The 144,179-nt window shown below is 39.2% G+C and overlaps 5 protein-coding genes across 7 annotated transcripts; 3 read left to right on the top strand and 2 right to left on the bottom strand.

The window, feature by feature from the left end:
• The first annotated feature begins 29,819 nt into the window (after positions 1-29,819).
• Positions 29,820-45,463, top strand: CLUL1 (clusterin like 1). The gene is made up of 9 exons (XM_051775659.1): positions 29,820-29,919; positions 30,835-30,944; positions 32,251-32,399; positions 34,230-34,397; positions 36,378-36,828; positions 37,951-38,088; positions 41,112-41,326; positions 42,417-42,587; positions 44,394-45,463. The coding sequence occupies exons 2-8, from the start codon at positions 30,842-30,844 to the stop codon at positions 42,582-42,584; spliced, it is 1,392 nt and encodes a 463-aa protein (XP_051631619.1). The 5' UTR covers positions 29,820-29,919; positions 30,835-30,841; the 3' UTR covers positions 42,585-42,587; positions 44,394-45,463.
• Positions 45,464-46,959: 1,496 nt separating this feature from the next.
• On the top strand, positions 46,960-56,155 carry TYMS (thymidylate synthetase). Its single transcript, XM_051775540.1, has 7 exons — positions 46,960-47,282; positions 47,742-47,815; positions 49,025-49,199; positions 51,372-51,473; positions 52,489-52,664; positions 54,114-54,185; positions 55,075-56,155. Exons 1-7 carry the CDS (start codon positions 47,111-47,113, stop codon positions 55,210-55,212), a joined length of 909 nt encoding a protein of 302 aa, XP_051631500.1. The 5' UTR covers positions 46,960-47,110; the 3' UTR covers positions 55,213-56,155.
• A 2,068-nt stretch (positions 56,156-58,223) lies between these two features.
• On the bottom strand, positions 58,224-68,666 carry ENOSF1 (enolase superfamily member 1). Its single transcript, XM_051775885.1, is given in 5 exon segments — positions 58,224-58,500; positions 64,598-64,641; positions 67,796-67,903; positions 68,355-68,398; positions 68,623-68,666. Coding segments are annotated over 5 exon segments (471 nt in total). The 3' UTR covers positions 58,224-58,269.
• A 10,220-nt stretch (positions 68,667-78,886) lies between these two features.
• YES1 (YES proto-oncogene 1, Src family tyrosine kinase) lies at positions 78,887-128,448 on the bottom strand. Of its 3 annotated transcripts, none has more exons than XM_051775254.1 (12): positions 128,259-128,448; positions 95,050-95,322; positions 90,858-90,957; positions 89,687-89,785; positions 86,611-86,714; positions 86,266-86,415; positions 85,894-86,049; positions 85,458-85,637; positions 83,110-83,186; positions 82,633-82,786; positions 81,959-82,090; positions 78,887-81,185 (listed from the first exon to the last, which is right to left on the bottom strand). In XM_051775254.1, exons 2-12 carry the CDS (start codon positions 95,312-95,314, stop codon positions 80,977-80,979), a joined length of 1,626 nt encoding a protein of 541 aa, XP_051631214.1. In that variant the 5' UTR covers positions 95,315-95,322; positions 128,259-128,448; the 3' UTR covers positions 78,887-80,976. The 3 variants fall into 3 exon arrangements, with proteins under 3 accessions (XP_051631214.1, XP_051631207.1, XP_051631218.1); XM_051775247.1 differs by lacking the exon at positions 128,259-128,448 and adding an exon at positions 127,977-128,001; XM_051775258.1 differs by lacking the exon at positions 128,259-128,448 and adding an exon at positions 114,169-115,622.
• Positions 128,397-137,575, top strand: LOC127465110 (translation initiation factor IF-2-like). Its single transcript, XM_051775579.1, has 3 exons — positions 128,397-128,957; positions 132,481-132,540; positions 135,399-137,575. Exons 1-3 carry the CDS (start codon positions 128,555-128,557, stop codon positions 135,404-135,406), a joined length of 471 nt encoding a protein of 156 aa, XP_051631539.1. The 5' UTR covers positions 128,397-128,554; the 3' UTR covers positions 135,407-137,575.
• Positions 137,576-144,179: the final 6,604 nt, after the last annotated feature.

Here is a 144,179-nt window from a genome sequence, read left to right as displayed (position 1 = left end):
GCAGTTCTCTCTCTACATGTTGATGCAAAATTCAACAGACTTTCTTCATTTGCAACTTTTTGCAAGGTCTATGCAAATTTGAACTACTTGTGAATAAATACAGACCCCCTTTCACTTATTTTACTTTGAAAGTGGCTCTGTCCTGATGCTAAGAATAACTTTCACTCTCAGGAAGAAGATCCATCTTAAAATGGGTAGTTTGTCAAGACTGCAAAACTTCACTGAATAATTCCTATGTTTATATATATTTTTTGTATTACATCATATTGTGAGGCCTCAACAAGACATATTTTTATGAGTTTATGCTAAAAAGAGTAATCTTCAGCTTAACTTCTTGGCTGTGTGATTAAGAGATACCCATTTGATGAGGCCTCTGGTGCTAAGCCCTCTAAGATGAGTAAAAGGCATTACTTTCTGTCAAACTGCAAAGATTGCATACTTTAAAAAACCATAAAGTAAAGAAGTATCTTAAATCTGTTTTCTAATGGTTAGTGCAGCTTTTGCCTTTTATAGACTGTTGCATGTGAAGAACTGTGTGAAGCTGACCAAATTAAAACCAAAGCAGATAGCATTCTATTGCACGAATTAAGGCTTTAAAGTGAAATAAAAGAACAACCTTCCACCCACAAAAACTAGTCCAAAAGTAAGATTTTGATTTATTTGGTTCTACACATATTTTTGTCATTAAGCTTTGTGGTGTACTCTAAACTTTTGCTGCACTGTTATGCATGTTAAGCCACTGATTCCCACATGGTGAGCTAATGGCAAAGAAAACACTTGTGTCACCACAGTCAAGGAAAAGATCTCTGTCTTCAGCAGAGACACAGAAGATTTCAATGCTCTCTCAGATACATTTACCTACATGAAGATGACACCACACAGTGTCATTTCTGGACTCTTCTGTCCTGACTTAGGACACCTACATGAGCTCCTTTCAGTCACAACGGCAGAAAGGAATACAGAATGTAATGAAACCACATTAAAGAAAAAAAAAGAGGGCAAGCCAGCTAAGATCTTTAATTTTAGATAGCTGGGCAGAGTTATCTGGGCAGATTTGGAATAAATGAGTCAAAACCACAGATGGTCATGAAAAAGAAGAAGAAAAGTTGTTGATAGTATCAGCAGAGTTGCATTAGCTGAGCACGTGTGTGTGTGCATGCAAATATCAGCATCCCCAGTACAAGAGCCTTTACCCTGGTACAGAGTCCATTCACATATGCTGGAGCTCCACTGCTGCTGATGCCTGCCCCTGGCTCCACTCTTTGAAGGCACGAGGCTCCTTGGACTTCTTTTTTTTTTATAAACAGTGACAACAAATTGCGACTGCTAATATATATACCAAAATGTTCTTTTTGAGTGCTATATATCAATTAGGAGTTTGATATATAAACAATTAACTAACTTATTTATTTTACTTTAAGCTTGACTATCCTATAGATTTGCTTACTCAGCTGTGTACATCCTGGGCCTGAAGAGGTGCAGAGATCTGCCCTGTAGAAACTCTTTTATATTTTCTTCTGCCTGGCTCCTGCAGTTTCTTTCAGAAGTGGGAAAGAAGGGATGAAGGGAGCTGCAGCAGCACAAGTCCTTGGCCGTTGCCTCTCTCTTCTGCGCTCACATGAGGGGCAGTTCACTGTATAACATATCAGACAGGTACCAACTCCTGGAGGAGAATCCAAGAGGGACGCAATTCCTTCCTAACCATAATATATTTGCAGCTACAGAGATGTCCATCTTCACTTCCAAGAAGAACTATTTCATCAAAGCTCTCCTGCCTCCTCATAGTGGAAGGGCCAGAGTCATTCTGTTGGCCTATGTCTTTACAGAAAGGAGCATTAAAATAAGTGTTAGTCTGCACAGACTTTTACCATGTGAGCACAAAGCTCCAATTGTTGGTGAAAGTTGTGTCTTCACTAAAAGTGTTGGTTGGTGTTATCAGTCCTCCTTACTGAAGTACCATCTAATGAGATGGGGGAGGCAAGTGGGAGGTAGGGCTGAAAACAGGAAAGCTGTTTCCAGGCTTCCTTATCCCCAGGAAAGAAAGCCTGGAAGCTTTGGCTTTGTGGTGCAGTGGGTTTGTCAGCCTCAAGACTCCTTGGGCAGCAAGGATCACCTTGCCAAGACAGTTTTCACTACAGTCAAAAACTAAGGCTAGGCTCCAAAACCAGATTGATTAGTTTTATTTTCTCCCATTTTGCCTGCTTGCTTGTTTGCATCTGTGGGAATATGTGTGCATGCCTGTATTTTTTTTTTTTTTTTTTTTTTTTTTTTTCATAATTGTTTCACAGTCTCCCTTCTGATGTCTTGGAGACCACACACTAAGGAACACTGGGTGTAGACTAATTGTAAGACTTTCCTAGTAGCATGAATTTAAAACTGAAATCCTTTCTGCTCTTTTCTTCCCACAGACAATATCAAAATGCCAACAGGCAGAGATATGTTTTTCATATGGGAGGATATTCATCTTGCATCGTCCAGCGCAGTCACATGCTGGAAGAGTGTAAACCTGTTAGAGTATGGGGCAAGCTGACAAGTTACTCTGAAGTAAATTAAGGGCTGCAACCTGGTGATAACTGCAGTTCCCTTCCATTTTCGCTCCATGTGGACTAGCGTTCTGCAGTCACAACTGGGTGACCTGCCTTCTGCTGGCTGCAAGGTAGGAGCTCACACCAAGGTACTGCGCAGTAAGGTCATGGCTTTGAGAATTTTTTTCTGATTTTTAAGGCTCACCACAGTGGAGGCAAGACAGCTGAAACACAGGCAAATAAGTACTGAAATGCCATGGGAAAAAAAAATTAAGAAATACGCACTTCATTTTAAATATGTATATCTATGCTATGGTCCTTCGAAGAAAAGTAAATGAACACACCACAGAAGTAATGCTTCATATTCCTTTTAGTTCTGGGACATTTCTTAACATTGTTAGATGGACACAAAGCCAGATGGCTTCATTTTGAATTGTTATATGGTGTTCTTTTTCCACTGTGCCTAACAAAAAATGTCTTAGGAAGCAAAAGCAAAAAAAAAAACTTCCTTATATTACGTAACTGTTAATTCAGCCTCAAAAAAAGAAAAGAAAAAAAAGAAGCCATTTGGGATCCCATAGAAATATTATTGGATTATTGCTGAACATTTATTGTTTAAGACAAACATTGGATTAAATGACAACTATTATAATGGCACCTTTGTGGCCAGTACACGCATTCATGGGAAAATGGTTAATATTCCCTGCAAAGCAGCTGAGCTTTTCAGAAAGGCAAAAAATTGTACAGTTTTTTTCAGAGGCTGTTCATGTTTTCAGAAAATTCACACTGCTGGATGTGCCCGGGAATTCTGTGTGACTGTGAACATCTCCTGCTACCAGTGGTCGCCAGTGCCCAGAGCGCAGCTCAGACAGAGTCCCTCAGGAACAGCTCTGTAGGGTGGGAGATGATGAAAATGAAGCGGAGAGGAGCTGTGCATCATGTAGTGTGATGGTGACAGGGCCAGGAATAAACCTAGACCTCCTGACTCCCTATCTTGTGATCTCCCCACTGGACGTCTTCCTGTTTTCCTTTGAAAATGTTGACAGCTTACTGGAGAGGAAAATCTACAAACATTACACATTCCACTGTCAAAAAAGGGGCTTTGTTATTTGATATAGGAACTCTTTTAATTATTGAGGTAACTTCACAGCATGAGGTCACAAAGGGCAAATTTGTTAGCAGCATTTATGAGTGATCTCTCCATGGGCAGCACACAAGTCCAGAAGAACTGGCTTGACATGATGGAGTTTTTTATGCATTTCCATTCAAGAATATTTTAATAACAAGTATCATAGCTTCTTTGACTGGAAATAGTGAAATTGGTACTGATCCAGTGAGACAACTGACCCGATTTTTCATGCACCACTTGAATCAACACCAAAAACTGTTCCAGTTCCAGTTTCTTTGGATTTTAGTTTCAGATAAAAACAGATGTACACAAATCCAAAGAGACAGTTTTTCCCTGTAGGAGTGAGGAATTTAAACAAAACTTCATACACGTCCACCACAGTGACTGTACTTCAACAGTTTGAGTTTTCAGAAAAATACAAACTGGTTATTAGCAGGACCTTTTAGACATTTTGGATGGCTAATTTAAATGCTTTCATTAGTCACAGGACATTTTTGTTGTTTCTTATGAATATTTCTATTAAAATTGTTCACAATAAGCCAGCTTTGTCTCTTCTTTATAATGGGAATATTAAAGGAATTTGAACTAAAATATATCACAGGCTAAAGCTCTCCCCTCCGTGTACAGTAAACACACAGTAAAAAGAAAAAAGTATTCCACCTTGTAAAAATAAACCATGAAAACTTAATTGTTCTTGGTGTGAAGTCAGAGGTGAAGTTCTGTCACCTTTTTACCTTCTTATGCTTAATGGTACAAGGCATGTTGGATTCAGCACTGGGACTAAGATGGAGAGAACCTGGAAAGCATTCTTCTTAAAAAGCCTTAAGCATCAGCCTACATCTAACAAGCCAAAGCACACATCTTTGGGAATTTTTCGTCATGCTCAGACTTTGGTCTGTGCCTGACTGAGGCGCACTGGTTTAGTGGAGCACCGTGTGGGGGTAACTCTGGAGTCACTGGAACTTGTATGATCTCCACACCTCCTTTTGAGCAGGTCATACAGTGACTGTGATATAACAGTGGCTGTGTTAGAAAAGGATGTATTCTTTTCATCGCTATGTTAATCAGCTATGGTAAGCAGTGCCAAGGCAGATGAAAACAGCAACTACAATGATGACATCATAGATGTCAGCTCTTTAGGAATTTCACAAAGGGAGGTATGGATCTGTATCTTCATGCTGGTGATAGAACAAAACCCAACACACAAAGTAGCTTGTTATGTTGATTCCAAAAGTGAGAGATGGACATTTGGTCCAACACCCTTCACCTTATTGGCCACAATATTCAATATATGCATGTGGATATATAATCCCTGGAGCTGACCCTGCACTTCAGATACCCCACATCATCTGCCTTGTCCCGATTATTCATAGCTTCTCTGCAAGGTTCAGAGGTTTGAAGGCTTGGCCTCCCAGACACCATGGGCCATGCAAACTGCTGTGCCTATGTTGCTGCTGTGGTGTCCTCATCCAAAATCTCGATGAGCTCTTCAGAGTTTGCTAGTGTGCCAGGTTGCTAGGTCCTGGCTTGCATTGCCAGAGAAAACCCTTCTCTACAGGCACTTATCTTAGGTGTCACCACTACTCTGGCATTATATTCAAGATCAGTGGGATGATTGGAGCTTTTGTCCCTGTATTATCCCAGCCTGCCCTGCAAGGGTCTCAGAAGAGCAGTGGTGGGCCACACTCAGGCTGTCCACTCCAGGCTTTTAGACTAGGTCTCATGACTTCTTGTTTCCTTAAATATTGAGGATACTAGGATTTGGCAGCCTCAAGTTGTAGGTGGTCCAAAGGACTCATGAAGCTCTTGAACTTTGACATCACAGTGGCACTGGTGTCCTTCTTAAGCACTATAATAGCAGCTCTGAATGTGGCCCATATGTCCTTTCCTAGCAATATGATCTGCAAGGATAGACTTTTATAATCAACCTTATACATTCCCAAAGAAGCTATCGGGGCTGCACGTGAGCTGAAGAGTGTCAGCTTTAAAGAGCTAACCCTTGTAAACCTTCATAGTCCTTGAGGATGTTTGTATGAACATAATACTGCACCTTCAGAAGGAGGGATTTTTTCTGCCTTTACTGATCTGAACATGCGAAATACTTTGGATCTTCTATATCATATAGCAGGGTCAAGCATTTTAATTTATAGAGGGTCACAGTTGCTACTCCCCTTAAACACCAATGGAATTTTTCAATATCCTTGAAGTAAATCCCTTTTGCAAAACAGTAAATGCTAGTATGACAGTATGTCAAACATAGATTTGTTCCGAGATTATTTACTTACAATTAGACAACTGTGCTGGCTCTCAGAGAGACTAGTCAGCAAAATCAACATTATTTGAAAGAGCAGCGGGATGGCCAGTGTTTTAGAATCCAAGGAATGTGGTTTTCATAAATTCCACAGCCTGGTGAGATGCCACAGAACTAGCTAATTTGTTCTTTAAAGTTTTTGTGGGAGCCTATTTTACACATATTTACATTTTAAAGGGTTTCCATTTTGTGAGGAAAAGCTTTCCATTTTAAAGCTGGTGAGATGGACATTTTCCCATTAAGAACAAAGTATTTTCCATCCTTTCTTTTTATCCTTTGACATATATGTATGTATACACATACACAGCTCTTGGGCAGGGCAGGACAGGGAATCAGCTACTAGCAGCTGCTAAGAGTGGAATTACTGAACAAAAAAGTACAATCTGTTTGCAGCTCCAACCTGCTTCATAACACCATTAGTATTTTTGCATGTCGCAGTTCAGATTCTTCTTTGAAACTGCTGTTTCTTAATAATCATTCCCTATAAATCCTTACTGTGTCATTTTCTCATTCCTGAGCTGAAAACAAAAGGTAGAGCCTATACTTACGTGCAGTGAGGCAGTTGTTAAGCAGACATTCTTCATGGTGTATGTTTTCAATAAAATCTTAATTATCTTCTTCACTAAACTGGCATGTTTCTCTTTGTGTACACAGTGTAGTTCACCACATACTTTTAAAGCAAGGCAGGGACAGCAGAGAAGCTGCAAAGCCCACTTGGGAGTTCAAAAATGGGTGTTTGGACATCTTTTACGCACACACTGAGGGGCTGGTTTTTGGTTTAGCGCAAACCAGCAGAACGAGTGCAAAGCAGACGTGGAGAGCTCTTTTCCAGCGCCAGAGAAAGCAGCAGGCAGCAAAGTGGAGAGCTACTGGGGCAGAGAATCTGCATGGAAAAATGACTTGACCCAGGCAATGGTGCCTCCCTTGCCTGGGTCACAGCTCAGGATACACAGGCTCACTGCTGCTTCTGCCACAGCCTCCACGCTGGCAGTTTTGGCAGGGGAAACCCTCCCTGAGATACCCAGCGAGACCCCTGTCTCTGCCCACCTCTGGCTGCACAGGGGCATGCACTCTGCTATCCCCTTGCTCCCCACAGCAGCTCTGCTCCTCCTGTCTCCTCTTTGAGACCATTCCTGGCCTCTCTTTTTTGTGGTCACCTTGCAAAGCCCTCAGAACCTCTGCTCATCTAACCACACCACCATTCTTTAATTTTCTCTACAGAATAAAGAGTCCGAGAGGCTCCAAATATCAGTAATATTCTAGGCATTGCCACTATTTTTCAGCTTAATTAAAAATAGTCCTTGAAATTCCTGAAGTCTGTTTACAATATTGCAATGAGTTTATCTGGTCTCTTCAAAATTGCCTGACACTTAAAATCTGACTTCAAGATCTCTTCAGTATTTCTGGTTTTCTGCACCCACCACAATCAATGAGGACTCGGCTCCAAATGGAGAAGAGCAAATAAATGAAGTATCAGCCAGCAATGCTTCACATCAGGTGTGTCAGGTAAGGAAGCACAAAAGGGAGGAAATCAGAATATTTTCATACATGTTACAAGGTGCTTTTCAAGCCAATTCTAAAGGGAAAAAGTGTCAGTAAAAAAGACAGCAGATTTTCCTACAGATTTACACATTTGTATTTACTTGATAAGCTAGGTAGGGTCTTTCTAAAACATTAAAGACATTTTTTGCACTCAGTGTTCACATAATGATGTAGAAACATATGCCAGGAATAGTCTCAAGGGAGGAAAAAGAAACAGTGAACTAGGAAACCAGGCTCCTCTTAGGGCAGATAATTAGAATATCTGAAGAGTGACAAAATTCCAGCACCAAAACAGCTTCAGTTCACATCATGAAGGAGGTTCCAGGGAGATGGAATATAACAAAGACCTAATAAAATTTCTGCTAATTTCTGTTAAAATTTTTGCAAAGAGCCATGCACTATGAACTTTGCTTCACAACCATAATCCCTACCTTTCCAGTCTTCCCCACTTATTTAGTTTGTGCCTCCACTACTTCATTATCTTTGCTTCAGAATTTACAAGTAGCCATTGTCTGCCACCAGGAGCACATGAAGTTTTAGGTGCAGCAGAACTAAACCACATGCAAGAACCAGATCCAGATCAGCATCAGAGCTGGCTCTAGATGGGGGGAGGGGGGTGTGTGTCAACACTGCATCCTGAGACCAGGCTGCTCATTCAAGTCACCTATATTTTGCACGTGAAGATCTCTGGGTACAATAACCATCAGGACTTATTCTCCCTTCAGGACAGGAGAAGCCTGCTAATGCAGATCTCTTTTTTTTACACTTGGTTGTGTAAGGGAAGGGGGAGGAGGAGGAGGCATCTGGCAGCAAGGAGCAGAAAAGCAGGAAAGAACAGGGTATGTGTTTTGCTCTGCTCCATCAAGTAGCCCTGCCCTGGTCCATTTGTTGTGCAATTTAAAATTGCCTGTCAGCAACATTATTTATGGCACAGGCTGAGTCTCAGAATCAGGAAGCCAAATCCAGCTTCCCTGATGTCATTCTCCACCCAGGCTACTAGATTTTTAGCCTTATTTCTTAAGAAACTTATTTCTACTTGACTTTTGCAGCCTGTCTGTACAGGAATCTGTGTCTCTTCTCAAGAAATTTGCAATGCAATTCACCCATTTCAATCAGATTTAGTGGAAAGGCACGGGGCTCAAAATTGTTCAGTTCCCAAACATTTGATTGAACCATTTGTCCACACAGAAAAACAAGAGCCAGAGTAGCATCTGTTCCTCAAGGGAATGCAGACAGACCTCAGCCTTTGGTCAGTCTGGAAGTGGCCATCTGACCCATCCCCACATGCACATTAGCTGGCTGGTTGGCATGCAGCACATGCCAGCCAGACACAGCTTGTGCTGCCCAGAACAGTGGAGAGGGGTGTCCATATTGTAGTGGTGGAAAACATGGGGGATGTGAGAGGAACTGAAGGCATGGGGCAGAAGGCATGTTCATGAAGACACAAAGAAGAATTGGGATGATTCACCAAGAGGCATAGAGCCTAGGGGGAGCAAATCTGTGGTGAGACACCTCCATCCCTTAGAGAGCACATTAGCCATTGCAGGTCTCCTGGGCTCAGTATGACCTTGCTCACATCTGGCTGAAGTATGAGACAAGTGGCAATGCCTCGAGGGCAGAACTGAGCAGGCTTCATGACATTTTTTGTGTTTCAAGAACCGGAGATCAACCAGATGATGCATGAATTCAGAGATCATAGTTTAAGAAGATTTAGGAAACGGAACTTTTGACTTCATAAAAAAAAGACATAGAATAGAAAGGCTCCAGGGATATGTTAATAGCAGTGATGATTGCATTCTTAATAATAAAGCAAGGGGCTCTGATTTAATCTATGGAATGACCAGACACAGAAGGAATTCAAGTGGAATTTTCTGCTTGCAGAGCAGTGGAGAGAGCATGCAGGAAAAACAGTGAAGGAAGAAAAAAGTGTGGTATGCAAGCAGGGGCTAAATGGTACTGTAGAATTTACCTAGAGACTCAGAGAGGGGCACACTTAATTAGAAAGGACTCCTAGCTTACTTCTGTCCCAAAATGTCTCTCATTTGCTATTAGCAGCTCAGCAGGCTTGATATGATACAATTACTCATTAGGTAAAGGAATTTCAAACCTTTTCCCTAAGAGAAAGCTAAGCTTGTCACTCAAACTCAATGCTGCAACTTTTGATGAGCCTGAGCAATAATTAAACAAGGACCACAGAGCTGGGCTTTATTTTTGTTTTGTTGTGAGTGCTCAGGGTTTGAAATGGAGAGTTTGCTCCTGGTCATATGTGCTGTATTACACTGCAGCTATCCTGCACACACCATCCTCTTGCCTGCTCCATTGGGCTGAGACGGGCTAGTCTTATCTGCCTAAACTTATTTCCCTCATGAAATGCATCAAATACAGCCTCTCCTTTTCTAACAAAATCATTAGCTGTGAGTGAAATAACCATATTTTATAATTCTGGACAGAGGGGAAGATGAGGACAATGAGTTTACATAGGTTTGTGGTCATATCTGCACGAAAGATTAATCTTTTTTTATCATCATATTGGTGTTGCTGTAGCTTTTGTGGTTTAAGAGTACTATTTTTTTATTAAACTGAAGGACTTAATTAGAAAAATGGGCAAAGTTTTAGATTTGTGTCTTTTTTTTTTTCAACTATGGCAGCTAGGCTAATAAAAGATATTTCCTCCCTCTACAAACCTTACCTTTCGATTAAATCTCTACAAAATAAATACCGCACTGATTTACGGCACATTCAACGTTATCCCTGCATGCCACTCTTTTCAATAACTAATGAATAAAAATATCAAGTTAATGTACATCAAAGGCATTTAGAATAAAATCTTCAAATTAAACAGGAACACATGTAGCTCACATATCTTTATTTGAATAAAGTATATGGAAAAACTAACAAAGCTTACTGTTTCAGCTGATCTGTTTTCCTCAGAAAACTTTGCTGAGTAAGACACTGAAATGTTAAACTTTGTTTCTCTTTCCATTTCTGTTGCTTAAGGAATTTTCTACAATACTGTGGAGTGTGTGTGTTGGGAAAATAACACCACTTTAACATTTTTTTGTAAGTCACTTTGATTCTCTTTTGTTATGCCAGAGATTTACTGTTTCTTTTGACATCATAGCAGTTGGTTTTGCAAGGACTGCTTGGGACTGCAGCAAAGGAATCTTGCTTGCTTCCATCTGCCTGTACAGAATAAAAAGCTGACAGACACCAAGTATTTTGATGATTGTTTGGTGGATAACAAGGAACTATCAAAATCTTACAAAATTCTCGTGAAGAGACTGAAAAAGTAAAAAAGAAGTAGAAAAGTTATCCAGAAAAAACACCACTTAGTTTGTGACCAAACCAAAGAGCAGCATCTCAGGTTTTGTTGGGAGGCCACTGTCTGGGATCAGGTGCTCCTATGGGATATACTCTGCATGCCAAGTTTTCCCCCCAAGACTTGTCTGTGGGACTGTCTTTGCTTTCCTCACTGGAAATACCACTCAACCCATCCAAGGACTGAACTTACCAGAGCTGGTTTTTTCAAGGATCCTTTAGAGTGCAGGAGGACTATTTCCCCTAAGAAAGCAGGTTATTTGTCAGCAGGCAAGCCACTCCTCTGCAAACACCTGCCCTTTTACAGCAGGGCTACTTTTGTGCAGCTCTGTGGTTTCAGATGATTTCCACAGAAATTTCCACCAAGAGATTCCCCAGACACTGGACTAATAATGTTCTTTGCTCAGTATAATGAAATCCAAGTCTGAGCCAGGAGAACAGGTACTTTCAATCTCTAAATGCTCCTTTTTGTTCAACTACTTACAGAGGCATTGGATTAAAGCCCCTTGGACTTCCCTGCAAGGTTGCTCTAGCTAAAGAGACACACTGAAAAAAAATGAAAAAGCAGATCCTGGTTTTTAGAAAACCAGCTCAAAAGCTTTCATAAAAAATGTATTACCTCCATGATCTAAGCAGACAGAAAGCAAGCACATTCAGAAAATATGATGAGGAAAGCACCGAAGCAGATGGTCTTAAACTTGGAGATACAGAAAATATGACAATGAGCAGAAATACCTTTATTTCTGGCACATTAGGCAATGTGAATTTTCCTGTCTTGACTAACCAGAAAGGAGCTAAAATTAAGTACGAGCTGGGTTTACTAAGCAGTTATTGCTGTATTACAGCCAATAATCCAGGGAAAGTAGAGCAGGCCACGTCTCTGCAAATACTCTGGGTTACTTGAAGAAGAAACTAGACAGTGAATGTCTCTGTTCTTCTCCAATTTAGATTTGAATCACAGAATCAACTAGACTGAAAAAGACCTGTGAGATCACCGAGTCCAACCTATGACCTAACACTACCTTGTCAACTAGACCATGGCACTAAGTACTTATTACATTATCAGATAGGAGGAGGTGTTTACTTTGAATAGGCACTTGACGAGGGGGGTAAATTCCTCTAGTCCTTCCTCAGATTTGTTGTGCTTGGTGTTTTGCCTGTGTAGGATTAAATAAAATTTAAAAAAAGCAACATAATGCACCATATACCAAGTGCTTTCAAGGAATAAAAAAGCATCTACCTTATTGTGATCATATTGGCCATATGCAGGCACTGCAGTGTGTTATCATCAACAGGAAAGCATTCAGAAGCAGGATGGTGAACAAAACACATTGTTTTATGAAAGAAACCAGAAGGCCTAGATGAGGCTGAGAGGAGCTGGCTTGTATAATGGCATTGGGTCAGAACTCCTCAATCCTTGTCAAGACAGACTGCTCCTTCACAGGTGGGAGCATAGCACTGTCTCTCACCAGTGGGTAATATCACTATTGCAGCTCAATATTATTCAGTTCCATGCTGCCACCTTGACTCAAAACATTTTATAAGGGTTAGAAAAGGTAGGGGATCTCATGAACACTTCTCCCAGTCCCAGGATTTTTCAGAGTAGTTTCTTTCCATAGGCAGTCCCATCTTTGCCATACTGACATGACCAGCACAGCTTACTTTGGTTTGTACAGGTTAGCTGCAGCTCTTGATATGAATAATCCTGCCAGTGAAACTACAAGATGATTTATAAAGAACATTTGAGGGAAACTCTTGATTTTGTGGGGACATTTTGCAAAATCTGCAGTGACAAACAGAACCACATAACTAGTTTCCTAATAGAATTGCCTCTGGTTTCATATGCAAATAGGGTTTTCATATAAGTACAAAATGGGAGCTGTCTGGCAATAAATTTCTTTCATTTTACCATCAGTTTCTTGGCTACTTGGAACACAATGAATAAGAAATGTAAGACCAAGACCTTAGAGAAAAAGTTGAAATGTAAGAAATAGAAAAATTATGTGCTAAGGATATAGACTTGGTATTTCTGGCAAATGTCCACATTTAAGTGGGTTTTTCACATGATATGGATAAATGTTGTGAGTTGTTGACAAAATTCAATTTTTCTGTTTTGTCCACAACATGAAAAATCCCTTTTCTATTTCTGCAGTAAGTCCAAACACCAAGGCTTGCAAATGCTATTTAACTGCAATCAAACATAAGTTGAGTAAAGTTTACTGGTTTGTTTTTCTTTTTTGTGCAAAGAGCAACTGCTTTAAGTGCGCATAACACAGTGAATACAACTTCTTGGCTGCTTCCATGTGTAAGACTCTTGCTATACATTTCTCTTTAATATTGACCAGTGTTGAAACAAGTAGATTATAAACCTTTATTCTCTCAACTGCTTCCTGCTCTTACAACAGGTATAAGTCAAGATGCATAAGGGATAAGAGAGCACTTTATACGACTATTTCAGTCTTAGATAATGTTTGCTGGATTGCCAGAAGAGGATCTTTCTGATGAGGTTACACATGAGAAGATTTTTCTTCTACAGAAAATCAACACGTACTGGTTGCTCGCAGCTTTTGGGCAGAAGTAAAAGCATTTTGTTGAAGAAGTTTCTGTCAAAATGTCTCTATACTTATTTCTCTAAACAAAAAAAAGGAAATTTCATCTATTAACTCTGAAGCTAAAACAGGAAGGAAGCTCTTCCTTCAGCTGAAAGGAAGGGAGAGAGAACTTCCCTATATAAAATTAAAAGCAGGAGTGAATAAAGACAGTAGCTATCAGCAAAATTCGGCATGAATCTTTCATGTCTAAAACCACTTCCGTTCTTCAAGAAAACTGGAAGTGGATTTTGGACACAATCTGACAATTAAAGCAACTATTTTCTAATGCTTCTATGTCACAGGGCAGGAGTTTTTATTATAATTTCTTTGGCAGTTGTTCCATTCTCAATTACACGGGAGTGTGTACACTTCTTCAGTGACAAAAGACCCTGTATCTTTGCATATGTGAGAACTGAAGCCTGATTTAGACACCACAATACTTGTCATGTGTAGCAAGAACAGAGATTAGCTGTGATTTCTATAGAGTAAATCTGTTGTTAACACAATGACCTGTAAGAAAAGTAGGGAGCCTCTGCAACTTACTTATGTGATAGCATCTCTCTTATTAATCCACTGTGCCCTTTCATATGCAGCTCTTTTAACATAAACATTTCAGGTAGATGGGGAATTGTGCTCTATTTTTTTTGTCATTAATGTTACCATAAATTATGGGATGGATTTGATCTTATCAAGGTCTCAAGTCATGGAAATTTACACCTGTAAGAAACCATTGCAATAAACGATTAAACTACTAATAGGAAAGCATAGACGCCATGAGATGGCAACAAAGGACTGTGGCAAAATTTATTAAATGATTTTGTTGAAACAGTGAGATCTGAGTGCCCTATAGTTCCACAGTACTATGACAGCTATAGGGATCACTTGTCCATTTGAAGCTTCCACATTTCTAACATGAGGAAACATTTCAGTGATATTGTTAATATTTTGGAGATATGCAGGCTAAAATAAAGGGTTTTCTCTTATACTCTTGTACTCTGGGTGACTTATGCAGCTCTTACCTAAACCCCAGATACGTGGTACCTCGGGGATGCTTGTCCTAGTTGCTTATCTGTATGGTTCCAGCAGGATATAGATAACAGCTTTCAGTTGCAGTGTGTTGCCTCTGCTGGTGGCTAGAAGCAATGCCTAAACATTAGTGTCAGGCCTTTTTCCTTAAGTAAGGAGATCTCAGAGCGACAAATTTCTGCTGGGAAAGAGTTTTCATTAATAAGTGCCTGGGTTTTTCAGTACTACCAATGATCACTTAGAGAAATTATGCATAGAAATATCTAAACTTTTACTCCCTCTTGGAGCCACTGACACTTAGCACAGTTAGAGCTGGAGAGAAATCTATCACAAAAAAATTTATATGCAAACGCTGTCAATGGCTGCCTTAAGTGTACTTAGCTTCTTAGCAGTGTTGGGTTAGGTGACTCATGTTATGACTGAAGTAAATGGTGGATAATGGCACAATGTGAGCTCCCATCAATCATAGTTTGGATGAGGCTAAAAAATTTGCATTTGCTTATCTGAAAATACAAAATGTTTTTACCTCTCTTTCAGTTTTATATCCTTCTGCCATAGGACTGACAAAAATCAGAAGCACATTTTTGTTTCCCAGTTATCTTAATTGCATCAGATTGCATTAATGTCCCAATTAATGCCCCAATGAGACACAATTTGTCTGAGAAATACTTTATATAGGATGAACAAGGCACATAGTCTGACTACAGTTACGACTATATTCCATGAGAATGACAACATCACTTCAGACTCTTCACTCACCCTTCAGACCTAATCAAACCATAACAAAGCAACTGTCCTCTTGCAGAACACAAAACAACAAAGTTTTCGGAAAAAGTCTCAATTTCATGTGTCCTTATTTGTTCAGCCAGGCACAATACTCCTTCCCAGACTGAAGAAATAGATAGTAAATGGTAATTGTTGTATTTTCATTTTGGAAAGGTTAATCTGGTTTAATCTCTTATGTATGGATATATGTACCTGCCCCCAATATTCCAGACAAAGCTTAATGGAATAATGATGCCACCTTAGCTATTAATAGAATGACTTCAGCTGATTAGTCAAGCTTAACCTACTTTTTTTCTGACAAGGTCTTCAAGTTTACTTCTGTTTAAACAAGAACAGAAAGCTTCTTACTGATGTTTATTAAGTATAAACCCTTATTTTTCTGTAATGGCAGTGAAAAGAAATAAATAGTTCAGAGGTGACAAATGAACATTTTAAAGTGTCCTTTGCAGAATAAGTGACCCCTGTCTGGTTTGTTTCCTCAGATGTAGTGAAAATATCCAATGCACTTAATAACAGGAAGCAATTCAGCATCAAATTTCTTGGTTGCAAGTGAGCAAGAAATATTATTTTATGTATTTATAGGTAAAAGATTGGGTATTATTCAGTCTTAAAATGTAATAATGGAAGGATCTGCATTACTATCAGGAAGCTGTGAGTTGCAATTCTATATAGTAAACTTAATTAAATTGATCCTGAAGAAACCTAAACTCTAAATGTTAGTCCAGGTCAGATGCACACAAGGCTTGTAAGAAAGCAACCCTCTTTTACTTACTAAATTAAATGTACTGGCCAGGCACTTTGTTTTCTACCAGCTTTCCTAAGACTTTTTCTCAGCTATATCCTTCTCCCTCAGACAGTGACAGCTAAGGAGACAATTAAGCCCTTAATGGAGGAATGTCACTGAGGCACGAGAGGACAGGAGCCCTTTCATTTGGTAATGCATAACAGTGGCTGGCAGAACACAGTTCCCCTGGAGCTATGGCTCTTAAAAAACTGCAGATGAGTTCCTGTGCAGCTCCTACAGCTGTTCTTCATCTTTCTTGGTCTCAGCACCCAATTAGTGAGAGATTTTGTGGTGAGTATCATGATGTGCTACATCACTCCATTCTTCACCATATGTGTTTTAGCTTGCACCCATGCACATATCCTCAGTGCCGGTCCCCTGGTTGTGTGGGCTGTGTAGGTTGTGCAGGCATGTCAGGGTTGGGTGGATAGGGCAGATAGCTGGCTGATGCACATCAGTGCCTAACATCAGTGTGGAAACAGAGCAGCACATCCTGGACCCACAGACTGGAAAGGAAAATATCTCTGATAACTTACATATTGCCCGAGCATCCTTGACTGCAATGAAAACATTACTTATCAATCTGAAAAGACTCCATAATGACCCAGTTCTCTTTCAGCCACAGCTCTGAACTGTCAGACTGATGCTTATCTGTCCTGACTTGTAATAACAACCAGCCTGGTGGGGTGGCATTGAGGAGCATGGGGGACCAGCTTTCAGGTCTGGTGGTATGGGGAGGAGGACAGAGGAGGAGATGTCTGTGCAATCAACCACGGGCGACTCAGCTCCTGGGAGAAGCTTGCTGGAGGCAGTTTCTAACATCTGGTTTGAGAAACAGCTGTGATTTGCTGATCTACATAACTGAGATGCTTCCCTGGAATTAACTGTCTCCAGAGGAAACTCAGCATCTGAGCAAATAAGATAAGCAGGAAGGATGTGGTATTGAGATACATGGAAGTCGGGTCTCCCATTTCTTTGTCTGTGTGCTAAACATCTTTCTTGGGTACCTTGCTTCTTCACAGGGGATTTATAACAGGCAATGTCAGTGTTGCAGCCGCCTGGGATCACTGTGTGGAAGTCAGTAGCTCCTGACTAATCCTGTGTCTCTGGTTATGGTGTTCGAGCTGACAGACATGCATCCATCTCTCTGTCAGTGCAGAGTTCTTGCCCAGGAAGCATTTGAAATCCTGTCCTGTTTCTGTCTTCGAAACCCAAGATCTCCCTTTGGACTCTATTCCAGTCCAACAGTGCCAGGATATTATATTTAGGCTAATTTTTTGTTACTTTGACCTCTTTGCACTACCCCTCACTATTCTGTTCTCTCCTCAGTTGCCAGCCCCTATGGTGACAGTCCAGCATTTCTCTCCACACTTCTGTATCAAATGCTCAATTTCCCTTGGTAAGCCTGTTCTTGAAAAAGCCTCTTCGTCCTGTCCTCTAATCAATATCTATTTTCTATGAAACTCCATGAGAAAGATTTTTATACGTATTCCTAATAAATGGCTCTCCCATCCCAAATGTTGCTTTGACTAGAAAGGTGGAAAGGAGAGACAAAGGAGGCAGGAATCAGGAGAAAAGCAAGAAATTATAATGGAAATATTTTACCTTCCACCAACTGCATGAAACTGCGCCTATCATTTCACAATTAAAAATGGGATTCAGCTGCTTTTCCCCAGAGTGTCGTGAAATGACAGGCATAGTTTTTGCAGTTTAGAGAAAGCTAAGACATTTCTAAAATATATCATATAGCAAAAGCAACTAAACTTTTTGCCAAGATAATTTCCTGTGGCAGTTAATTTCTTATTAAAAAGCAAACACATCCCTTCTAATTGTCTTGAGTCCATGCCTCTCACATAGATGAAAACTGGTTTTTAACTGTATGTGCCAAAGTTATAACTTTTCAGAAAAATGCAACCATTAAAAATAATATAATTGAAAACAAATGCAAACAAAGCACAACTCACAAACAAGCAGAGGAGAAAAGTGCCTGTTTTATGAAAACAGGTTATTATCTCAGCCAGAAGTAAATTTTCCAGGTTAATCATCTCTCTCAAACACACCCAGTTCTGCCATCTGACCAGCTACCACATTTTACGCTCACATGGAGATACTTAGTGCTTCATGTTTTCTACTGCTTGCTCCCTCAGTCACACATGATGCTTATGAATGTGGTCTCCTCTTCTTGCCAGAGCACAAGGCTGAGCCAGACCTTGGGCTCTCGCTTGTGCTCTACATGGGATCCCAACCCTTCAAGAGATTTCAGGTGATGCACCTTCAACTTCTGCTAGGGCCGGGCAGACAGCTGCAGGAGACAATCCTGAGTACCCGTTAACTCTGGGGTCAGACTTGTGCTTGAGTATGATTTGGATTGTCCACATTGCCTTCAAGAATCTTCAAGCTCTGGCTGATGTCTAAAGCGAGGCTGAGAATCAGAAAAGCCTAGGAACAAGGGAGGAACTGGCATTTTCCTTCAACCAGTGTAGAAGCCAGGGTTTTGAGGCACAATTAACAAATTAAAGTCCTAATTTTGGTGTGCCAGAATAAATGTAGCCAAAGACAATCTGTTTCCAGATTCACAAATTTGAGGTGGTTAGCAAATATGAAAATGAGAGTCTTTGTTATCATGCCTGGCTAACCATCTACCTCCCTAATTTAATATACCCACTTTGAGAAAACAGAACCTAATCCTCATACATTTCAAAATTTCTAGTATTGTGCGGGAATTTTGAATTGCCAGGTAGAAAAAAGTTATATGTCAAGTTATACCTCATAAAGTCATGAGTTTTTATATTCCACAAATGGAAGGTGCAGAAGACAAATCTAACCACAAAGACACAAAACTATGATATGCAAATATTCCTTATTGTGACTATTGCATAAAGACAATAATAATGCCAAGATGTTGAAGTGTGTTATTGCAGCTCGTACAAAGTGAAATATTCCTTATTTCTCAACTAGCATTCTTAAATACCTTATTATTTAAATGGGGTTATTTTAGTGGCAGACACATAACTTCTTTATAAACACCTCTCAAGACAATGCTGACTTACATTTATATGCAAAGATGAATCTATTTCTCACTAATTCTGTATTGCTACATAAAGAAGAACAGGAAAATCACAGCTTAGTATTTAACAAAAAGCCTAACATTTAAACTGGGATCACCTCTCTGCTGTGAGAGACATAGGCATTTTAGACTGTAGCATTTAGGGGGAAAGTGCACAGCTAATTGCTACCAGCACTCTGACATGTCTTAGGTCTAAAGCTAAGAGCTTTCATAGTGAAACTTGCAGGAGATCCGGCTTAAAACTGCAGAAAAATATTACTGCTATAAACTAGATCCTTAGGGTTATACCAGCTGTGCTTTTGGCCCGAGCATGAGTCTTTTTTTAATTTAAAACCCAGCCAATACTTATGTGAATTATGTGGACTGATCTCAGTTTTGTTTTGGGAAATGGACAAACTGGGGTGAAACAGCTTTTCTTCAGTGGCTGAAGCCTGCAGGGCCCTATAGCCTGTCCTAAGTTTTTCCCCTACAAGTAATGCTTTTAAACACTTTTAACTTTAGCAGATCTTCCATAGAGAAAGCTGAGAAGAATATCTCCTACTGATATCTATAGCTAATTGAGCATTCACTCATTTAATTTCTGTGAGGATGCTATTACTAGCCCTTTCTGAATAGCTCTGCTGGTGGTCATCTAGGTATATGTATTTGTTGCAAGCTGAGCTGCATTCCTTTTGGACTCCTGTTGACTCAGCAAAGTCTGTACATTTAGTTGAAGCTTTTTTCATGCAGAGTGAAGTCAATACGAATATTTTCAGGGGCTCAGATGGGCTTTAATGGCCCTAGCCCAGGACAAGAGTTTACAGTGTTGGGAGCCAGAAGAAACTGAATGAGATCATCTGGTCCAATCTCTAGTCAACCACAGGATATGCAAGTTTTATCCAGATATGCCAGTATTGAAATAACTTTTTTCTTTTTTGCCTTAGGAATTAGAAAGCGTGTCCCATGGAAAGGGGAAATGGAGGTCCCTTCCTCATGGTGTGGTGCCCTGGCCGCTGGGACCTGCTTAGGAGAGATGTTCCCAGATGATTCTAGCTCCATTGCTAGGCATTGAGTCACAGCTGACTGTGCAGCATAGCACCTACTTCCTTCCCAAATCCTGAAGGAAGCTCAGAATTGTCAAACTGTGACATGAAATTTAATCGATGTTGTTTCCCATCAAACTCATGAACAAAGGTGGTAAGCAGAAGTCAGGTTGACACACTTTAGAGCCAGAAAAGACTGCAAATACCAGACAGCCTAATCCTCTCATGATGTGTGTGCATGTATAGTACAATATCAAAAAGAAATATAGTTGTACTAGGTTAAATCAAAAATAGATCCAGACCAGTAGTACTTCTAAAAGGAGCAGTTGCTTACAAGAATTACAAAAAGCAGGGCAATATAAAATCATCTGTCTCATAATCAGTGGTTTAGGATTTTTTTGAACTGGAGGTTGGACCTGGACAAGTGTACTGAAATAAACTGGTGGAACTGCGTAATCACTGGATCAATCCTCCTTTTTCTTTCAATGTATTTAATGTTGTTATAAGAACTGTGTGAGGGTAAATCCACTTCCTTCTCATAAGCTGTTTCAATATTTTCCTCACAGCTATGAGGAAATGTCTCATTCAAGGCTGGATTTTTCCAACTCTAACTTCCTGGTGCTAGATCTTATCATGCCTTTGTCAGTACGCTTGAAACTGAGGATGGAAAACAGATTTTTCCCCTTCTCCTCCTCTGTTGTACTGTATCCATTTTTAAGTAACAGCCATGCAGATTTTTAAAATCCTGATCCACAAGACCATTTGATCACATGATTTACTTAAATACATAAGTAATCCCATTGACTTCCATGAGACTACTCTCAGGTTAAAAGTTAAATGCATGGTTAAGCGCTTTGCTTGAATAGTATTTAAGTTCTTTCTAATTTCTCATTTACTTTCATTCATTGCTCATGATACTTGATCTGTACGATGTGTTGAAAGCATAGCATTTCAAGTAAATTGTTCAGCATGGGATCACATAGGTTACAACATAGCAAGTTCCATTGCAGCTTTTGTCTGGCACAGAAGAAATTCTGACTGATGGATACCAAGGGCTTTCTTGATGTCATTTTCTCTGAGGAACTAATGCTCTTCATTCCTGCTAATTCCCTCTGCTGCCTAGTTTATTTGTTCAGCAGTGCCCTAAACAAGAAAGGTTTCCTTCAAACAATAGGCTGCTTTGCACTCTCTGTGTGTGTGGTTTACTGAATCCAGACCTAAGGAAAATGTACTGGTCTTCAGCTGGTATGAATCAGAGCTGTCTGCAGAGACAAGGGAGCTTTGCTTATTTACATCAGCTAATGATCTGACCTGTTGTCTACTTTGTTAATATATAAATGCACGTATGTGTGCAGTTAAACATGCAAGACCTGGGCAGAGGAACAGGCTTTCCACCATCTGCTCTTGGGATATGAGATATAATATTAGAGGCACAAGGGCAAAAGGCTGAAATGAAAGCTCATTTCTTTCTGAGGTCAGGTATGGAAATACATAATGTGGCATCATCTCTCAGTATCAATAGCAAATTACTTTTGAACAATGTTTGCAATTTAATTACATCTGTACCAGGGACCTTTGAAAGCTCTCTAGCACTTACGGTGTTTCAAATGAACTTGCATTATTTATGAATTTTTAGTATTAGTCACTGGGCCATTCCTGTGTCCTACATATTTGTGACCAGGGATTCTGGCTCTTTTGCAAATGACGCAAAGAGTTTCAGATCAGCCAAGCTAGGAAGTGAAGTACTGCCCAGCTCATGGTTCCAATTATTTTCTGAAGGCTTCTATATCTGGTCTGTTCACCAGATGCAGAGCCAAACCCCTTCTGTAAGGTGCTCAGAATATACAGTGAGACTACTGCTTAACATACAGTACTACCCCAGTACTCCAGAGTTTTGTCAATGTTCCAGAATAAAACCTTTTTTCATTAAATTTTCTATTACTAATTTGCATATACAGACTATATTGTACACAACAGAGATCCAATTCTTAAAGAGACCAAACAAAATTCAACTTGAATGAACAAATCATTATGTTTTTCTGCCTAATTTCCAATTGGAGATGAGGTAAATATTTTTACATCTTCAAATTTTATAAAAAGTTCATTGTAGAAGTAAAAAAATAGCCTTGATTTGCATAGGAGGCAACTTAGTTTTCCACAGCTCAGGAAAGGCAGGGCTCCACTGCCTTAAGAGCAAAGAGGTCATTGTTCCAACAATTTCTGGAATAATATTTTGATGCAATTGCTGAGTCAGACAAGCAAAGCCATAAAACCCTCCTATTAATGAAAGACAGTGAAGCATCTCACTTTAGCATTTTTATGAGAAAAAAAATTACCTCCTAGCTAAATGCATAAATAAGAGCCTACTCCAAATATCCTTCCAGCAGGTGAATTTTCATGGACTTCTTGGTCTGGAGACAGCCTTCTGTCCATTGTGCTAAATATCCACAATGAGCCTATCTTCTAGCATTTTTTTTTAACATAATTTGTCTGCAGGAACAGAACAAAAAACATCAGCATAAAGAATCACTACAAACCACTGTCCAGAAAGTAGGATGTGTGATACTGTGCTGGACACTAATTACTATGTAGCTGACCCATAGCCTAAGTGAAAAACTAGCATGACACTGAAGTGTTAAGAGTCTAATCCTAAGTAAATTATTGTGCTCCCTAGGGGTTTGCCGTCATCTTTTATGAGTTTAACATTTTGATTCAAGTTTTCAAAAAGATGATGATTTAGATGTGGTAGCTGCCATCTCAGCTGACTGCAGATTGGGCTAGAAAATGGTAGGCAGGATTTTTTTACAGCTTGAAATAATTTCTATATTGGTTGTGCTTTAAGTACAAATGATCAGACCCTGCCAACTTCCATGCATGATAGATGTTGCACAAATCCATATTTAGCAGGCTATCCAAGTATCCCATTTTGGTCTGTATCATACACATTACAGAATCACAGAATCACAGAATGGTTGGGGTTTGAAGGGGTCTTCAAAGATCATCTAGTTGAACCTCTCTGCCACAATAAGGTGTCCTTAGAGCCTTCTCCAGGCTGAACAATCCAACTCTCTCAGCCTGTCCTCATAGGAGAGGTGTTCCACTCCTCTAATAATTTTTGTGGTCCTCCTCTAGATCTGCTCTTACAGGTCCATGACTTTTTTTTGTACTTTTTCTACTGGAGTGCCCAAATCTGAATAAACATGAAAATCACAGAACTGTTGTGGATGCCAGGGACCTCTTCATATCATCTAGTCAAACCCCCCTGCTCAAAGGGTGTCAGCTAGACCAGGTTTCTCAGGACCATGTCCAGTCAGGTTTTGTGTAGTTCCACATATGTAGACTCCACAACCTCTCTGGGCAACCAATATGTGACCCAACTCACAGTAACAAAGCATTTTCCTGTGTTCAGATGGAATCTCATGTATTTTGTGCCCACTGCCTCTTGTCACTGGGAACAACTGAAAAGAGCCTTCTACCCTCATGTTCATTCCCTCCCATCATATATATATACACATTGATAAGATTTTACTGAGCCTTCTCTTCTCCAGGCTCATGAGTCCTATCTCTTTTGACCTCTCCTCATATAAAAGCTGTTCCAGCCCCTTAGGTATCTTTAGAGCCCTGTGCTAGACTTACTGCATCATGTCCATGTCTCTTTTACTGGGGAGCCCAAAACTGGACCCAGAACTTTAGGTGCGGCTTCACCAGTGCTGAATCGCAAGGAACGATCACTTCACTTGACCCAATGGCTATCTTCTTAATGCAGTTCAGGATGCCAGTGGCAAACACAAACAAACCAAGTGCTGCTGAAAACTGCATATCACATCTATGAGGTTCATTCAGCTTTAGAGAAGTACACTTAGGTTAGTCTGCTGTGTTCACTTTCTTGTCAGGGGAGAAAAACAGGGTCTTCCAAAGTGCCACTCATCCAACCCTGGGGTCAAGGTTTACAGTAGGACAGTTAAATTTCAGCTTAGTCTGCAGCTCTTCTTTGGCTACAAAGAAAACCTAGATCACCTGCTAGCTGAGGTACACATATTCACTGTGCACATTCAAATCTGGATTGATGAATTCCACAATTCTTTTCTTAGTGCTTCGTATTTCACAGTACCTGCAAATGTATTAAGCAACTTGTAGTGTGGCAAATCCCCTAGTCTTTCCCAGAATGGCTTCATACCAGAGCAGAAGGAAATGAGAGAAAGAAGAAAGGATTTCAAGGGTTATATAGTTGTCCGGTTCCACCACGTGTGCATCTTCGTGGGCTTCCTACATTATTGTTGTTTGCAATAATTAATTAGCTGTTGGTAGAGGATATGGATATGGATTCAGATTAATATATTTCCAATTGGAAACACTGTTCTTGTAAGAGCCTTATCTGACATTTTGTATTTTATGGTCTTTCCTATCTCACCTTCATTTTCCTTTCTGCCTTTTTTGTCCCATTTGCTCTGAACTAATTTTTCTTTTTTTTATTCTCCTCCCAGGTTTCAGATCTCTGTAACTAATGTTTTTTCACAGTGCTTTAAAAGCTTTGAGTATGAGGCAGATGCATGGGACAGGGTACCAGTTATATAAAAGGACAGCTGTAAAAACATGTGCAATGGCAATTAAGCAAGAACTCTTAAGAAGCATGAAGTCATTAATTCTAATTGCAACATGGGTCTGTCTTCTTAGAAATTGTCCTTAATATTTGGAATGGAGAAAAAGTCAGCTTCAGGCAGCATTTCAGCTTTACTTTCTCCACTTCTGTGTTACTACAAGCAAGGGGACAGCATGTGTCTGATTATCAGCTATACTGAGGAAGCTTTATGTTCAAACCTACTTCTTTGGGCTTGCTGTCCCATAGGCACTGGAGCAGGTTCCACTTTAAACACAGCAGAAACAAGAGCTCAAGTTACCAAGGAGAGGATTACTCCCCAACAAAGCAATTTCCAGTTTCTTCATTGAATATTATAAAGGCTCTATCCTGAATGCCATCAATTCCTTTTCATGAAAGCAGCAGATTAGGGCAGTTAGCAGCATCTTCAAGAGTGGTTCAGAACCTCACAAACTGATAATTCAGACATCTCAATTTCATTAAACTCCAGAGTTGTTTCCAGTAATCAGCCACTCTTTTAACTAGGTGATACAGAGCTGAATGATGAAGATATGCTTAAGAAAACCAGATGAACACACACAAGAAACCCTGTTCCTTTCAGTTGCAGGCTGAAAGCTGATATATTACATGTCTGCATGCAATAAAAATTTTTTGTTTTAATGTTCCTAGGGAAGCTTGAAACTAAATCCTTCCAAAACATCTGGTTCCAAACTTCAGCATTTTAATATTAAATGCTTCCTGAAATATGTTTGTGTAACTGTACCATGCAGGTTTGCTTCATAGCTTTGTAATAAATTGTTTCTAACTCATTTTGTTATCCTTGCATTGACTTTGATATCTCCTGCTGATAACATAACATAACACAACATCAGTAATAGTGCTACTCCAAGTTCAATAGTTAGCTGATATCCTAAGCACAAATTCTGAAGACAACTGCATAATTTTAGGTTTCAGCTTTGTATTGTCTTTAATTCAACTCTAAGGTTTTAATTCTCTGTTCCTTAAAACCAATTAAATTTCTTTATGTTATAATTTTGTTTCCCCACATAAGAGTGTTTAGAGTCACAATAGGTCCCTTCTGCTTTGCCTCTGGATAAGGTGCAAAAAAAATTTGCATGGCCCTGTGAATAACAGTTGTCACATTACTGCTGGGACCAGTATTTAGAACTTCATATCAAAGCCCTGGAGGGCTTGGAAAAAAAAATTTCAGCAGTGAAGTGAAAGATTATTTTCTACACCCAATATTTATGATTAGTATCCATGGATAGACAAGCAAAAAGAAATCAGAAAAGGCTCATAAATTTTAAAGCCTGCTAAGCCTTGTGGAGATGGTCTCACTGACTCCAAAAGCTGTAGCTTAATAGTTCCAACTAAAGCCACATTAAATCTTAGTGTGATGCTCTAAGTTACAAAGGCCAATTTCTGCCTTCTGCTGGCTTCATGTCTGTGCTAAGCACAGTGCAGGGTCCTGACCTGGCGTTGTCTGACCCTCCTCCAGACAGAGTAATTGTGTCAGCCTGACTCTGAGCTTCAGGGCTCGTGAACTTTGGGATCCCATCATGCTAACACAGCTGTGCTACTCTGGGGGCCTGAGCTGGTATTTTTGCAAGATGTGTAACTTAGACTAACTGTAGCTATTCAACTTATTGTAGCCTCAGCTCCTTCATCTGAGGCCACAACTGAGAGCATCTCTCCCTCCAGGCTAAGGAGGGAGCCTTGGTTCCTAACTTCACCTAGTCAGGTAGAGCTCAAAGGCAGACCGTTTGAAACACAGGAGAAAGTAGAAACCACTCAGGGGCTCCTGAAGTACTGCAAAGGATTAAAACCGAACCCAACCAAAACAAAAAACCTTTACAAACAAAAGTTCAATTCTATAGCCTTAAACCCCATACTAAGTGCTAGCAAAGCTTTGTGCATGCTTTAGATTAGCCATGTAATTACACCATAAACCCCCACTAGGATTTAATTTCAATTGAAAGCAGTGGAACTAATAGTGCACTTCCAAATAAAGCTAATTATGATTTTGTAGAACTGGGGACTATTTAATACAACTATCAAGAGATTTAACGTCAATATGTAGCACTTTACATGACTCATAGAGTCCATAAATATGTACAGATATTTTCAGCCTGATCACCACATGACTGGCCTAACTCAGAAAGAAACGTGTAGGAAATGTGTAGCATAGTAGGAAACAACTCTTCCAAACAGCAAATAATTGTGTAAATATATAACTGGAACAAAATCGTACAGCCAATGTATAACACAGGAAATTCCATTTCAGCATATTTCTTGATGCTTAATCCTGCCAGGTGGAATGGATCAACAAAGAGGGAGAAGTCACAGTACATGGTGAAAAAATGTTACACATTCGTGGAGGTCATCCAACAGGACCTAAGGAAAATCCACAAAGCAGTTACAACTCTCATTGCTCAAGTTCAGCTAGGTTCAAGCTCAATGTCTATATATCTTGTTACAGTTATTTACTTTTCAATTTATCAGTATCTTGCAAAAAGCTTTTTTTAACTGAAATGCTTTTCCAAGCTATTTCCCCATTTTTTTTCAATATATACATATTAATTTCAATTAAAATACAGTAGTAGTGAAAAAACAGTTGGGGTGGGACATAAGACACTTTCTATGATTTGCTCACAAGACCTTCTTCAGACTGTCTCCAGCACGATTCAATATTAGAAGAGTACCTTATTAATTTCAACAGCATCAGTGGGCACTGAATCATCTGCTTGTATTACAGTGTGAAAAATTGAAGGTCAGCACAATGTCATGACATGGCATGCTATAGCTGATTGAAGCACTCAAATTCAGAGGAAAATAAAATATTAGGAGGAAACTGTTGAACATGGAAGCTGAGATGTAAAATGGAGATCTCCACAATAGGTCACTGCAAATCAGATTTGAAATGTTAAAAGAAAAGAGAGTGGATATTTGATATGAAACCTGAAGATATTATTAGTGAGGTTTTTGTTTAATTCAATTCAAAATGGAAATCAAAGAGGAAAAGATTTTCAGAGTAAGCATAACTAACAACTGCCTTTCAGGAACAGAGTGTTTGGTTCTTAAGTGCACTTCAAAGATTAAGTTAAGCTCAAGATTAACTTTAACAGACATATTGGCTCAATCAGTTTTGTCCTCAGGTTCCTTTGACCTCCTCTTTCAGTCATTAGACATTTATGAAATAAACATGACAGTAAAGAACTAGGATTTTATGGTTTTGGAAAAAGAAATATATATACACAGTAATGCCTATTTTCATGTGGTTACATAACAGTTATAGTAAGTGTGAGGAGTAACATCCACGATGATGCAAGACACTTTGCAATGTTCAAAATCAAGTGAATTGAGAAAAGGAGCCCAACACACACCAGGACTCCATGTCTCAGCATTAGTTTAAGGACTTGCTTTGCAAGGTGCAAGCATGTCCTTGAACAGAGACCCCCACAGAGACCCCCCCAGAGACCTTGAGAAGGTGGACAACTCTGAAAATAAGCAGTGGGATCTGTGCCAGAGGCATCCTCCAGCCTCTCCCCGCTGGGACAGGAGTGCTGTTCTCTCAGCCTGCAGGGCTGAAGCCTCCTGCTTTCTCACAGATTCCTGTGAACTATGAGTGATGTGTTGAAACTGCCCTTTTTCCTCTGGATTGAGTAAAGCTTTCTCTATATAGGGTCAGGTTGGGAAAGTCCAGCAGTAACTTTTGCTAGTAAATGAATAAAATGATAATAATGAATAAATGAATAAAAAGATAAATGTCAAAAATGAGTGGACAAACCCTTGCAGTGAAAGATTAAAATCTTTGTTAGGATTCATTAAACGTGTAGGCTAATAACACACATTTCACAAATGTTGGTAATAGATGGTCTTCCTTTGTGCAAACGTGTTTTCTGTTATCACTGTCTCCTGAGCCAAGCATAAGGCTCAGAGAGAGAGAGAAACTGCCCCTTCTATTTTAGCCCAAGACCCAACAATGCTTAACAGTCTGGCCAGGAGATTGTAAAGTCTGCAAGGGTGTCTGCATGGTAATTCCATAAAACAGAACTTGAAAGGTTTTGGGTAGTGATGAGTCTTGGTCAAGGAGTTAGCAGCATTTCAATGAGACAGTAATTCATATAGATTACAACAAAACACATACTTCCTTACATTCATCACTTTCAGAAAATAAGAATGGAGTTATCTTAATTTTTAATGCAAACTGGGAACTTGCAGTTCCCATTAGAGCTAACAGGTTCCTCACTCTTCCTGATAGCATGTTTAAAAATAAACTCCTCAACTCTCTTGTCTAAGCAACATTAATCATGCTTGATCTTAACCACCTGTCATCAATTGCCTTTCATGAATTATGAGGTAAACAAAAAAGAATGGGATGCTTTCAAACTGCTGTTACAGACATCCACTTTCCCCATCTCCTCTTTGACTACAAGGGAGTAATATTGATGAATATCACAATGTGAGATACGACTTGCTAACAATATTTGCCCATATTTTATATCAAGAATCTACTAGTATTTAAATATCTCATTTCAAAGTATACAAAACTTTGTACAGGTCAGATGTATTCTGTACAGATCTCAGACATATTTCGCAGACATGGAATAGCTGAAGAAAATAACATTAACAGGCCAAACCCCCAAAACATTGGCAAGTATAATGATGCACAAAATGCCAAAAATTTCTTATCTCATTTCAGAATCTACTCATATGCCAGATTGCATCTGGATTCTTGATTTTTTTTCCAACTCCTGTACCTTCAGAAGATATACAAAGAAGGCTCTTACATAATTCAGTGGTTTTTATAGCAAACTAAAACTGTGCGGAAGAGATTAAACGTTGGAAGCTATTTTTAACCAAACTAATGGTATCAGTTTCACTAATATCATAAGCTGCAGGTGTATCCTAAGGTAAAATGTAAGACGATGGAAGAGCCACTGACTACAGAAAAATAGCAGTTCCAAATTACATTAAATTAGGCAATTCTGCCCAACACTCCCCCTGGTGGTTTTGCCCACGGAGATGAGCATGAAGTCCCACAAACGCAAAATCCTCCAGCCTAACGACAAAACGTCCCGTTAATAGGATTAAGTACCTCTCATCAGATAAGTAGAACATGGCAAAATCCCTGACACTCCCAGAAATTAGATCAGAGCACAGCCCAGCCCCTTCCTGACGCAGGGAGCAATTTTGCAGAAGAGGTGTTTCAGTATTAATGGTAAATATACCGGGTTTTTTACTTTTCTTTGGTAAAGGGTTTTTGTATTTCTTTGCAAAGTTACTTGGTCTTTTGCTATAAATGTAAAGGTACGATATGCAAGTAACTATAGAAGTGAATCCAGGCTATAAACAAATCCAGGCTTTTAATTTACATATGCACTTGTGGCTGATAATTGCAACTCCAGTAAGGCTATATTGGCTAACAAGAAGGCACTTAAATACTGTGTTCATTTAATCAAATGAGAACTATGAAGTGCAGTTGCATGATTTCTAAAAAATAAACTTTTCTCCTCTGCTTTTAGGAGGGAAATAAAGCAAATGACATTTCTTTCCCTTATTTTGTTAGAATTTCTTTCAGCTGCTGATCTGTTTGTTTACAAAACTGATCTAATTGCCAATTTCTTGGCACACCTATTATTACATCTCAAATAATAAGTCTTGTTTTGAAGGACAATGAAAGGAATCGCATGTTTGGACACAAGGAAGGAAATAACATTCCAGAAATTTCCCTTTTTAAAATTGACAATACTGTTTAGCATGGATGTATTTATGCTATAAACTAAGGACACACTGTGAAATCAGTAACTAGTGCTTTTTACAAGTTAGAAGAGGGACAGACTGAGCTGCATAAGCTTTTGGGTTTATATATGTATGTCCTGATTCTGTTAACCACTGTGCAAACCCAGTGGAATTCATCTAATTAATCTAAATAGATAATTACAAATGAGGTCAAGCTTCTTACTCATGTGTTTTCACTAAGAGTAGCATTTAGATGCATGCTATAAATCTTAGAAACCATAGTTAAAGACAAAAATAATGGGAACTTGTATAACACTTAGCAAACATTGCATGTAGGCATTTGAACATCATAACAATGTTTACATTTAACTGCACTGACCTGCTTTTTTAATAGAAAGAACATGAAGTCCTCTTGGATATTTATAATATATATGCTATGGCTGAATGGTCATCAATGTGCCCCAACAAAGCAGGAGGAAATGAATCTCCGGGAAAACCTGAAGCGTACGTATGCTTTTCTTTCTGGGGTGTGCTGGAGGGCCCTGGGCCCCAGTTGGCTAGTGCATTTTGACTTCCACACTCACTGGCATCAAGACGTTCCACTTTCATGCATGGAGCTTAGAAACCATAATAAAGCTGACTGCGTGCACCCCCCCCACACACACACAATGGGGACATAAGAACAAGCAGGATGAGAAAGTAAAGGGATTAACAGATAAGCAGCCCCTTGCAAAAAAAAAAAAAAGTATTTACAGGACATGTATAGGTTATTTGGTTCCTCATAGATCATTAGAATACAAACTGAACTCAAAATTCAACAGATTTTGAACTATTTTGTTTGTTTAAATAATCTTTGAAAATGTTCACAATTATACACTTTGCTGAAAGGTGGCTTTTACAAATAATTTAAATAAAACTACTTAATTTAGAAAATAGCAGTTATTCTGCATATACACATCTCTAAGCATGGCTTTATTTTGTTGATAGAAACTCCAAGAGGATCAGCCACTAAATATTTTTTTGTTTCAGTCTATATTAGTCATATTTCTGTAACAAACAAACAAAAAAAGTTAGGTGTGAGGAAGAAAGATATAAAGGAAGAAATTACTGACATGTGCTTTTGGCATTCTCAAGGTGATGGGATTTTTACTTGTTTTATATAGCTCCAGTGATATTCAGGGTATTTCCACAAAGGGAACAAATACAGATAAAGGATAGGCAATCATGCATAGCTTCAAGGTGCAACATGTGGGCCAGCTCAAGCTTTCACCAAAAATGATCATTACTTCACCAGAAGTCTAGAAAACAGGTTGAAGGCACCTGTAATCCACATTTTCAAGATGTAAAGGGAAGCTATCACAGGCTGCTATCAGATCAAAGATAAATATATAGATTATGTCATTAGAAAACTGATGGGTAATCCTTGGAGATATCCAAAATCCAGGATGAGGTTTTGGAGCAACTAGAGACATGTGCTCTAGTTGATGCTGCTTTAAGCAGGGGGGCTGGACTCAATGACCTCCAAAGCTGCCTCCCAGCCTCAACTGTTCTGGGATTCAGTAATCAGCAGTGGCACAGTCAAATATACAGCTTGAGTTACATGCAGCTGATCCTTGCGAAGGCTCTGGGCCACATTCTTATCTGATGGAAAATGTCTTGGCTCAGTGTTGTTCAGCATTCACTATCTCAAGATTTGGCTCTGCCACTGTAGGGAAACAGAGCTGTTTCATTCTTCTTCGTCAGCAGTGCATGACAATTTGCAATAGTGTTAAAATCTGATTAAGTCACTGTATAATTTGGCTTTTTTTAGAATTATCTGAAGTTGGAGAGAAGTATGTAGATGAAGAGGTAAAGAAAGCTTTGATTGGTATTAAGCAGATGAAAATTATGATGGAAAGAAATGAAGATAAGCACATAGATCTGATGAAAACCTTGAAGAAGAGCAGTGAAGAAAAACAGGTAATATAAGTGCATCTGGGGGTTTTTTTTGTTTGTGTTTTTGTTAGCTTGCAGCTATTTTTAATCAAAGGTGAGGCAGATTGTACAAGGATTTAGCCTCAGTCCTGGAAGTAGTACAGCATGCCATTGTGCTCAGGCCAATAAGCAACACAGATGAGATCCCTTTTTCTCTCCCCTTTTCTGGAGAGAATGTACATCACATTGTATGTACACTTTAAGCAGCATACGTCTCTTATGTGATCATAGGGTTGATAGAAAATCTGCTTCTGCCCCTTTGTCTTACTATCAGAAGAAAATCGCACTCACTGCTCATTTCTAAAAATGCACCACTTCACTGAATTCACCCCAAGGCAACTGCAGGCAACTGTGCGACAGTGTTTTGTGTGGAAGGTTCAGGAGCTCTGCCTATCATGTCTCTGAGTACCTGAGGTCAAAAGATGTTTCCCAGCTTGCTTGGCAAACTTCAGACCTCGAGGAAAAAAATCAAAGCCACAAATGATAACATGCTCTAGAAAAAGTACAGTGAATCAGGGAAATTTCCAATGTTGTAGTGCAATGCCTAGGCTCAGAGCCGTGTGCTCAGATGATCTGAATAAACAGAGATTACCGTATAGTAAAAAAAATACAAAGATCCTAGCTTTTGGTTTCAATGAAGTTGAAGGAAAATTCCCTCTTGGCCTGACACCTGATAGTTAGTTTAAACTATTTGTATTAGCAAGCCAAAAAGTACCTGACAGCTTTCTAGCATCTTTAGGAACACCACTGCACTCTCACAATCAACACTCTTGTTCGCTCTTACTTGATGATATCATTTATACAGAGCTTACATTGACAGTGAGAGTTCATAAAACACTGAATAAATGTATTAGAAAGATCAGAAAATAACTAAACATAGATTACAAAGATCGCAGTTGCTGTCTCCATCAAGCATATTCTGATAGAAGTTTTCTTTTCTGTGAGCCTCTTCCCTACTGAAATGCTGCCAAAATGAATAAGCCCAACCAATTAAACGTTTCTTTCATACTTAGGAACAACTTGGAACACTGTTTGGAAACCTAAACTATTAAAATATGTTGCAATTGCAGAGAGAAATTAATGATGTGCAATCTACTTCAATAGGAAGAAATTTTCTGTCTTTCCATTGCCAAATCTATTCCAAAAATGCTGTTTCTGATCTGCTCAGCTTTGTTCTCCACCTGATGAAGAAGGATCCAATAAATAGAAGCAGCATTGTAAAATGCATCTTGTTTCCCTTCATTATGGAAGGAGTGCCTCACACAAGAGCAGGAAGAAAATCCCTCGCTACAGTCTTGTGATTAGTATACTCCCAAACAGCAGAAATGCTATACTTTCATATATTTCTGCATTACAGAAATACTTTATGTATGGCAAAGACCCAGCCTCATGGAATATTAATCCCTTAAAGAATAGAGAAAGGCACTGTTAGTAGAACAGATGAATACTGTTCAGATTACATGAAAAAAATACAAGTTGAGCACACGACCACGTGGGAGGTTGAATTCTTCTTGCACAGAAAGATGTGTGGCTTTTTTCATTACATTAAAGCTCCTAGTAGACTGTAGAGATCCATTTGTTTCTGTAGGCTGTGCCTCCTGAGAGAACAACATCGGAAAAATCCTATAAGAAAAAGGTTTTCAATTTTCAATTCCCTCCATATGTGACTGCAGCTGAGAAGACAACTTACCCTAATGGTTAGGCATTAGCAAAAAAAAGGACGCCAAAATAGTCAAAATGAGTGATCAACACTGGGATAAGTACTTGGAACACTAATCTGAAAATTACCCTCAACTGAATCTTTCTCTTACTTAGCAAGCCTTGCGACTTATGGATGAAGTAAAGGCAAGATTGGAAGAAGAAGAAAGACAATGTCAAGTAGCCTTGAAAAATTTATGGGATGAATGTGAATCTTGTTTAGAAAGCACCTGCATGAGATATTACACAACTTGCAAGCGTGGTGTGTCAACCTTTAAAAGAAAGGTAGGAAGAAACTTTGTATCCAGAGAATACTTTTGAATTCACCTAAGAGTTTTAGATACAGCACATTTTCTTTTCTCAATACCTAAATCTGTAGTTGTATCAGGTTACTAATATTAATTTGATTTGGAGGGTATCGAAATGCGAAGTTATATGACAGGGATTATATGTGATTATATTCATTGGACGTTGAGCCAAAATTAGTTCAGTTGCACCCCGGCGAGATTCCATGGACACTGATTATTCCCCTGACTCCAACCGACTCATTACAGATATGCAATGTTTCCTCACAGTAGGACTTGCATTAGGATAGTCAATAACTATTTGTAAAAACCACCACATAGATTCTTTATGGTCCATCTGAAAATTGACCAAGATAAAAGTGTAGATATAGTTAGCAAAATTCCATCGGGAAAAAAAAAATCTCCTACTTATACAACATCATTCTTTCCTATACTTATTTTAAATCAACTCTTGAAGTAACAAAATAGCTTTAAAATGCTTAACTATTTTTTTTTCATAAAGGAACCTGTCATTAAAGGAGATTCCCTTACTTCTACCAGAAATAAAATATGCTTTCCTGGCTGGTAAATTATTATTACTACAAGACTTAATAAAATTGTAATCACTTTTTTTCTTTTTGTTTGGGCACATGCTTTAAGTGTAGCTTAACAAACAATACTGCAATTACTGCTACTGAAATGGTAGCCAGATTACCTAGCTTTCACACCCAGTGTGTTGAAAAATATAATAACTTAAACATTAAACATACTGTGTTTCAGACAAGCTTTGGAGCAGAAGTGTATAACATTTGTGTATATTCTTAAACTAATTCAGGTTAAAATGTGGGAGATATTAAATTTAAGACTACTGGTGAAACTTTTAGCCTTTTAGATACCACTCACAGATACCTCAAATGTATCTCTTGGACTTTCAAGAGGTCGTGGATGCTGAAATTATTGCAGTAAAAGTTATATACCACTTTGTCACTGTCTTTGACCCTCTTGGTAACTTCCTCAGTGAGCTATATGCCTTATTTGAAGCATTCAAAGTAAGAAAAATGTGATATGACCTAAATAATTAAAACAAAAAAAGGACAAAGAGGATGGCTGTGGGTGAGGACACACAGGCAGAGGGGGCAACACTGGCTTAGGCTGGTCCTGCAGTGGCGTTTCACAGTTCACCTTCCCTCTGAGCTGCACTAGCGGTCAGATCGAGATGATGATGTGATTTATTTTTTTTTAAATGTATGTGTATATCTGTCTATATCTATCTATAAGAATATCTGTCTATATCTATGTGTATGTGTTTAGCAGGGTGCTTCTTGATGCTTACCTGTTTCCTAATGCCATGGAATGTGGCTCCAAAAAACACTCCATCGGCTCAGGGAAAAGTACTGTCTTAAAGCAGAGCGGGGAACCAGTGGCTGAGACCAGTGACTGAGGAACTGGGAACCCTGTATAGCAGAGTTGACACTCGGATTCTTCCATCATCAAACCATGGACTGACAGTCACTGCTCTCTTGATTTTGCTGGGTTTCAGTTTGCAGAAGGACGTAAGGACTTGCCCATTGGCGAGAGTGGGCAGGCTTTTTACAAATCATGGCAAGAACAATCACCTTCTGTTCCCTACACTGCACATAAGTACACAGAAATGCATCTCGCATCTTTCCAAGATAAAGTCCAAATTGTTTGTTGGAAGAAATCCGAATGCCGACACTTTGAGCCTCCACACATTAAAGGGCAACTGGTAACCTTTTTACTCCAGATCTGATTTGGAGTAAAATTAATGCTAATGATTTAGATTGAATGTACTTCCCCTCCTTAGGGTCTAGTGTCTTAAATTACTTCAGAGAATATGCTGTGTTTGCAGTTATTAAGAGGTAATTGTTTCTACGAGTGTTTGAAAAAGAAAAATTAGAGCCTGAGAGATGACAAACTGGTAACTTGTCAGGCAGCTCATCTGTCTCCTTCTCATACACAGGTTGAAGATTTTTTGAGCAAAATACCTCCCCTCATTTTCACTTTTCATGAGGATCAAGGAAAAGACATCCAGTTTAATGAAAAGTCTGAGAAAGAAGATACCCAGCTAGTAAAAATGGAAGATTTATTTAGCCAACTATTATCAGATGTGGGCTCAATATTTGACAGAAGTTTCATTTTTTTCAAGCACATGCAAAAAGAATTTGACCAGTCTTTTCAGACGTATTTCATGTCTGATCTGGACTTGAATGAGTCCCCCAGCATGGCAGCTTTACCTGAGGACACCACCAGAAATGACAGCTCACAAAAAGGCTGGGCTATGCCTGGCTTTTTACAGATAGTTTTTGATTTCAGTAGGACCGTGTTTGAAGGTGTCAGTGAGGTGATTACCGATGTATTTGATGAATACAGAGACTATCGAAGAGATTTGCCAGAACAAACCAAAGGCAAGTGTTAGAAAATGAAAACCAACTGCACTGTCAATGACATTTTGGGATTGCTAAACTATGGTTAATGATTCAGCTTCCATTATTTTAGTGTGAGATACTGTAAGGAAGCTCTGGAGGTTTTCTTGGTTAAAGAGACATGGGGCAAAGATAACTTTTATCAGTTAAATGAACAAGTCACCTAGAAATCTCAGAGAAATATTGCAGGGAGACTTGTGGATCCTACACAGCCTGATTTTCATGGCACTTCTCAAACTATTTGCAGGAGTTCCTCAGGAGCCCTTGCATTCATGACAGATGCAGGTTTTCATAAGGCTGACTGACACATTTAATCTCAGCATTTGTCAGGATATGATTTGTATCATCTCTTATTGACAGGTCACCAATTCTAAAAAATTAGAGTAATACCACGAGATGTCAAGACATATCCCTGCCCTTGCCAAATGATGTTAAGTTCAGCTTGACAGCTGCAAGTTCCAGTTTACTGCAGCAATGTAATGTGCCAATCAAATACCAGTCAAATAAAGACCCGCCATCAGGTTTTTCAGTGACCAGAAAATTCTGGGCATACCACTGGTGATAACTTTCAGTGAAGGGAAAGAAACATGGCCAAGTTTTAGAGTACAAATAAGCTTTATATTTTACTCGTGAAAAAGTAGAGCAAGCATCATTTAAATACGTGCTGGTGCCTGTCTAGAAGGAGATCGCAGTGAGCACACGCCATAACCCTGAGTGGCAGGTGACATAACCATTATATGATCATCAGGAAACACAAAGTTAAGTGATTCTTCAACAGAGTTTCAAAATTTTTTTTCTGTATCAGGAGCCATGTCACCTCAGAAATAAGTTTTGGTACTGTGCACTCATCTAGCTGTATGTGATTATGAAACATCTTGACTTCTAAGGGTCAAAAAGATCTTACCAGAACGCAGATGTTGTAGAAACAAATAATGTGTAATAATATTAGTAATTTTTGGTTATTAGTGGGGAATACACTACAATGTCTTTGTTAAGGAATATACTACAGTGGCATGAATTCTTTGAAAGAACTCAGACTAGGTAATGAATGTGTATTTATCAAAATTCTAAGCTTAATGGCAGTCTAAAAATACTACGACTTCATTGCAGATCCTGACAGAAGTGGCATGTTCTCAAAAATTGTGCCAGGGCACCAGAGACCTCAGTGCAGGCAGCTTCGGGAGAACTCCTCTGGATGCCCACAGTTTCATGAGAGATGTCAGAAATGTCAAGACAATCTTTTGCATGGTAAAGAGCTATTTTTCTCGTTTTTCTTCTGTAATGCGTTGATTCCTGGTTTGTAGATTTTGAGTTTTCTGTCATTTTCTACTGCACTGTCTTCATATTTTTGGAATTAATATTCAATCACTGAGTTATTACTGTAACTACAGGTACAATCACCATTCCTCAATCCAGATGATTTCTATTAGCTTTCCCCACTGTCTCCACAGAGTGTCACTATAACTCAGTTATTAACATACCGCTGGTGGTCCAAAGAGAAGTTCCACAGTCTGTAACAAAACACCGATATATTTTGTTAGAGCTGACCATCCTGCAAAGACACAAGATGTCAGTCAGCAATCGATCCTGCCTGGGTGCAGCAGTGCTGAGCAGAAAGTGAGGAGAAGCTCAAACTCCTGACACTTGCTTCTCCCGCTGACAACCAGGTGTAACATCACACAACACTCAGCTCCTCACAAGGAAAGCAAGAGCTTGTAACTATTCTTTGTTGAACGATGTTAGCAAACAGGGCTGACAAAAAGGGGATTTCATGTCAGTAAGTAAGGAGGTGGCAGAGCCCTGGTATGTGCCCTTCATGGGCACCTGAAAAAAATTCAGACTGCATCATCTAGAACTCCCACTGCAGCATAACACATCTGTATTTCTATAAATTTTTAGGTCTTAAAAGCCAGAAAACATGCTTAAACTCAAATGTCTTCAGAATATCTCCAGTGTGGCAAATATTACTGATACACTGACATATTTTGAAAAGAATATCAGACCACTTAAAATATTTTTTTATCTACACCCATGTATTACAGATACCAGTTTGTATCTGTAATTACTTTATTATCAGCCTGAAGGTGTCCCTTGACAATATTATTGCACAGAAAACAAATTGAATTTTTCTGGAGTAAATTTTGTATAGGTTTAATAAAATGTTCTTGTTTAATATCCATATTCCAGTAAAAAAAGCCACAGGAATCTTCAGTTCTAAGTTCATTGAAGATGATGTCTAGTTATCGTTAGATAAATATTAGGTCTTAAAATTCAACAGGAATACTAACATACATTACAGGCTTTCTTTTAATAACCTGTGACATAAAATCATAGAATAGTTTGGTTGGGTAGGGACCTTTACAGGTCATCTACTCTGAGCCCCCTGCAATGAGCAGGAACATACTTATCTAGATCAGGTTGCTCAGAGCCCCATCCAATCTGACCTTGAATGTTTCCAGGGATGGGACATCTATCACCTCTCTAGGCAATTTGTTTCCATGTTTTACCACCCTCATTGTAAAAAACGCCTTCTTTATATCTAGTCTGAAAACACCCTCTTTCAGTTTAAAGTCATTACCCCTTGTCCTCAGGCCCTGATAAGAAGTTTGTCCTTATTCAGGTACTGAAGGCCACAAATTTTCTTCAAAGGCCACAGTAAGTCTCCCTAGAATCTTCTCTTCTCTAAGATGAATAACCCCAAATCTCTCAGTCTCTCTTCTTAAGAGAGGTGCTCCAGCCCTCTGATCATCTTTGTTTCCCTCCTCTGGACTCACTCCAACAGGTCCATATCTTTCTGTGCTGAGGACTCCAAACCCACATGCACTACTCCAGGGGTCTCATGGGAGTGATCTGCTGACCATGATTCTTTTGATGCAGCCCAGGATACAGTTGGGTTTCTGGGAAGAAGCGTGCATTGCTGGCTCATGTCTAGCCTCTCATCCACCAGCACCTCCAAGTCCTTCTTGGCAGGGCTGCTCTCAATCTCCTCATCCCCCAGTCTGCGTTGATACTGGGGGTTGCATCAAGCCAGTTGCGGCACTTGGTCGTGTTGAACCTCATGAGGCTCCCACAGGCCCACTTCTCCAGCTCCTCCAGGTCCCTCGGGATGGCATGCGTCCTTCAGGCATGTCAACAGCACCATTCAGCTTGGTGTCATCCGTAAACTTGCTGAGGGTGCACTTGATCCCACTGTCGATGTCATTTATGAAGACACTAAACAGTACTGGTCCCAACATGGGCCCCCAAGGGACATCACTAGTCACTGATCTCTATCTGGACATTGTGCTGTTGACCATTCCCCTCTGGATCTGACCAACCAGACAATTCTTCATCCACCAAACAGTCCACCCATCAAATACATCTTTCTCCAATTTAGGGAGAAGAATATTGTGGGGGACCACGTAAAAGGCTTTACAGAAGTCCAGATAAATGACATCTCTAACCCTTTCCTTGTACACTGATGTAGTCACTCCATCATAGGAGGCCACCAGGTTGGCCATGCAGGACTTGCACTTAGTGAAGTTGTGCTGGCTGTCCCAAATCACTTCCCTGTTCTCCATGTGCCTTAGCAGAGCTTCTAGGAGAATCTCTCCTATGATCTTCCCAGGCACAGAGGTGAGGCTGACAGGGTGGCAGTCCCCAGGGTACTCCTTACTACCCTTTTTTAAAATAGTGCAATATTTCCCTTTTGCAAGCCTCTAGAGACTTCACCTGTCTGCCATGACTTCTCAAATATCATGGAGAGTGGTTTGGCTACTACATCAGTCAATTCCCTCAGGACTCATCAAGTCCAACAGACCTACACACATATATTCAGGTTCCTCATGTGGTTTCAAAACCGATCTTCTCTTCCAGAGGGAGGAACTTTGCTCCCCCAGTCCCTGCCTTGCAGTTTATATACCTGGGATAGATTGACAATGGAATACGAGCAATTAAAAGAAAACCATAATGTGTAAGGAGATTATGATGTTGCTGTATGCAAAATCTACCAAATCTATTTAGCATAAGAGAAAATCTATAGCCATTAAATACAATATAAACCTTAAATTACTTGGTAAGTCATTGTAATATAATAAATGGGATAATTAATCCTTTAAGTCATTGTGAGCCTAAACTAAATCTACCAAAAGAGGTAAGCAAGAATTATTCTTTTTTTCAGTATTATTTAAAGACCAACCCAAACCATGCCCCTTTGCTAGACTTTTTTACAGTTTTCATTACTTCAGATAAAAGAGACAAAGTACAAAACATAATACTGTATTTTCTAACAGATTGCCCAAACGTTCCTGAGCTGCACATAAAATTTGATGAAGCCTTTAAGCTGGTTAACCTCTCAGGGGAGCAGTATGAGCAGATTCTCCAGGTGGTTCGGCATCACACAGAAGACACTTCCTACTTGTTGACCAAAATGAAAGAAAGATTTGGGTGGGTGTCTGAGTTATCCAATATGACCATCGGACCAGAAAGCATTTTCAATATAGTTAAGGTAAGGGTTGTCTTCTGAAGGGAGTTATTGCTGCTTTTGACCTGCACTTTGTTCATATTTACGTTATTGGGGGTTTGGGATGTTTGTACATGTGTGATGTCTGGTTGTACAACACAACATTCCTATTCATCTTGAATTTGTGTACGCTCGATAATCCTTTGATGAGCTGAAACTCCTGAGGTTAGAAACTATTTTCTTCTAAATCCTTTCAGCCTGATGCATGGCTGACAGGCTAACCTGAATCACTGTCTGATAAGAGTAAATTGACACTAGCAGCTTTGACTGGCCTCAGATTACCTTCACAGATAAATTGCACTGCACCAGTCAGTAACACATCTTTATTGGATCAATGAATATCTAGCTGTCTATGTTTGTACCTATATATTCCAAAGTTCAAAGAAGGCAAATGTTAGACAGATTCTTGCAGTGGAAGCTGCATATGTTTGACAGCATCTGTCAATATTCCAATAAGTACATCATGATTAATTGTATCTCACACACCAGAATACATCCAAGGTAAATTCAATTTTCCTGGGCAAGGGACGAATTCTCCTTTCCTGCTCAGAAATACAATGTACTACTATTACAACAAAAACTATACAAAATGATGGTGCAAACCACAAAAAATAAAGCACAAAATAGGTACAAGGGGACAGGCACACTTTCACAACTCAGTCTGAGCTATCTGTTTGAGGAAAATAAAGCTACAGAACTAAGTCTGGTTTAGAAAAACACAAAGGAATACATAACTTCAACCACACAAAAGTTGTACTGAAATTAGTGGGACAATTTACAAGTTTTCATTAGGAGAAGTTCTTTATAGATGGAGTTCATGGTATAAATATTAACATGTAGTGCTTTAATACGGTCTTGCATTGCCATGTCAGCTCTTTCCACCACCTACAATAAGCTTTGGCATTAATTCAGACACCCACTGTCTTTTCAGAAGAAAGCAATTTAAAGAAAGCAGAGAGGTCTAAATTATTCCTCTATTTAATTTTCCCTTATTAAAGACAGTGGGCACAGTAGGTATAAACAAAACTGAAAGTACTCAGTAGTTTGTAGTGTCTAAAGTACTGATTTCTTCTAGGTGGTACCTGGGGATCCCTCCAGTAAAAATGAAACTGTGGTAGATGTGAATATTCTGACTTCTCCTACTTTCACCATTAAAGTTCCTCCCAATTTAGACCCAGAGAGTGCTGAATTCATTGAATATGTAGCTGGGAAAGCACTGCAACTGTATAAGCAGAATTTCTAAGTGGTAAGTTCATTCTTTGTCCTTTCATGGAAAACAAAATTCTTCCTAACAGGTGTTTACATTGCAATAAACTTCACTTGGAACAGAATTCGGTCATGGTATATACAAGACTGCCTCCTCAGAAACAACATATTGATTAAGACAAACAGAAGTGTTATGGAAAACAGAAACAAACACTCAATGTTCTAGCCTGCAAATACAGACACAATGATATTAAATTATTTGACTTATTTAACTGTGAAACCCTCGATCTTTAAGTAACATCTGGGATGAGGTAACGTGATGATAAACATTTCTTTAGAAAAGAATTGCTTCACAACCACAGTCCACTGTCTTGGCATCAAAAACCATGTCTTTGTGTTTATTCATCATGAACGAACTGGAATTGCCACTCTTCATTATGCTTTTATTTTCAGTGGTGTTTAAGAGCATGCTTGTATTATTTTTCATGATAAAGGACTGCAAAGTGAGAACCACCACCAGGACTTGAAAGATCTGTCTTATCATAACGTTTCTCCATTAGCAGCACTCTGCTCAGATTAACAGTGTAAACAGAATCTGCAGTTCAACTTGCAGGAACATTCACAGAAAGATCCTTCTCACAGGCTTCTAACCATTTTTGTAGAAGTCTCCCTCCATGTTTAAGGGATTTCCAGATGAGGAAGGAAGAACCAGTCAGGTAGGCAGGCAGGGATTAAAAAATGCTACATATTCTCTAACCCAACGGGGAATCTCCAGGAAAGATGGGGTGGGTTTAGGTGGCATCATGCTGCTGTGCAGCTTGTAAGCCACCCTTCCCTAGGTTTCCCTTCCCAGGGGGCCCTGGGATGCACAGGTTTAGTGACCTCTTACAAGTGGTTTTACCAGGGGACAGAGCTGCAAGATGCATGAGACCTTTAGGCAAATCACTACGTGTTCCCCCCAGTCATCTGAATAGGACTAGATTTGGACACAGCTCCTTTTTAGGTCATTGGGTGTCTGATATCCTCAACTCAGTGACTGAAGCATGACCTGAACACACAGAGAAGTCCGAGGAGGCATGTAAAAAGCATTCGACGCTAACAAAGTAGATGAAGAAAATGTCAGTATTTTGTATTAACTCTGGTTATTCTTTTGAGGTTAGACATAAAATTTTTAAACAGATGAAAGAAATCATTTCCACCAGAGAGGCTGAGGTGGGCTGCAGAATTTGGGCATAATATAATAAGCCTCACTACGAACTTTGTTTAGGTAAATATTGGTGAAATGAGGAGTATATTATATTTAAAATACAAACATTTCTAATATTTACAAACACATCAAATAAAATGTTCAAACAGTTTCTGCACAAACTTTCTTCAAAATTCCCTGTAATTGATATGCACTTATTGATATACTCTTTCAGATCATGGAATACTAATCTTCAAGGCCTAGTAATGAGAATAATTATTTCCTTAGTCTGATTATGATTTTTAGCCTGAATTTCAGTCTGATTTTTCTGTGCAACATATCTTGTGTAGCTATTTCATACCTGAGAAAAATAAGTGGCATTGATTTCCAAATCACACTACCATTTTACATTCAGTTTGCACAAGATTACACATTCACATGAAAATGTGATGATAAAAAAAAAGAGTTAAAAGTCTACAAGAAAAAGGAAAGATCTATAAGACTGAAAAAAGAGGGAAAAAAAACATTTCTCTTTGGGTTTTATGTCATTTATGTTTCTATAGTAGGACACTGACACATTCCACATATACTAATTTTTCTAACATATTTTTCTCAATCCAAAACCAAAATGTATAATTTCTTTTTTTTTTTTTCTCCTAGGAAAGAAGATGTGTGAAATCTTTCTTCCTTGACCACTATGGTTGAAATACCCCTATGCTCAACATACAGCTAATTGTTAAATTACTATGGTTAAAATAGTTGCATATAAATAAAATTTTGCTTAGTAAATACTGTGACATATAAGCTATCAACCAAAGACTGTAGAAATCTTTTAAACCAAAACCAAAACAAATCCATTTTAATATTCATTTATTTAAATAAAATGTTATTTATGTTGTAAATTAGGTAATCTTTGATAACAAACTATGGCTCTGGTTATCCAAATATTTAAGAAAATAATCAGCTGTAAGCATACAAGTAATTTCTATCTGCATGCTTGAATTCAAGCACATTCTTAATCATTTTCAAGATTGGTCCCTACAGATGTTGCACATTCAGCTAAGTTTGAATCAACCAGATTTCCATATGAATGTAGCATATTATTTTGTGATGAAAATGTTCCATTTCTTCTTTCAGTTGCTTTTGATGTTTATTGTGTACATTAAATGACTTTTCTGAATATGCAGTACTAAGGTTTCTGCCTTTGGCATTTCTTACTTGTAGTTTGCCTCCGGAGTTTATTTTTTAATTAACTAACAGCCTTTATCAGTAAAGAAGTTCATTTTTTCCAAAATTACACACATTAGCTTTCAATGGTATTTGTAAATTATAATAAAGGTTAAGAACTGATATATCACTCAGCTAGAAGCAGAGCTCTAGGTGATTTAGTTTCATTTGCTGTGCTCAGTATTTCTAAGCATTGTTTGCACACAGATATATGCACCATTTTCAACTGTATCCCTGCTAAATAAATCGTATTAATTTCAAAGTGTACAAAACCATCTATATTAAATATGAATATAGAAAAATATCCACACCCTAGTTATACTTTATGTTTTTCTTTAATTCTATACATACAAGTAAGTATACAAATTTATACAAGAAAAAGGCCATTTAATTGTTTTAAATTGTGGGAAAGATGATTTTCTGCCTGCTGCAAGGAAAAGTAGCATTTTCTAATCCACAGTCCTCTGTTCTCCCTAACTTCCATCTTCTATACCTGAATTACAGGCTCCTAATCATGAGAGATTAGCAGTCATAACTCCTGTAATCATACCAGTGGTCAGAAAGCCAGGCTTTATCTGAGAGATAAGTGACTCTTACAAAATGCTTGACTTCTAAGAGATACTAAAAAAGAAATATTCAGAGAAGAGTTAGTTTGTTCTGACTAGCAGAGATTATACCTAGAAAATTTTCAGAGGACACCACATTGGGAACAGTTGCAATCAAACACAAGTCAGGAGGCAAAATGACACTGAGACACAGGAGAAGCTGAGATCAACAAGATGAGAATAAAAGTGAGTGCTGAGTACTCTCCTCAGTGAGAAAGCAAATGTGTCAGTACAATACGCAGCAGAAAGCTGATGATAAGGTATGGCATGAAAGGATCTTGGTTTCAAAGAATCACAGAATCAATAAGGTGGGAAAAACCTCTGAGATCATCGAGTCCAGCCATGACCAAACACCACCATGCCAACTAGACCATGGTCATGTACAGTCTTTCCTTAAATACCATCTCTCTGGGAAGTCCTTTCCAAAGTCTAATCAGCCTTTCTGTGAAGAAATTCTTCCTGATATCCAACCTAACCTCCCACGGCACAACTTAAAACTATGCCCTCTTGCCCTAGTTGCCTGAGAGAAGAGGCTGACCCCCACCTTGATACAACCTCCTTTCAGGTAGCTGTAGAATGATAAGGTCACTCCTGAGCCTCCTCCAGGCTAAATAACACTGGCTCTCTCAGTTGCTCCTTGTAGGACTTGTGCTTGAGACCCTTCACCAGCTTCATTACCCTTATCTGCACTCACTCCAGCACCTCAATGTCCTTCAGAAGCTCAAGTCAAGGTAATACTGCTGCAATGTGGAAGACGAGCTGTGCCTGGGGCATGGCACTGCAGGGGCACCACACCAAAGACACAGGAGGCTGGCACCAGGTTGCACCCAAGGCTTTAGTGGTTTGGGATATCCCTCCAGCTGGGGGGATCCAATGCCAAATGTCTGTGGCCTGCCAAGCCCAGTCGAAGGCTTTGGTCTTGTTTAGCTCTGAAACGGAATGCCTGAGGCTGCAGAGAGAGGAAGGTAGATGAAAAATGCCAACAGCACATTCCAGCACACAATGAGCCCAGAGAGCAGATACTTTGCCACCGGGGCAGGTCTAAGTAAAGTCACAGAATCACAGAATCAATTAGGTTGGAAAAGACCTCTGAGATCATCGAGTGCAACCCATGACCAAACACCACCGTGTCAACTAGACCATGGCACTAAGTGCCGCGTCCAGTCTTCCCTTGCCGCACCACCTCCCTGGGCAGCCCATTCTGATATCTCCTCACCCGTTTGGGGAAGAAATTCTACCTCATGTCCAATCTAAACAAGTTGGTATAGCCTGGAGCACTGACCCGGGCCAGGTGTTCGGGACAGCCCCTCCCTCAGGGGGAACGGGGTCGTGTCCGTGGGGGCTGCGGCGCTGAGGAACCCCGGCAGCGCGGCGGTAAGGAAAAAGGGAAGACAAGAAGCAGGATGCGGCGGGGCCGCTCCGCCCCTCGGCGCCGCTTGGCGGGAAAGCCGGGCTTTGGCGGGCTCGGAGGAGCAGCGGCGGGCGGGAGCAGGAGCGCCGTGCAGCCGGAGCCCAGCCCGTCCCGCAGGGAGCCTCTCGCCCGACATGCCCGCCGAGGGGGAGCCGCTGAGCGCCCCCGCCGCCGGCCCGGGGCTCGGCGAGTCGCAGTACCTGCAACAGGTACGGCACATCCTACAGCACGGCCACCGGAGGGAGGATCGCACCGGCACTGGCACCCTCTCCGTGTTCGGCATGCAGGCGCGGTACAGCCTGAGAGGTGGGCACCGCCGGCACCCGCAGCCCCTGTCCCGGCTCCTTGCCCCTGCTCCCTCTCCCTGCCCTTTGCTCCTCGTCTCCGGCCTCCTGCCCCTGTCCCCCCCGCTCCCTGTCCCCCCCGCTCCCTGTCCCCCCCGCTCCCTGTCCCCCCCGCTCCCTGTCCCCTGCTCCTCGTCCCCTGCCCCTGCTCCCTGGTCCCTGTTCCCGGCCCCCTGGCCCCTGCTCCCTGGCCCCGGCCCGCCGGGGTGGGTGTTGGGAGGTGTCACACGCCATCTTGTACCCCGGGACTGACCCGCTCCCTCCCGCCGAGAGATCTGAGTACGAGAATTAGACATCCTCTCCCAACTCCTTGCTGCATATCCAAACCTCTGAATATCAAATGGTGGCGTTGAGAAAAGCCTAAGTCTGTTCACCTTTCGCGAATGGCTGTCTCCTCTGACACTCTAAAACTCTCTTCCAGATCAGTTTCCACTGCTAACAACGAAGAGGGTGTTCTGGAAGGGAGTGCTGGAGGAGCTGCTGTGGTTCATCAAGGTTCGGTGTTTGGATGTCTCTGCGTGTGCTGTGCCTGAGAGTGGGATAAATGGAATGAACTAGTGTGGATTAAGGGATTTGGGGTAACTACAGGTGCTTCTCTTCCTACGAGAGAAGTGCAACCACCTAATATTTTGACCACACATGGAAGGCCATTATATTCAAGACATTCAGCCTTTTAGTGCAGATTGTTGCTAACTGCACTCGGAAGAGTTTTTCTTCTATTTCTTTTTAAGGGATATAGTCTGAAATAGTGAGAGCTTTTGCTGATTTGACTATACTCTGGAGTTATAAAGCCTAATACAGTGTCTTTTCTTAGCGTTTGAATAAGAAATAATAATATGAAATAGATAGTAGGCAATTTAGTGATCTGCTTTTTAATATTGAAATAGCTTTTATTGATTTGAACAGAAACAAGCAGTGCAGAACCACAGGTCAAGTGAGATCGATGTAAACACTAGGCTTTTTAGTAGCAAAAAAATGAGATCTAATAGAGCTGGTAGCTGTAGGTAGAATAATAAAATTCAACTATAGATAATACATTACAATGGAAGTGTTCCTTTTTATGTTGTGATATTGTGCAGGTATGGGAAAGTCTATCTAACCATTTGCTACATAGCAGGACTCAAATGCACATTCATTTTTTAAAAGCTTTGAGTGTTTTTTTTCAAATGTAAAAGACTAGACACTCCCCAAACCAGCATAACTTCTGTGTTGAATTTTTGAATGTGCCGATTTGGACATGTTGCAGGATTCAGCAACATTTCTCTGGGTCATTTTCACATTTTTGTCATTTAAACAAAAGGATTTTAATACCTTAAGCTCATTATAGGTGGCTTGGCAAAGACAGTGCCTTTGTTAGTCTGTTTTCATCCATCTGTAAAGTAACATCTTGTTCTCTGCAAATGTGCTTATGAAATGACATACCACAGTTGACCTTGAGGCCGTATTGTTTGTGCATTCACAAAGTTAGGAGAATCCTGTGTTAAACAACTGTAGCATGGCTGTTCCTCAAACTTCATCCCAGTATGTTGCTCTCAAGCTTTATTCTGTCCATGTGCAAGAACCTCATCCAGTACATTAATTAGACTGTTCATCCTTTGTAAGTGGAGAAATACTGTAGACTAGAAAAGCTTAATGCAGCTGTTTCAGATAATGTCCTCAGTGTTGAAATTAGGAGGCAGAATTCTTACTGTCTGTGTTTTGTAGGGTTCTACAAATGCCAAAGAGCTCTCTGCAAAAGGTGTGAAGATTTGGGATGCTAATGGGTCACGTGAGTTCCTGGATAAGCAGGGTTTCAGCACCAGAGAGGAGGGGGATTTGGGACCAGTGTATGGTTTCCAGTGGAGGCACTTTGGAGCAGAATACAAAGATATGCACACAGGTAATCACGTACAAATACAGTCTTGTTCGCTTAGTGAGACAACTGTGAGATATCACTTCCAAAACTCTGAGTTTTGTTAAGGGACTGAGTGTGAACTGATAGCCAGAATAAATAGTGTTTGAGAGAGTTAATTTAGCTTTTTTTTTTTTCTTATTTAATCCAATTATCCTGAAAGATGTAGCTTTGTGTATTGTAGTGTGACATTTGTAGAACTGATGGATCGTAAGGAATACACTGTTATTCTTTTATCTAGACCAGATATGGTCACTGATAGCTGGAAGGATGTGTGCCTGTTGCAGTCCAGAAACCCACGCTAGCTCCATTTGATAGCAGTGGAACACAGGCTGCCATCTCTGTGTATCAATGTGGGGTCCCAATTTCTGTGATACTGTTGTTCTGGAAAGAACTGGCAGTGCACTACATTTGTTGGAGACAGGGGAAGAGAAAGATTTTTCTATTCTGCATCTGGAACAAAGTAGGATGTATCCATAGCTGATGATGCTGTGGACAGAACAGCCGTAACAAGTTATGATGTGATGCAGTATCTGTTGCTATTATTTTCTGTGGAACAGGTTCATTAGACTTTCTCTGAAGTGTGTTGCTGGCTCTTTTCTAAGTCACTGAAGGAGAAGATGTAGAAAACATTTTGAGGACTGCCCCTATCTAGAGTGATTTTAAACTCGGATTAACAACATGAGTTAGTTATCTTGGTGGGAGTTTTTGTCAATACAGGCTCAAAATTAGTTACACATATTAGACTTGGTATTGGCATGTTGATCACTAGTTTTATGCTAACACAAACGGTGCAAATTGTGAACTGACACATCTGAAAACTTAGTGAAAAATTTCAGTGTTCCTGAACTTAGTAGGTCTGAGTCAAAACATAGGGTGGAAAAAATGAACAAGATAAATTCCCATGGGTTTCATTACTAATAGATTTCCTTAAGTTGCATTACTAATGGATAGGTAATTAGCTTCAGGAACTAACATAACCATTTGACAAGGCTTCTGGCACGGTATTGCTGGCAGAAGAATTCCCTGAGCTACTAATTGTGTCATGGAAGGATCACAGAATATTCTGAGTTGGAAGGGACCCACAAGGATCATCGAGTCCAACTCTTAAGTGAATGGCCCATATGGGGATCGTGTATTACTACCTTGCTTGCCAGCTTGGGTCTCCCTGTAGCTTAATTTGATGTTGCTGCAATAAGTTATTAGAAAAAAGTAGTTACCGGTCATGCTGATTGACTGGAATGAGTCAGAACAATGATTAACAACTAATGACTCTTTTATTCTGAAATCCATTCTGATGGTCAGTTAATATCAGTAAATTTCTTATATAACTGGAATTGAGCCTAAAATTCAGCCTGAGAATTGGGTGAAATGTATTATCCTGTGCTATACATGATTAAAGTTCCCTTCTGGCTTTAAATGCTGTGGAAATTTAATTTTCATACATGACCTTATGAGTGCTAGATGGTTGTGTTTATTCATCTGTCAAAAACTTTGTACTTTTGAGTATGTAAAGAGTGCTGGTATCCCTCAATACTGGTCTGGGCATAATTTTATTTTTTTTTTAGTAAGAAGGAGCACTGTAACATGCAAGTTTAACACCTAGAAAGGCATTTTAATCCAGAAGTGCAATAAACGATTTGGTTTAAATACTGTGAATGACAAGGTGGTAATATGTTGTCCATTCCAGTACAGCTCTTTTCCTATTTAGGTAACAAGTCATCATGAAAGATAAAATACCATTCTTTGTTCAACTATTTTTTTGTATTGCAAGTTTTGTTCCTTGGGATTTAGCGATTATGCAGACTTCTTAGTTGGTCTTTAAAAATGTGAAGTTATTAAGAATGGAATGAAGTGTTCTAAATAAGAATGGTCCTATTTCAGTGGGTGCTAAAGGTAGTCAAAGCACACAAAAGAGATGGGGGGACATGTCAAAATACCATAATGAAAATTTCACAAGCTTTAGAGCACCCTAAGAAACACCAAGAATAGCCTATATTTAGAGTGTGCCAACTAATTAATATCACTTTCAAAGTTGCAGTAAAGTTTTCAGAGGTTGTAATTTCAATATTACTTTTTGGTGGGATGTGGGCTGGGTGTTAAAAAAATATCATGACTCGAATCTGTCTGGTTTAGATCTTATTTGGTACCTTTCTCCAGATTACTCCAACCAAGGAATCGATCAGTTGCAAAAAGTGATTGAAACGATCAAAACCAATCCAGATGACAGAAGAATCATTATGTGTGCTTGGAATCCAAAAGGTATTGAATAGCAGAGTTTAAATGAATGCAGTTGCACATTACCTTGCTTTATGCTAAATTATGTTCTATTCCTGTGTCCACAGTCAGTACTATTTGGTGTCCTTATTTACTTTTTATAAAAACTGTCAGGAATACAATAAAAATGACCAGGGGTTATAAGTTTGATTCTCTTTCTACCTAAATCTTATGCTCAGACCTCAAAAATATTGAACCACTTCTTCAGAGTGTTTCTTTCTATGTTAAACTTAACAAAACCCTTAAAACTAGAGAACAAAAGTATTATTTGTGTTGTAATCATCTCTTTGAACATAGGTTGTCTAGATATCCATTCACTCTGTATGGCTACTTCTAAACAAGAGCCTAGTGCAAGAGAATGTTAACTTCACCAGTGGTGATCTGTGCTCCAAAAAATCCACTGGTGTATGAAAGGGCTGCAACATGCTGTTACTGTTATTTATAAGGTTAAGCATTCTCAGATATCAGAAGATACCTGGTTAAAGTTTTTCCTGCCAAGCTGCAATTATGCTATCTGCACTTTTTATGTGTGGATAAACACTCAAAAGATCTTTTGTTTTCTGATTTTTTTAAATTGATCATTGTTTTTATATCTGAAGAAGCAGCAAAGGCACATTGCAATGGGAAGGGAGTAAGATGAAGCAGTTGGAAGTCGCTTTAGGGTACATGCTTAATTTTACTCTTAATGTCTTCCTTTGGGGGAATCAACTGTCTCACCAAGGTGAGTAGCAGTAAACTGCTGTGCAGCATTATGGCATAAATCTGTTACGTGGAATATCTGTTTATGACTTTCTGGTCATGCAGCCCAGGAGACAGCTTGTCATGACCCAGACTTAATTGCTTGGGCAGCAGGTGCTTATAAACAAGAGAAATGAGCAACAGAATGACGATGCTGTTGGCTCTCTACTGTATCCCATTACATACTTATTTAGGTTTTACATCTTTTACATTCATAACACACTAATGCTGCTACTGTTCTTTTCTGTACTGCAATTCCTAGATATTTCTCTGATGGCTTTGCCTCCATGCCATGCTCTTTGCCAATTCTATGTTCTAAATGGTGAATTGTCTTGCCAACTCTATCAGAGGTCTGGAGATATGGGACTAGGAGTGCCTTTCAATATTGCCAGCTACTCACTGCTCACATACATGATTGCCCATGTCACAGGGCTAAAGGTAGGTTATTTTATGATTTTACTTAATCTTGTCTGAGAAATGAAGGACTGAAAGACGGGACTCTTCATGTCATGAAAATGTCCAAGAAAAAATGGAATGAACATACTGTTAGAAATCTTGCTGAAATATGTGTAAAAAAGGGCCCTGTGAATTTGATGTGAATTGCCTCTGGTTTATGTGAGCAGTTAGGATCAGAAACGTAAGAATTCTTAAATTAAGGTTAAACAGACAGAAGATCCTCCAGGTCATGACCATGTCAAAACTGGCCTGTTCATTAGTCTGCTTTTTAGAAATCTGAACAGAGCACTTGTCTTTATGGGATAGTAACATACAAGTGGTTAAATTTTGTAGGATGTGTTTATTGGAAGCGAACAGTAGCTCAGAAGTTGCTGTCAAGGTTTTAATTTGGATATTCTGCCTACCTAACTTCCAGCTGTAATTTCAGCTAGGTATTTCTGTGATTTCCTACTGCAGAGGATTATGTAGAGTGGTAGTATGTGCTCAAATAGCTCCTGCCCTGACTTCAGAGATATATTTTTTAATTTGACAGAAAAATTAAAAATGCTCAGCAATCTCGTACATGTGAAAACCTCTTTTCTTTAGGGCATGTAAAAGTTATACTAGTAAGGCCATTTGTGCTTGATCCTCCTGCTACCAGCAACATGAAGGAGAACTTAAAATAAGGAAATAGGGAAGAAGAATCAGACTTTACAGCAATTGCAAACAAAGAAATTAGTCCAAGGTACTAGTCCATATTAGTCCAAGGTACTAATCCATATTAGTCCAAGGTAAAGTCCATAAGGCAGCTGTTGTCTCTCAGCCATTTTGTCTCATGGCTTTGGTGGTTTTCAGTGTAATATATCCAGGGGCTTATCTACATTGGTCAGAGGCCAGTAAAATAGCTGATAAAACTTACCTGAGTTAAATTAGATTGCTCAGGGGCTGCGAAATCACAGAACTTTCAATCTTGCAAACATATATGGATTCTTGATAAGTGCTTTGGGGTTTAGACTGTGACTGACACCTCCACTGCTGCAAAGTACAATGTTTAGAAGAGGCTAAGGCAGCTGCTCTGAAACGAGCTTTGGCAAGTCATACTTATTAGAAGTAAAGTGTAAAAGCTGGATGTCACTGCCATGTCCGTTTTTATCTTGGTGAGCAGATCAGTAGTGCTCCATTCAATACCAAAGCTATTATCCTAGCAGGATTTCAAAGATAAATTTTTTTGTAAGCTAGTGGAAATTTCAATATGTTTTTCATTAATTATGCAGTAGTCAGGGAAGCTAGTGTCTTTCAAAGTTTTCAAGGATGTCTTGGCAATACAATCCAGTACAAAAGCTGCAGTTCCACACTAGATGTAAGGTGCTAGGAATCAATACTGTAAGCATTGTAATGTTTTGCTTTCTTGAAACCTGACTGAAAACCACGTGTATTCTTCATTCTTTTCAGCCTGGAGAGTTCATACACACTTTAGGAGATGCTCACATATATCTGAATCATGTGGAACCTCTTAAAGTTCAAGTAAGTATTTACTCTGTATTCTTGTATTGTTTTATCTTCCACAATACTTGTTCAATGCAGAATTATCTTGGTATTATAAATATCCTTTTGCAAATATTAACTTGTGTGGCTTCTCTTCTCATTTCTACCCTAATAATTGTAATATACTAATAAATGTAGTATTCAACTCTGGTTGCAAACAGAAATACAATACAAATGTGATTGAAATGCACATTAGTGTACTACTTTAGAACCCAGTTGGAGATCCAGAATTGGTACTCCTACTTTTGGCTAAATCATACCAAAACCTTAGAAAATCATTCTGCCTAATCCAGCTAAACAAAAAATAGAATGTCTTTGTAGTATCGCAGAAGATGATAACTTACCAGTTCACAGAGTTAATCAATATTACTATTTGGCTATGTTTTCTTCAGTAAGTAATTTGTTGCAGTAGGAGAAAATCAGAATTCTGTTTGATTTGACTTAGCTTGGGTTGACTGTCCTCACCATTCATATGGTTCAAAACCATTCAGAGAACTAGTTAATGGTTTGGACCCAAATGGTCCTGTGAGAAACTGCAGCACATTTGATGCACATCTGGGTCAGAGTTTCCAATATATTTTCCTCTGGAAGGAATATGATCTGTAACCACCAGAACTGCTTCACCCACTGGAAGTGCTTGCGGTGCATTTGGATGATGAAGGAATTCACTTGAAAATTATGCTACTGTCCCTATGAAAATACTAAAGTAGATTCCACCTAACAATATTAAAATTTTCTTCCCTTTTTTTTCTTGGTATAAGTCTTCTTGGTGGGGGGGAAAGTCTACATAGTATAATCTGAATTGACATTGAGAACACAAAATCTCTCAAGTATTAAGCTTTATACAGTAAGCTTGCTTTTATTTCAGCTTCAGAGGGAGCCAAGACCTTTCCCCAAACTCAGAATTCTTCGTAAGGTTGAAGACATCAGTGACTTTAAGGCAGAAGACTTTCAGATTGAAGATTATAATCCTCATCCACCTATTAAAATGGAAATGGCTGTTTAATGCTGTAAACCAGCATTAAATATTTATGTGGAAATGTACCTAAGCTACTTAGTTTCTCTAAAATGATGGGGCTTTTATATACTTCAAAAGATACCTACTTTATTATTAAAAAGAAATAGATAGTAGCAGACCAGAACTGCCTTCAGTACTAACCTGTAGCTGTACAGAACAGATGATTGTGCCTGATGTACTGTGCAGACATTAACTCATCTCTAAGTTGATAGTGAGCTGGTTTTCTGCATGTTTCAGTGGCCACTTAAATTACCATTTAGTTACTGTGAGCACTTGCTTATGTGCTTGATATAAAGAGGATTCCTTCAGGGTTGGAGAATTTGTTAAATATGTTCTAAAGAGTATATGTCTAATAAAGCTTTTTTAAAAAAAATTCTGGAACGTATGATGCATGTTTAATTTTAATGTGTTTGTTTATGTTTGGTAGTAAAAAAGAGCTGAAAAGCAAAGGATCTTGGAGGGTGAGATCTAGCAAGGAAAAACACTTGAACTTCCCATGGTCTTTATAGATGAACCATCAGGAAGACAAAAGATCTTAACGGAACCTTGCCTGAAATGCAGTGTCTGCGTAACATCTCTGTAGCAGAAATTTATTTTATTCCTCAACCCTGCATGAATGATTATTTTGATATAAATCAAACAGAGCTGTAGTTAAACAGAAGTAACCAGATAGCATTAGTAATCAGCTGTCTGTCATCACTTAAAACCAGATCCCACAAAAATGTGGACTTATTTTGCAGCCTGAAGCATTAAAACTTAGAGATCGTAGTATTTGTAGGAATGGAGTTTATTAATTTAATCTTAGGGGAATTCAGCTTTTATCTCTCCTTATCCTTGCAACTTTTGCATTAACTTCAGTTCTTATAAAATTCCTCATCAGGAATTTAATTGTGAATAGATCTATGATTATAATTCAGACATAGCATATTCAATACATATTTGAACACATGGAGAAATGCATAGTAATTTTTTGATTAAATTTTAAAGTCAGTAAACTTGTAAATATTGGAAAAGTGTATGATTTCAGATAATTCTAAGAATTTGATAATCAGTGTGCTTTAATTACATTCATTCACTTATGTCACGTGCTCCTCCTAATAAATTCCATCTCAGCTCTACTAGTCTTATATTTTAAAGTCACCCAGTTCAGATAGTCCAGGTGTCTTCTACATTAATGATACATCCCAGCTGTAGGTTGTCAGCCACTTCTTACCATGTGCATACTTTTGTAAGTTAAAGGTTCTTGAGTGGTTTTACAGTCCTCTAAAGTACAAAAAACCAGTTTAAGTTGCAAATTCACTTAACAGTTCTGCCTACACTTAGCAAGTTAAGTTTCTTTTGCTGGAAACCACTTTATGTAACACTGCAGATAAGGTGGAATCTGCAGGACATTTTAGCAAGTGAGGATGTGAAATAAAATGTTGGCCTCAGGGCTTGACTAGTGGGAATTAGCAGTCTCAGGGAAGTTATCCAGGATAGGAATACCTAGCCAAGAGAAGAATTCAGAATGGGAATCATTTATTTCCTTTCATAAATTACAGAGGAGTTACGTGTATGGACATACATAGCATGCCCTGACAGACCAATATATATTGCTCTGGAAGAGCTACTACTTTTTAGTATAAGAATTAACTACAAATTCATTGTTTTCCTTTGTCAGCACAATTTACTGCCAATAGCAGTTACTGAAGTGAAGCTTGTACCTTGAAGACCAAGAAGGTTTACAGCGCTCAAAAGATGAGAAAGATGTAAAAAACAGCCTTCACACAGCACACTTTAATGTGAATAAAAGTGATAATACATTTTAAAATTCATAGGTATGAGACTTTTATGAGATTTCATGCAGAAAAATGAATATTCAAAGAATTTGAATATATAGGCTTAAAGAGGAGGTACTCGAGGAATTTTGATTTGCAGAATGTGAACACTGTTCACTGCTGCAAAGATGACTAGTATGACCGCAGGCCATATTCACAGCAGTATTTTAGACAAAACATGGGACATTGCTAGATCATTTTGGGAAGCTGTGAAAGGGACCCGTAGGCTTACTGAGAGAAGGGGTTGTTCTTGGACTAATTTCCTGACGAATAAGCTGTCCCAGAAGGTCCCAGTTCCTCACTCTCCCCTGCTGATGACTTAGAGTTCTACGGGTGGAACTAGAAGTCAGTTCCTTACCAGCTCTGCATATCCGTAGTATTTCTGAGTCTTTGCCATTTGCCCTGTTGACTGCTACATTCATTCTGCCTCACCATTTGGACTTGAAGAGTTTCCCCTCTTCTGTAATTTCTCCTCCAGATGCATCTTTGTATCATTTCTCCACTTTCCAAGGGCAATTCAATAACTTGGAGGTAGCAGTGAAATTTCTTACCACTTTGGTCAAATACCAACTTCTGCTTTCTACTTCCTTAGACAAGCTTTCTTTACCCATATTATTTCTGACATGTTTTGATATGTTGCAAAATTGGCTTACTGTGATACCACAAAGAATATTAGTTTTCTGATTATGACAGATGAAAGGTCAGAAAAGAAAGAACAGCTTCTGAATTTTGAGACAAACATCTGTCTGATCAACCATCAAAATCAACAGTCTAATAATGAGCCTGGCTTGGTGAGTTTGCCACCATAGTGTCTGGTGTCTGAATATGGAATGCAGCCCAAGTTTCAAGTACCTTTATCGAAACCACAAATGGTTCACTTTCACCTGCTTGAAGTCTAACCTGCACCTCTGCCTTCCCTTTGTAGACCACAGGAAGGGGGCTTGTGGAGTAGCAACACAAATTTATGCTGTGACCATCATGTAGCAACATATTTTTTCAGAAAACAAAGAACAATCACAGTAACCAGTTGCTACTGCATTTTTTTTTTATAACTAACCTGTTTTCAAACCTTTTAGATACTTAGGTATGTCCATACTAGAGATGACAGTGCCACACCAAGGCATCCAAAGCCTTTTGGTCAGCCCCACAGCATGACATGAAACAAAGAATTTTACAGCAGTGCATGCAAGCTTATGCTCAGAAATCACAGGCATGATAGCTGAAGAAACTAATCAGAGTGGCTTGAAGGGTGGGGAGAGGAAAATTTTCTCATTGCTGCTGCATTTTGAAGAGCCTTACTCTGGAACTGTTTGGCCATCAGCAGCACAGACAAGTTTTCATTCACTCTTCCCAGACTGCAGCTGTCAGTTTGGAGATAACTCAAGGCCTTGGCTTGTAGAAGCTGTTTAAATATCACTCTGTTGTGGCAGTGTAAGGGGAAAAAATGAAAAGTTAAGACCTGAAGTCTCCCAAATTAACATATTCCAAGAGCTGCTGGCAACTCATATAAAAACATTTGTACAGTGTCCCTCCTGTGTGTGTCTCTGTAAATCCAAATTATTTTAATTACTCCATTTAAATGACAGATCACATAAGGATTTGGTTGAAGTGAACTTCAGGGATGTTGCCAGTATTAAAAATCAGCTTATACTTGTAATGTTAGGAGCACTACACCTGACACAATGAAGTGAGGTACAGTGAAAAAAAAATCAATGTGTGCCAAAGGGCATAGTCGTCCTGGGATGAGTTTGGAAATTACTGCCCCTTAACTGGATGTTGAATCGTGAAAGCACTGAGTCAAAATGGCTGTTCCATTCTAGGCCAGGGACATGGGTTTAACGTCCACAAAGGCACGCTGAGTTTGTAGTGAAACGATTATGTAATGCTCACACAAAGTGATCTGGCAGCTCCGCCAGATAATTGCCTCACAGATTGCCTCGAAATCTTTTTAACGTTTGGGCTCCTTTAGGAGCCAACACACACCCATTGGTCACCTAACTGTGTCCACAGACAGGAACTTGGGGTACTCTGGGGATAGCATTCAGCATGCTCAGGACTGCATAGCTTTGGGATGTTCTTGCCTTGGTGAATGAGCAGCTATTCCCATTTTGAGACAGCTAAAGTGAATATAGCAGTGATTCTGCTGTAGGAAATCATTCCTCCTGGAGACTGCTCCAGCCAGATGAGAGATGGACTTGTAGAGGAGATACACTTGGATGAGAGTCAGGATTCAATTTGTGGCTGTGCTAGAGATTTCCTGTCTGGAACTTGGCTAAGCTGTTCAGTCAGTTAAGGCCTCATATTAATTTCCCATGTTTCTACTACAGATAATTGTATTCCATTTGTTCAATGGAGAGTTCTGTATATAAATACATTAAATACTTATGTGGTTCTTGGATGTTACGGTGAAAAGAAGAGAAAGGTTAAACAAACCATCAAGTAAAGCCAGTATTCAGGACCAGCCTTTAATTTGTAAAGCAAGGCTATACTAATGGGTAATTCAAACCCATCCAAATAGACATTCATTATAAAGCACCCCCCTCTGCAAATTAGGTGTCCTATCTACTGATCGACAACAGCTGAGAGCGAGAAGTACAATTAAATATGTTGATAGCAGGGCTTGGCATGAGAAACCGGCAGAGAAATTATGCTAATGCCATCACTGTTTCCAATTGCTGCAGAGAATCAGGAATTTGTTAATTTACATTGTTTGGCTCTGTAAATTTGGTGTCATTATTCAGAAAAAGGATGGATGCAAATAAAAAACAATTTACTTTAGGCTGGAGACTGGTATTCTAAAAGGTACCAAGCTGTCTACTGATACCTTGCTATTTATGATATATCCAAGGGTTGATTCTGGTCTTTGGACTCATTAAAAATATTTCATGCAAGATGTATTTAATTATAGCTGATGGCAGGGACTTAAGTACTAATACCAGCAATGAGTTTCCTTGGGGCAAAGAACAGGTTTCAACCTTTTAAAATAGCTGCGTATGTACCGGACAAATTCCTCCTTAGTACAGGCAGGGCACTGAGTGCACTGACAGACCTCGCCGTGACCAGTCTCACCTGGGGCTCACTCCCTCTGTCCACGGACCTTAGTTTCTGCCAGGGTTGAATAGCAGGTTGTATTGGGTCTGGCTGAGCTGGAGTTCATTTCCCCATAGTAGCCCTCACAGTGCTGTGCTTTGCATTGGTAGCTAGAAGGGAGTTGATAACACAGCGGTGTTTTGGATACTGCTGAGCAGGGCAGGCACAGCATCAGCACTGTAACATTCCTTCCTCAATCGAGGGCAAGATCCTGGGAGGGGACCCAAGTAGGCCAGCTGACCCAAACTGACCAAAGGGATATTCCATACCATATGACATCAGCTCAGATATGAAAGCTAAGGAAAGGAGCAGGAAGGGGGGCATTCATTGTCTCCAATGGCTGCCTGCTGAGGAACCGTCACACGTGCTGAAGCCCTGCTTCTTGGGAGTGGCCGACCATCACTGCTCATGGGAAGTAGGGAATAAACTGTTATCTTTCACTTTGCTTTCACGTGCAAGCTTTCACCTGGCTTCTGCTTCAATAAACTGCCTTATCCGTACCCACGAGTTTTTTTCCATCTTACTCTCTCACCTGTCCAGCTGGGAAGGGGAGTGATAGAGTGGCTGGGTGGGTACCTGGCATCCAGTCAAGGTCAACCGACCACATGGTGTACCTGATTCCAGCTCTGCTACAGCTATGGATGTGTCTGGCCATGGACCAACACCCCAGCCTGGCTGGACACACACTGGGCCACGTCTGACCATAGTTACCCTCACTGCCTGGCCTCTACCCATACCCATCCTTATCCCCAGGGAGATGCCCAGTGCTTGGGGCTGGGGCTACCCCACTGTCCCCCATCACCCCTGCTCCCGAATGGAGGGATGAGCCTGGCTGAGAGGCCTCTGCCCTGCTGTCCCCATGGGGATCCCTGGCAGTTCTTGGAAGCAGCTGGCCTCTGTGGCATTCTGCCTGCCAGGCTGCCTCAAGCCCTAAGCCAGCACTGCAGAGCTAGGCCCATGGCTGCACAAGACCTTGCTCTACAAACCTGGCCTGGCTCTGGGCTCTGACCCTCCACTGTAATTTAATCCTGGCCAGACAGGAAGCACCACCACAGACAATCGCTCACTCCCCCGCCAGCAGGACTGCGGAGAGAACTGGAAGAGTAAAAGCCAGAAGACTCATGGTTTGAGGTAAAGACAGTTTAATATGGAACGCAAAAGCCACATACTCAAGGAAAACGAAACAAAAAATTAATTCACTGCTTCCCATGGGCAAGCAGGTGTTCAGCCATCTCCAGGAAAGCAGGGCCCCACCACACTTAACAGTTACTTGAGAAGACAAACACCATCACTCCAAATGTCCCCCCCTTCCTCCTTCTTCTGCCCACTTTATATACTGAGTAGGATGTCATATGGTGTGGAATATCCCTTTGTTGCCTATGTATTTTGGTGCTGAAAAAATCTCCGGAGCAGTTAATTCGGGGTGAGATAAGAAAGGGTTTATTTGCCAAGGCAGTAGGTGATATAGACGCGCGCGCCCAGGCCGTGCCTGAGAGGTTACATTTTATAACATTATTCATCCAATCCCAGATGTGTCCACCCTTTGGCCCTTCCTCTGGTCTGCCCCGGGCTCTCCTCCTGAGAATTGGGTCTGGGGTCTTTTTGGGACCACCTACTTCCTCATCTTCACCATCTTCAGAGCACAAAGGGCACATAGCTACCCAATTTTTGACCGTATTCTGTGGTTTCGGCCCTGATATGCTGTTCTCCAAACAGTCTGGGCCTTTGCCTTGACAAAAGACTAAACACTGCTACTGAATTCAGGGGTAGGTTTGATATGGGAACATAGAATGGGGTAAGAGGGTTAGGGAATGTGTAGACAAGGGAAAGGAACAAGGCAAAAAGGGGTTTCTGCTTTTTAAAACCTACAATTCTTACCAGTCTTACAAATATTAGAAAAATAAAAAAACCCATTAGGTGCTTAAGGCATCACTTTGGTCAGTTTGGATCAGCTGTCCTGGCTATGTCTCCTCTCAACCTCCCATGCAACCCCAGCCTTCTCACCACAGTGGCAGTACAAGAAGCAGAAAAGGCCTTGGCTCTGTGTAAGCCCTGCTCAGCAATAACAAAAACATCCCTATATTATCGACACTGTGTTCAGCACAAATCCAAAACACAGCTCCATACTAGCCACTGGGAAGAAAATTAACTCTACCTTAGCTAAAACCAGCACACCCTCCTACAGCACTGGCTACTGCCTAAACCCCTCACGGGGGGACTCTGGGACTCTTCAGAGGCCATCTGAGAATCCCCCCTTTGACCCCCACCCATAAGCTTGTCAGGCCTCTGGGGGTACTCAGGGTCTACCTGAGCCCCCCACCTGGCTCCAACAATCCCTGCCATGCCCCTTTCCCATTTCTGTCTCCCTGCCCTGGCTCTGTGTCCCCTGAAATGCCCCCTACATCCCACAGCAATTAAATCACTCTTCAGCAAGTCTCATCAGAGCCCAGTTGTTTGTTGGGTGGGAGGACACATCCCTCTGGGGAGTAGCTCCTGCCAGGGCACTGAGGGTGGGACTGGCCCTGCTGGCCCTGTCCAGCCTCACTGGCAGCCTTCCCCCATCACACCTCCCCTCAGACCCATCTCAGCTCAGGACATGGCCCCGAGTCCCTGCCTGAGCTACCTCCAGATGCCTGCATCTTCTATCATATCCTACCTGCGCCAAGCCATGGACCTCACTATCTGGACCCTGAAGCACAGACTGACTGTCCAGCTTGCCCTGGGTCTGACTTCATCCCCATGGACAGGCTGGCAGTCGCTGGGCTGTGTCTGGCCCTGGTCCCTTTCCTCAGAGTGGTTTTCTCACGATGGCCTCCTCCGGTAACCTTCGCAGTTGACTGTGGTTGTTGCTCTCAGACCTGCCCTGCCAGCTGTGCTGTGGGCTCGTGGCTCCCCAGCCCTCCCTGCACCCCTGACAGTGCCCCTGGTGCCATTGAGAGGCGGGTGACTTGCAGTTTGCTAATAGCATTGTTCTCTGGGATTTTGGTATTTACAGTTGAGTTGGGACAGCACAAGTAGAGCTAATACAAGAAGAAGAGCCTGAAACCTCTCCACTCTAAAAGGTAGTCCTTCACATAGCCACTGCAAGGTCATGTCTAAATATGCACTACTGTGCTAAGCAAAACTCTCGCTGGAGCACCAAGCCCACAGAGTAAAATGAAAATGGGAGCTGGATAATTATGCTTGGGCTACAGGGGATATCAGCTTCAGCAACACTGCAGTTCTCCACAGACCACACTGTTTAGCCTACAGCAGCCTGCACAGATGCTATCTAAGCTATCTCATGGAGCTTCAGTGTTCTTCACAGAGCAAGAAGCATGGGCTTAGTCTTTGTACCTTGCTTTTCTACCTTTCATATGGGCAATTACAATCACAGATGCATTGTTTTGAATTTCTCAGACGTAAGAATATGAAATTTCAGCAATTACTTTCATAATAATAATTTAAAAGATCAGATATTTCCAGGTTGTTCACAGAAACTGTGTATGAGAAGAATGAACCAGGTAGATAAGGTGGAGTGAGACAACCTTGGTAGGGAATAACTGAAGTAGAGATCAAGTGATTTTCAGCTTATTTGAGGAATGTAAAGGAGTTCTGGCACCTGCTTCAAAGGTCATGTGGTAGATGCATTAAACAAATAGTAATTAGGAAAAAGCCCAAAGCACTTATACATACACTTACATGTTTTGTCATTGCTGCACCAGTTCCTAGAAGTGCTAAGGCCTGCGAGGAAATAAACATTCAAGACTTGCTTCTGTTTTGTTTTTTTTTTTTTTTTAATTCCCAGTGGAGCTACTCAGTAGCACAAAAGATGGAATAACAGTTGATGCAGCATACTGTTTTCTACTTATTTTATAGCAAATGTAACATATGTGATAAAACTTTTTATTGATTTTTTTTCCTGCTTTCTCTGCTCTAAAAGCAATGTAAAGAATTATATAACAGGGTGTTCAGAGCAATAAAGAAATTCACATACTGTACATCTGGGGTTATAACAGTGCTGCTATATATAGTGTATTTGGAGCACAAATTCTGAACCAAATTTCCAATTTCACTGGAAACCACACATTTAAAAAAGTCCATTTCCATTTGATACTAAATGTCAGCTGCCTTCCTCATGTAGGCATCACAATACTTTTAAGTATTGTTTTAAGAAAGAAACTATTTATTTAAAACTTAAGGGAATACAGGTGGAGAATGTGTATCAAGATCATGTAGCAAATACATTTAATGCTATTCTGAATCACTAGTTCAATCTGAACTCTGAATATGTATCAACATTATCTGAACAGTATCAACATTACACTACAGTACTGACTGGAGTCACTGTAACATTATTGAAATAAAATATTAAATTTCCAAGCTTTGAAATGGTTGCATATCCCATCTGGAAATGTATATCCTCATCTGGAAAAATTGGCTTCTTAGTCCTTGAGGGTTTACACTCAGCTGGTTTAGTGACCCACTCTATTGCTTCCTTTACTTCCCATTTTTGCTTTGCATTCAACATCTGGGGGTAAGGAAAATAAGAATCAAATATAGTGAAGGACTCTACTGACTTTTTTTCTGCAAAATTATATGAAGTGGTAGAAACTCAGGAAATAGTAAGCAAGTGAAAAGTTGGAATTGCCATTCTGTCTGCACTGTGCTTTTGGTCACACTTTTGCAGAGTTGCAATGACTATGTCAACATCCAGACTCAGTTTGAACCAAGCAGATCAGGACCTGTAGGAAGTACAGTATAAGGGTCTAATAAAGCTATCATGATCCAAGATATGGGGGTAAAAACTGGAGTGATGTATTGAACATGTGAGTGCTATTTAAGGGTCTTGGGGGCTTACATGCTAATGAGGAGGCAGGGTTATTCCAAACAGGGGTTTCCACAATCTATGAGCATTTCCAGTAACAGGGGTGACATGAGGGGAAAAATGATTTTATATTTCTTGGATACAGTATTTACATTTTGGGGGAAAAGGGTTGATATTTCCAGTAAGCAGGATTACATTGGGGAAGAGTGAACAGCTTTACCGGAAAGAAGGATTTACACAGGGAGGGAGAAAACAATGGGATATCTGATAGCATCATACAAAGTCTCTCTACAACCTGCTGGGGTTGATCAGGACAATGGATCTTTTCTGGTCTTTTAAATGGTGGGTTTTTTCCCCAGCCTCTGTGGTCCAAGGTTTCCTGTTTAATCCTAGCAGTTCCTTTTCTGTTGGTATCCAAATTTCGGACTGCAACAGTACAGCACAGTATTCTGTGGGAATGAGTATATCTTGACAGCATATACTTGAGTAAAGCACCCTAAAACATGGTCATGGCTGCCTGAAATTTTCAGCAGAAAAGCTTCTTGACAAAAAAAATGAAGTACTTTAAATAAGATGAGGTTATTAAGCAGCATTTCTCTCCCACACAAGGGAGAAGTTTTCTTCCTATAAAAAGATAAAACATATGAAAATTACCCGATAGTTCCTCTACAGGCTCTTATAGTCCTTACCATTCACAGAGTTCTTGGTTCTGCATTCCATGGCATTTCACACCCCATGAAAGCTTCGTGCTGCACTGCAGAGGGTCAGTGCAGCAGCTGTGGCAGGTCAGTGAACACATGGGGCAAAGAATCCGGCCATAGTAGTCAACAAAGTAATAGTTCCAAATAAAAACATGTGACTTCCATCTAATTATTCCTTTTCATCCAAGTATTTTAGTTTGAATAACATATTTTCCAACTTATTTTTGACCAAATATTGGTGAAAAATACTAATAGGCTCTGGAAGCCTCCTTGGATATAAAAGACAATTAAAATCTTCTACCAGACAATCGTGGTAGTGGGGTTCCCCTGCACACTCAAATTTTTGGCAGAGAAACACATGATATAATTCTTACTAATACATCTACTTTGGTGATATCCAATACTGCTCTTTGATCAACATTTGTTGCCATCATTATTCAGGATTTGAAGAAGGAAGAAAAAATATTTGCCAATAAAAGCTTATAATGAGAGATATTTCATCTAATGGTTTTAAATAGAAAATAACATAGTATAGTAGCAAAAAGTGATATCCACAGTTATTTCATTTGGGTCAGTCATTTCTCATATAAATCTGCATCTGTAAATATCATCCTGTAGATATGCACCCACCTTTACTTTGAACCCAAATGCATACTTGGAACAAGATGTGGATCACTTCTGAATGATTAATGCGGCAGTAAACTGGAATCCATAAACTAGAATTTACAATTTTAACATCACTGCCTTACAGAAAGATCTTTCTTATTACTTCTCCTCTCTTGTGAATAAGCTTCATCCTACTCTGAAAATAAAACAGCAATGGTTTTTCATAAATCAATGGAAACATGTTTATCCTCATTTGTGATCAGCCCTCAGCTTTGCCACACTATTACTGTTTTCCTGCAATGCAGCATTATGCAGTAGGAGAAAGAAGGAGTGTCTGGGAGAGATACAGAAGCAGTCATCAGTGCCCGTATCATAGACCTGAAAGAGTTAGACTAGGCCTAGTTCAACTGTTCAAAGGACAAAACACAGAAGAATAACAACACTAAATATATTGTGCAGACTCAAGGCCTATGTGTGTAACTGCAAGCAAAGTTACGTCAATTAATTATATACCTCTAAATAACTCTACCACACTGCATCTCAGATAATATTAATTTACAAATAATTAGAATAAGCTTTTTATTTCTTCCTCAGAAGTAGCTAGGAAAAAAAAAATCAGAAAATGAGATCAGATGTATCCATAACATCCAGCTGAACCAAACCCCTCAACCCAGCCAACTACAACATATGACAGATTTTTCTTATCTAGGTATGAACATCCCCTGAGCTGGCAACACTATTTGTAGGTAAACCAAGGTGTATATTTTCCAAAAGAAACATCCCAGCTATATTAACTTAATCTGACACCAATAAGCTGTCACAGAAAGTCAAGCACAAACACTCTCTGGAAATAAGGATGCTGTTTACAAGGGAAGCCGAGGGTCCTCTACAGCTGACAGTTTCAGAGTATTCCTCAAAGTGTAGGCAACCAGAAGTTCTAGAATAAACCAGCATTTCTTAAATTTTGAGGTTCATGTTGCCTCTGAAGGAGATATCCTCATTTCTCATCCATGAAGTTACTGCAGGTTAAGGCACTGTGTTTCTCAACATAGCTATCTCGCATTGGCCTTTTTAGCCATCAGCGTGCTTGTAGCAAGCGTGGATAGAATCCTTCTCAAATCTTCATTCGCGAAGCCTAGCCATGATATCCAACCACAAATTTTATGTGTTTCTTTAACTCTCTTAATGATCAGACTTTTGGTTAATTCATATCACTCTCCTGAGAATCCCTATGTGGATAAGCTCCTTGCTTAAGCCAACACAGCTGCACCCGTGCAAACTCACTGTTACACACAGTATACCAATAAAAAGACTTCCTTTTCACCTTACTTCCTTGGGTATTTCCTCAATCATAAACCAGACTGTAACACACTGCCTTACTGGGAAAACTACTGGAATGGTATTGAGCCCACTTTTTTACTTCCCCAAATGGATCTGCTATGTTACATTTTCAGTCAGCCCAGCTAAACTTCTAAGTGTTTAGGACAAGCAGTGAGAATTCATCATCATCTGTTAGCATTCCCCACTCCACATACCATTTAAAATCTTACCATTACAGGATTGAACATTCAAATCTGTTTTTAACTGCTGGTCTGAATAGCCCAGCCAGGAACAGGACCTTGTATAAGACAGATATCCATACTTCACTATTTGCTGTTCTGAAGCAGATGAGTACGGTTATAAGTCAGGCTGTGTTTTAGTCAACAGCGTATTATTTTGTTAAATAGAGCACCAAATAATGTTCTTTGGGAAAACTGAAGGATTGGAAGTGTTTTGACTTCTTTCTTTTTCCCTCGAAAGCCATCAATTTAGTCAAATAGATCAACTTTGCCAAATAAGCCCTTCCCTCTTCTCGCTAGCTATTTCATTGCAAGAAAACTGCAAACCAGATAAATCCTTGGAAGAAGCAGAGAACAGCACGAACTCCTTACTAACCCAATGTTAAGAGTTACATGGCAAAAAATCACCAATGTAGCAAAACTGAATGTTTGACGCTGCACTCCTGGGACACACGAGAAGATGCTAGCAAACAGGCTTCATCTCACATCTCCCTTCCCAGGGAGATGCAAAGTAATGGTTTTCATCAGGTACAGATGTATTTAAGCTCACACATTTCTTTTTTCCCACGCAGGCCATTTTGAACTATTTCTGTAAGGGAACAAGAATAAATATCAAATCATACTGAACTGTATCAAATTACTTCTCCCTACATTCCAGATTTCATCTCTACAGTTGTCCCTCCAGCCTGTCTTAGTCTCAAAGGCTGGTGATGTATTCCTTAGTGAGTTACTCCCATCAAAACTGATGAGACAGCTCCAGGATTAGAAAAATGGAGGGTACCAAATTCCAGCTTTAAAGGAAAGATGACTTATCATAAGCTTCTTCCTCTGTTAGCAAAACAGTAATATATCTGAAATCCATGCAGAATTGCAATTGCTTGGCATCCTGCTTCAAGGATGACATACAAAATAAAAAAACCCATAGCATAATAAAACAGCATGATGAAAAAAAAAGTTAAGTAATTCTAGTCAGTTGAGGAATGGCTGTCAATCTTTTCCCTGTTCCTCTGAAGCAAGCAGAGAGTTGAGACAGCAGATATTCTAAATCTTCACAGCCTCCTCCCTCATGAGCTTGTGTTGCACTGCCAAACATGTGTTTGCCTAATTTCATGGCTGTGAGTAGTTGATAATAAACACTTTTCAGCTTTCTTTTAAACTCTATCCAAGCAGGAGTAAAAGATTAAACAGGAAAGCCAAGTCACACTTTTCAGCTGTCAAGTTAGAACAGAGAAGCACCCCTGTTCTCATGTCTCCTGCTCTCAGGAAAGGAAAAGCTAAGTTATTTTAGAACAGGCTCTTTTAGATCTTAATGCTGAACAGAATTCCCCCCAAATGACTGATCACTTCAGCAAACAGATCAACACAAGAAGCCCAAGCATTTGCTAGCAGCCAATAGTAACACAGACAATTCAATTATTGAGTTTTTAGTAAGGAGTTATTTTTGTAAAAAAAACCCCAAACAATTAAAAAAACTAAAACAAATTCCCAGTTATCCAGACTTAAGGAAAAGCAGCTTCTTGGCCAAATCATAAACAAAGACCTACGGATTAAAGCACAGTCTTTAAGTATACAGCTTCCTATAGCTGTAGACATCAGTTCCCACTGCCAGCTATGGTGCTAGAGACAGACAAGACAAGAGGGACTAGTTTGCATCTCTGCATGAGGGCAGACACATGAAAAGGGTATGTTGGGAGGGAAGGACATCTCTGACCAGAAAGCAACACTCACCACCAGGGAAACAGTTTCTGTCTAAAATGTCTGGACTTGGACTCCACCATACAAAGAGTTTTAAATCACAGAGCAAAAGGCCAGTTTCTGCCTGTCACCACTTAAAAGGTTAACTGGATTCAGGTGTGGAGAGATAATAATTGTAGGTTTGTAGGATTCTGTAATACACAAGGACATAAAAGCTTTGTCCTCTAAATTTCTCTACTTTATTACAGATTACCACAAATACCACAAAAATTGCCATTAGGAAATATGCCTATGATTAATAAAATGAATATGAACGAATATATATCAAGCTATTACAAATTACTATCAGCAATCAATGGTATCAAGCAATAGTATGGTATCAATCAATAATAGCATCAGTCAGTACTATAGTACAACCAGTGACAGCAGCAGCCAAGTATCTACATACTATTTCAGATTGCTACAGCTTATCATGAATGAAGCAAACTTATCAATGATATAACAGCAGATATATTTATGAGTACTTATATGAATATTAATGCTATTGATATTGAAGTGAATTAGGCAGATGTCAGAAGGAGCCAAAGGATCCCAAAAGGGGGGAACAACTTGATGCCAGAGCGGAATGAACCCACCCCAAAAGAGGTGAGGATGGGCCAAACCTATAAGACAGCTGACAGAGTCCCATTTCCAAAATGATCTACATCACAGAATCCTTTTATAACCAGGTGTCCCTGGGGAGAGTTCAAGAGCTTATAGAAAGTTTGGGATTCAACCAAGAAGTTCTCAGACAGCAGCTCATTTTTGGATAAACATTAGGTCCTTTTTATATCACAGACTCATAAGAGGGAGTAGGACATGGAGCAGCCAATAGATCCTATTTACATTTAATTACATTTAATTAAACATTAATCTACATTTAATAAATTTACGTTTTTCACCTGTACCAGCCAATTGGGGCTGGTGTTTTCTGTTCCTTCAGAGCAAGTTTATTTTTTCAGACTGTTTTCCACCTTCAGATGACAAACTGACATTACAGTCTCCTTGTTTGGTGTTTATCGGTGGTATCTGTGGATGTTTCTGGTTTCCAGGTACCTCGGCTGCACTTCAAAGAGACCAGCTGCACTTCTCAAGGATGTTTTTCAACAGTTCACAGGGCTAGTCCCCAGGCTCACATTTCCAGGCTGGCAGCCCTTTCTCTGTCAGTTTTTTTGAGTAGACAATATCTTTTGTTCAGTAATTTTCTTTCCTAGCCAGGCTGTCTTTATGGTTCCTCACATCACTGCCTAAATAGGCTATTTTTAATGAACAGTAGCATGCTAAGTATACAAGGTTTGGCTCCCAGATCAACAGCATATTCAGTAGGGAAGTGGCTAAAAGGCTAAAATCTGAGATTAAAATATCCACGTAAGAAAGATGAAATCAAGAAGATGATGTGGAGGAACATCTGATAAGCAGGACTAGGCAAAAATATTTTCTTTCAGAAATGCCAGAGTTCCACAAAATTACTCTGAAATGTTCTGACCAATTCCACCACTAAGCACTGTGCAGTGGCTACAGTTTTCCATCCTGCAGTAATTAAGCATGTGCAGAGTCTCCAAGAACTTGGTGATGCCTGTACTTTATTTGATATTTTAAAGCTAAACATATGTATTAATTACTGCAAAATCAAGACCACATGTGCAAATGAAGGCAATCAGGAGCAGGGAATCTGAGTTAATGAACATTCTTATGTTGAGATCCCACTTAATCCACAGAGCCTTCAGGACAGCAGCTATAGCCAAATGCACAACACTGTTTCATGACCCAGTCTGTTGAGCAAAAAAATGTAGATTCCCCCAGTGTCATCCTCAGTGTTTGACACTCAGCGATGTCTCAGTTTCTGTTAAATGATATTTTGTTTGCCACAGTTTAAAAAACAGCACTGTTGATAACACAGCAAGGGGAAAAGTCACTGATACTGGAAAAAAAAGGAGCAATTCATATTGGTTAAAAATTACAAAAGAAGATGATGTTGAAATGTATGACTTGCATCAAATACCCACCCAGAGCTCTTAGAAAATGAACAACTTACATTTGTTACTATCCTTTTCACAACAGTGCCCCCAATGTGTCTTACCCAGCAGAGTTGCCTGGAGCAGGTAAGCTCTCTGTAGAAGCCTCCAAAGTTGTTGACAATTTCTCCTGTGTCTCTATCGACCACATGAATAAAAAGCCTTGACAGCACATACAACTGCCGTGTCGCCAAATTTACTGCCTCATTACATGTAAATGCCTATAACAGAAGGACTGCAGGCCCTTTCCTCAGCTGCTACTTCAAGAAGTAACCATTTCCAACAGCCCGTGAATTTGAATTTACATGGAACCATTCACTTTGCACCCAGATCTGGGTTTCCACTGTCTGTTTCATCTTATACTTGCCTGTTTCCAGATGCTGATTCCTTCCTCAAAAAACTTAATAATCGCAAAGGGCTTTCAAGATGAAAATTGTTTTGTGTCACCTCCCACTCCACAAAGGAAGAAAACAGCCACCTTAGTCTAAAAGGCTGCTAAAGAAACAGAGGCCATCAAATCCCACTGTCCTCTGAGGAAAACAGCATTTCTCTAAATAAGAGAGCCTTTATATACCATCCCTTTCAAGCAACTGCTGCATCTCCCCGAGTTGTTTTGGTACTTGCAGTCACGTTCAACTTCTCATTTCCTCATAAGGCATTCTGTTTCTGGCAGTGAGATAAAGGCAGTTGTGCTGCAGCTGTTTCAAGTCCCCAAGACCCAGGGCTGAAGGTGAATTCTGTTTTTTTTCCAGTTCCACTCAATGTCAACATATATTCCCAGCAAAGGTTTTTGTTAGGATAAACCACATGCAAATCCTGTTTAGCAAACTCAAGAGCATCAGAAAAAGGACAGACACAGCATAAGACTTGTGTTAACCATCATTTTCTTCAGCAGTGTGGAATAAAGGAAGTCTTGACAGTGATGAGATGGTGATTCCAATTCTACGAGATCGTCCATGCTCAGGGTATTTGCTTGAAATACGAGAAACCAGTGTCTGAAACTCAGTTTTGTAAGAACTCTTTTGCATGATTCTAGCTAAGACACTTCACTTGCCTGTGTCTTAGTTCCTCTACTGTTCCCACCTGCACTGTAGGAGGAACATCCCATCTCACTTTCCTTAGGTGTGATGAATCATGTACTACAGCAGCTGAGGTCATTTATGTATCTAGGCAGGTCGTACTAAGCATATTTCACTCATGATGACAGAAACGGTGTTGAGCATCTTGTAACTAATAACCAGGTGATGCACAGGCTCCAATCTTAGGCTGACTAAAGATAATGGTTTATTCTTAAAGAAGCTTAAAATAACTGAGTATGTGCTTGCTAGATTGCTAAGTGATTAAAAAAAAAAGTAGATGTTTCTGTGAGAAACAATTGTGAAGGTAGATTGAAGGAGGAAAAGGCATGATATCATTAAGTCACAGGTTTTGTGGGTGTTCTAAGCTGAGTGCTTAGAGGGTTTTGACATATTCACAGTGTCAGCGAAACACTAGACTTGAATAGCGAAGAAGGAATTGCTCATTTTATGGTCTAGGGCACTGACTGTCTGAAACAGCACCAGCAGCCCTTCTAAAGCACTGCTGCAAAACAATGGTGTATGGAAGTTACATCTGGTACAAGAAGGGAGCAACAAGAACAGAGGGTGACCCCTTGCATGTGCTTACTTGGCAGTACTTGTAGAACAGCATCCCAGGACACAGCAGGACCTTGGTGGGTCTGTGGCAGTGTAATGTAGTAGGCTTTACCCATAGAGGCTTTACCCTCTTAGCCTGCTTGATTGCAGTGCATGTCTCACAATTGTGGATAACCTGGGAGATGATGTCCACAGTTATATCCATCCCTCCCTCATCTGTGGGTGGCATCTCTGCTCTGATGACCTGAGGCATTGTGGGCTCATTGAGGTAGGAACAACTCTCCCTCGTGCTGCCAATCTGGATCTACCTGTGACAGCTTGACTTGGGCAGCTCGGTCTGCCTGTTCGTTGTTACGATGTTCCTTGTTAGCTCAACTCTTAGGCACGTGTGTGTCTACACGGCGGACTCTCACGATCAGCTTCTTTACCTGGGTGGCGATGTCTTGCCACATTTTGGAAGCCCAGATGGGTTTTCCTTTGTGTTGCCACTTTGCCTTCTTCCACCTGTCTAGCTATCCCCACAGAGCATTGGCTACCATCCACGAGTCAGTGTAGAGGTAGAACCTAGGCCTCCTGCCCCCCCATGGTGTCTGAGACAGGGCAGCCCAGTGACCTGGGAAGGCAGATCCTGCTGACAGTCACTGCCATCCTCAGAGGCCAAGATCAAGCACTTACTCACACGTGGGCTATCTGAAAGCCCAGGGACACGTGGGCAAGCCTCAGGCTAGAGATCCATTCTCCATGCTGTCTGCACATAATGACTGGTACCCAGGCTTTGTGGCAGCCAAATTGCTGTGCAGGGCCCACAGGTTTTACTCAAGTTTTTATCTTTTCTTTTTTTTTTTTTTTTTTTTTTGTAATAGCTCAGATGTCCATTGTGGGGAATAATGGGAAATTACTGCAGCTTTTCTTAGGAAAACAATTCTCCAGGCTCAAGACCAGGAGTTGAGGTTGGTAGGTGATGCTAAAAGCTGTCCATTTGAAAGGAAATGTTCAGTAGAACAAATGCTAGATTCTGTCTGCTGCTTGCTCACAGTCTTCAACTTGACCCTGGATTAGTCAAAACACCTCTTCTCTCCTCGCCTTAATTTGCCATCCAGAGATAATGAAACTGATCTCACTTGTGAAGTGTTTGAGAGTGTGTGAGAAATGCCATATATCAGGTAATAAGGATTTTTGGGTACAATGGCAAATGCTTTGGAATGTGTATCCCATTATCTTCCTGAATGCCCTTTGTTATCCCCAAGTTGCAGAGAGGGTCATTCCTTCTTACCTTAATGATCAATTGAATTCAGGGGGTATATCTACTGCTAAGTATATGCACACTTGTTCTTCAAAACACTTACCAGCAGTCTGAAAAGGCTGGGGCCATTCTAATGACAGTGGCACCATTAGATTATATTTAGCCTACTAGTAATCTGTTTATTGTAACCTTAAAGTCATTGAAGCAAGTGACTGAACATCAGTTTCATACTGAAAAAAAATCTCCCCTTGCAAATGGCAGATCTTTGATAAAGATGTCAAGAAAATGAAAGGGACGGATTTTGATGTGGCTACTTTAACAAGTAGTACTAAACTAAAATGTAAATAAGGAAATTATTTCTCTTGTACTTCCAGTCTTTTAGCACAAAGGAATTAATATACATTTACAGCAGCCATAAGCAACTTTGAAAGACAGCCATTCCAGAAGTGAAGAAGGTAATGTAGAAAGAAATCGAAACTCCAGTGAAAGTCATACAGATTTGACTTTGCTCTAATAAAGCTGCTTAATTTACCAGGCAATGTCCATTAAAAAAACCAACAAACCTAAAGATGGTACATAGGGATGCTAAATGCTTCTAATCTTGAATTCTGTGAATTCTCATATATGTTCATGCTGTTACTGCACAGCCACATGATGGAGAAATAAAAGCTGATCAGTTGTGGTGAAGAGCAAGTACCTAGGCTAGAACTGAGAGGAGATGAAGGTGGGTAGCAGGATGTAAGGAACATAAGTCATCTAGTTGCCAACTTCCACTCCTAGAAATGTGAGCCAACACTGTTGCCTTTTCTTGAGAACTTTCCAGAAGGACAGAATCACTGACTTGGCCTCCTTAGCAGAACTGAGCAGGGGCTGCAATCTAGCATGGTCATTCCCTGTTCCACAGCACACCTTGAGCATCTCCCTGAGTGGCACATTCTACACTTGCTGGAGAAGCAGGGAGCCATCCTAACTGTTTTCATGATGAAGCAGTCAAATGATTAGGTGTTCTCTTTGTGTGTGACACTTTTATCATAGGAGTCTTGCTGAAATGAGATTTATCATATTTTGTTTTTGAAAGAGCAGAAGTGCTTTCTTACCCTTTGTTACTGTAGCAAATACAACCCTGGCGCTTCCAAACACTGAAGCTGAGAGAAGGATCAACAGCCATTTAGCCCCTGGAAGGCTGCCCCAAATGTGCATAAGTGTGTGTGGGGGTATTGAATGAACGGTGAATGCAGCAGCTGGCACCCGTGGAGATCCAGGAAAAAAGTGAATTGTTTTAACACGATGGATTTTCAGGGCCAAAGGTAAGATGCACAGATCTATCCCTTTCCCAGTACGTACTTATCAGTAGCCTCAGCTAGAGACTCAATAACCTAGCAGCAGGGCAAAGGAGAGGGTGAAGTGCTCCTGCTGGGAGTAGCTTTTTGATTAAAGAAAGGAATGCTTTCACAGCAGTCAGCTTTCCAGTTGGTACATCACTAATTCATCAAGACTGCTTGTATTCAGGATTCTCTTTTAAATTTCCAGTCTGTTTCTCAGATCCTGCTGAGTTTAACTAGGTATCTGTCCTCTCTTCTTTAAGACCAACACAAAAACTACAGGATGGCCAACACCTGCTTCTACTCACCTACAGTAAATTAAATACTACAAGAAGATGGACCATGTTCTGCAAAAGTACACAGTGCTATAAACACTTTCATCTCCCAATAACAGTGGTTATTACAATTTGACAAAAACTATGCCTTTAAAGAGAATGTTAAAAAATTTAATCAATGTGCTACCTACAAAAAGCACGTTTGCATGCAGAACCAAGGAAAATAAGCTGAAAGAATAGGGCCAGTAAAGAACATGGGGCCCATGGTTAATGTCTGAACTTGTTAAGTTCCTAGGCACATCATACCCAGATGGAGAGGAGGGAAACCTAACACAAAATCCTACATCCACACACATTTACTAGGAAAGGAATGCTAAGCTACTTCCCAGTGTCTGAAATGCTGTCAATTTGGGATCCAGCAACTAGCATTTCTCGGGTCAGGCTCTCAGTACCCTTTTTTTTTAAAAATTATTATTATTTCCTAAAAGCTGATCAAGATTCACTCTTAGAAATGAGAGCAAAACAATGCTTGGGACTCCTCAGCTAACATGAAGGGGCTCTGTTAGAAACCAGTCAGGGTGAGCTGCCCAGAACCACCAAAGAGTAGAAGCAGCACTTGGCATTAGCCTTGCTCCATTTCCACTGTGCACAAGGGAACAGATGCTCCTCAGTTCCGCTGCATTTCTACCTTCTTTTCAAAATATGACAGAGAGGAGAACATATGATATTGCTATGCCACACCCCTCAGCCTGCTTCCCTCTGCTCAGTGATGAAGTGCAGCACCTCAGCTGCTTGCTTCCATCCTTCTGTCTCACTCTCCCCCTTTTTCTCCCCTGTGCTAAGGGAAAGGCAGGGAAGCTGTTGATGTTTCTCCAGCTAACACGTTCTCTTTGTCAGTAGGAAAAACTGCAGAGACAAAATAATCTGGTCCTTGAGCAAATGCTGTGGGTGAAGTTCTGCAGCAGGTTCTGCTCCCAACTCTCAACAATCTCCTAACAGTCTCTCACAGCTGACAACTAGTTAGCCAGGATTCTTGATCAGAACCCAGGTTTTACACTCAAGGCTGTTATATCTAAAATAGATACAACCATCCTATTCCCATATACAGACTCTTCCCACCCTGTCTTGGAAAGGAGTCTGCCAGAGATGTGCATTGGGGTGGGGTGGGCTCCGAGCCCCACAATGACTGCCAGCCTCCTGCAGTGCCTGGAAGGTCAATGGCTGGTTTGTTTCTGCACTGTGAACAGACTGAAGTAGGAACAAGATGTGGGGCTATGAAGGCACCTGCACTTCTTGGCATTTGAACACAGTCCACATATCTACTGCTCAAGACAACAGCTATTGGATGTATCACAAATTGGACTTCAGCAGTTATCCACCCAGACCTGCTTATGGTGCCCAAATCCATTACTCAAATCTAACCCTAAATTCTTTAGCCAAGTGTGAGAATTTGAGTCTCCTATTTGCAATGTACTGCTTAGTTTATGTGAGTGCTGATGTGGTTTCAACTGAACGTGACTTGTAGCTCTAAGTGAAGTCTTGCATGTTAGGGGTAAGCTGGTACAAATACAAACATCCACAGCATCTTCAGGGAAAACTTAAAAACTGAGAAGTTCATTGGATTGAATAGATGAAAATAAATAACCAAAGTGGGGGCTCATTAAGTTCAGTTGTTTATATTCATTTATACTCATTCCAGCTGTGGATAAAGTGTTTTAGAATAAACAGTATTGTAGATGAGTACGCGGGTAAGATAGCATTCTGCCTTGTGTCTGCCCATCAGCAAACTCTAAGAGACTTTCTTTAAGCAAAAAAACCCAACCAACCAAAAAACCCAAAACAAACACCAGCCATAAAAACCCCAAACAACAAAGTCCCCACACAAACAAAAAACCCTCCAAACCTTTCCAAGGCTACTTTACCTTCCATAAGGTTCTTTTCATAATGCTTTATGCTCCACTAGGAATGTACTTTATCTAAACAGTAGGATCGTACACGTGTTTATGTTTGGCAGCTTACTCAAAAATAGTATGAAAATATTCTTAAAATACTACAGCTTGAAACAATGCATGATAGAAACAATCTGCGGGTCTAGCATGCAGAACGGGAATCACAAGGTTCTGATGGACAACAGGGAAGACTACAGATTACCAGATACTACATGATTGTTCTCATTAAAAATAGTAAAACATTAATTACATTACAGGAAATACTAAAAATACAGCAAACTTTGCAGTTTGTAGGTTCTGTAAGAAGAATGATTTTAGTTCTGTATTAGTTATTATTGAAACTCACACAGTACCAGCTCCTTAAACTACAGCAGCACTGTATGTACATGCCAGGATCTGCAGTTTGAATAGTACTGGTCATTGAGACAGGTAACATTCAATGAGGTTGAGATAAAGCGTGAGCTATCACAAGAATAAATGTATAACATTCCCTGAAAAATTGCACAGAAGTGAACAGCGGCTGCTAATACCAGATAAAGCAAGAGAGAGGATATGTGCTTGCCTTACAGCATGGCAGTGACCACCAGCTGAGAGTCTACGTTGAACTTGCTCTCACAAGAATCCCAAGTCTGTCTGTCTGTCCATCACAGGGGTTAGTTTTAAGCCCAGACAGAATTGTTCTACCCAATTCCTGCCAAGGACCTCTGAAACAGGCTAGAAAGTGTCCCTGTTTTAACATCAAAAATGCACTATGAACTCAGAATCTTGTATGAAAGTACATTAAAACAATTTACAGAGGATAAAAAAGACCTCATGAAGGTTTTACTCCCCTCCTTTTCCCCTCAATATGAAGGCTACTCTGCTTTTGTCCCCCTCCCACCTTCTCCCCTCCCCACCTTAAATAAGCAGATGCAATCAAGGAGAAGTTTATTTTGAACCAATTCTGCAAAACAGTTCAACAATGCCATACTTTATAAAAATACTTAGTTACATAATTAAACTTATTACTATTTATATAAAAAGTGTGAATGTGAATTTTAAACTCTGTTAGGGTAAGAACCACATCAAGGTTTTCAGGTGAAACAAATAAATTTTCATAAACATACAAACTCTTTTGGAGAAGTTTTATAATACACAACCATTTACAATGAACACGTTCATTAAGTTAGTGTTTTATTCCTTTACTATACAAGTGTTATTACAATGAACTGTTCCATTCAGTAATCAAAAATCCATACAATGCCAGTGTCATTTTTGGCATTTCTTGTTATGACTGTAGTAATACATAAACTCATATGATTGTGTTATTAATTTTAAAATATTTAGAAAAATTAAAATTCCATCATATTTTTGGGGTTTTCTGATTTTTTTTTGTGTGTGTGTTTTTTTTTATTTTTGTTTTTCTTACATAAAGCCCTTTTAAAATTTGATAACCACAGATGTACAGTTGATGAGCGATGATGAGGGAAAATGAAAAATGATGGCACTGTTCTTACACAGATCTGTTTGGTAGTTGGATTCAATGTAGTGTAAACCCATGAAGAATGCTTAGTACCAGAACTGTATTACCAGTTTTTCTGAAATTCATTTGTTGGATAGCTTTACAATGATAATATGAATTCCAACCTGGTAGCTAAGTAAGAGTTTAGCGTTTCAAAATTAAGCATGATCAGAAATTCAAGAACCTCATGCAACTTGCTGAGTAAAAGACATGACGTTATTGCTTGATATGTCAGTAGCCAAGGAAAGTAAATCTAGATGTAGTGTCAGCTGGGCTGAATGCCAGCAAATTTCATCATTTGGACAGTATTAAATATATTTTATACCTTTAGTTTTTAAACTTTCACATTTTCTTTTGCTTATTTTTAGTTAAATAATTCTGTAGGAAGGGCAGAAGTAGGAAGAGCAACTGTGTGTGTGTCTTAATAGTCAAGAAAAGCAAAAGTGCAATCAAATCCCTGAACTAGTGACAGATAACTTTTGTGGCACCCACCCTTGTTAACACAAACAAGCCACATACAACAGTACCAAACCTGTCTCTCAAAAAGGACTAAAGAGTGGTCATTTACCAGCTTCAGTCTTGCTTTCCTGGTGAGCTTTGTTCAGGTAGTCTTCCCATACAAAAGCTTGCTGTTGGATTGGAGCTTAGAAGATTAAAGGCTTTCCCCCCCTGATTGTATTACATAGCTTCAAGTTCAAATATCATCATACTTTATCAACACAATTTTATAAAATATTACCTCATTTTCTAGTTACCTTCAATTATTCTTAATTAGTTATGTAGAAAGAAAAAAGAAAAACCTCTCATGCTACTTTCCAGTTATATTAATACAGGTATTAACACAGTGCATTATGCTCTCTAATTTCACTATTGAGGTCTACCATTTAGATCACATTTCTCATTCACTGTTCCAATTTCTCTTTTAACCTGACTACCCTAATTAAGTCCATGCAAGAGGAAGCTTAAATATCAAGACTATATATCAAATAGAGTTGTACCATCTCTTTTTTGAGGTGGGGGTGGGGGGCACACACATGTATTTTTAAACACAGGGAATTTTACAGAACTGGAATAGAATTGCTTGGTCCCACAAAGTTCTTCTGCTTAAAAAATGCCTTACCCCAAGGTCACTAATTCCAGACAATTCCCTCTTTAGTAGAATGATTAGCAAATGTTGGGAAAATAAAGGATTTGAAACATTGGTTTTTCTGCTATTGTTCACACCAACACTTATTTTTCTGCCCCTTATTTTCATTAAGCTTCCTTTGGACCCTGAAAATAAGTTGGGAAAGAGGAAAAAATAAAAACATGTCATTGGTAAATTAGAGTATAACACTTCAAAAGTGGTTTTGTGCAACTGCATTATGAAATTCCAGTTTGCCATTAAGAGCATGCAAAGTAGCGAAGATTTTCTTTCCTGTGATTCCTTAGAGACTTCAGGAATCCTTTGCAAGTCTTTTACATTTGGCAGATTTGTGCATGTTATATAGACTGTTGGCTTATAAATTGTCTCCAGGCTGGTACTGTGGTTCTGTAGCAGTAAAGTAGTCCTCCAAGAAAGACTGTATATATTCAAATGTTGGTCTTTCATCAGGGTCTTTCTTCCAACACAGTTTCATTAACTCATGGAGAGACTCTGGGCAGCCTTGTGGACAAGGCATCCTATATCCACGTTCCACTTGTTCCAGAACTTCTCGATTCACCATCCCTAAAAGGAAAGCATTTTAACTCTGAATGACACTATGCAAAGAACAGTTTCCCAAAGTTTTAGAAGTGTCTCTCCAGCTGCCATACATGTGGATTTACCAGAACAGAACTTTTAATGAACACACTTTATAATGAGTGAATTTTTTACATTGTGCATTAAATACATTTTCTGAAAATTATTTCAGTACACTGTTAATTCCTCAACACCTGGTCTTTCTTCCATATGTATGCTTTCTCACTTTCCTACTGCCTTGAACCTGTCCTTTCAAAAAGGAGACTCAAGCACAAATACCTTCTGTCTGTCTTAGGTTCCATTCAAAGACTACTTAATTTGAAATCAGGCCATATACTTGACAGAACTGCCTTACAAATTGCAGTCACAGCAAAATATCTATTGAAATATGTTTAGTTTCAAAAACTGGTTTAGTGGGTTCAGTCTACTGATGCTCACTGTAGCCTGGGAAAATGTCAAAAGTAGAAATATCATGAACACACAGATAGGAAAACATAAGGATATACCCACTAATTTGAAAAAAAAATATCAGTTACATATACAAATGCTATTATCTTAAAGCACTTTAAAAGATATGTGATAGTTAATCTGCATATAAAACAAAGTAGCTTTGTGAACAAAGGAACCAGTGAGGTGTGACTAAGTTTTTGTGTCTGCTTCTGAACTGTGGACTCTGAATGAAGGCAAAAAGTACAAAAGGTAACTTCAGAAGCATACAATACAACAAAGGAAAGAAAAATCTATTAAACTTTTCCTTTTACCTGGATATGGCACTCTCCCCTTTGTTACCAGCTCTGTCAGTAAAATTCCAAATGACCACACATCCGACTTGATTGTAAACCGACCATACAATGCTGCTTCTGGAGCAGTCCATTTAATTGGAAATTTAGCTCCTACAAACATTAGAAAGACAGATACTCAATTTTTCTCTTGCTAATGGGTAATTTGCTTACACTGCAAAATATTTAAAAAAGAACACTGAACTCAAAACATTTTTACATTTGCTTTATTGAGAAAATCTGAGGTGGTTTAGTATTTTAGTATTTCTCAAACTAGGGCAGCAACTACTGGCTACAATTTCTGGAAACACTGAAGACATCTGAGATTCTTAATTAAATAGGTTTCAAAAAGTGAACCTGATGAGCAATCTCTCTGGAATCTCATCTCTCTTCTGTAGCATGTTTTATCCCCCAAAAATAATTAAAAACACTTTTTGAGAACATAAACAAATTGCCAAATAATTTTGAAAAATAAAAAGTTTACTAGGATTGTACTTAGGTGAGGGGGTCACCTAAACATAGCTGTGAAAATCCACTTAAAGGCAGAATCTTTATTCATAAAGACAGAATATACAGACATGCTCTGCTAAATGTAATAGTTCTCTGCCATTTGAAGGTAACAGGTCTTATTTATTCAGTAAATAAATCGGCCTTACCTTGTCTTGCAGTGTACTCATTGTCCTCTATTAACCTTGCTAAACCAAAGTCTGCTATTTTACACACAAGATTGTCTCCTACAAGAATGTTAGCTGCCCGGAGATCCCTGTGGATGTAGTTCATCCTTTCAATGTAAGCCATGCCATCAGCAATCTTAAAAGAAAAGTGTTATTAAAGGTTATTTTTCATGACGTTATGCATTTCTCCCAAGCATTAAGCTGTACCCCCTTATTTAGCTTTATTATCACTGTATAAGCATAGGAAATATAGCTTAGCAAGAGCTTGTGCCAGCACTGATTAGAGTGTGTCCAGCTATACAGTATCTGCTAACTGTGAACTAGACTGTTTCTTTTTTGACACATTACAAACCTACAACAGAAGGTGTAAGACAGAGCAGCATAAAATAGCCAGAGCATTCAATATTTATGTTTAGTTGATATCTCTTCTCTAAGCACAACATAGAGTTTTCTTAGTACCTGAGCAGCCATGTCGACCAGCTGTGGGAGTTTTAAGTATTTCCCTTCCCCTTCTTTAAGGAAGTCTAGCAAGCTGCCTGTAACAGATGACACATTGGGGGAGGGGGGAGAGGAAAAAACCAAAAAATTAACTTGACCTGAAAACACGAATGAGATTTATTTCCTAGACATTATGACTGACACATTCATCTCATGAAATCTGTATTTGAAAATCCATCATTTACCAGAATATATAACTCAACGACTGTGCCTGAAGTTACTTCTGTCTGATAACTAGTTAGAGCAGTTTTATCCAAGTATTTTGGAATCCACTTCAATAATTCAACTAACTAATAAAACAGGCTGCTGCTTGATGATTATACAGAAATACATTAGAATTTTTCCAGTGTTGCTGGTATCAATGCTCTTCCTAGCTGGACTGCCTTCCACAGTGAGATTTGTAATTACAGAACAAAAAACCTCTATCCCTTAAATTTTTCTGCCACTCCCAATTATACACTAGAGAAATTATCCTGAAATTGTTGCTTTTATTCTGTTGCTTTTTCTTCCTTACAGAGGAAAACAAAACTAATTCTTTACAGTATATTATTTTCTCCCATTTATATAATGCAATTGTACCCAAAACATTACAACATAAGCAGTATCTGAAATCAGTTCCTGAAGCACAGGAGCTGTGCTTCTTTGTAGACAGCAATCTTTACATATGCAGTATAGCTCAGTCTTTGGCACAATAGCTTTCTCTACAGGTGGTATTATGCCATAAGAAATAGGAACATGACCTTTTTCTAAGAAACTGGTGAAGACTGATAACCAACAAAATTACAAGTGTGGTGATGGTGGGGAAAGAAACCACTCGATTGTGTATCCTGCAGTGGATTCATAGCAGTAACCATGAATTAGATTCCTCCAACATGACTTTAGTGATTTGCTGTATTTTTGTACTGAAAGCAAAAATGTGGCAGGCCAGACCCACACTGCTGTTGCTGTTTGCTGTGTGTGTTTTTACAGACTTTTTCCGATCTTGATTAATGAGCTCAAAGGACCAAAGAGGGGCAAAGATTTCACACTGATCTCTAGTAACCTGTCCACACTGAAAAAAAAAAGTAGGGTACTATGCAGTTCTTATCCACCTCTTTTCCTTGTAAAAGGATAAATATAAAAAAATCGTTCTACTAGCTTTTAAGTATGAACCACCAAAGAAGCTTTATGGGTTTTTTGTAAAATGTGAGAAGTTTATCAAATGAAAATAGTGAACAGAAACTTCCAATGGCATTTTGAATCCATAATTTAGACAAATGTACAACTATTTTTCCAATTCATTAATACTGCTTTTGCAAGGTAACCGGTTCTAGTGTTAAACCTTGCTTTTCCTTAGACAGACAGTTACAAATATTTGTTTTCCTGATTGCCTTTTTAAAACCTGATTTTTGAACAATGAAAGCAGATTTTGCGTGGCAGTTTTAGATCTGAAAGAGATACTGTCTAGTGTTATTTGGAAATAACAACAACGCAGAAGGAACTTTTTAGATTTTCTATTCCCATCTACCTTTTCAAACGTACAGCCCTTTAAAAACCCCATCAAAACAGGAAAAAACCAAAAACACATATGTATGGCACAGTACTGAACACAACTAGCCACTCTCTTGGACTTAAACATTGCTTCTGTATCTTACGAGGATAGCAAAATTTCTCTGAGTTGAACAGAAGTCTGTATTTTATAAAAAATGGAAAAATAGACTTGAAAATCTGCTGCTTCTTAACACTAATATCCTTATGATGTTTATTTCTACATTCAGCCTAAATCTCTAAATCTGTGTTTCAGCTGCAGGGGGAGGGGGAAATGATATAAAGCAAGGGAAGAAGGATGAAAGACTGAACACAAGGAGATAAAGGAAGGAGTCTGGAAAAAAAACCCTCAACCTTTTTAAAATTTACTATTACACTGCTGGAAAAGAAACACTAAAAAAACCCCAAAGCCCAGTGTACTCTGTTGTGAGCATAACTTGTCTACAGGCATAATGATATGATGATATAATGACATTCCCAGTTATACCATCCAATTTAAATGTGACAGGCAGTACACACTAAAAATGAGGAGAAAAAACCCCCCAATCTTGTACTTGGAAGATTACCAAGGGTGACACAGATGTGCAGAAAAAATCATGCATCCACCCACGATCTAAATCAGAACTGCTTCAAGTAGGTCAAGCATTACTCATTTTAATTTAATCAAAATTAACACTTATACTCCAGTCAGCTTAAACCTAACATTAATTAAACATTTAATTTACTGCTGAGGTCTTAAATAATCTTTTAAACATGGTACCTCTAACTATTCTGTCACACACCTTTTGTCATGAATTCAGTGACGATGTAGATTGGTTCCTCAGAAACAACTGCATACAGGGGAACAAGTTTGTCGTGTCGTAATTTCTTCATGATCTGAGCCTCCTGCAGGAAAGCTTCTGGCATCATTGTACCAGGTTTTAGTGTCTTGATTGCTACTTTTGTTGTTCCATTCCATGTTCCTAAAGTAACAAATCAGGTTTTATTCTCCACTATAATACTGAACAGATTTTCTGCTTCTGTTTTCTTAGCTAACAGAATAATTATAAACGAAACTATACTGAATATTAATTTTAGTGTTACATGCCTGATCATAACTGTTATTTTTTCCCTTCATTTCATTATGATATTACCTTTTCAGATCCTGATACTGATATACCTAAAATACTATTAAAACATTCACAGGAAAAACTGAAAGGTGTCACATTAAGCTCTTACCCATCCATACTTCACCAAAACATCCTTGGCCCAACTTAACCTCCAGCCTCAAGGATTCTCTAGGAATCTCCCAGGCATCTTTTGCTAGTCCCTGTGTTTGTGGTTTCACAGTGGGACACACAGTCGTTAGCTTATGACACAGCCCATCGGCATGTTCTGGAAAACAGAAAAAATAAGCTTCATAGTTAAGCAGGGGTAAGACTGTAACGGAAGAAACATCTTAATGTTGATAAAAAGAACTAGTCCGTTTACTGTTTGTTGAAATCAAAAAGAAAATTTTATAGTTTTGGTTTTAAATATAAGCTACATATGTAGTCCTTCTTCCTCACAACAGGCACAAGGCAGCATTGGAACACTATAACTTGGGCTTACCTCTGTAGTGTTTCACCAACTTCTGTAGAGATTCAAATTGTGCTCTGGTTGTGATATAGTATCCACCATTGTCAAGTTTTCTGATTTTGTAGTGTTTCACATTATCACCTCTGACCTCATCCCAGTCACGTATGGAAAGGGAATAAGCACCTAGGAAACAAGTTACACCTGGTTCTTCACTAAAATTTAAAAACATATTTAACTTATCCACACAACTGTCATTATACACACACATGTCCACATACATACATGACATGTGATAGGCATAAAAATGTTCATTATGCCCACCTTGGTGGGGGGGAGGAGGGAATGGGAGAGAGAAATGATACACAGACATATACGTACCTTTAGTGGTTTCACTCTCTCTTACTAAGAAAATACCACGCTGGTTCCCAGGATTTAAAAGTAGCCTTTCTGCATCCTTCCTGCCCATCTTACCAAAATACCACCTAGAAAATTTTAAAGGAAACTTGTAAGTAAAAGCTTCTGATTCCTTGGTACTCATATAACAAAAGGTTTGGAAATCTCAAGCATCGACTGGACCACTAATACCCCAAAGCAGATACAGATCAACAGAAGTAATGACATCCATATAATCACAAGATTAAGATGACCTATTTCTATATGACTCTCATTTCTGTTGTTTGCAAAATACATGTAAAGAGGACTGTATCTGCAAATATTATGGTTTTCTGGTGGTTTGACAATGGACATCAACTGTACTTAACACTGAAAGTAACACCCTCTTCTGGCTAAGTTTATAGGTCAGGCTGAATCAGATGACCCTCTTTGGTAGAACTCTCAAAACACTGCAACAGCTGAAACTACCTTCTCAAAGAACATAAAGCCTCTTCTCTCTAAGAGGCTTAATGTTAGAAAACAGTATTTAATGCAAAGTGGGTGTGCATAAATATCACTGGATCACAGGTTCATTCTGCTTGAAAGGGGCTCTTGGGAGGTCTCTGGTCCAGCCTCCTGCTGCAAGCAGGGTCAGCAGTGAAATCAGACCTGGTTGCTCAGGATGTTGTCCACTTCAGGCTTGAAAACCTCAAAGGATGAACTGCCAACCTGGGCAACCTGTACCCCTTCCTGGCTGTTCTCAGGATTAAAAGGTTTCCTATATCCAATTGGAAACCCTTCTGTTTCAATTTCTGTTGCCTCCTGCCCTTCATTACCTCAGTATATGATTCTACTGATCATTTAGAAACACACCTATTATAGGTATCATTTACTTCTCTATGAGTAACACTCCATTTTGCTGAATCATCCTGATACCAAAAAGTATGCCGATATCTTAAAAGACCTGCATTTTTTCTTGCCTTAAGTTCTTTCACAAAAGGAATTTCTTATATGCTCCCACAGTGTGCTCATCATGATGAATACATCGTGAGGCACTGTCCTCAGCCAGTGATAATTTTAAGGTCCATCTTCATATGAACACCTAGACTTTGAAATAACATTTATTTCTAACTATATTTTATTTTGATTAAGTGCCTCAGAAATCACAAAGTGATGCAAAGTGTAAATTTCAAACATTTCAATTTGTCACCATCTTAGCATCAAGCAAATCTGGCTTCACGAGTGATGGGAAATAGTATTGCAGACTGCTGAAAAACAATGGTTTTGTGGGTGAAATATCACTTTGCTGGCCTGTGAACAGAATGGCCTGTGCAATCTCTGGGGAATTTGAAACTTATTCTTACATTTTGTTGTATTTGCAGTTTGACTGTTTAAGTAGATGTGCAAAGCTAGAAATGGACATGAGGGTGTGCATGCTTGAGACAATTTGGATGTAACCTATAATCTTACTGAGCCCTAGTTAATGACTTCACATGAAAATGCCTCTTCCCCAGGCTACTACAAAAATTTATAAACTATATTGTAAAGTGCTTTTTATTTTTAATTACCTATGAAATAACGGCAGGGTTTAATTGTTGTTTTTATTGCCATTAAGCATTTCTATTACGGTGTAATTCAAAAGACATGAATAAGATGGATCCTGTCACAAGCAGTTTCTGATATAAATGGAACATATATCCTTTGGGCTTAGAAAAGGCTGCTTAAAGAAAATCCTAGCATCTTGGGGCTCTATATTACTTTTGCACTTGTAACTCCAATTGCAGTCACAACATAAAACCTGTAAACATGATCAAAGCACAGGGCTAACCAACTCTAAAGCAAATGAACAGTATTCCAAATGCTGTGGTGATCTTTATTAAAATTAGCACTGGTTCTTTAAAACAGTCAGTTTTAAAAAGCTTCCTTCCTTATTAATCACCCTTCACTCTCACCTCTAGTCATCAAAAACCTATGACAAATCTCACCACTCTGTTCTGCCAATCTTTAGGAGCCACGGTTTCTTTGCAAAAGGCTATAATTTCCATTTTACCACCACCACAGTTGTGATGACAGTATGCTTTTATTGCATAATTTAAAAAAAAAAACCCTCAACATCTAAAAAAAAAATTAAGAAAAAGATAGTAATTTTAAAACCAGATGAAACTCAAGGGTGTAGAATAACACTGCAGCTTTGATGCAATCACTTTTTAATAGCAAAGAGCCAAGTGACAGCAGCAGCAACATGCTAAAATCTCAGCTTGAGATTCAGGAAACATCTTGAAAATCAGGCACTTTTCCCAGAAGTGCAGTAGCAAGCAGAGAAGTACACAGATCATGTATCAGGGAACTGCTTATTGGCAGTACCATGCCTGTATATTGAAGCAAGAGCTGCGGAACTTTATATTTCTAGTACAACAAATACAATCCCTTGGAACAAGCATAACCTGAAACGGTACTCCAACTCATAGTTCCCACAGTCACTTTATGTGGTTCTGTAAGCTCTCTGGGATCTTTGTTTGCAAATAAATTTAGAAAGTACTGGCACACAAAGCAATATAATCTTCCAAATTCATCTTAGGGTACCAAACAATTTTGTCACCAAAAAGTTATTATAGATTAATAGATTAGCAACAAATGTTATTTTAGAATGCAAGATTAGGTGATACCAAGGATATAGGTGACGTTGAATCAGGGTTTGGCAAGCAAAAATAAGGATAAAAACGTGGAGTTGATGGTGTGTGAACTGTTCAACTAAATCCCATTCATTTTTGCTTTATGTGGTATGCAATGCATGTACTCCAATTCTTACCTCTGCTGCATTCTCCTATCATTTTTCCTTTAGCCCCAAGTATAGCAAACAGGCATAAAACATCTGCATGAGTGTCCACCTCACATTTACTAATAATTATACCTTTGACACAATCCAAGTAGCATTGCTATTCTTTAATTAGTAGTATTCTCCTACTTTATCCTAAAATGTTACATATACTGAATTAAAGGATTCACATCCCTGTACCCTGTATCACAGGGTACAAAGTGCAGAATGAATAATAAGAACGGATTGACAGAATACAAGTCTTACTCTTCTGCTTGAATGGAGTCTGCAGGAGCTACATAATTGCTTGGGATGTAGCCTGTTTTTCCTGTAGCAATGGATCTTGCTTCCCACCAGTCTCCTTCCCTGCAATAAAACATCAGTTACCTCTTCCACATATAAACAATGCATAATTCCCTGGCACCTGTAGTCACATATGAAAGGTAGGCAAATTTAGGTAACATGTTATTTTAATTATGAAGGCATCTAAACCATTTTGTACTGCACTTACGTGCATCTTCTTATGTTCTAAGCAACATTAGTGCCTCTTAGCAGAATTTAATATTCTCAAGATTTGGGACTTTTTTTTGGTTAGGTTGTTTGGGTTTTTTTTAAATGTAAAACCAAAATGTTTTATGGCAGAGATGTGTAAATGAACTTCCCAGTTCTCTAGTCTTCATCTGCCTCTCCAGCTCATTCTGCCTGTATGCTGACAGCAGTAAAGGACAGGAAGCCAGCTAATAAAACTAAGAGAACTGAACAAATGAAAACTGCTACATGTATGAATTAGAATTATTACCGCACCAAAAAGTTGTGTGTAAGGAAACCTCCAAAGCAGACAAATTACTTTCTTTTCACTAGACTTCTACAAATCAGACTGTAATGCAGTAATCCTGTTGCAACTGAACATCAAACTACCCATAAACTATCTGTACATGAGTTTACTGTGGAGGCCAGCTAGATGCAATTCCATGTTGAGATGTCCCTGGTACAGGACACTCGTCTCTGGAATTTGCAGTGCGGTGGTGCCAACTGTGCCCACCTCCCATGAAATCTGGAATCCTGTCAGAGGGTATCTGCATGGTGCAGAGTCTGGGATGGAACAGTGCACATCTCCACCTTTTCTGCCCTGAAGGGGGTGGCTGTGCCTTCCTGGGGCAGGGAGTGGGAGGGAGTCACCCAATCACCCGAGGACAGGCTTGGGGCTGTGCCAGTCACTACAGTTCTACATCTGCACCCAAATCTTGATCTCAGTGCAATTATTGTCTTAGTTGTATAAATATTTTAACCCCATGCATGTTGAATATTGCATGCATTCAAGAAAAGAAGAACAAAATCAATCTACTCTTCACTGAAATAGGATACATAGATTTCAAGAAGAGTTAAGGATCTAATTATTCCCAACAACCATATGAAGTCTGTGAATGAGAACACTTACGTGTTATTTATTATTTGGAACCGTTCACCTTTCTTAAATGAAAGGTCATCTGTAGTTCTAGCTTCATAATCATATAAGGCCACAAATACAGTAACACCACCTTAGGAAAAATAAAAAAAATACCATATGATATAGCAGTAATGTTGCAACACTTGATTTAAGGACTTAAGAAACAACTCATCAATTTAGATTTGAAAGCAACTAAACACTCTGGGTTGTATCTCATTTTGGAAGATGGATTAATAATCTGCTAATTTTTTAAAATGGAGCAATGCCTATAAACAGACATCTTAAAAATATGCTTCCACACCAAAAAAGGCCACTAGATACATCACTGGAACTACACTAATAATTATAGCACTTATATACAGAAACCTGCATGACATTACAGCAGTAAAAAAATCCCCTAGTTTCTTTATTAGGCTTGTTTCTTGTTAAGAAATGCAATTTCCACAACACCACAATGGTGAACCATCAGCCAATAATTTTTACAGTAGTTTCCTGATGAACTTAGCTATAAATAACTGATGTGTTCCCAACTTTCTGAGGTTACACATTAAAATCTACTCAAGGAACTGAATCAGAAAAAAAATTATTCTTGTAGGGTACAAAGACATTTCTCTGCTTTAGGACTAACGATTTTTTTAATTCCCCAGCCGTGAAACAGACTCTTGCTGAGGATGATACATCAGTGCATTACTCTAGAGAACAAGGACCAAGACAGGTCACAGGAGGAACAGTTGCACTCTACCAACCCTATGGGATTTGCTTCCCCATCCCACTTCTGGTATAGGGCACGTTGTTGAACATGTCCCACAAACTGGACAGATTTGAGAGAGATGGATAGTAAGAAGAATCCTACATTTACTGGTAGGAAACTTTTTTCTACACTTCAAAGAACTAATCTACAAAACTGGGCTAAAAGAAGAAGAGGGAAAGGAGAACAGGCTATTTGAGATGTACAAGCTACTGTAACTAGGAGAAAGTTAAAATAGAAAACTGCAAATGGATAATTCAAAAAGACTTTTTAAGCTCCTGAAATGCTATTTAACAGTATAATGGACATTTAAGAAGCCTGATGATAGTCCAACAATAACTTATTTTTAAATGTTTAATACTATATCTCTAATACGCACCAGGACATATACGGAAGTCCACCAACAGAAACATATTGCATCTAATTTTAGATCTTACAATTAACATGATCTGAAAGGAAGAACACGTAATGCAACAGGGATAGTCTATATCAAATATTCTTTTGCAACGTAAACTCTCTGATGCAAGAGTTCCTAATCACTTAAATATTTTCATTTGATTTGGAGTCTTCCTGTGATTACAGTCTCTCAGCAGGCCTCAGCTGGAAATGAATTTACAGTTCCTCTAGGAGAAACAGAACAAAATCCCCACAGGAGGTTAGAGTAATTGAGGTTTTTTTTTTTAAAGAGTGATTTATGAACTGAAAATGAATGAAAATACTCCCTAGAAGTTAACAGTTCCTAACTTAGGTTAAAAATCAACACAGTTCTACCAATTTTTGCCTGTATTACTACATTATTACATTATTTTGATGACACAAACTTCTACCTGGAGCAAGAAAACTGTGGGGACACATACCACATTCAAACAAACAGAAAGCAAACGTTATGGAACTAAACCATCCCCAGGGACATCTTCAGCAGATGAAACAAAAATCAATATCCTCAAGCCACAATATCACAAAAGTTTTTAACTGCATATAAAGAATTTGGGAGACTCCATGAACCTCAAAACACTTCAGCTACCTTAAAACCTCTTTTTGTTCTTACTCACAAGTGTAATTTATTTCATAACAAAGAATAATAAAATACTTAAGGAGAGCAGCATCAGCACAGAATGTTTTAAGCAAAGATACTCTCAAATGATTTTAAGTCTCTTGCAGCTGTTTTCTTTGTGAATCACTGTGAGGTGATCTAGTTTAGCTGTTTAAGTTATCTGTGACCACAAGACTTCCCTTAAAGGTTTTCCTTTCTTTAGGTCAGTATTCCCATCCTCTAATCTATGACTGGTTTTGGAGAGAAGACTTTGCCTTCTTGTTTAGCATGAGGATTACAGAGCACTAGTACTCACATAGCTTCATAGAAGGCAAGAACAGCAGTCTATTTTTCTGTTTTGATTTTCAGTAATATTGTATAAATTCAAAGTATCTGATGACTGAGAATGTGTAATACAGAAGCAGTGTGACTAACTCAGATTTCTTCTCCTTTTCTGCTCTAGAGGAATAAAAGATGGCTCAACTCTTTTCAGCCTCACTACAGTCCACGATGACAACCATATCATCCTATTGTCACACATCACTGATCAACTGGATAAGTACTACTGACACTTACATCCTGTTTGACAAGCCCATCTATTCTCCTCTCTTGCGAAGCGAAGGGCAACAGAATGTTGCCAGTGTTTTATTCGCAGCAAATACAAAAAGCTTACAGCCAGATGAAGGTTGTCATCTCATTCAACTCACAAAAACACCCAGTTTTGGTGTTTGGTACATTCAGTATTGAAAATCAGTACTGAATGTACCAAATAATTGTTACTACAATTTTATTTATTTAAAAAGTGTGTTTGTTTGTGGATAGGCTGGTTTTACAGAACAAGGAGGAATAATTTCATATGCAGTATCATTTTACCTAATTGAAAAACAATGGGAGCGTTCACACAAATCAGCCTGCCTGCTGATAATCAATTTCACACTGATGAGATGTTAGACTCTCTTTTCATGAGAAATTTCTTTTGTTGAGTCTGCTTCAAGATATAACATGCTTAACTACCAGCAGGAACAGGAACAGGCAAGGGAACACCCCTTCTGGTCTGTGCAGCAAAGGCTTTGTGGTACCAAGGGGGGCTTATATACCTGATGTCTGGTAAAGACCAAAAGTGCCTACACACAAAGCTGGAGATTCCCACATGAACTAAGAACCAGATCTAGTAAAAAAGAATACACTTCGGTTCTTGGAGGAGATGAGTACAATAAACTTCCCTCAGTAGAGCTAATAAATATAAAGAAATGCTGCCCTTATTTAATATCTTTATATGTTCATCCAAAATGGAGATTCAGAGCTGACTCATAAATTTTGAGACAGGCTAGATGCTCATTTTAATTATTTGGTTTTTAATGAATTCCGAAGAAAAGGAATATGAGGTCAGACCTGACAATTCATATTTGGTTTCTGAATTGCTTAATGTCAAGGTCAGAGTGGGTTTTCATGGATCTCAAATTTCTTGTGTTTAAAAGACTTTAAATGCCACTATAACAAAGGAAACATTTAAGCACTGTAATTGTGCCAACATTATAGGTTTGTGGGAAAACTAGAAATAGTCTAATAACAAATTATTTACTCTGTTTTGTGAAGTCTGTTCAAAGCTTCTAGAATAAATTAGTGTTTCTTTCTTGTCTCTCTCTCAAAAAAAAAAATAAATTACAGCTTCCTCTCAAAAATATCCATCAAAACTATGAAATCAGCCATGTGCACAAAATCAATATTTTTTAGAATAAAGTTTTAAGATTTTGATGTAAAGATGTGCACGCTGCTTTAAAATGCTGTATCTTCTGTATCTCAGTCAAGAAGGTCTCTGTACCTTGCAAATTCTATTTTTACGTTTTCAATTTTGGTTTTCATATGACCACCAACAATGAGATTTCTGCTCTTTTGTTTCACACATGTTGTTTATATAGTAGAATATACTGCATATCCTGCTTAGCTTTATAAATAAACATATTCAATGTTGTATTAATATAACTCACAGCTAATCAAGCCTGAAACCCAGTTTAAAATATCAATTTCCTGAATCTGAAGTGTTTTTCATTTTGTACCTCTCTCCAAGTTTAAAGCCATTATCCCATATGTATCCCTTCAACAGCTTAGAACTTCTAACACAATTTCATCAATTCTCATTACTGTCTTTAATAAGTCTCAAATTTCTCTGTGCTGCCATCCTAATTAACCCAACAAAAACCAAAAAGCCTAAATACCAAACCCTCAAGCCCCAGGCACCCAGACTGAATTATTATCTAGCAGTAAAGATACTGAAAATCAGAAATCTGTAAAAGGCAATTTATTGCATTTTATCTCCATGTGTCATAGTATTTTTTGACTATGACTGTCAAGCTGCTATAATAACAAATAATAATGATAGCATTATTTTATGTAACACTCACCTGTTAAAGTACTAGGATATGGACTTGGCACAGCTGAAAATGAAGATGATGCTCCTCCAAAGGGTGTCATTCCTGAAGGCCCTCCAAAAGGAGTCATGGAATGACTATTAAAATTAACTGCTGATCCCTTTATTGACGGTGACTGCGTTGCTTGGCTGGAGTCTGATCCATAATGACTGACATGGGAAATGACAGGTTCTGGAGCATTTTCAGTTCTGTATTTCATGGCTGGACCTTTACCTTCTTTGCTTTTAATGCACCCCATGGTTGCTTCTGTGAGAAGAAGATGAAAAAAAAAAACAGAGTTCATCTTCATGCTGTGTCTTTTGATAGCTAACACAGGAGATTCCCAAAAAGTTACACCGAATGCTAATTTATTCCTGTTAAACTACATGCAGAGTGTAAACTCTGATGAAAACTGTTCTGGAATAAAATCTAAGCCATTACCAGACTAGAGAAGCCCTAATTATTTTCCCTTACAACATCACATATTAACAGCACATTTGAATCATTCTTCATTCCAGTTTCTTGGTGGACTGTAAATGGTAACAAATTAAAAAAATGGGGAAAAACAAAAACGAGTGAATCAGGCAACAGATGAGGAAAAGACACTGAAGGTTTCTCTAGCACGGTGGAGGGTGAAACAGATATGGCAAATCCAGTGTCAGTTATACAAAGCAAATCCAAAGCAATTATACAAAGAAAACAAATGAGGCATTCCTGCTTTCTTTTTTAAGTACCTGTGCAGTGAAGTCCTGACTGACTGGTGGCATTACAAATAACATCTTTAAAGATAGAGAGAACCTTTCATCCATTGCCAGCCCCCCAAATACAGCTCACAAACAAATCTGGAATATCCACGGCCAAAGGACAGGGTTAAGCTTTAGAGTGTAACTAGAAGCATAAAACAAATTAGAAGAGTAATTACAACATCCATAAGGGTTTAGAAATAGAACTGTGCCCAGACAGGTGACAATTTATCACCCCGTTTCCCAGGATTGCCACCAGCTCCCACTACAGGCAGACTGTGCCCAGAGCTGTTTACTGTGGGGACACCTATAACCTGCTGATGGAGAGAATCAGAGAGGAGACCTGTCGCCAGCAATTAACATGACTCAGTCTTAAGAAGTCACCACCTGCCATTTATCAGGTGGTGAAAACTGGTAGCAGGCATTTTCTGGCTTACCCCAGCTGGGAAACAAATCAGCAAGAAAACAGGAGTGTCTATTAGATGCAGCACTAGTGTGGCATTAAAATTCCTGTATTGTTCACGGGGGGGAGTTAAAAATATCCTTTAACTTCAAAAGTAGAAACCTCAACAAAGAGGAAATCAACTGCTCCACATTCTCTAATGAATCAATTAAAAAAAAGTAAACAGTAGGAGTTCAAAAACATGAAAACCACATCTTTTGATAACTACAATAACAATTTCATGGACTCTAACAATTAAGGAAACACAATGTTTCTCCTTGTGTGTCTAATTATTCCTTTCCTTTTCAATTTATCTTACTTTGTTAACTATTAGACACAGAAATACGGAACAAAGTAAATCTTACTTAAACAAATACTGCCTTAATATAGTCACACTGAGAGAAACCAATACCCTCCGTATAACTAACCGTTACAATATTAAAGATACTGTAATTTCTGCAAGAACCATGAATCAGAGTTCCTGGAAAGAACAAGGTTCATAGCCAGTGAAACACCATATGGAATTTACTGTTCAAAAAGATTAAGTATATTCATCCTGTCATTTCAGCCCCTAATACTGCAACATAACTGATGCAGAAACAAGCAGCAATTTTACAAATCGTATTTGAGAGTTTTCCACAGAATACTGAATCATCACAAAAGCACACCTTTTCAATTTTTTCTTACTATTATTGCCAACTTATTAATTGTGTACAAACATCAACAGAGCACAGCTCAAATACATGTATAAGAAATGTAATGTGTCTAAATACCCTGCAAAAAATGCCTTACCATCTGCAGTAGAAAAGCCAGTTATTAATTCACAATAGAAGTCAAACACCCAGAATCATATCCATTTAACATCCCTACCACTGCAAAAAGACATTGTAATCCAAACCACTTTCTTTTGGCCATGTGGCTGCCTATTGTGACTTTTTGCCTTCCTCTGAGGCCTATTTATTTGATTCTTTTTAAAAAACTGCAGTCAATGTTTTCTGCTAGCATTTCATAAAAACTCACTCACCTTTGCAAAAATGTCTTTGCTAATAGCACTGATTCCTTGCTTTTGGGTGGAAGTTAAGCACACAATTTAAAAGTGCAGCACACTACTTACGTTAATCAAGTAGATTAAAAGGGAAATATACACATATTTGTACAACAAACTGTCCACCACAAATATTTTTCCTCCCTTAATTCTGGCATTTGGTTAACTTGCAACAGGCCGATAAAACCTCAAGATTTAAAAAAAAAAAAAAGAAAGAAAAAAAGATAGTAATTTACCAAGTCCGGTAAAATTGCTGGATGTTGCCCAAGGAATTGCTGATTTGAGCAAATGGCTGGTGACAAGACTAGGCTGTACTGCAGTTATAACTACTATCACCCACATGTGTTCACCCACTTAAGCCGTCGTTAGCAGCAAGAAGTTACTATTGGAATACTTGAGTGTCACAGAGAAAAGCCATTAAGTTGAAGACCTGAATTCATTCTAGAAAAACAGCCTCTCCTTTGCCTCTCCCCTCCCCAGCCACTTCACTGTTAAGGTAATCTTCTTTAAGGGGTTAAAGAGATTAACAACAGAGATTCACAACAGAGATTCAATCAGCACTTCAAAGAGAAAGACTTTCAGAAATAAGCAGACAAAAATGTAAATGTTCTACTTTTATAACTGCATACCTATAAAACAAAATTAAGCAAGCAAACTCCTCAGCTTCTGAAAGTGATAAACATAGACATGAACTGCTGTAAAATACTGTGCATGCATTTGTGAGGAGGAATTAGAGGCACGAGGGGAGGGAAGAAGACATAAATCAAGAGCGAGTAGTAAAGAAAAAATGATTGCCCACCCTGTGGGGGGAAAAACCCAATGACTTAGTACTGTTTAGTCTTGTAATAAATTACTGGATAAAGAACAAAAAATCCCTAAGCAGCTGGTGTGCAATGTTGGATTTGATTATTCTGGTACTTCATTTGTTATCAACAATGTATACAACTGAAATAACTTCACTACTATATTTATCAATCTTTGCTTGACCAGTAACAAAATATTAAGAATACAATTTTACGATAAAATTCATGGCTCTCTTTCTGAAGCATTGAACTCTGTTTAGAAATAGATTCAGATGAGAATGTTTGCTCTGTAGAGGTACATCTATTCAAAGAAACGCTGGCCCAAGATACGTTATTCACAAGCCACCAATTTCCCGTTAGTTAAATCATTATTTTACAGGAGACTGGTGTCTGAAGCAATCTACTTGAGTAACTTCAGTAGCTTGTTTTTTCTTTGGAAAAAATATTCACCTATTGGCCTGATCACTGTACCCACACGTTTTGGGCGAGGGAAGGGTGGAGGTCTATCAGGAAACTATGTTCAAAAAGGCATGAACTACAAGCCCAGCTGTCTTGATCTGCTCTCTAGATGAAAACAAACCTATGCTAGAATGTTTTCAAGAAATAACAGAAGCTAAAACAATTATTGTAGGGACAGTGAAGGTTAGTGGGATACCCACAAAAATCAACAGAAGAATAAGAGTACTCCAGGAAGCAATCATCAAATGAGATTTTACTAACATTTTCAGACTTGCACTTTTTGGAGAAGTCTTATATAAAAGGCATAAGTTCACTGTTGTTCAGTACTCTACAAACACTTCAGACAATGACACAGGACCCTTATAAACCCCCTGCCAAACAAGAAAGCTGCAAAAAAGTCAATGCTGCCCTCTTATCTTCCCAACTCCTTTTTATAGCAGTGTGCCAGATCATGAAGAAAGCTTTGTTCAACAACTGAAAGTGTGGCCAGTAAAGTCTTGGTGTTGTTGGGGTTTTTTTCTGCTTTCATTTAAGGATGAGCTACCAGCTTAAGAAAAACAAGTTTTTTTTTCAAGAGTCATCATATTCTAGGATACTGACAAATTCCCAGAGGGTGTCTGCAGCCTTGTCCATCCAGCCCGGAGAGATGAGTGTCACAAGGAAACCACTTGTTCATCCAATGTGTCTCTGCTCTTTCCAGTTGGTACTTACAGAAGTTACTCCTTGGTTCCTTGGGACACAAGATTGTCAGGAGTGCTTCAAGAAAGGTCTTCTACTGTGGTGAAGGAAGATGATAGACTTTTCTTTGAAAGAGGTGCCTTTAACTCGGGTGGATAAACTGAGTCTATTACATCCAGGTGCCTCAGAGCAATGCAGTCTGTAAATGCCTCTAAACACCATATTCACTTTCCCCCCATACTCCACCCACCAGCATGAAGATTTTGAGGGCTAGGTGTTAGCCTCTGAAACCCTAAAGACCAAGGGCTGGGAAAGCCTCAGGTTTGCTTCACTTGCTGTAGTGGATTTGAGAACAAAACCCATTCACTAGAAAAAAAAGCAAGAAAAATGGGAAGTTTCTTCTTGGGGTCAACTGGAAGTATTCTTCTTGCACTTCTGTTACAATGCAGTATGTCCCCAGACACCTTCTGGAGACTTCATCACAAGTTGAGGCCAGCAATGTCAGTCACATGTAGCTGTTTCAACGTGCCACAAAGGGAAAGATGCTCTAGGAAGTTGCTTCCTCTTCAACCTCTGGTGTAAACTGGGTACTAAAACTGTACAAGAACTAAATGCAAGAGGTAGGGCAAAGAAAAATCACTAAGGGAAGGGCAGGTTAGGTTGCAACGTATCGTTTTCATTCCTTTTGATTACTAAAATTGGTCATACAGCTAAAAAAGAGTACTTGAGTAATTTTTCACTATGAAGAAAAAGTCAGAAGAACAAGCAAGTCAAATCTCTCTCCAGAAGGATAAAGCAAGACTGCAAATATAGTCCCACTTAAAAACCACTAAAAAAATTCTCCAACTAAAAAATAACTACTCATGCTATATAACATAGAAAAAAAATGTCATTTGAGGTTCACAAATTGCTAATAGAAAGATGAAAAAAACATTGAAGATTTCTACTGCTACTTTATCTTCACTTCTCAGTGTTAGTATAAAAAAATAAATTGTTTCTGTCAAGAAAAGATGTGCTCTCACTTCTGTGAAACAAATGTCTTACAAAAAGGTCTTCTTAACTTTCAACTAAAATAATGATTTAAAGTTATTAAAATTTCATGCAGTGATAAAGACAGGATATTCTGTGGGAAGTTTGCTAATGGATCCATTAGCTGGCAGCTGTCTATTTGCTTAAACAAGTGTAGAGTTTATTCCATATGTCACCAGAGACACAACCTACACTGGCTTTTTGTACACTGGGCAAACAATGTAGAGCATCTGCCAAACAGCTGGTTTCAGCTGGTGGTATCGAAAAATCATCTATTTGATGTGGCATAGACTGAAAAAATGAAGACCGTCAAAAAGAACCTAAAAACCTCTTTGGTTAGTAACATCCAGCTAATTCAGTCCACCTTTAACAGATCACTGCTTTGGTATGAAAACAGGAGTGGACTTTCTTGTCTACCAAACAACCTGCTATGTTTGTAAAGGAAAGTAAACTAAAGAGAATCGCTCTGTGTCCTTCAAAGAATATAGACAATTTTTTTAAAATTATGCAGTTTTTATCGTGAGATATAATTTATAGTTTATGAGCTGTCATAAATTGCAAGGTTTGCTTATTTTACCATGAACAATCCATGGCATTTCAAAGAATGATATTCTACTGGATTCAGTTTTATAATTAGCAGTAACATTAGTGTAATGAGACCTTAGAGTCTGTATCATTATGCATTTAAAGTGTAACTGACACGACCTTGTAATTAATGATCTAATAAGGAGCACAAAGGAAGATAAAGAAAGAAACATTAAAAACCCCCAATGAAGCAAGGATTTAGGTTACTTGAATTTCAAAGTTTACCACACAACTTTGTGCAATTTTACCCCAAAAATAACTATAAACCAGCACTATTAGCCCTCAGCTTGCCCAAACACTGAAATGTATATTTAAAACCATCCTCTTTATCACTGACTAATGCAAGCTGAACTTTTGAATCCTAATGGTTCTACAGACCAAGTCCTCTTCAATCATGACTATACAAATATATTAAAGGAAAAATTCTGGGGCTGCTGTGGTCACTCTCTTGATTTCACAGCAGCAGAATAAACTCCAAATTGTGTGCTAATAAAGCTACAGCTAGCAAACTCAGCATAGCAAATGGAGGATTCTGTACAAAGAGAGAAAAAACAATGATTATAAAAATACTTTTTTAGGTGGACATTTTGTATTTCAGAGTTAAAAGTTGTTGAAAATATATAATATTTCTGTTCTAGTTCATGCTTTTTACAGGACTTAGAATATTAAATTTGCTTTAAATTAATGATTAAGAGTGATCCTTCTACTAGAGGAGCTAGTTACTTAGCTTACAAGATCACAACTCTGCTCTGAAGGAATACCAGATCTCAAAACACTACCTGAAAAATTAGGATTAGCAGGAATTCCATAAAAAAGAATAAGGTCCTTCAATCCTTCATGTCCTTCCATTTCTTGACTTTTTTTGGAATTGAAGACAAGAAGTTTGACAGAAGTATACTTCCTCTGAGCTTTGAATGTCTTAGACATGGGACATTTTCTCAGATGTATCAGACTTTAAACATCGTATCTATGAAGGAGACTGAGGACTTCAGTCCTCCAGTTTGCATCATCCCAGACAAAGGTTTCTCTTCTGAAGAAACACCTACTGTCCTTGTTGGAACTAACAGGTAGGCAGTGTAACTGACCCAGCAGGCAGTACGAGCCTTGCACCAATGCACAGCAAGCCCTACTATCCAACTGCAAGGTCCCACTGGATGTCAGGTTACAGAGTTGGAGGAAAAATTAACCATGACAACAAAAAGTTCTAACAACAAAAGTGGAATTAAGGATTATCAGTGAGGTAAAGTAAGGAGAGATGTGAACACACTCTTAGTTTTCCCTCTCAGTTACATTCTTTCTTTTATCTGGGCCAAACAGGTAGCATTTCGTCCCACTCGCTCTGTACTTGGACAGGTGAATCTGTAGAGGTGGTCTTTCATTTTTAAGATAGGCAAAGGCTGCAGGAGCATACTGCAGACAATGATCATGTCATGGATGATATGTGGCTGCACACTCAGAAACTTGTGTTTATTTATAAACATATAAACAGAGTTTCACCCATACTATTTGAGATTGTGTAGGTGTCCTTTGACCAGATGTTGCATGCAAGCATAGCAAGAAAAGGTGTCTTTTACAATCAAACTAGTAAATGGCCAGACTAGAGGTAGAAGCAAGCAAGCCTACTGTAATTTTAAAGATTTTTCTAATCAAAGACCACTTAGTTCAGTATCGTGTCTTCAACAGCAGCCTTTGCCTCTAACCAGGAGTTCTACCTTCACCACGGGCCTGGACTCTGAAAATGAATAAGGTTGTCTCTTTGTATGAGGCAGGAGATGCCTTGGAAGATGAGAAAAGTAGGATGAGTGCAGACTGCTCCAACCTCCACCAATCTGCAGCTCAGGAAGTCCATAGATGAAGGTTAAGGACTCAGTTATATGAAAAAAAGTCCAACAATATGACCTGGCTTATGAATTTAAACTAATGTACTTATGTTGATGCCACATCTGCACAGGATTTGCACCCTCATATGTCTTTACTGGAATTGTTTTATGCTTACTGGTTCAAGTCAGAATAATCATATCCAAGAAAATAAAAGTAGTTATTACTATAATGATATAGATTTAAACATCACAAACATTCTGTTCTAGACAAGGCTTAAGAAAACCCACAGGGGATGAATGTCACAGTCGAGACCTGGACTAAGATCTTGCAAGTGCAACTGTAGCAGCCTGACACACCTAAGCAAGGCTTCCTCATCCAAACTGTTCAAGCATCTGGAAAAGTACACTCCCATTATCAACCTCATCTTCCATTTGCTCACATAAGCAATTTTCACTTCAGCTGGAAGCTGCCTACCTTGTGTGCAAGACAATGGAAAGAACAAAAGAAAGATGTTTGGTGGGAAAAAAACCCAACCAAACGTAAAAATAGCTAACACCCCAAACCCAGCTGCTGTAGGCACAGAGCCTAGCTGGGGGTACCTGACTGAGAGCCTGAGGGAGCTGCTTCTAACTTCCAAAGCAGAGCAGAGAAAATATGTCAAATTAAAATAATTAAACTTAATTTTTAAAACCTCTACCAATTGCTAAATAGAGCTTCTATATTAAGAAAGTTTGTTTTCAGGATGTATTCCGAATTTTGAGTGAAGTCAACATATTGTTCACATCCAGAAAGAGTGAAAAATAATTTGTGCTTCTGTACAAACAACAGAAAATCTGCTGACAAACCTAAGTGTTGTGCAAAATACACAACATCGATGGATACAGAACAGTGATGGATTTTCTTTTGCAGCAGTCAAGATCACAAGGGAGAAACTAAAATATCAGAATTGCAAAAGCAATTTTATGTGATGAGATATATAATACATATACATGAGACCATTTTTAAAATTTAAAGTTACAATGTCTAGCCATACAATTTCAAGCCCTTACCACACAAAACCATTTTCTCTGACAACAAATGATACCACAGACAAAACAACCAACATATTGTCTAGACAGTATTACTGCTGCTCCATTGTCTTGAACATTTAAGTACACAGTCAATACATAAATGCAGAGAAGGACGATTCTGTTTGTTTTTTTTTAGTGTAACAGCTACTTTTATTAATTTGTAAATAATTACAATTATCCTAAAAACTTAAAAGTCTGATATATTTAAGAAGTCTGGCCAAAAGATTGTTTCAGATTCGAAGGCATGTCATATACCTTGTCAAAGCTATCTAGTATATTTCAGATTTAGGAACCAATTTATAAATAGAAATATTTTGTTTTCATTGAATCCTATTGGAAAAAAAACCCAAAAAGTATGCCTGCTATCATAGACCATTTTCACCCATTCAGTTTTCAACCATTCTATTCGAGTATATTATTTTTAAAAAAGTATCTAAAAGTTATTTAAAAAGTGACTTAAATTCCCTTTACTACAATAAACTAACATTCTGTTTTCCTGGTCTCACAGCAGGAAGCATGCAAAACACCTTCCCAAGGGACATCTGCCTTGCAGAAAAAACAAAGTGAAACTTCCATGGTAGAAGAACAAATTGCAGCATTTTTGTTCTGAAAAAAAATAATTTAAGAAGCAATTTCTTTCAATGCTCAACTATGAACTACATATGAAAAATGGACTACAACATTTGCAAGCTCTCAGAAACTCGGTGATACTGAAATTCATATGAATAATTTTTATTTTCTCAGCTGGAGTGGCAATTATATTTTAAGGTAACAGAGGAATTCACTATCAGCAAGAATCCACTTGCAACTTCATTAGTCGACTTAAAAATATAAAGGAAAGAAACAGTTGCAGGAACTTAAAGAGATGAATCAACAAAAGATCCTATAATAAATGACTGTTATACTCTCCCAAATTATAGCACAGGACCACTGCTAGGGAATCTCATGGAATTTAAGATGTAATTTATTTGGTGTGTTTGATACACTGTTACTTGACACTTGAACATTCCTGTTTTGCAGACAAGAATTTTGCCAAATGTCACCGTAAGTTGAAAATAAATTCTCTTTTATTCTCAATGCTATTTTATTCTAATATAATTGACATGATTACCATGGTAAGAAAAATCAGTAATTAAAGTAAATAAATCCAATTACTGACAAAACATTGCAGCTAATTTATTCACAGGTCATATACCCAGACCTCCTTCAACAATTAACTCTTTGCTGAACAACAGGAATTTCAAGAAGCCAGCTTGAAAATACCAACCTTTTGACTAAAACAAAAAGTGAAAGTATGTATAAACAATTACAAACACACATGTACATTCTTCTTCATGAATCAACAGCTTGTGTTTTTCCTTTGCACATAAAAAGAGTGAAAAGTACAATTAAATTGTAAATAAATTCAAAATTAAACAAAAGAAAGATGACACCTGCTAAATAACACCTTTACTAAAAGGGAAGAGCTGGATGATGGTTTAACTAAACAAGAATTATTATCCTAATAGCTATCATTACTGCTGTTCTACTGTTTGTATACTGACAGATATAATAGTGTTCATAGGCAAGAAGACCAGGAGAAATTATCTTAATTAGCCTGTCAGGCATCTTGCACAATAGAGGCCATAGGGCTGCCCTGAATTAATTTTTCCTTTTACAGTCTCAAATGTACACACACACACACAAATTCATTCAAAGTGCCTGTTATGGAAAGCTCACCCCCACTCTGGACAAGTCCTAAATTTTGAATACAGTAACTGCTAACAGTACCTGCCTCATATCCTATCTGAATTTAATGCCAACATCCAGAAAACACCTTTGCCTTGGAGACCTACCACTATCTTGTTTCTGTTTCCTGTGTAAGTAAAAAGATCATGCCTCTCTTAAACCTTCCCCTTGACAAGAATGATGCAGTCCCACTAGACTCCAGTCTACCAAGTGACTTTCCAGTCACTCAACCATCTCATTTTCTCCAAGATTTCTCAGTTTTTTCAGCGCCTCCCACTAACAGTGATCACTAGGAACATGAGATTCAAGGTAAGAGATATTCCTTAATCCTTCTTTCATATAATCACTGAATGTTTTGGATTGGAAAGGACCTTTAAAGATCATCTAGAGTTCCAGCCCCCATAACCATAAGCAGGGACATCTTCCACTGATCAAGTTGGTCAGGGCCTCATGCAATCAGGCCTTGAACACTTTCAGGGATGGGGCATCCACAATATCTCTGGGTAACCTCTTCAAGGGTCTCATTACCCTCACTGTAAAATATTTCTTACTTATACCTAGTGTAAAGCTACCATCTTTCAGCTTAAAACTGCTACCCCTTGACCTGTCACTACAGGCCCTGGTAAAATGTCCCTTTCCATGTTTCTTATAAGCTCCATTTATATACTGAAAGGCCACACTAACTCTTCCTGGAGCCATTTCTTCTCCAGGCTGAACAACCCCAATTCTCTCAGTCTGCCCTCCAAGAAGTATCCCAGTCCCCTGATCATCTTTGTGGCCTCCTCTGGACCCATTCCAAAAGTTCCACATTGTTCTTATGTTTGGGGCATCAGAGCTGGATGCAGAACTCGAGGTGGGGTCTCACCAGAATGAAGAGCGGCAGAATCACCCCCCTCAGCCTCCTGGTCACACTTCTTCTGATGCTCCCCAGGATATGATTTCTGGGCTGCAAGCAGACATGGTCGGCTTATGTCCAATTTTTCATCCACCAATATCTTTATGTTCTTCCTTGAAGGGTTGCTCTCAATTCATTCCTCCTGGGGATTTTCCTCACCCAGGTGCCTGACCTCGCACTTGACCTTTTGAAATTCATGATATTCTCTGGGCCCATCTGAGATCTCTAGTATTTATTTTGACAGTAGCCACTGTCCCTTATGATTCTCACACCTTTTTCAGTACTGCTCTGGAACAGAAATTTCCACATCCTGAAAGCATGGCCCATATCCTTCTTGCTAAAAGTATAATAATATTTTTTCTGTATTAAACAGGCATGACTCTCAGTTAATCCAGACTAACTGTGGAGCTGTGAGACAAATTTGGGAAAAAAATTAAAGTCTATCACTCATCTGAAAATGGAAACAACAGGACATAAGTCTCACCATTATCCTACCCAGGGTTTCTTATGATTATCTCCAATATTTCATCGCCCTGTTCATCATTCTGTGATCTGCCCTGAAAGCACTCAGCACTATATTTTGCAATGTGCGTGGATCTCAGCCATGCAGTAGCTCTACCTTCCAAGTTCATCTACTTCTGCAGGACAAAGACATTTCTGCTGCCCCTCAGCAAGTACACTGCAGAAGGAAAGCACTCACATCCTTGTCTTGGGAAGCAGAATTACCTTATTTGTAGGTTATAGCCACTTGTTCTAGACCAGGGTTGGCTCCTGCAAAGTAGGTATATCCTCTGTCTTCAACTGAAAAGTTTTGTTTCAAATGTGGGCATTTCAGCAGCAATTTCATGAACTTGCTACTGAAAAATCTTAATTCTTTGCTTTCAAAAACAAAAATACTACTTTACCTCACATTCATGTTGTTTCATTTGCTTAAGGAATCAAAACAATCCTTTCCAGCTCCACACCAGCAATTAGAGTGACTTGTACCGGGTGTACCAAGCCTGCAATGATGGCATGTAACATAAAACCACAAAGCGTTTACTTCTCATTCCTTGTTCGCTTTCATTTAGACTCATCTGCTGATTTTTTCTACCACTTAAAATCATTGAAAGGGCTTTAAACACAATTCATAAAAGCATTTGTAAAAACGATGTCAAAGACAAATTTTTCCTGAGGGTGTTCTTATTTGATGGAGTGAAACAAAGGAAAACCATCTTAGTAGTTCATGCGATGGGGAGCTTTATCAAAATACAGCTCAAAAAAATTGTTGAAGCCTTCAGACATCTTCTAAGGACATGTTAAAGATGACATCAGTTTTCTGTTTCTCTTTTTAAAAGGCTTTCCACAGTAGTCAATAGGCCTCCCCTCTAATTCAGCATTTTCCAAACATGAACTAGCCAGCAACGTGTAAAACACATCATTGGTCACTACCCCCTGAAGATTTGCAAAGTGAACACAACTGATAACTTTCATAAGTTTTAGCCACGGTACAGAATACCAAATAAAACAGAAATAGATGAGAGGAGGGTGTGAAAAGGTACCTTGTATACAAGAGTACACGGTGTACTAAACTACTGTTTAGTAACAAATTTGCTGGTTCCTAACTAGTAAGCAGAGCTTTCAGCGATATTCTTTTGACTCCAAAAGTATTGCCAGAAGGAAGGACATTTCCATTTCAATGAAATGTTAAATTGAAGGGTGGAGGGAAAGTATTAGGGATCCAGCAGAAGCATGTACATCAAACAATTTACTCCTCAGAAACCTCCACAAGTTATTTAAACTTTGGTCATAGGTCAGAAGGACTTCAGTCATGAGCAATAATGAAGGAAACAGCAAACTAACAATATTCAAAAAGAACTAATGTTGCATAATAGAAATCTTTCAATAACAGAATTGCTCATCTTAAAAAATAAGCAGCATGGTTAAAAGAGTTTAAATATATACACCTTGCTGCAGATTTGACAAACTGACTGAAACTTTCGAAAACAAATTAAAAAATACAAACATTTAAAATAATTCTATTTTGTCATGTCTCCATAAAACAACAGAAAGGAAAGAGAGTCTCATTCCGTATCTCCCCTGGAAGGTGGGGAAGAGGTATTTTAAGTCCTTTTATGTGGTTTTCTTACTCATTTCAGTGTTCTGGTTCTTCTTAACTGACAGTTTACAGATATGTAAGAACTTGCATTTCTCACTTGTCATAGGTTCAAATAGTAAGCTGTATCTGAGAGAAAGTTACATGTCATCCCTCACCAGCAGAAATGGGATTTCTTTGCTAAGCTCAAATCTTCTAAACTACCAAAATTCCTTAAGTCTCATCAGTTTTATAAACGTAATACTTCTAAATGTCATCTTTCAAGCAGGAAGCAATGCAATACTATCATCCCACAGGTTAGCCTAAAGAATCAATTTTGCATATTTTTTAACAGTCTTCCAGACTAAACACAAAATGAATCTCCTGAAAAACAGGTTCTGCTGTTCGGAGCAATTTGTGAACTGCTTGCTGCTAGAATCCACTCTATTCACAAAGATAATACTAGAAGTGATAATTTTGAGACTGAGCAAAATTAGATGTAAATACCTGTACCTGCAGCTGCCAGAAGAGTGGCATAGTACACTGGTGACTGGTTGAAAGACAGGTAAGATCTGCACAATACAGCACTAAACTCCAAATACACAGTAAAAAGAAAGGAGAAATATACAGAAGGGAGTGTAACAACTTTGGAACAGTCTACAGGGAAGCAGTAGGTGGCACTTCGCATTTCTACTAAATGGTTGTAACTCAACACAAAGAAGGGATATTGTCCCCAAGCAAAGTCCTACTCGATATCAAGTGGAGAGCTCAGCAATTGCTCCTTATCACACAAACTGAAAGGTTTGCATTTTATGCTCCTACAACACCCAGAATTAAACTGCCAGACTAGGAATGGGGAAAATTATCCAGCCACTCCCAACTGATAGAGACTAATGGGTTTTTTTACGTCCCCTCTCACAGGGAAGGTGTTTTTTTTCTAAGAGAGCCTAGCAATTTTTATTTGACAAATTTTCTGCTAGTGCTAAGGGGCTGGTGACGGTCCTCACATCTTTCCTCAACATGTCACAGCTATTACTTCTAACTTCTGCTATTTTTGTTAGAGAGCTGAGAACTGCTTTACATCCTTGTCGGTACGAGTAAGGAGCCCACACAATATCTGTACAACATCCAGTTCTCCCAGTTAGGAACCCCAATAATCCTTTGGTTCCAAGTTTCCAAACAGTGATTTACCCTAAGCTCCTAGTGAGGAACTCCTCTTCCCACCATGCTTGTATCTGCTGAAGTAAAATGTTAAAAGGACACAGTTTTCTATAATATACATAACCTGAAATGTTGTGAGTTATTTTGTAATCCAAAACTACTTTTCTAGCATGTTCAGGTTGATGTAGGAACTAAAAAAAATACTCATTTCAATGTAAAAAAACCCCAACGAACTTGACAGAATTTCACCAGCCTTGATATATAACTGAATATAAGTATAATAAATAGTGTAGAAAAATAGAACTGGTACAACAGCAATAGGATTGTAATAGTTTCTTACTTTTGACTGAGGCATAAGGATAGAGTGATGGCAGGACTTGATCAGTGTGATCAAGAGGAAAAGTTTTCCACAAGTCGTGACATAAAAAAGCAGAGTTTCAAGAAGGAAAGACAGAAAAAAAGATTTCCACTGACAAGAATCAAGATCTATAAACAGGAAAAAAGAAGGGGTGAGGGCTTGTATGTGTGAGCATGGCATAGCATAAAAAATATTTTAAAAGGATACCAGCCATTCCAAGTGCCTGCTCCAGACAAACAGAAACAAAAATTAACAGAACATATCTGCACTGCCTACCTTTTGGACCTCAAAATTTGAAGGCTGGATCACCTCAAACAGACTTGCTGCAAAACCAGTGGAGAGACACAGGTTCCAGTAGAGAAGCAATGATTTTAAGGACACCTAATTTTTTTTTTTTTTTAATTCCTAAAATTTAACAGATAGTTTAGAGCAGAAAGACAATTGTGTCATATGCCCTGCTCTTCTCATTATGTTAGTCCCTGTTGTCATCCCCTCACCCCAAAAATCAAACCAGTTGGCAAGACGACTAGTCAGATAGCCTTGCAGAGCTAAGTACTTAGAAATTAGGCAATGTGAATATATCCTACTTATTAAGTTTCAAACCTTCTGTAAAAGCAGAGCAGTTTCAAACAACACAAAATATGAAACAGGCTACATACTGCTGATTTTAAACCTCTGAAACCCAATTCATGGAAAAAAACAAAAGACTTCCACTCAATTGGTGTGCTAGTCAAGCTAGTGTCCTTTTAAAATAATTCCCTAGTTTAAACTAATGACAGTTATATTCAGTAATGGACTTCAGGTGGAATTCATCTTCCAAATTTAGACATCCATCTGGGGGTGAGATGAATCATGCAGTGAAAGTGCTTATTTCTCTCCACTGACTATAAAGGGAGCCTACAGAACTAGCTCACTACAGAACTAGTTGCCTCACGTATAGGCAACCAAAGCTGGCGTTCACCAACCTATCTCCTGACAGCTAATGCACAGGTTTAAGTGGGATAGCATGTCTAATGGTCATCTTCGACCACCAAATCAAAAAATCAGGCTAGAAAAGTTGTCTTTGAACAGGGTGAGTCAGCAGCACTGACTCAAATTAGCAACTGGAATTAGCTTAAGAGGTATGTAAACATTAGCACTCACTATTTTCCCGTTGCACAACAGATAGAGGTCTGTTTACAGAAAAATAAGCACACCTTTCAAATAAAACCTCACATGCTTCTGATATCTTTGTACAAATCTTAGCACCCATTGAATATCAAAGAACTATTTTAAAATAATGCAACCACATAAAGAAAGCTATTGAGAAGCCCATATCTTCACAAAATGATGTGCAATGTGATGAAAATACATTACAAAGCCTACTAATTCTTAAACTCAGTCTAAACTTAAAGAATGTTTCTACAGAAAGCAGTGACTAAGGATTCAAGAATCAGTGGCACAATAAAGTACACTACTAAATCAAAATAATCTATTAAGATTGAACCAAAGAGTTAAACCCTGTGATTTGCAAAGCTGCCACCTTCACGAAAGGAACAGGGCAGCTATATTAAATAGCAGCCTCTTGCTTCAAATAATGTAAATCTTCTGAAATGGAATATTTCTGTCCAGCACAATATTACTTCTTGATTTACAAGTAGAGAGGTCCCTTGATTATTCCAATAGTCATTAGAGACATAAAGTAGTATATTTTTATCAATAAGCATGTCTGGGGGAGGGAAGTGCAATACAAAATCACCGCAAAGGAGTCTGAAGGGAGAGCAGAAATAGTCTGCCTACAGTCAGCCCAGGCTGTGCATTTGTTCGACCTATACAAACTCAAAACCACCTCTTCCTTAGAACAGCCAATACATGACCAAAATGTACTATGCATCCATAAGAGGATAAAGTCTTATGAAATTAGGCCACTGACTGACATGTACTTGCAGTCCTATCCCTGCTCTGAATACAATCAGATTTTACATTTTGAAGATTTTATATTTTGGTGGCACGCACAAGGTCTCACAAAAAAAAGAACACATAACCAGTGGCCCTAAAACACCCCTTAAATATCTTAGCACCCCAGTGTGGGCCAAAGTTTTAGTGCTACAACTAGAAAGGAGTCTGGAAAATGAGTAACAGGAATAAAAATCATAAAAGGGGCAGGCTTTACAACAAAGTAATGGCTGTAATAAGCAAGATCCAAAAGTCCATATCCATTCAAATATCCTCTCACTAACAGCAGCCAATAATAGATACTGAGTGAAGCATGTAAGAATACAATAAGTACATAGCAATGCTTCCCCAGAAAGTTCCCTGATCCCCCAACAGTTTGCAGAAGCAGGATTTCCTGAACAAGAATAGGTAGGTATTTGATGATTCTTCCACGGCAGTTTCCCTCTACACTGATGTAATGTTTAGACTCCTTAAATTCCTGAGGCAAGAAATTCTATAGCTTAATTACACGTTCTGTCGAGAACCACCTCCTTTTGTCTGTTTTCAATTCATCAGCTGCTATTTTCATTAGATACCTCTTAGTGTGTGCGCACTAAAAAAAGACAGTGAATAAACACTCCCTATTTTGGTCCTGTTGGCTGCTGAACACTTTACAGGATTCTGTCACACCACTTTTTGGTCACCTTCTCTACTGTAACAAATTCGTGCTGTTCCTCTTACAGATATTGTTCCATGTTTCCGATTTTGTCTTCCTTAAAACTTCAACTACATTCTTTTTGAGGTGATGACAGGGATAGGGGTAAGCAGGGCAGAACTGTGTAAGATGATGAAGTTTTTTTCAAATTCCTTTTTTAAAACGGTATAATTGTTATTTTCCCTTTTTTCCCCTAACCATTTCTAGAGGCAATAGTCAGCTTTGAGCTCATCTTTTTAGATGAGAAGACAAGCTTATTCCTCCCCCACCTCCAAACACAACACATGAAGCAATTTATGGGAAATTTCATCTGCCATTTTAACGTCTGGTTGCTGAGCAATGTCAAGTCTTTGTGCAATTCTAGGGTCTGCCCTTGTATCTAAAATCCATCAGTACAGTCTGTGAGCTCACTCTTCTTCTATACACTTTATGAACTTGAACATACTCTGTTAACATAACTCCAGAATTGTTACATGGGACCCCGCTCTATTTACTCCAACTCTTCCTTTTTTACTTTTTAGTCATTAATGTAACCACATCAAGTCCTTTTTCCCTACCCTGTGGCTGCTGTTTCTTCATAATTCTTAGGTGGGGGCCCTTGTCAAATGCTTTTGGACATCCAAGTAAGCCACTTCTGTCAAATCTTACTTATTCACGTGCTTGCCTTTAAAAAAAGTCAAGTGAGTTTGCGAAACATGATATCCCTTCACAGCAGACTCTTAACTCTTCTTCAATACGTCATGTTTATCTATGCTATTTTTTGTTATTATCATTATTTCAACTGATTTACTTGGAACAGATGTCAGGCTTAGTGATCTGTAGTTCCCCAGATCTCTCCTGAAGCTTTTTCTTCTAAATAAAATAAAATCAGTGTAACAGATTAAGACATCAGAGATCACACATAAATGAATTTATATCTTAGCCAGATGTTGTATTTGCTGCTTACTGTCCATGGTACAATGATCTTTGCTTGCTTGTTGTTTGGAAAGCTGTACTTCTAAGTGCAAAAGCAAGTCTCTCTAAAGAGATGAAAGTAGTTTTCACTTTTTACTTATAAGGTTTAAGCACTATCTTTGGGAAGGTCAGTACATGCTAAAGATTTACTGTAACAGTAACACTACAAACATTTAATTGTATGAAAAGAACTCTCTTATCTTTCCAGTCTGTAAATAATAGTCTCATAAATATATGCTCCTGTGCAGCAGTAGCCATTCAACTATGTAATAGCTGTCCTAATTACCACGAAACACAAATGAGCTTGTGAAGACACAGTTATTCATTTGCAAATGGGACAGCATTCAAAGAGAAGTAAAACTTATAACATCTTTCTGGAATAGACAACCTCTGTGGAAATTACAACCAACAAGCAGGCAACTTGAGGCATGAACTAAACCAATATACACAAGTATTTTTAGCCTCATCAATAGTGGGAAGTTGCAGTTTTACATCCCAAGGTTTCTAAGTGCCATGTAAATTTCGGGTCTAAGTTTACCCAATTTTTTGTCAGCATGGCGTCAATGTTTGTTTTTGTTTTTTTTCACTCACAAATCCAAAGATAAAGAGTTGAAAATGAGTCAAATCTTACAAACTTACCAAATGCCTTTCTGTGGCACAAGCTCAAATGCTAGATTTCATTGTGACCATGTTTTTACTGGCAGGATGTTAAGGTTAGACATAACAGTGTGTTTAAATCCATATGTAACTGTTTCAGCTCCTTTTTCACCTCTACATGTAGTTTTAGTATGTTTAAGTCAAATGTAGGGAGAAAAACAAAACAAAAACTTTATCAAGACTAGTAAGAAGTCATTGGAGCAAGCATAGTGTTCACATTCTAAGTTTTTAACAGCATTAAGGATAAAAAAATTACTCTATTACAGATGTTGAAAAAACACCTTTCCAAATATGAGATGAAAACACTTCCTTGACTTTAAAGCCTCTTGTGCTGTTCAGTCTTCCGGGCATCAGAGAAGTTAACAGTATCCTCACTGCTGCTGCTGCAGGAGTAGGGAGGGGACACAGCAGACAACAAAGTCATACACAGTCTTGATATTAATAGCAGAAAGCTAAGAAACCCAAGAGAACAATGAAGTTGCAAAGAGTTCTTTCCGCTCTTCCCAAGTTGTCATAAGAAAGCTGGTAGAAACAAACAAACAAACAAATTGGCTGCCAAAACAAAAAAACAAAAAATATTCTGCCTTTCAACACCTGTATTTTGTTTCATTTCAACTACCACACTTAATGTTTGGGGCCTCTTAAATCCTTTAATGAAAATCACAGAACAGCTGAGACTGGAAGGGACATCTGGAGGATGCCTGCTCCAACCCCCCTGCTCAAAGCATGTCAATGACAGTTGCTCAGGGCTGTGTACAGCTGGGTTTTGAGTTATTGCCAAGGATGGAGACTCCACAACATTTTTGGACCACCTGTTCCAGTGATCCATCACCCTTACCATAAAAAAGTCCCCATTTTTTTCTGATGTTTAAATGGAACTTCCTGTATTACAATTTGCGCCCAATCGCCTTGTCCTGTCAGTGGATATTACCAAGTGGAGCCTGGCTCTGTCCTCTTTATTCCACCCCATCAGATTACTTACACACATAAAGTGCCTCTGAGCATTCTCTTCTCCAAGCTGAGTAATCCCAGCTCTCTCAGCTTGCCCTCACAGGAGAAATTCTCCAGACCCTCAGTCATCTCAGTGGCCCTTTACTGGACTCTCTCCAGTATGTCCATGTCTCTCCTGCACTGGGGAGCCCAGAAGCAGATACAGCAATCCAGGTCTGGCCTTACCAGTGCTGGGAAAGGATCCCTTCCTTGATCTGCTGGGAACTCTTTTCCTAATGCATCCAGAACACTTCTGGCCTTCTTCATTGAAAGTGCACATTGATGGCTCACGTACATCTTTCCCACCAGGACCCCCAGCTCTCTTTCTGCACAGCTGCTTTTCAGTTGTTTAGACCCTACCATGTACCAGAGCCTGGGGTTGTTCCTTCACAGGAGCTTGATTTGGCATTTCCCTTTACTGAACTTCATGACGTTCCCATCAGACAAGTCTTCCAGTCTGTCAAGGCCCCTCTGGATGTCAGCACAACCCTCTTTGGTCTATCAAGCATTCCTCCTGCAAACTTGCTCAGGGTGCACCTCTGTATGACCACCTAGGTCAGTAACAAAGGTGTTAAACGGGACTGGCACTGGTACTGAGCCCTGGGGTACACTGCTAATGACTGGCCACCAGCTTTTGGGCCACTTCTCACTTTGTGCCACTGATGCCAACCCTTTGAGCCTGTCAGGTCAGGCAGTTTCCGATTGCTTTCATTGTTCACTCACCTGGTGTGTACTTCATCAGTTTGTTTAGGAGACAAGCTGAAAGCCTTACTGAAGTCAAGATAAACAATGTTTCCTGCTCTGCTCTCATCTACCCAGCCAGTCATCTCACCACAAGGTGGTTAAGCATGATTTCCTCTCCGTGCTATGCTGACAGCTCCAAATCAATTTCTTGTCTTTCATATTTGTAAGTTATTCTAGCTCCTTTTCTTCATCTTCTCCAATCTAAGCTTTTGGTTTGTGTTTTTTTCTTTTGATGTCTACAGTACACTTATTAATAGTTGCACATCTACTAATTGAAATGTCCCTAAAACAACTAACAATTTCACAGCACTGCTTAACAAACTACTTATTCCAGCCAGGCACTGAAATAACAATGCTTCTTTTTTCTCCACGAATGTATGTAAGCTAGTAGCAACGTTGTTGCAGCTGTAATGGCCTAATGATCTCAGAGAAGCAAGGAAAACATCCTACTCCCTGCCCCCAAATATACTCACTACTTACCACTATGCCTCTAAGAAATTTTCTTTCCTTTAAACTGAGTATTTTGTTAAAAGCATCCTTTCTACATATCTAGGTTAATACCCATATTTTGTCAGGCTCTTGACAGAAATATCTCCTTTTCTCAGATTTCCTGGCTTCCCTGAAACAGAAACATCAGGAATTTCAGGGAGCATCTTCTCCACATTTTTTCCTTAAAGTCTTTCACCTTCTCTCTTCCCTTCAGAAGTGCACTGAAGAAACATCAGACTCTAAGCTATGCTAAGAAAAGACCCATGCTTACACTATCAGGGATGAAAGAAAGGACAGCACTAAACCCTCTGCACTCAAGCAATGGTGTGCCTAGAAGGTAAGCATCCTTTCGACCTCCACTAGAACTAAAAATGCGTAAAAAAAAATTAGCTAGCAAAGAAGGGATGCAATTTTCATAAATTCTGTCCATTTTCAAACATTTCCAGGTAGTGGATAATCCTGTAGTTGGTTTGGCTAAATGGTAGCTCAGCTCTGTAAGTCTTACAGTAATGGCAGGCTACAGTTGTGGTTTTACACTGTATTATACATCTGACCAAGTGTTTCATACACACGCTGTGGCATTAAATGGAACTGGAAGAGCAGATTACAACAAGAATCCTGTATTCTTTCACCAATTTAGTGATGTACTGCCAAAAAGGAGTCCATTTTAAAAGCCATGTTGTACATTCGGCCAGGACACGTTTGCTATAGTTCCGACACACCACGGACAATTGTCTAACAACCATTTCTGGGGTACTAATGCTCTCTGCAGCCCAGTGATTGACTAAAATATTTTAAACAAATTCCGACATACTCCCAATCAGATTATAACAATTTTCAAGCAGCTGATGCCCTGGGTCAATGCTAGTTGACAGCAGCCATTTAAGAACTCTTTCACACGCGTGCAAAGTTAAATCAACTTGGCACTCTCTCTGGTAGGCAATTGTCTCCTTAAAGTATGAGCACTATTCATCCAAGTGAATTGCTGCATTAAGGGGACAGTTGGCTGGCATGGGGAGGACCGGACTGATTGACAATGCGCCTTAGTCACAAAGAAGTTGCAGCAAGAGTTTCTAAAAACCAAAAAGCAGTTAAGACTGTGAATAGATGAAGCTGGATGAAGAAACAAAAGTACAGGATGTTTCCAGGAAGATGTCTGTGGTTCAATAAGCTTCCTAACTATGACTAATCTTAAAACAGTTCTTGTGTCTTGTTTTGTAAATTTAGCACCTCAAGTATTTCAGAGAATTTCAGTTTGCTACTTAACCCCTTAACACCAGCTAAATATTGCAGCAACAGTTACTTGTGGAGGGGTTTTTTGCAGAGCTACGTATGCTAAACATAGAGCTCTGTGCAGCTTCCCAGGGAGGGAATTTTATTTCACATGTGAAATGTTAATAAAGAAATGCAAGCAGCATTTAAGGACTCATTCTCAAATTATTCTAAGGAGATTACAATGTTCCCATCCCCCCTCCCTTTGTGAAACTTCAAAGACAAAGTACAAGAAAGCTTTATAGTGCTTAGGTAAAAATAATCACACAGACAGTCAAAAAATGAGAAAAATTCAATATGCAGGAGTGCAAATGATACATTTTACAGGCAGCGTAGCAGAGTATTACATTAATAATCACTGTATTTGAGTTAATTTTTCAAGTATTATTTCTTCATCATTTGTGTACACAAATGATACCATTGTGTAAAGCATTAATAAAAGATGCCAAAGGCTCTGCTGTGGAAGTCAATGGGATTACTCCAGATACCACCAGCAAACACATGGAATAACATGCAGTCAAACTTTTGGTGTAAAAGCAAGACTACAGGGAGCCACTCAGGATGTCAGCCTGAGGCTGAAAATACAAATAAGGGTCCCCAAGCCCCACACAATCTGTCATATAAAGCCTATTAGATTTAAACAGCAATTTAAAGAGAGTCCTTTCAGCTACTTAAGGATAAATTGCTCAGAAGTTTGCTAACAGTTTACAAGTGTTTGAGTTTTCTCATGATAATTCTTATACCACATATATACCTCATAAACAGATTCTAGCTTCTGTAAAACATTTGTAGTCAGGCATAAGCGACACTTCATTCACTGCTCAATGTAGTGAACTAATATAACCATACTATCTAGAAGGAAAAATCTTTGATTCAACTACTAAGTTAACCTAGCTGTTTGAGCTAACAGATCCAATTTCATTGCCTGTAAAGGCAGGCAACACTTGGTCTTAATTTCATACTCTAATGAAGTCTACTTCAATAGAGCCACCTCCACTTATCCCAGCAGATAATTTAGTCCTTTTGTGTAAAGCTAATCCAGCTCTCTCTAAGTCAAGGGGAATTTTGCACTTGACTTCAGAGTAAAAAAGGATCATGTCCTAGAATAGGAACGCTAAAATATCTGTGAGTAAAAATAGGTTCAGATTTTCCAGTTCCGAATTAGCCAAAAACCCCCCAAACCAATGAACAACCAAACCTCCCCTCCAAAAAAACCTTTAAAAATGGAAAAAAGGCTAATTTCCATTTCAGTTGAAAGCACATGAAAAGTTATTTTACATGGTAATGTTTTTAAAGAGAATAATCCCATTCAGATATTCTGACTGTAAAACTCCACTATCTGCATCTGCTTTGGCTTTTCAGTTTCAGAGGAACTCAGGGGAAAAGTAACAATCCCTCGAATCTAGGAAATACTCTGAGATGCAACAGTTTAATGGCATGGTTTCCAAGCTGTAGAAATCCTGCAGCAGTAACACTTACTTTTCAGTTCTCCATCAGAGCTGTTAGGGTTTAATGAAGAACATCTAAGACTGCGATCAGTCCACTGGCTTGGAAGTTTTTGCACGTTACTCTGTTGGCCTAAATGTGATTTGATTTAATCACGTAAATTACCCAGTTACCTGGCTATACTGTAGCACATGTAATGCAATAAACAATGTTTACTTCTAACTATTTGTATAACAATGAAAATAAAATACAACAGACCTATGCAGCCAAATTAAGTCATATGCTGACTGACCCAGTGGTAAATTACCCTTCTGATGGCATTTTTTTAATATTTAAAGTGAGAAAGAAAATTTTTTTTAGCTGCAATTTATATTAAGACATGGATTTTCTGCTAGGATAACCTATTTTGAATTTAAGAAATATTCAAACTACGTTGTTAGTCACCAAAATTTTAAACAAATTCAAATCACCAAACTGGCAGAGCTCATTCGTAACAACCTGAAATCAGAATCTGAACACCTAAATATCTGAAGTAACATAAGCTGTTACAAGTGTAAAGGATATTTTCCACTTAATGTTATTTAGATACTGGTTCACTAGAATCTCAAAAACACTTAGGGAAGATACGGGACAGAGAGGAGATTTGTTTGTATTTTCAAAAAACCCACAAACTTGCAAGTATGACATCTATTCATTCTAATGCCTTAGAGGTTTTGGTGACCAAAAATTATTTGCAAACTCAAGCTAACATTCCCTTTTGTAAATTAATCTATCAGATTTAAAACAAAATGTGGTTTGCATTTAGAATTATTGTCTTCTATATTCTTATCCAAAAAGCAGCATATTATTAATTTGTACTAAAAATGTAACTGATTATTTATATGAATTTCAATCAGAATTTCCATTCAAATGCCACTGAACACAAATCAGGAAGAGAAAAAAATGTCTTGCATAGAAATTGCACTGTCATTGCTTAAATAATTATATATATAGCTTAAGAGAATTATTAAGACACTTTATTATTACATTAAATACACACGCAGAAAATCCATGCCCTTGGCAAAAAGCTAACAAGATTAATGCAAACCTAATATATATAGTTAGAGTCAATATATTTTACTAACTAATAAGACAACCTCTTTCTTTGGGAACAGAACGAAGAAGCACAAGTGTAAACCTAAGTTAAGATAATAATTTCAAATAACCATATAAAATCAAGGTGTCATGCTTGTTAATGTTAAGTCACATTGTATTAACTTGGCTATGATATCACCATGTATGCACCAAATTTAAATAGTATTCTGAAGGTATGTCAGACCTAAACTAAAGGGAAGGGGAGGTAATCAAAGAGCCCTAGACGTAATAATCAATGCAAATTAATTCCAGAATATTTAAATACATCTACTATGCATGAACAAGTTAAATGGTTTCCAGGGAAATAATTTTTCATCTATAAACCAACACTTGTCTCACTTTACATACATCATGATAGCCTGAATCAATCAGTTCTACAGGTTTCTACAGCATACAAGCTAAGAAATATTTCCCAAAATGAAAAACAAGATTGATAGCTTTAGCAAATTACATTTTGCTAAAGATTTTGCATATTTGTTTTGCTAAAACAAATATGCAATTATTCAGCAAGATATTTTGAAAGCTTATCGCTTTAAATAGCCTCAATCACTATGATTTATGAATTGTGGTTTTATAATTTAAAATACAATACAGAACTATACTCAAAAGCAAAAAAAAAGGTACCCATATTACTATTGCATTTTAGCCTTTAAAGCCATATGCAGCCAGCACTTAATTTTTCTGTCTTCTGAAGCTGAGACTTTTGTATTTGCATTTTGCTCACTCATTTAAAACCACAGAACAACAACAACAAAACTCTAAAAAAACACCAAACAAAAACATATAACCCTTTTTTCCACCAACTACAGAATGTTACTACAATACTTCCTTTTCAGGTTTGAGAAAACAAATGTTACTCAGGAAAATTTCCCCAAGTGACTGGTAGTAACAGCTCAGGAATTATCCTTGTTTTCCCTTCTCTTTCCTTCATGGATAATTGTTTTCAAAAGGAATAGTATTTTGCTTTATGCTGGAAGTGTTCTTCAGTAGAATATTTAACTTCACCATGAAAACAGAATTAAACATGGTTGTCCACAGTGAAACTAGTATACTCTTCTCTCCAGTGCATGTTTTTCAGTTACGTACAGATGAGCTGATCTGGCCTATACTATTATAACCTTTAATAATCCTTTAAACAAATATTTAACATTGGTATCAGTTAAACAAACCTATCCCTCTCTCCGCTTTCAGGACTTTGTCATTCTATTCATGCATCTTCTATCCTAGAATATATGGGAGGGGGAATCCCAAAAAACCAAAACCAAAGAACATACTTTGGCAAAAATCCCATATATCACATGTCTCAGAAAACTAAGAGGACACTACATTTTAAGATATTACTGCTGGAAGAAAACCTGAATACTTTTTATTTAGAAAAGGCAGAATCAGAAGTGCCATCTCTTGCTCAAAGCACTCAATTCTGAAAATTTCCCTCTAACTAAACTTCCAAAAACTTTTACTTGAGACATTGAGACTACCTCCTGAATGGAGTGGATTAAAAAAAAAAAAAAAAAGAAAAACCCAAACTAACCAAACAAAAAAACCCTCATAAGAATGATACACAACACCTGGGCTAGTCATCACACAAACTAGAGAATTGTCTTTGCCCTATAGAACTTATTTAAGCACTGCATGAATTTGCATTAGTAAAACGGAAAAAAACCACCATATTTTCAGGTTCACTTGTCACTGAAGTATTGTAAGATTTTCTATCAAGAGAAATTACCTATAAGTTCATAAGATGCATTATTACATATGCTTGCAGTTTCATCAGAGCATCACTATAAGTTCACAGCTCTAAGGAAATGTGTAGTATTTCCACTGAACTACTGCAATCAGAGTTAGTCACAAATATTAAATACTATGGATCAACAAAACACCATAAATGTCATAAAATGTTCTGCTGGCACGTTCTGTTTTCAGTTTAAGAAGTTATGGGAAAAGGAACACAAAACACTTGTTTTTATCACCATAAGCTTTCCTCTCATTTCATCTCATCTTTGCTTAGTCCTCACATGAATACCAATGCCACATCTTTACAGATCGTTAAAATGTGAATTTTGCAGCTAGGTTTGGTGCAGATTTTTAATTTTTAAGATGTTCAGAGACCACTGTTTTATACAAACTTCAGACCCAAATGTCACACTTAATTCTCTGTTTCTCACGGACTAACCTCGTTAAACTTCTAACCAAAACACTACATATTTTTTCTGTTAATATGCCTCTTAAGACCTCGGTTTGGAAATCAGTACGGTAAGGTTTTAATTTCCAGTTGTAAGCCTCCAGAAAAACAGAGTCAAAATCAAGGCAAAGAAAGGAGATACAAGAGAAATAACAAGATGTACAACTAAACTTATTGATTTGTTCTAAACACTTTACAATGAAACACAGAACTTTTGTATTTATTTTCAAATTTCCTTCCTCAATCTCAGCTTAGCTAATGTTTTCTTTCCTACAGTTTGGCAAATGAATGTTAGTTTCAGATAAATGTGTACTTTGAAAATGAGTATTTTCTAGATGTTAATTCTATATTCATTTTTCAGTGGAGCGAAAACCTTAGGAGGTTTTCGCTGGAGGAACAACCTTAAAAGTGTTGTTCATCTTTGAGGCACCTGTTAAGTCTATGGAAAGACCAGCTGTTATGAACCAGACTAGAAGTCCACAAAGCCCAAACATCTCTGAGTTAGACCAGAGGTTCACCTCTGGTTCCCACCATCTGAGATGCTGGGCAATACTGGATGCTCAGGAAGGGAGCCAAAGAATCAGGAAAGCCTGTGGCTGTGCTATCCTTGGTTCAGTCTTTTAGCTTCTGGACTCTGGGGTATACTATTACTGAGAAAACAGTATTTCTGTTGAACACACTAAGCTGGTAAAGATCAAACTGAAACAGATAGAGTAGGTAAAGGAAGAGAAGGACTTTGGATAGTTTTTCTTTTATTCTTCTGTGGTTACAAGTGCCAGTCATGATTTGAGTTTCCAGTAAAATGTTCTTGAAAAGCAAGAAGATACACTTAACAACTGAGGCCTGTTTTTCCTTTGTCACATTTTAAGCATAAATATTAATTTGTTATCTAACCATACTTAAAATAACTTATTAACACTGGATTGTTCACTATTAATTTGCTTCAAGTCTTCTTTTCCTGGCTGACTGCCAAAACAGTTATCATGCTTTACAACTGCAATACACAAGAGACCCATAGCACCCTCTAATTACTCTTTAAATACCTCACGCAAGCACTGCCTTTCCTTAAAAGTGTGAGGGCATTAAGCAGGGCCAAAAATTCCAAAACCTTTAGTCCAGATACTGTATTTTATTTCTGAAGCTGAAGTTTACATGCACCGTGAAAACGCTTGCCTGAACTATGGGCAAACATTTGGAACACAAACAGTGTCCTCCAGTCCAACCTTTCTTTTGCTACAGGGCTGTCAGTCCTGGTAAGCATAAATGAGACCTGACTGCATTTATTCCATTATGATTCCATCATTCACATCAGGAATAAAATACTATTACTGTCTCTGTTTTGCAAGATTACAAAATGCTTTGGGCATGTGGAAACAAAGGTAATTTACCCCAGTAAATCACAGTCTTCCAATATGAAGACTGACTTTAAATGTCTGATTAATGCCACAAAATTCTCCTGAAAGTTCATCCAAAATGAAGTTAAAGGCCCTGATCTACCAAGATTTACTTACATGGGTGTGTTTACTCAACTTCACTGTCAGTGGAAGTAAATAAAGTTATTCAGATCCTGTTATTAGGATCAGTTTAGCTGATCCAAAACCTGAACTGAGAAGGTGGTTCAACAGTTCCAAAGAATCATTTTCCCAGACTTCTCTAGACCTCTGGTGTGAAGAAAGCCACAGAAACACAGAAACATTAACAGAAACATCTTAAGACATAGAAGTTTTTCATACCCCTGAAGCAACAACTTGAAAGACAAATTATTTGATGTTCAGTAGCACCACTAGAATTCAAAATTTATGTAAGCATTTAAGATATAGATGCAGTCAATACTGATATTTGTCTCATATAAGACTATTATAAAAGCACTCGCCTTCCAAAAATACAAAGATAAAATACAGTCAGGTTAGCAAAAAAAGTTATCTATTTTCCTATGCAACAACTAAGAGTACTCAAGAAGCTGATACAGAAATGATTCCAGTCTGAGGTTTTACTTCCTTGGCACTCTCCAACCATACCCTGTAACATTACCTAACACTACAGTCAAGAAAAATCGAAGCAAAACCCCAGTCTTGGCCACAACAGTCAACACAGCCTTAGATGCACTTAGTGATGATCCCTACAGCAGTATCCCACTGGGCTGTGGGGCTCGGATACAAGCCAGGGCTAGCAGTCCTTGCAGGAGATCCTCTGCTCGAGGGTTTCATTTCAGCTGAGCATGACTTTGATCCACTGACTTACAGGACACATCATGAAACCTGGTGCTGTATATGGTGCCCATCCGAAGTGGCAACAGACTATTTCCCATCCTATTTCCAGTTATCCTTTGCCTTTTCAAATTTTAAAAAAATATGTGTTTAAATCTAAAGGGAACAAAACTCATGAATAAGTAATATTGAGTTTCATATTGAGTTTACTTACTCAATTTTTAGCATTAACATTACTATCATCTCTGATCCTGCAATCAGTTGGGCATGTTAACTTTACCTAAGGGTACAGTCTCACCCATTTCAATGACTTACTTTGGTGCCAGTTTCTGTTTTGATGCACTGGCACCATCAAGGATAAATCCTCATAAGTGCGAAAGGCAGTAAGAACGACCTCTTAAAACCTAAAATTAGTTGACAGTATCTTTTCAATATGACTTTTTCCCTACTAAATTCAGCCTACACTCAGAAAGTTTTCCAGGTTTGCCTTCACAACCTGGCAATTGATAATACAATCTGGAACCCTACAGTTCTAAGTCATTGGTGTAAATGCAGCCAGGGACTGTAGTAATTGCAAGAAGTTCCCATATGGCAACCGTAAGGCAGTTTGTATTAAAAAAAAAAAAAATTAGTGGTTGCTACATCATAAAATTCATCACTATAAAACAGCCTCCTACTGGCACTCTCAAGGAGAACAAAAATGAGACTTTTTTACCTACTTGTATATGGAGTGGTTCCTCCAGGATAAAAACTAACCCATTCTGTTACAGTAGTTAAAGAACGCTACAGTTCTCCCTCACTGATCAATCTGTTCCATCAGCAAGCATGGGACTTCCAGTAATAGAAGCCCGAAACCTTTCACGAGGACTTCACAGAAACCACAGGCTGTGTATGTACACATGGAAGGTGTCCTATCTGAAAAAGGCTGCTTGATGTGACACAGCAGAATAAGGACACATTCCTAAAGTAGTCTTTGTGTTCGTACTGACACCAATTTTTACATTAACATCAAGGCATCTTACTCAAACTGTGATCAAAGTATGCAGCAGAAGAGTTGGATGCAAGGAGGGAATATGGATGAAAGAACATTGTTTCTTTTAACTAACCTTTTGAACACAAAGAATTACCTATTGAAAATACACAGCTTTTGTCCAAAGGCAGCACATATAAGAAAAGTAAAAACATGCAGTTAGTTTCTTCATAAAGTAAACTTTGACCACATAAACTGACATGTGCCACACTGAAGACTTTTGCATCATGGTCATATGACAGCCTTCATTTATCAGACCAAACAGAGCAACAATTTCATTCTTCAGAAGCTGCAGAAGTATAAAAAGCTCAAAATAAAGAACATTCCCTTAGTGCAGAAGCATAGTTCTCTGATATGATGCATGAATATCGATAAAAAAACCTAAATAGTGAAGTTTTTCAATAATTGTTACACAGTGTGCAGCACACCAAAGATTTATTATTTTTCTAGCTATTTCAAATAATCAGCAATTTAAATATATTTTCAATTTTGTTCATTTATTTTGTAGTCAAAGAACTGTTGTCGGGTAACAAATATTTCCCTGAAAATCTACCTTTATAATACGAAATACAGATTAAAGCTACCTTCGGCTCACTACTGTCATTCCAAAGTTATGGTACTGGGGTCCAGATATTAAATTATTATTGAAAACTGTGCCAGTAGCTCTGCAATCAGCAAAACCAGGGAGGCCCCATTTCCTGCATCAGTGTCCAGCCTCAGGTAAGTATTGACATGAACTCTCTGGTGTGCAGTTTAAGAGCATTCTTCTACTTGGCTTCCCTACTTTCACAAATTCTGTAGAAATTGCTCACCTGGGAGACCTCTGCTGTCAAATTTGTTTGAAATCAGGTAAAGGCCAGAAAAGTTATTAGAGGGACTGAAGGCACACAGATCTTGCAGTTACATTTGAGCTGCACCTGCTAAGAAAATAAAGCTAACGATGCACGTGGAATAATTAATTACTGGCAATTGCTGCTACCAACTACTGTCACCCTTTCACACGCCTGGATCTTTTTCTTTGAAATTCAGCACAGTGCCAGTGCTGCTGTCCTTCTGTTTCCATCACAGATGCTACCTTGTCCCAAAATTACCCGCAACACCCTAGCTGTGCAAAACACACACAGTCTCCACCCTATGCTTATGCTCAATAGGAACCTCCTATAACTAAACTTACAGATATGCATCAGAAACACGAGTAGGAAGAGTAAGGTTTTGTTGTTTGGAAAGGAACAGTTCTTACATCTGTGAAGCAGAAACATAGTTATGGCAAAACTGTACTACCTACCAACAGAAATACTGCAAGTGTAGCTGATAAAGCTATTTTATTAGATATCCCTCTTCAAGGTCTTACTTTCCAAAGAGGAAAAAGCAAAAGACTCTGAAGTAAACTTTTGTATCTTGCTTCCCTGACTAAAGGTCAATTTTGCTTGTAAAATTTGCCTGGAATTTCATTCACCTACCTATGAATTATTAAGAGTAAAATAATACATCTCCCTTGTCAACAGTCCCAATTTTTAAACTGATTTTGGAACATTCTATCAGTTTAAGTAAACCCATACACCTAATTTTTAATTAATGACCAGTCTCTGCTTAGAGGTAAATCCAGCAGGTACACCTAAATACACCTTCTCAAAAACATGAGGTTCGGAAATACTTCTGTCCTAGTTTTCCCAGTGCACAGTGGACCATCCCCACATGCACACCAGACACCTGGAACAAAACACCCCATAATACTTGTAATATAGCATAATGGAGAAGAAGACGTGCTAGCCCTGGGCCTGAGGGTTGAGCATACAACTTTATGCACGTCAAGCCTGCGGGTCCACACTGTGCAGAAAGTTACACGCAGCCTCCGCAGGAACCGGGGCCTGTGTGTGTCCAACACATTTTTTTTTAAACTGTAAGGAAGACGAGGAGGCTTGTTGAAATGTGATGATTGAACACTTAAATTAATGACTCAGAAATGTAAAGCAGTCATGTCCCAGGCTCGATGCAGGGAGAGGGAACAGTGAGGGACGAGGGGAGAAATTAATAGAAAAGACATCCACGCAGGCCAAGCTGTAGGCGACTCGCAAAACAGTTTCCTGAATTTCGCCCTTTTACATCCTCCGGCCGAGAGCCGGGAGCTGAGCCGGGACCGGCTCACGCCGAGCACCAGCCCGGGCAGTGAACGGCGCCGCCGCCGGGGGACGAGCGGCCGCCCTGTAGCGCCCGCGACCGCGGCAGCCCCGCGGGAAGGGCCGCAGGGGAACCGGGCGGAGGAGGGGGACTCGGGGGCCTCCCCCCACAAACTTACCGCCCGCAGCCCGCCTCCCGCAGCCCGCCCAGCCCAGCTCGGCGCCCACCCGCCCGACCCCTCGGCCCCGCGGGCGGGGGCTCGGGCCCGGGAGAAAGTTGCCGAGAAAGTTTCTGCGGAGGAGAAGGGTCCAAGGGTGCCGGACGCCCCCCGCCCCCGGGGCGCGGCGGCGGGGCGAGGCCGGGGGCGGGCGGCCGGGGCCTAGTGCCTCCATCGCCGCCGCCGCCATCGCGGCCGCCGCTCCCGCGGGGCGGCGGAGCGGGGACGCGGCCGGGGCCTCACCTGCCTCTCCTCGGCGTGGCGGGTGGGAGAAGGAGGGGGGGAGGGAGGGAAGGAAGCGGGGCCCCCCCCGCTCCTCCCGGAGCCGCGGCGACCCGGGGAGGGAAGCGGGGAGGAGGGGAAGGGAGGAGGGACGAGGAGCGGGAGGAGGGAGCGGAGCGCTCCGGTGCGTGCGGGGAGCCGGAGCCTTGCTGCGGGAGGAGGAGGAGGCGGTGGTGGAGGAGGAGGAGACTCCCCGCCCCTACGGCTGTGCTCTCCGGCGGGCAGCGCGGCCCCTCCTCTGTGCCGAGCTTCCCCCCATGCGGCCCGGGCCGGGCTCGCCGCGCCTCCCGGCCGGGGCAGCGGCTCCACGCCCGAGCCGGAGGCCGCGGGGAGGAGCCGGGCGGCCCCCATGGAGCCGGGCTGGCGGCAGCGGCGGTGCCTCCTCCGCGCCGCTGCGCACCGAGACAACATGGTGGAGGCGTGCGAGGCCGTGCGGGGGCGGCGGGCGGGGAGCCGGGGCTCGCCCTGCTCGGCCGAGGGCGGCCGCCCGTTCCCAGTCTTTTCTACCCGGGCTGGAGCCGGGGCTGGGTCTCGGGGACCCTCGTCGGGGTAGATCCGGGGGTAGTTGCTCCTCCCGCCGTGCCAGGCGGGTCAGCTCGAGGAGCCTCTCGGCAGAGAAGCTGAACCTGAGAGATTTCGGCAGCGGACCCTTTCGGCGCGGTGCGTGAAAGCTGCACAAAAATAACTTTTAAAACTCCTCTCCCAGACGTCTCCGGGTGGGACATGCCTTAGGCTCGGTACATTTAATTTCTTTCGGGTCAAACAGATGCAGAACGTCCCTTGGGCAGTGCGGGTGCTGCAGGGGGAGCGAGGCGCTGCAGCGGCCGGCGGGGAGCGGTGCCCGGGGCTGCACCGCAGAACAGACCTGTCGCCCTAATACCGAGCAAGCAGGGAATGAGCCCGTAAATTACGCGGCAATAACTCCGGGGTATTTTATGTTACGGATCTCCCACTCACCGCAGTTCCAGAAGTCAGCGTTTCACATTTAAAGAAGTAAAAAATGGGATTTGTGTGAAGTTGGGCTTCTTTGATGGTTCATGTGCATCTACCCTTAGAACTGCAGACTCCAGGAAGAAGCGACAGAAAATAAACTAAAAAACAACCTAAAGAATCAAAGTTATCGAAGTTTATATGGGCATATCGGCAATTCTCATTCAACATTATCGTTTATTGTTTTCAGCTCTCAGTCAAATTTACATTTACATCTCTTGCCACTGTTTGGTTTAAAGACTGATTATAAAACAGTAATTGTATTGATCACTAATGATAACCTAATATAGTTTAGTTTAAAGAAAAAAAAGGGAGACAGGATGTCCAATTTATTTTGCAGGCAATGCTGCGGAGTAAAGCCATTTGTATTTTTAAATTTCAGATAAAGCAAATACAATACATGTATTTACTTTTAGAGGGCCATAAATGCACTAAGCAGTTAACAAAAAGGCAAAACTGTTCTAGATTTGGAGACTCAGTACCATAAATTGTTGTCCTGTAATCCTGTTAGAGTGGTGGAGTTTATAATTTCCTGTTCAGTCAGGAGTCTAACGTTACATGAATTGATTTTTAATTTAAAAAGCAATAGTGAGTTTTAGAAATTGACCTGGGCAATGAATTACTTAACTGAGCAGGAATGTTTACAGACTGGTTGGAGCTGTGGGTCTGCCACGGCTTCTTCACTTGTCCAACTGGGCTTATGGGAGTCTTGAGTGAGAGCAAGGTTTGACTTCCAGTATCATATGTGGGGTTTTGTATACACAGGCAAGCATTGCCGCGTGGTTAATTTTACAGCACAATGGTAAAACTTGCGTATATGAAAAACACAATGAGCCCTTATTGTGTCATCATCTTCATTATGTTTCAGAATTATTCATTTAAGAAATTTTTTCAGCACTGGGCTAAAGCTTTGTAGTTAGAGACATACTGGCCCTTGCCAGCTGTCACTGTAATTTGACTTCTGGGTTTCAGGTTTGGGGTTGATGGATGGGATTACATAGCAGTCCTTTCTCATAGCACCTGGCTATGCCTGTGTGGCACCGAGAGGTTTGTTGGGATTCTCAGTCTATCACCCCTCTCTGTTGCTTTCTCTCCTTAAGACCAATAAAAGTAATGATTAGATGGGGTTTCTGAAAGGCTGAGCTGTTAACTGTGCCTTCCACTTATTGGCTTATGTGTATGTGTGCTATCAGCTGCCACAGATAGTACTGGGGTTGCACCAGAGACTGACTTTGGTTGGTAGTGGAGAGACCATCACGCTTAGTTTCAAACACAGTGTGATTAAAATAGCAGAGCAGCTGGGGAGAAGATGAGCTGACCAGTCCCATAATTGACAGCAAGCTCAGACTCACACCATATGGGTGTGAAAGAATAGATGAGGGTTTGAGTCGGGAGTCTTGCAGGCTAGACATTCTTTCATTGCAGTGGAAAAATTGGCTGCTTCTTAAATTGTCATGCACTTGTCCCTGATAGTCTGAGTGTTCCTCATTTTCATAAGGAAATGTTGAACAGATGACTTAAACACATCAAACTGCTGGTGGTTCACTCCGTTTAATCCTGCACAGGACAGGACTCAGGGTGACTTGCTACCTTTTGCCTGCCAGCCTGCAACCTATCTGCCACATGTTACCTGGGTAAAGCTCCCTTACTGCTGCTGCACTGCTCTTCCTGAGTGGGCTCTCAAGTCTGTTGCAGTGCTGTGGGTGCTATGAGCCGTGCAGGTGGACTGACACCACTTGGTATTCACTCAGGAGACATCAGCTGAAGTTGGCACCAGTCTCAGCTGCAAGTCAGCCAAGGCCAGTGCCTGCTTTTAGGAATTTCCCCTCCCATTTATTTCTTTTGGCTTAAATTAGTATTTTTGACCTTGCCCAGGAAGGAGGGAGGAGCTGCTCTTGCATGCTTTAGCATAGCTGGAATATGGTGTGAGAAGCTACCAGGGCAGGGGTTCATTGCTGCCATTTGCTGGATGTAGTTTCCCAAATATCCCTTCAGACAGGCTCAGCATTCACTAAGTCCTCATCTGTGTTGCACTGTTAGTTGGCATTAACTTAATGTTGAAGATTTGTTCAAATAGTACATGAAGAATGTCTTCCTAAATATAGGCTATCTTTGAAATTTATCATATATTTGAGTTACTTTCTAAAGAAAGTGATCATTTATATTTGTACAATTCTTAGTATGCTTGTGGAATTTGAACAAAACCAAAAAAGTATGGTAGGATCAAGTATATATTAAGCCAAATAAAGTATTTTTAGGGTTATATGGGAGAATACAGGTGTAAGAGCATAAAGAAAGAAGGAGGAACAGAGGAATAGAGATGGAGGAAGGAAGACCAAGATATTTCAAGCATTGATGTGGGTTCAGTGATTTGTAATTGGGGAATATAGGACTTGTATCCTGACATTTTGAAGGAGATGGGCAGATTGATTTTCTGAAGATCTTTAACAGTACATGCCAAAGGTTAATCTATGGCACATGTGATAGTAACCAGGAAACACTGAAACATTCTTGAAAACACCTGATGGGATTGTTTTCCAACAATTAGATTAAAAAGAAAAATACTGTAGGGGTTCAGCGTCTCCCGCAAAGAATTTTTTCTTTTAAAAGAAATAAAAAGTTTTGATAAACCTAAATTAATTCCTTCATTTTGAGAAATAAGTCTGGTAGTCAAGGCCTCACCCTAGCTATCACTCTTTAAGACCATGGAAAAAAATGGTATTTTATAGTAGAACCTCCTAAAATTCACGGGCCAAGTTCCTATTGCTTATTGTACTGCATGATCATATTACAAAAAGCAGTTTGTCTTGGAATTAGAATTAGTCGCGTGCTTACTTTTGAGCATTGGCATCAATATTTTGAGGTTGGAGAGTTTAGCAAAACATAAGTGTTTCTCTTTAATCTGAAATATATTTCTTTTGAATCTGAATATTCTAAGTGTTAGTCAAATAAGTGGGTAGCTTTTGTCATGTTAATTTCTATTTAATATTCTTAAAGCTATTAATAAAATCATTGATGTTTAAAAGTGAAACATCTTCCTTGGATATAGTGTAAATTACATACGAGTATAGTAGTGCAGTAAGGAAATGGAGTGCTGTGTCACCGCATGATGGATCTGTCATTGTTTCCTATTCTGAAGCAAGTATTCTATTTAAGCTTTATGTTAAACTTCAAATTTTTTTTTTTGTTACAGAATACACATTTTGCCTTCAAATGCATCTGCATCTCCAAATGGCCGGCATCTTTGTGTTTGGTACCTCCATCTATTTGCAAGATTAAATATTGTGTTCTTTCCCAAATAGCATTTCTGTTTGATCTTGCATAACATGACTAATTACTTATGCATATTTTACTTTTAGTGAGAATGTGGCAGGTTCTTTTTTAAAAGCATTGTTTCAAAGATTGTTGTTGAACTTACTAAAAGTTATTTTTGAAAGCATGCTAAACTTGGAAAACCCTGTACTTCTTCCAGACCTGTTGCTATTTACATTTGTGTCACATCCAGTTACATCAGACACGCTGGATTACATTGTATAATGAAAGCCGTATTGCTGTACTCTAATCTTTATCTCTTTATATCCGATCTCCTTTGAATTGCACATGAGTATTGCTTATGGTTACTTAAAATAACTACTGCTTTTGTTTCAAGGGCAGTGCTATGTATGATGAACACCTAACATTCAGCCCTGCTTTGGCAGCAACTACATATCCTGTATCTTTGGTTTTTGCATGGTTTAATTTGGAAGCTTACACAGGCACGTTCATTTTTTATTTTTCATTTAAATTTCATATTTGAAAAGTCTGAAACCTGTGAAATCATACATGCTCAGAAAAAAAAATATATTTATTTGGGCCACTGTGCTCTGAGAGATTTGGAACGTGTTGCTTTCCTCCTCACAAAGCAGGTCACATACTCTTAGTCAGAATGGAAAGGGACAAATGGTAGTAGCAAAAGAAGTAGGTGCAGTAAAGCTGATCTGAACTGATGTTGGTTTGGACATCATTGCTTGAGTCATTCGTAGCCTTTAAGAGACTTCTGACCTCATCTGGTAGCCAGTATAAGGGAGCAATTTCTGCTTGCTTTGGGAGGCTTGCACATATATGTACTGGTTATATTTATTTGTGCTGATTACCTAAGATATGACAGTGGGAGTAATGCTTAGTTATGTTACTAGCTGCAGAATCCAAGTTAATATGGCACTTAGGGAACACTGCTAGGGGATTCTGCATCAGAAATCTCCTCTTTTCCAGTGCATCCTGAATTTTTGCTGTTGAATACACATGCTGTTGCAGTGCTTTTATACATGATTTCATAAAACAAAGCCAAGTGAAACAGAATTTAAAAAAAAAAGAAATTTTATTCTCATCAATAGTTAAGCCTTGTTTGAGACTCTGTATGGTCTTTTCCTCTGAGCTACTACCCTGACTAAAGATGAACAAATTCCTCAGGCCTATGTGAGTGCTCTTTATTATATTTTAATGTTTAACAGTTCTTTTGAATTTTATGTGCCAGGTTATTATTCCTGCCCTAAGAGGGATCCCTGAGGATAATTGTTGGTGACAGCCTTGACGACCAGAAAACTTTCCTTCTTAATTTAGAGATGAATGTGATGAAGTTTATTACCTCGGGAAGAGTTCCAGGGACAAAATTTTTCCCTCAGTCTGAAATGCCAAACAAATCCTTAGAGTGGAGCTTTGATCAGGATGAGGCCATTGGCTCTTGCGGTGTTCACCATTGCAGGTGGACATAAATGTTGTGCACTGTTTAGAGATCTCAGAAAACTGGGCATCTGTCAGATGTGTAGTTTTTTTACTCAGCATCCCCTCTATTTCCATTGTTTTTTTCATGTCTTTAATTTTCTTATCACGATTCCTTCAGGTGTAGATTACAGTCCCCTCAGGTCTGCTGGCATAACTACAACTATAGTTTTTCCCCCGTAGTTTTTCACTTCTGCCAACATGATCTCAGTTTAAGTCTCCTAACAGTTTTCTAAAAACCAAGGATATGTTGATGCACTTTTGCTAGGTGGTGACATATACTCTGTTGTGCTCACTGACATCAGGAAAGAGGTAATAACATAGGGAGACCATTGGCGTCTTATCCTACCTCAGCTACAGCCAGAACAACCTGAAATTTCAGAATTTAGGAAAATCCAATGTAATTGCATTAATAGATGAGGAAAGAGCTAAATGGCTCTGTTTTCTCGAAGTTTAACAGTTACTTGGCTCTGCATTCGTGTTTCTCAGTTCCCACCCATGCCAGATAAATACCCTTTGGTTTCTTTATCACTATCCGCTTTGTTCCTGTCAAGCAGCCGCAGTCTCTTCCATTCTTCCCTGAGAATCTGCATCGGGTGAATGAGAGTCATGAATGAGGCAGCCGAGGTAACAACTGTTCGAGAGGCAGCACTTATAGAAATAATGGTTCTTAAAATCCGAAAAATACATGAAGATGTGGAGGAAGCCTGGGTTTATTAAAAGCAGAACTGGTAACCTTTTCCGTCGTTAATGTTTGTTAGTACTGTTTGTAAGAGTTTTCAGTACCTATAACCACCCAAATTCTGCTTCTGAGGCAAAGATTGTTCTTGGCAATTGCCTGCCTCACTGCTCTGACACTTGCAATGTGAAAATCTGCTGCTTTCTCAAGTTAGAAGGAGGCAACTTTGCCAGCTAAGTTGTAGAGAAACACCTCTACTTCCAGACTGGATGCAGTCGTTTGCAATGTCATAAGTCTCATATATAGATGTCAGGGACACATTTTTTGCAATAGGTGTTAATAATACACCCGCATCTGACCTGACAGTAAATAAGCCTCTGCACAGGCTCACTGCATGTGTAGGAGCTTAGTTGATCTAAGGTGAGTTTTCCAGAAACTCTATATTCTCTCACAAGCCAAGGAGAGTGGAGATGCTCCACTCCAAGGCTTCAAAGACTAAGCCAGCATTTCTTTGCAATTAAGTAGGAATGCAGAGCTGGAACAGACCTCCCACCATACAACAACTATGGGAAATAGTAGTGGCTCTTCCCTCCTTCGCCCCTTGCTTAAAAACCACATGGGAATGAATAGAGAAGGAAAACTATTTTTGAGTTGTTCCTGTCTTTGTTCTGCAGACTCCTGATTTGCCCTGATGTTTTGTCACTGTGCTTCTCCAGCATCTGGCTTTCAGGAGAGAAAAGCAGCAGAACAGAACCGAACCTGAGGCCCCTTCACGAGTGCTGAAGCAGGTGATGGTACATCATGGCTGATCAGAACCTTTTTGTTCATGTTCTTCGAAAGGAAAAAAATCCACTGCTATAAAGTTTCAGGAGAATTAAGTGCATTCCATGAATTCAGAACTGAAAGCTATAAAAAGGACAAATTTATTTATTTATTTATTTATTTGTTTGTTTGTTTGTTTGTTTGTTTATTAAGGACAGTTTTTACCAACATGCATTTATATCAGTTTTGAATTATCCTAAGAAAGGCAGCTGGCAAATAGTCCTTTCTCCACCCCCCACCCTCTCCCCTCTCTGAATATGCAAGTAATTGATCCTGCTGTTTCAGGCAACTGTAAAACTTTAGAGGGGATGTAAAAATCTTGGATTCTTTTTTTAAGCAACATCATATTTCAGTATTTTCTTATGTTTCATACATTTCATTAAATAGTTTGTGGAAGCCAGATAACTTTGCATGTCTGGTATTTCATTTCTCATGGAATAAATTGTAAATGATATGATAAAAAGGTAGATTTATAATTCTCATAACGGGCAATGCTAGTTAATAATATGCTTTAAGGATTACACTAGTGTGGCTCACATGCTGCTTCCTTCTGCTTATTTTTCCTTTCGCTTTTGGTTAAAGTGGGATTTTCCAAAAACAAGAATTTCTTTCGAAGTGGAGCCTATTGAAAATCAAGACTGTATGTGCGAAACTGTCCCACATTTTTGCTTTTTTTTTTCTAATTGGGAAGAAAAGTAAAACATGGAAAGTTCCAAAGTATTTTGGTTTTAAAATGTGGGCTTGGGACATCTTTAATGCATCATCATAACAGCTAGAATGGACACTATTGTTCTTGATGGAAAATGCAATCCATTTAAAAACCCCAGATGATGGGGGAAAATGATGGACCTAAACCGTGACAAACTCATGATGAGTAATAACAAACCATCCTGAAGAAAAACATTTAGATTTGCTTGGACGGTTCAAAACATTTTGGATTCTTTTTTTTATTTTCCCAAAGGGACATTACATTGTTTTGGCACAACCAACTTTTTCCTGTGGAAAAAATATTACAGAAACCACTTTTCTATTAAAAACCATGAACAGAATTCTGGACCAGCAATAGAGGGAAGTAGTCAAGCCAAAACCAAGTGCATTTGAAAATGTCCTCTGAGGAGAACCTTTTGACTACTCCAATCTAGCAATAAGAATTTTATTGAAGGTAAATGTATTACATACACACCAAACATAACCTGATGAAATCCATGTAGCATAACTTGGTGTGTTTCAACACATTTGAAATATGATGTTTCACAGACGCACTTGAAAACTCTGTTTAAAAATGTGAAAAAGTTCTGTTGAAGGGCTTGGGCCTTTGAGGTAAAAAATTACATCTGAGATTTCTCAAGTGTTTTGCTAAGACTGGGCATTTTTAAAAAACTGAACACTGCTTTTTTGACAAAAAGTTTCATTCTCCCAGCAAAAGTTTGTCTGTTTAGAAAAATACTTTTGGCTTTAGAAACATATAACAAAATTCATCATTATTTAATATTTAGAGGCATACTGCTAATTTTGATCTTAAAAACCAGACACAAACCTCTTTTTAACAGAGGCAGCAAAGTATTTTGGGGAAAGATATGGGATGCCATACTCTTACTGGATTTTTAGGGATAACCTGCCAGGGCATTTTACATCCTTGTAAAAGTTGCTGTGAGTCTCTCACTTTCTAGAACTGATGACTGTCTCAATGTGTATATTTTCAAGGCAACTTGTGCTTTAAATGTGACAAATGTTGTGCTGGCTTCTTCTGTATCAGGACAAGCTTCATCATGTCAAGAGTGGGTAGGAGACACAGCCTGTTATTTCCTATTACCCAAGTTAATCACATGCTTTTCTGAGTACAATAAACAGGTGATTCACTAAGTTTAAGAGCAGAAGTGACCAACAGACCAGCCAGCATCAAGCACTCTAAATATCTATCACCACCTTTGAAGTTTCACCCACATTTGAACCCTATCTCTGGTGCCAGGCCGAAGTGTCCCTTATGGATAGAAGGCGCTAAGAGATGGGGATTGCAGATCTTTGCACAGCACAGGCTTATGGGACCAATGAGCAAGGAGAGCAGAGCAACAAACAAAATACAGAGGTTGATGGGTATTTGAAGGTGACTGTTGGCATCATGCCTGTTGGCACATGGATCATTTGGTCAGCTAAGTTATATGAACTTTCACTGGTTCTTGCAGGAATATAAAATTTTTTATGTTCTTTGTGTGTACAGTTTTCACAATGAGATGCTAGACCTTATGACAGGTCTGTTAGGTGCTTTCATAATAAAAGGTACAGTAATATAAACAACCTTTGCTAGTCCAACATGCAAAATGGCCACTAACAGTTCTGAGCTTCATGACACCCCAGGGAATGCGGGGTGAGCTATTGAAGGGCCCAGGATCATTGCAGATTTAACTGGTTAAAATCAAAAATACTCTATTTGTTGTGTGATGTTTCTGGGAATGTCTGGGAAGTCAAATTAAAATGTGAGAGTGCATTTCATAGCTGAAGGCTTCCCCTTGGAGCACTTGTGGCTCTTCACTAGCTCAAAGAAACCAAATTACAAATGGATCCTGATGAGGTTTGAAAGGATAGGTTTTTAGTGAACATCACTTGACACTGCTGTTTATTAATACATTCAATGTGTTTCAACATAATTTTCCCATCTTTCACCGCTCTTGATGATTTTTTTTCTATAATGGTTTTGTTAGTCATTTCTGTAGGCAGTCTGGCAGCTGTCGCTGCAATCCATTTATTAATTGCGGTTGGCTCTGGATTTAACAAAATGCAACTGCACCCTCTTGTGGAAGATGTTATGTAGATTGTTTTGGTTTCCTGGTACCACCTGGTTTATTTTTTTCTGATCAAGTCAAAGGAAAACAAATAGCAGAAGTGTCCTGAGGCCACACAGCAACAAAGCTTCCTGGGGAACTTCAAAAGAATAATCTGCAACTTTGGAATGTCTGAACTCGGCCAACTTTTGAAGAAAAACTTCTGTGGGGAAGACCTTCAAAGGCACCCTAGGAGACCTTCCTGCCCTTGGTTTATGTGGGAATCTCTGTCATAATATATTTTTCAAGAGAAACAGAGTTGGTATGGCTATATACATGGAAACAGTACATTTCTAACTAAGCCTAAGGACAATAATTCATTCTAAGTATCCAGCATGGACCTGAAAAATAGTTTATGCTAATTTTCTATACTTCCAAATCCGTGAACACAGATGTCAGTCTCCCTACATGTGCTAATGGAAATAGTGCATGTTCTTGAAGGCAAATACACTTATGAAGGGAGTAGGTTAGTTTGCAGAAAAATGGTTTAACTTTGAACCCTTGTAAATCTCAGCATATCATCCTGTGGATACTTTTTAAAAGATAAGTACCTTTAAACTTGTGAATTCATTTATACTCTGGTCTACGAGGAGTGGGGGCAGGGGCAGCATGAACTCCTTCAGCTGCTGAAACAAGTATATTGGCATGTCCTCCTCCCACTCTGCATGATATGGGATTGCAGAGAGAGGCTCATACAATATTTACTTTTGTTTAAAAAAAAATTGCAGGAAATGAATTTTCCTGGAAAAAAGCCTGAAACTTTTTTTTTCACCGTTAGTGTGGACACAAGGACTTTCTGGCTAAAATAAAATGAAGGAAATATGATTTAAAAAAAATTGTCCCTCATGGGCAGAAACCTTCACTGATAAAAGGGTAAAAATGCCCAAAAAGTAACAAGGTATTTGTGAAAATATAACTTTCCATGAGTAAATTTTGAAGAAATAATACTGAAAAATTTTATATAGTTTCTAATACACAAGGTATTCAAATGCATTAAGCTCCTGTGTAAGCAGCAGCTGTCTTTTCGTGGGCCACAGCACTGCTGTTTTTTCTCAGAGCAAAGAATTAAACCATAACATGCTCTGAGATCAATTAGAAAGCTGGAAGAATTTGTCTTGCTCTCCGCAAATGGTTAGTTAGAAACACAAAAAAAGGAAAAAAAGTAACTGTCATACAGCACATATGTATGTATCCCCTATGTAGAATTTAATGAGGTGAGTTGATTTGCATTTTTATGTCTGAACATGTTCTTGCACTGCCAGCATGTCTCACTGAGCGGTGAAATATCGACACCTCTGGGTGGGGTAACCAAATTCAAGAGGATGGTCTGAAGTTGCGTTTCAGAAGTCATGGTCCAATACTAACATTGTCTTACCTGTGACAGGGCTTCTGCACTTTCTGAAGTTCCACAGTGTTTAAAATTTGTCCTTCTGCTTGCTTCTCTGCTGCACTTTCGCTCTATGCTTTAGAGGACCTTTCACCATCCCCGGATGGTACCTGTTTCTGCTGTTAGTAATATGGTACTTTACCCCAGATTAGGGTAAAGCCTCATTTTACTCTCTCTGTGGGGTATCTGCACTCGTCCTGTATGCTGTATTTAGTGTATTTCTGGCAGAACGGTGGTAAGCCTGGCACCATGCCGGCTGACTCAGGAGGCGCAGCTATGATTGCAGGTCTCCAGGGGGTGTGGCTTACACGGCCTGTCTGACTTTGGGCTCCGTGTGCAATCACAAAGAAAAGAAACAAGTACTCTCGTGACTGTTGGCATTATAATTTTGTTACATCTTTCCACAGGGTATGGAAGTACGCATAGCTGGATGAGAAAAAGAGTTACGAGCATCCTCATATATAAAAAAGCTGCTTTTTGGACCTCTATGTGCACGCTTTGTGCAGCCAAACTCAGAAGGGATCTTCTTGTTATACTTCAACCACAGGAGCTTGCTCCTTCTCTAGAGCAAGTATGGATGTGAAGTTTATGCAGCTGCATCCCCCTTTCAAGTTAATTATATAACTTCGAGCACTTCAACTGTGATCCCACACTGCAGTGCCTTATGCTTGAACCATCCTGCCTGTTTCTCTGGTTGCCTTCCACAGAGGTTGCCTCCCTGCTGAAATCCTGGCACTTTACCTAGTGCTCTGTAATCCAAGTTTCTTTCAAGTTCACATACCCAGAATTCACCACTGTAGCCATGTCTCATGTCTCTACATGACTTCAGCTGATTTTCCACTCTCCCTTGGGGAAAGGAGCATGTCCAGTCTCATTTAAAAAGACACCTATTGCTGAAAACCAAGGATCTACAATCTGCAATACAATCTACTACCTAAAACAGTTCCAGCATGGATAATAAATGACAAAAAGTCATTTTCAATTCCTAGTGTTGATCCCCCAATTTATAATACCGAGCATCTCTACAAGATACAACTCCACATCCCTGGCACTGGCCTCTCATCCCATACTTCAAATGTTCTGAAAACAGTGATGATAACACAGAGATGTTTTAGTTACTGCTGAGCAGGGCTTATGCAGAGTCAAGGCCTTTTCTGCTCCTCACACCAACCTCCCAGCAAGCAGACTGGGGGTGCACAAGAAGTTGAGAGGGGACACAGCTGACCCCAAGTATCCAAAGGAATATTGCATACCATATGGCGTCATGCTCAGCATATAGAGTTGGGGGAAGGAGGAGGAAACAGAGGAATGTTCAGAGAGGTGGTGTTTGACTTCCCAAATCACCGTTAGATGTGATGGAGCTGGGGTTTCCTGAAGATGGCTCAACCCATGAGTTTTCTCACTTTTACTCTTTCAGTTCTCCCTCCCTTCCCACTGAGGGGAAGTGAGTGAGCAGCTGTGTGGAACTTAGTTGCAGCTAGGGTTCAACCACCACATCCAGTTAAGATAACTGGCTGCTCCTGGTGTTAGGATTTGCAAATCTCAACAATCAGCAAAATGCCTTCTCAGCTCATTTCCTCTGTAACACTAGCTTGAATATTAACCATCCTCTGCTAGATGCAGCCTACCAAATCTTGCGTGCATCACTCATCCCTCACAGCAGAAGCTCTTACCTAGCACTGTGCACCTCGCAGGCTCTAAGAAAGTATGTTACTCATTGGTCTCAGCATTGCTGGTGAATTCCAGCTCTAATTGTAATCCTGGCTCCGTCATGGGCCCAAAAATCACCAACTCCTTACAGCTGAACACTGTCCTTTCCCAAAGTAATCCCAGCCTTTCTCCACACAGATGCTGCAAGATCTCATTGAATTTCTTCATTTCTTGCAGTCATTTCCCAGAAATGAGACATGGCTGGGGATGGCAGGGATGGACTGAGAAGGTTCAGTTCCGAGACTAGTGTTAGGATTGGGGTAAAGATTTGTGTTTTGCAAAAGAAAGCATAAAAAAAAAAATCTGTGTTTATGTTGTATTCCTATAAGATCATTAAAACTAGAATGGGGACAGTTCAGAGTAACCAGACAGGATAGGATGTGTGTCCCTTAGTGAAGGCTGAAGCTGCAGTTAGAGGTTCAGATGGGAAGGGCCGATCCAGAGAGGTACCAGGGGATGGAGATGCTAGTCACAACTGCAGATTAAACTCTGGGCTCTGATTAAAACTATGGTTAGAGTTTGACCCTAACCCAGGGTTTTGATAAGGGTCAAAATCTAACCTAGTTTACTTTCTTGATGAACCTGGTAAGTGTAGATGGTAAGATGAGGAGAAGTATTAGACCAGTTCAAGATTATTTTGGTAAGTGTTTGCTTCTTGCTGTATTGACTCCGACAAGCAAGGCGGGGGCCTCCTAATGAAAGTTCAGCTGTTGTATTTTTGGGGAAGGAGAGAAGAGATTAGGCTGGACAAAGTCAGTTTTGATAAGTTTAAAGCTAGAGCTGGTTCTGAGTAAACAGAGTTTGTGACTCCACCAATAAATAACACTTGAGTGTTCAAAGGTTTTGCTCAGGTGTCAGGTATGCTGGCTAAGATCAGCAGGAAAAACAAACACACCTGTATAAAAAGTGTTTGTGCAAATCAAACCTTAACCATTGTTCTCAGGGTTCCATACAAGAAATACATATACTCATATATTTACATACACACATATGGCTAAATGTAGGGACTCTAAGAAAATTGCTGAATTGAGGCATCACTGTGGGAATATTTCAGAAAAACAGAATACTTCAGTTCAAGGCCTACATATCAACTTTACCTGAGACAGTGACTCAGGTAAACTCAGACATAGAACTCAGACAGTAGTAATTACCAATTTATGTTTACAATTTCCACAGTTAATTTGAAATTAAACCATTCACCTGTTTTTGTTAGTATTCTGAGTTATATCTCCTTTTAACAATCACAGAATATTCTGAGTTGGAAGGGACCCCCAAGGATCATTGAGTGCAACGAGTAAATGACCTGTATGGGGATCAAACCTGCATCCCTGTTGTTATTAGCACCATGCTTTAACCAACTGAGCTAATCTCAGATGATTCATGATAGATAAGAAGTAACATACATAAATAATAAATTGCATAATGCACATTGCATAGAGGAATGAAGTAGCCTATGCACTTATACAACAAATTTTGTGGGAACTTCATTTTGTATTTATAGAAAATCCTAGTGGCACTTCAAAATTGTTGAATCAATATTTCAAGAATAGAAATTTACTAAAGTGCTCAGAGTGATGCTTTGGGTTTTATTCACCAACAGGTGAATCCTACAGCCTGTAAAGCAATCTCACTGACCTCAGTGGAGCTGCTCATGAGAGAAAATGCTGTTGAGAAGAGTATACCATTTAGTAAAAAGGAATGTAACTTGGAAAGTGCTGAGGTTAAGTTACACCCTTCTTCTTCTCAATGCAACAGGCACTTTTGCCTTCAAATATACCATTACATGTATCATGTGTGCTTGTTGTGTAAGAGCTAAATAGCAGACAAATGCATAAAAGAGAGGATGCCCCTTAGCATCTTTAAATGTGGAGTAAGAAGAAGCCAATGGCTGGGTTAGGTGCTCTAATACTGGGCTACAGAGACTAGAAGGATGGGGAACAAGCTAGCCTCCTGTCTGTCTGTAATGGCTCTATTTTTAAGCACAGCCTTTGGGAGTTACACTACAGGACACCGTTCCCAGTATCTGCTTGCTCCTTAAGGCTTTACCCTGCAGAGCTTGCTGCCTGAGGAAGTACTGTGATGACCACTCTGACACTGATTTCAGGTGGGAAGTCTGATTCATAAATCTGTGCAGGTCTGTTGATCTACTACACCACTGGTAATCCTGAGAGCAGGGTTTCCTCCATCTGTGTGATTTGCTTAAGTCACAAGAGTTCTCCTGTCAGTCCGAATGATGGAATTAATATTACTTAATTTTTTTTTGCGTGCTTCCGTGCCTTACAAGTTGCAATTATATATATCAATTGAATAACACACTTAAAAGAGTGTATCATTTAATATAACAGACACTTTCAATTTTAAGAACTCATTTCAATATTAGTTTTTTCCAGCAAAAGATAATCGTTGAAGACAAAAATATTTGTGAGGACATCTCTAAAGATTTGTCCAGTTCCTTTTAAAAATCCCCCAAACTTCAAGCTGAAAAAATATTAATAGAGAAAATGTTTGGTGTTTTCTGTTTTTTTAACAATGTGCTGAATTTCTAAATATATAGGAGGTTTTTCTCCCCTTCTTTTTTAGTGGTAAGTTTTAGAAACATATATTCTCAAGCATCCTGACTAGCTCTAACTTCCAAGTGGACAATCCAGTTACATTACAAGTTATGGCCAATTACATTCCTGAAAGTAGAACCTACACTAGAAGCAGAGCAGTCCAAG

Source organism: Manacus candei, unplaced genomic scaffold, assembly GCF_025592945.1.
Source record: "Manacus candei isolate 608988 ecotype Guabito, Panama unplaced genomic scaffold, ASM2559294v1 h1tg000008l, whole genome shotgun sequence".
NCBI lineage: Eukaryota > Metazoa > Chordata > Aves > Passeriformes > Pipridae > Manacus > Manacus candei.
This window is presented reverse-complemented; position numbering and strand designations above follow the sequence as displayed.

What these genes read in the sequence shown, in the direction of transcription:
- LOC127465110 (XM_051775579.1), top strand. Translation starts at nt 128,555, where the DNA reads ATGCGGCCCGGGCCGGGCTCGCCGCGCCTCCCGGCCGGGGCAGCGGCT. An exon ending in CAGCGGACCCTTTCGGCGCG is followed by an intron (nt 128,958 to 132,480) that starts GTGCGTGAAAGC and finishes TTTTTGTTACAG; the next exon opens with AATACACATTTTGCCTTCAA.
- TYMS (XM_051775540.1), top strand. Translation starts at nt 47,111, where the DNA reads ATGCCCGCCGAGGGGGAGCCGCTGAGCGCCCCCGCCGCCGGCCCGGGG. An exon ending in GGCGCGGTACAGCCTGAGAG is followed by an intron (nt 47,283 to 47,741) that starts GTGGGCACCGCC and finishes ACTCTCTTCCAG; the next exon opens with ATCAGTTTCCACTGCTAACA. An exon ending in AGCTGCTGTGGTTCATCAAG is followed by an intron (nt 47,816 to 49,024) that starts GTTCGGTGTTTG and finishes TGTGTTTTGTAG; the next exon opens with GGTTCTACAAATGCCAAAGA.
- YES1 (XM_051775254.1), bottom strand. Translation starts at nt 95,314, where the DNA reads ATGGGGTGCATTAAAAGCAAAGAAGGTAAAGGTCCAGCCATGAAATAC. An exon ending in TTCCAAATAATAAATAACAC is followed by an intron (nt 89,786 to 90,857) that starts GTAAGTGTTCTC and finishes GTTTTATTGCAG; the next exon opens with GGAAGGAGACTGGTGGGAAG. An exon ending in TTTTGGTGAAGTATGGATGG is followed by an intron (nt 85,638 to 85,893) that starts GTAAGAGCTTAA and finishes TTGTTACTTTAG; the next exon opens with GAACATGGAATGGAACAACA.
- CLUL1 (XM_051775659.1), top strand. Translation starts at nt 30,842, where the DNA reads ATGAAGTCCTCTTGGATATTTATAATATATATGCTATGGCTGAATGGT. An exon ending in TCTCCGGGAAAACCTGAAGC is followed by an intron (nt 30,945 to 32,250) that starts GTACGTATGCTT and finishes GGCTTTTTTTAG; the next exon opens with AATTATCTGAAGTTGGAGAG. An exon ending in TGTCAACCTTTAAAAGAAAG is followed by an intron (nt 34,398 to 36,377) that starts GTAGGAAGAAAC and finishes TCTCATACACAG; the next exon opens with GTTGAAGATTTTTTGAGCAA.